Here is a 143382-nt window from a genome sequence, read left to right on the forward strand (position 1 = left end):
GGTCAACCAGGAAGTTAGTATTTCCTCAAAAAATTCCATTTGATTTGGATGATTGCAGAAAATAATCTCTGTGTCAAACAAATGTTTATGATACTCACGTGCTTTGTTCAGCGAGGTTATCTTTACGAAGAACACCATTTTAAACGCTTAAGAAGCGTGAAAGCAATCGGCAGAAGTAGAAAGCTAACGTTAGGCTATAAACGGACTACACCGCGGTCACATGACTTCACATCACCACTGAGCTAAAGGATGATTAGTGTTCTACTGATGCAACCACCTTTTTTAAGACACCTAAAAGCGTCTTAATTCACCAGAGGGGTATTTACTGACCTATTTCATATTGTAGAACTAAAATATTAAAGTTCTTTAGCTTGGGTAAACCACAGGCCTTATTTAATGCAACGGCGGCGCATGTACAGTACATGCTGTGACCGATATGCTTCTGTGAATTTTGTTACATTTGTTGTCTTTTTGTTATTTATTACTGGAGCACTTATAGCATAAGAGAGAAAACATTCATCAACATAAGGGAGGGTGGGGATTGAATATATTTTTGTGGAGACAAACGCCACTGAATGCGGAATCGAAAGGTGGACTCTGTGTTTACATCAATGATGCTTGCTGCTGATGGAAAGTATTGCCCTGATGCCGGATGTTTAATGTTAAGATGTCGGCCATAATATCTGCCCAGAGAATTGTTTTTGTTGCTGCTGCTTAAATTCCTCCTGATGCAAATTAAGAAAATGCACAGAAGCGCACTGCTGTTTTTGTTTTATTGTTTGTCATGCTTTTTTGTAGCAAATGTGCTACAACTCAATTTAATTGCTTAACACTGTGTAATAGATAATGATCCTTCAATCACTGAATCATTGAATCCCTAAACCCCAAAACTCCGAAACCCATTCCGAAAAACCCCCTTGACTTCAAGACGAAGGAACCGGAAACAGCAATACTGACTTGTTTCTGGGTTTTAGGACTCATTCTTGTAGCACTCTATTGCTCCGCCCCTTTTTTAGCCCTGGACTTGTTCTGTACTATTTTTCTATTCTGATCTCATTTTCATTAATAATTACTGTGCATTTCTTCACAAAAATACTTACAATGCCGATTACACCGTCTCCATGATAAGCAAACTCCATCCAATGATGTCAATGTGGTTAACATTTATACACGTGACACTAAGCTTTACTTTAACGTCTTTACATTTCTGCACAAAACTGACACCTCTAAAAACTGCACAGCTCTTTTATTATAATTCAGATTTATTGTATATATTGTTTTTAATATTTTTTTAGTTTTTCTATTGTTATTTTCTACTGTTCTATATTTATGTTTCCTGATATTTCTAGTTACTTTTTAAAAAAAAACTTAATTACCTCCTACTATGTTAATGCAATGCACCAATACACCAAACCGAATTCCTTGTGTGTGAAATCCTACTTATAAACATCAGGCTCAATAAATGATCCTATATATAGGATCATTATAATAATTTGTCATCACATGTATATTTATATATATAGTTGGCTTAACGATTCAAATTTTTATTTGTGTGTTTCTCATTAAGTCATTTTCAAAATAAAGTGTAAATATGTTTTATCTCTGGGTTCACAGATATTTTATGTAAAAAAGGAAAAATTAATTTCTGCTGCTTCTTATTGTATTAAAGGGCTGTCAAACAATGAGTTTTGTCATATACTTCCTTCTCTCTCTCTCTCTCTCTCTATCTCTCTCCGTGTGTGTGTGTGTGTGTGTGTGTGTGTGTGTGTGTGTGTGTGTGTGTGTGTGTGTGTGTGTGTGTGTTTGTGTGTATGTGTGTGTTTGTGTGTTTGTGTGTATGTGTTTTTGTTTGTGTGTTTGTGTGTTTGTGTTATGAAGCCAGTCGACATTCCAACACACTTGTCTGATTTGCTGATGCAGAGCAGTGGAGGGTGTTGTCCTTTTGTCTCCAGTCTTAAACACTCAACTTGTGTGTAATACAAGCTTAGTTTGGATAAACTCTTCAACTCTGAACCTAAACTCTGTCCAGGACCAAAGGGATAGAATTAAACAATTTTAGAAGAGAAATCTCCTTTATTGGAGATATTTGCTCATTTATATGTGTTTTTTTTTTTTTTTAACACAGCTGTGTTTTTGGAATACTAACAGAAACGCCTTCCTTCATAGAACCCTCTAATGGTTCAGATACCGAGATGCCATCTGTTGCATTTTTCAAGGGACTTGCTTTGAGCAGAATGATTTAGTCGATCCCCTCAATAGTATGAATCCTGACCTTGAGTTCTCGGTTGAATATGATTATAAATGTGTGTCTTTTTTGGATATGTGGATTGAACTATGCAATGGCAGCCTCATCACTACCGTGTATAAAAACAGAAACTGATAGGAACACATTCCTCCCACCCAGCAGTGCTCATCCCAGAGCTCTGAAATATGCTTTACCCATGGGTCAGTTCTAAAGGCTCAGACGCCTTTTGGACAGACTCTACACTCTGCTACACTCCACAGTGTATTTTTTCTAAATCCCGCTCTGATCTTTACAGAAAAGTGTCAAAAAAGAAAACAATCTACTCTGTTTTCTGCTTCACCACCTTTACCCCTCAGGCACATACTCTCAAGACCACAATTTTAAAACAATGACCTATTTTTGACCTCTGATCCAACATTAACCCTGCTGTTCCGGGACCCTGCACTCTTTGTGTATAGAAGAGTCATAACTTATGCAATAAGCTGGTGCATGCCAACATTAAGGCAGGTCCTAAACAGACCCTTTTATCTCCCTTGAAATATTTAGTTATCCATGCAGCAAATGCCCAGTACCACAACACATGCAAACCTCCTGCTTCTAAAAGTCCAAGAATGTGCATGAGTTTTCCTGTTAAGTGTTTTATCCAATGCAGTAGGGATATTGTAATCTATTTATTAAAATACCTATGTGATAAGATTTATATCGGTTAAACAACACGCATGCTGACACAAAGAATTAGTGAGCACATGAGCTTGTTCAGGAGAAATGATGTTAACTATCCAGTTGCCGTTCATTTCAATGAATTTTCACACCCTGTCTCCTCTCTTTGATTCCAGGGCATTGTACATATTGAATTGCCACAAGGGGGAGATATGGAAAGAAAGATATGCCAAAGGGAGCTTTTTTGGATTGACACTTTATATACTCTTCAGCTGATGGGCCTCAACAAGGTTTTTGATGAGCGTTATGCTGTAATCTATATAATGTAGAATTTAGGATCTATGATTTATGACGGCCCCTGCCTGAATACATTAATAGCCACTTGTTCTATACTTGTTCAATTCTTCTTTTTAAAGGTTTTAGGTTTTTTCTTATAGATCTGGGGATCTTTGATTAATGATGGCTCAAGCCAGATCCCTCTCAAAGCCTTATTTACTATGTGATGATAAAAAAAAAGATATTACTATAGGGTGCTCTGTGATTGTATCTGTTTTTTTCTCTGTACACTGTGCTTCACCCCCTTTTACTGTGCTGTGTAAGTGTGGCATCCACGTAGTACTACATTCAGCACTTTAAGGCTGTAGTTTAAAGGAGGTGGAACCTCTACCACCAGGGTGTGCACAGGTGATCTGCATACAGTGAGTGGGATGTGATTTGTTTGTTTCTACACCTGTCCTTCCATCTGGACCCTTTGTGATCTGATGAAGGTCCTTTGGACCGAAAGCTAATAATAAAGTGTTCTCTGCATAGATTTAAGTGTGCGGGTATCTATTCTACCGGAAGATAGAGAGAAATTCTGACCCAACCTGTAGCTGCTGCATTATGAGCCCAACGTTCAGGCTTCTGTTTTTTTGGGTTGTTTTTTATCGTTTTGGAAGGGCACTACTGCCAAGCCTCTTAGTAAAGCGTATTAAAGGTGCTGAATTCCAAATTCAGAGCATTAGTATACCATCAAACAACTATCTGCTATGTAAAGATGTAGTGGAGTAAACAGGAGTAGACAGGAATCAGAACAGGCTTTATGATGAATTTTCAAGGATTAAATGTCAAAAGTCATCTCAACTCAGAAATACGAGAGGATTTTCCACCAACATTACCCCAACTATTTCCCTCACCTTTTAAAAACTAATGACAGACTTTCCCATCCTCTCTTAGATCTCCTGTCCTGGTTGCGTTTGTCTTTAAATAGCCCCGTAGGGTAACAATCTTCAAAGACAGTGACCTTTAAGGTTCAGTACAGGATGTGAACTGATGAAACAGCTTTCATGACACAGGACAGCAAGCCGCCCTTAAAACAAGGCGGCGTCCCACTTTTACTGTTCCTATCCTAGCTACCAATTGACCCTGCAGATCAGCCATTATTTTGTTTAGAATTATGGAGCCCACTAAATCTCTCCTGTCTTGGCATCATTCGTTTTAGTAGATGGAGGTGGTTTTGTGTAATTCCCAACTCTCATGGGGACATTTTTGACTTGAAATGCCAACATTTCATTCAGATGTAACGGAGCTGCAGATCAGATATGTCTTACCCTGTAGTACACCTGTAGTAAACTGAACAGAGCAATCATCTGTTGTATTATTTACACCTGTGCTTATCATGCTGTGACAGTTTGAAGGATGGAAAATGCTATCATTTAAAGCTCATATAAATTGTGGAAACAGAGTAACTGCTTTTCTTTTGCTATATAAATAGAATAAATTGGTCCTAAAACCCAGAAGTGAGTCAGCAGTTTTTCACTTTAGGTTCCCTCGTCTCTTAGTCGACAGGTTTTTAGAATGTGTATTTGGTAAACTGCCTAAATTAAGGTCCGTGGTTAACACAAGCTGAAGAGATTTTAATGTTTTGCTTTCAGTAACAAAAGACATCAGTAAATATTCTTCTCAAATATCCCAAAATCCAATGGAAAAATCCCACTGGATTTTTGACGAGGGAACCAGTGCTATGCTAACTTCAGGGGTTGGTTTACAAAAGCCATCCATGGCAGCGCTCTATACCTTGAAGGCATCAAAATATGGAGAGAAAAAAACAACAGAAATACACACAACCTGTATTTAGAAAATAGGCTAAACGAGCAGTCAGGATTTTCGTAAGGTTGTGACATCACAAATATACTGGCAACAGTAGAAGTCCCTCTAAACGGCGTGTAGTTGACACACACAGAGTGAGTTTCCAGCTGCAGTGATGCTGTGAAGGCGGCAACAGGGCAGAGGAGAAACACTGGAAACGTAAATCAGAGCAGACTGGGCTTAAAGAGACAGACGCTACATCGGAGCGTTTCAATCAGAGGGTAAATACAGATATATTCAGAGAGATAGTGTGAGAAAAGTAAAGTGTTATTTGAACATTAAAGCATGTAAACATGTTCTAGTAGAAACCCAGTACAAGTATGAACCTGGAAATAAGCATGACATGTCCCCTTTAAAACATCAACTCTTTACTTCTAAGTCGACAGTCCAAAGACAGATCAGTTCCATCTTCCACTATATTTGGGAGATTGTAACCCAAAACCTGTTGAAACACAATCAAGCGGACACCTTTAAACATATTAATAATCATAATAAAATAAATAGTAACTTCATGCCTGATAAGTAAAAAAAGATATAATTCCACAACAGGCATGATGAAAATGCAACAAGTCCACTCACCTCAACAATTAAACATGTAGCACGCTGGTGCCTTTCAAAAGGACCCATATGACTGTTCATAGGCACTGTGTCTGATCTACAACCTCTGAGGTTCAGGTCTGGCTCAATACAGGCAACTGAAAGCACCTCCCTACTGGCCTGGTCACACTAACATTTAAAATGGACATTTTTGCAGAGCAAAATCTATTCATTTCAATGGAGTTGGTGCAATCAGTGGACCTGGCCACAGGGTATCCAGAATTTATTTGGGCAGCATACGTTTCTGCAACACGTCCTTCCTGCAGAAACGCACATTGCCATACGATTAACATTGCGCAATGATTGCTTAGTTTTAGGCAACAAAACTACTTGGTAAAGATTATACAAAGGATCATGTTTGTGTTAAAATAATAACGTCACAACGTAAGGTTACAAAATAACCGTGACATGGTAACCGCCATAAACAAATCGACGTTAACGGACTTTCTCACAAAACATTCCGTAACCAGCGTTAACATTACGTACATACTTAGTAATGTAAAAATAAATCAACGTGTTGACTTTTGGTTTCACAGGGGAACACGGACAACGGCGTCCTGTGTTTGTTTGACTCATCCACACGCTGTACTTCCACTCAGCGTAACTTTCAATAATGGTCGCTCAACATACCCTGTCACACGTCAGACTAAGACACCTGTACAAAAATTCCTGGTGACTGGGCAGCAAAACCATTGTTTATTGATCCATACAAATCAACTTGGTGAACCTTGCACCGCTGACTGATAGAGAACCGTTTTGACACTGATGACCTTTAAGGGAACTCAGAGACCACAGTCCAAAACAGAGGAAACTGCCATATCTTACTAGCAGCGCTGCACCATCCACTTTATTATAACACTGCTCTGCCGGAGGACAAACTGTAAACAAGAGGACTTTGAGACAGAGGTCCTATGATGACTATGATTCGGGAATCTATTGTAACTCGGAGGCATAAGTGGTAAGCTAGCCAGCTACAGTAGTTTAACAATTAGCCCTGCAAATAGTCATCAATCTGCATTTTTTTCCTAGGATGTATGGATGAAATTCACTGTGCCACTTCCTGGTTCGTGACCAGGCCTTTGTTTCTTAATGAGGAGTGTAAGCAACTGTAGGTCGTTTTAAGAATGAAAACACTGTCATTTTTCTGGAGGTGTCTGAAAATGACATTACATATGTGCTTTAATCATGAAATGTTTAGGATTAAGGAAAAGCTTGATCAGTTTTCCATATCCACATGCAGATGAAATGACATAAAGACCTTTGTAATCACAAAGGTCTTGAGGTTTTCTACAGAAATATTTCCCATCCCCTTCCATGCCTCATCACTGAGGGGATACTAGAGGTCCTACAGATGGTCCCCTGTTGTTGATGTCCTCAAAAATCAGGAAAGAATTCCATGTACCAGTCTACTGTCACAGCTAACTTATGTCTTCCCACATAGTGTAAACAGTTCTGAAATTAAACAGTAAGCTTTTGGCTCCATGGACCAAAATCAGAATAAACATTTCGGAAAAGACATACATACTATAAGGTTTCCAAAAACATGTTACTAAGTGGTAATAGCAGTCTCTAGATCAGCAAATACAGATAAGACGAAAACAATCGTAAAATGGTTAGGCATTCTCCGGGAATGTCACAGGCTGGTATCCGCTGTCTTCATCTTCGGGGTACTGACGGAGTTGGCTAGAGCTGCATTGTCGGGATGGGCGTCCCGGCAGAAGAACACAGCAGGGTTCTTACAGGCCCACATTGCCACCTCTCCTCCCCCTTTGTTGGGACTTGAGCTTGACATCCGGCTGTTATTATTCACCCCGACGCGACTCACGTAGCGGTCCCTTATCCTCTCCGCTTGGTTGAGCCGAATCTCCCGGTTCTGGGTTTGGCCGGAGAGGTACGCGGCAATGTTTCTGGTCCGATATCCTTCCTCTCTGCTCCGCCCCAGTAACATGGAGATATTGGGGTTCCTCAGGGCGTAGATCAGAGGGTTGATGGCTCCGTTGGCCCAGGCTAGCCAGATGGCCACCGTGTCCATTGCAGGGTTGAACGTGTAGTCCCCCATTGCCGTGACCAGTCCCATCAGACAATATGGACCCCAGCAAAAAATAACGAAGACGATCATAATCAGAACCGTTGTGGCGGTTCTCATTTCACTGTAGAACCGCAGCAAGTACGCGTACGTGGTCACTGGCCTGACTCGGATTTCAGTGAGACGAACCGTCTTACAGATGTTGTAGTGACAAAAGCACATGAGGGAGAAGGGCAGTAAGTAACACACGACAATGAGGCAGACGCTGTAAGCCGTCCCCATGCGGGACGTCCCAGAGTGGAACACGTACATACAGTGGTAGAAACCTTGCTTATGGATCTCTGTAGGCGTTGGGACCAACAGATACCATGGCAGAGAGAAGACGACTGCAGTCACCCACACGGCTATCAACAACTGAGTCGCTTTCTGGCGCCCTATCTTGGCCTGTGGTTGCCTGACTATGGCGTAGTACCTGTCAAAGGAGATCAGAGTCATAGTCAGGGTGGAGATGATCCCAAAGCAGGTGTTGAAAAAGCCGTTGGCCACACAGAAGCGGTCTCCGAACATCCAGGACCCGTCCTTGCTGAAGAGCATGACAAAGGAGAATGGCAGACACAGGACGGCCGTCAGGAAGTCAGACAGCGACAGCGACATGATGAAGGCGTTGGTCACCGTCCGGAGCTGCCGGTGCTTGATGATGACGACGACGACCGCCGAGTTGCCGAGGCTGGAGAGGAGGAAGATGGAGAGGAGCACTAGGGCCTGGGTGGCCACCGCGATGCCCTGCAGGACGGAGTTACTCTCGGCAGCGCTCAGCACCGACGGGGTGGACGCTTGGTGGATCAGACTGAGCTCACTCCCTCTGTGGTCCCGGAACGTCGACAGGTTTCCTGTGTTCCCCAATGTGGCCTCTGTGGTGGCGGTCACTAGGCTGGTCACTATGGAAACAACCCTAAAGAAAGAAAATAAGAAAAAAGAAGCAGAAATCACTGTACATAGTCGGGATACAGTATGAAGAAGATCTACTGTTTGTCTAAAAGCAGTACAGCAACCACTGCTTGTGAACGAGGCAGCTCTGATCAAATAGGAATCTAGATTTGGTTTCTGCATTGCTTCTTTTAGGGTTTAGCTGTAAATTGAGGTTTTAGCTGAACTGTTTTCAATATGGCTGCGGGGTCACAAACCTTCTCATTTAACAGCTAAACAGTACACTAAAATATATTTCTGAAAACATTTGAGGTTGGAGTTGTTTTCCTTCAGGCGCTGTGGAATGTTGCAAATGCCTAATTATCTCCACAGATTATCCGTCTCATGTACTACTGTCAGGATATACTGTAGTGACAATTTGGGCAATTAGGACAAAGGTTATGCTTTTTCATAAGTCATAACCAGCTCCTTAACTACAGGACCAAAGTATTTCTAGCCCTGAAAACAAAAACTAATTTATATTGTTTGTGTTAAAGGGGGCAGTGCTGTGATAGCCATTGGCGTCCAGTCGTGAAATAAAATGTGCAGAAACAGTGTGACTGGGAAAGGGCAGGTTCCTTCAAAATAAAATATTGAGAACTGAGGTTATCATTTCTTCCCATAGCGCAAATAAAAATCCAATATCACACCACTCTCACTACTGTGAATAATGCAACGAATTTGGTATTACTTTAGATTTCCACACGACTTCAGGGGCCGTTGTTCTGGAACATGCCACAGATTATAGATGTTTATTGTTTCAAGTCCTGAGGGGAGTTGTTTTCAGGAATTTGTAACCACACCGGTGTCGCTGTGGGGCCGATATCTGATTTTTTAAAAGGCCATCACTCAACTATACATAAGAGATATGAAATTGAATCCCCATGCTATTTGTATCTCTGATGAAATGAGCTACTTTCTCTGTTAATATATATGTTTTCTTCAGCTATAGCTCCAGGAAAGGGGACGGTACAGAAATTACTTCTGAAAGGTTGAGAGGAATTTGATGATAACTTGCACACCTCAAGTCATTCTACCACTCACATGCAAATGTGCACAGTGCAATATGAATTTCAAAGCAGAGAGGAGATGGATGGACAGAGGGAGCTACCTTGGCACGACAGGCGAGGGAGTGCCCAGCTGGTTGGTGAAGGTCGGACCCGAGGGGTCAGCTGTGTAGTTGGTGCCGCCGCCGCCCTGCAGGGCCGTGCCGATGGGCGAATCCATCAACGAAGCACAAACACAGCACGACGAGAGTCATCCATTCAGATTACAGCCGTCCCGGGTCGGTTTCATTGACTCAAACTTAGCTGCTGACGACTCCTCCTCAGCCATTTGTAGGTTTTCTATTTTCATTATCTCCAAGTTCATCAAGGGGAGAAGGGAAAAGACAAGGGGAAGTCAGATCTGTGTTCATGGGCTGATAACACTGATGTATATAGTGTAACACCTAAGCTCGTTTTTTTATACACATATGATGGATAGCAATGTTTCACACCACTGTTTATAAATAGACAGTGGCTCCGTGATGTAAAGCCAATTATGCTTCATTGTTGTAACAGCTAATGCCATAAAGCTCCCCAGCTCCCTTCTTCTATGAAGGACCAGCTTTCAGGATCAGGAGGACATGGACCGATGCCCAGCTGATCCACAGGAGCCCGTCATAAAAAAAGAGTTCAGATGGACCAACTTCAGAGGAGATTAATATCCAGAATTCGTAACTTTTCGTTTGTTCGTTAAAGTTTTAAGATGCTTTTTTTTTTTTTTCTGTCTCTTGTTTTTGACATTTTCATACTAATTCTCTTCGTGGACGTATATTTGTAATTCCATTTATATATACAGTACCAGTCTAAAGTTTGGACACACCTTCTCATTCAACTACTTTGAAGAATCTAAAATATAAAACATATTCTGGTTTGTTGAGCATTTGTTTGTTTACCACATAATTCCATATGTGTTCCTTCATAGTTTGGATGTCTTCAATATTAATCTACAATGTAGAAAAAATAAAAAATAAAGAAAAACCATTGAATGAGAAGGTGTGTCCAAACTTTTGACTGGTACTGTATATATATATATATATATATATATATATATATATATATATATATATATATATATATATGCTTCACTTTATCATTTTAACAATATCAGATTACATTCAATTTAAAATGTTGACATAGTATTTACATTTACCTGCATGATTATTGATAGAGGTATTACTGGTACTGTAATGCTGCAGTGATTTGAACCACAGTAGGCCTATTTATACTAATATAGTCTAAAATATACGCACGTGCAGCTGTTTCCGGTTCAGCATAATGTTGCCAAAACAAAGGCCCCCAAAACACTCACTGTTTCCTATTAGCAGCATTTAATAACTAACCCGGAAGTAAGACATTTGTTTACATTCTGTCAAAAAAGGCCAGAGTCGTATTGACATTTAGTGTGAGGACCTCCACTCACTCACTCACTCTCTCACACTCACACACTCACACACACACTCACTCACTCACTCACTCACACACACACACACACACACACACACACACACACACACACACACACACACACACACACACACACACACACACACACACACACACACACACACACACACACACACACACTCACACACACACACACACACACACACTCACACACACACACACACACACACACACACACACACACACTCACACTCACACACACTCACACTCTCACACACACTCACACACACACACACACACACACACACACACACACACACACACACACTCACACACTCACACACACACTCACACACACTCTCACACACTCACACACACACACCTGCTCCATCAGTCCTCCGGTCCTCCGTGGTGCGTTCAGGGGAGAACCGGGCTCGGTGTGGTTGACGGCAGCTCCCTCCCTGCTGGTTTCTGTTCTCCTCTACACCTCCATCACCACAGCCATGAAACCCACACGAGACCAGCGTCACAAACCCCAGGTGTGTGCACGCGATATTCCGCACGAGCTCACCAGCTCGCACCTCTCTCTCTCTCTCTCTCCTCCCTACAGTCCCCTGCTCTCGCTCCCTCTCTGAAACCACGCCCCCTTTATGGACGCGCTCCCTGCTTCATGTGACGTGCCATGCAGTTGCCATGGTAACTGATGATAGATTTCTTGCATCCCTGTCCCTTCTAAAATGGCACACTGCAAGGTGTTTGGGGAAAAAAGATACTGTTGAAAACTGTCTCATCACCATGTTTAGTGATTCTAACAGACGTCTGCACAGTCTGAGATTTCTGATGCTAGTAGACTACTTAGACAGGCAATAAAGTGGTGGTTGGGGGCCAGAGGGGCCTAAGGACGGGACCTCTTATATCAATTTAATATAAGCTTTTACAGTTTGTAAACAAGGATGACGTATGTAAGATTGGTTGCCCCGTCGCTCAGAGGTCCCTGCGGCCCGGTCACAGCTTTTTTCTGTCCTGACCCCACAGTGGTGGAATGAACTCCCCACTGACGTCAGGACAGCAGAGTCGCTGCCCATCTTTAAACTCACCTCTTCAAGAAGTACTACCCTGAGCCTTCCTCGTAGCACTTATTGCATTCGTATTAGTCTGTTGCACTTATTGTATTCGTATTAGTTTGTTGCACTTATTGTATTCGTATTAGTTTGTTGCAATTATTGTTTTCGTAGTAATTTGCTTCTGCACTATACTTTTGCTCTGGTTTATGCTTTTAGATGCTTGTTTAAGAAAGGAGATGCACTTATGACTTCTGGTGACTAGTAGTTCTCTTGAATACCTATGTTGAATACACTTATTGTAAGTCGCTTTGGATAAAAGCGTCTGCTAAATGACTGTAATGTAATGTAATGTAATGTAATGTAAGTGTGCGCACAGTTAAGCACCAGAAGTACAGCAGAGTGCAATAGTTTGTCAAGCTATGTGTAAGGGCATTGACCGCCAAAGATGGTGAATACATCCTAAACCAAGTGACTTTCCAGGTTTTTGTGCTATAAGTGAGTGGGTAGAATAAATAAGCAAAGTGGCTACAGATTTATACATGTACTTGGTGGAGAAATCTGTAACGTTACACCAGAAATTTGAGCGTGCAAGTCACTAGAATTTTCCAATTTATCTGCGGTCATGTACAGAACGTCAAACACCATGACAGAGACTCATTTTGAGTTTTAAAATGGGCTCCACAAACAGTCCAGTGGAAGTTAACACATTAAACAGCTTACAGCCACAGACTCCACAGGGTTTCGGTTTAACTAGAGACCGTGTTAACTGGTGACTCAGCAGAATACAGTCATGGTTGCTCGTTGTGACCGCAGAAAAGAACACGTGGGTGTCCTCGTAAAAGCCTTCAAGCAATTTATAATACAGAGTAATCTGTGTTTATTATCTACCATTCATTTAAATAAACTAGTATGAGCAACCACCACAGACTGAAACTAGAGATTGAGACCATAAAATCATGTTTACAATGTTTACTGAGGGAATAAATCAAGTGAGAAGTACAGTGATTTTCTCATGGACTTCTATACAACCAGACAAACTCAAACACTTGCTCTGAAACAGCCTTAATCCTGTCGGAATTCTGTAGAATTTCGAATAATATTGAATCAGACACGGAACATGCAACAACCAGACATTTTGCCTCTGGTAACAGTTTTAATGCTATGATTAAAGCTTGCTAACTCATCTGGATGGTTGGGGCAAAACACCACATCCCTTGCCACCATGTGCGCACATATTTTTGATGGTGTCAGCAATCACAGATTTTTATTCATGCCAACAGTGACATTGTGTGATTTTCAAATATCATCTTCAATTCTCCACCATTGTATATAGAGGTGAATCCCTCCCCTCCCAGTGTCCCGCCGGACCTTATTTCAGAAAAAATATGTACAGAAGTCCAAGTACAAAGGATTTCTTTTTTATCCTATTTGAATTGTGCCAATAACACACATGATGTTTATCAATTTACAGAAAATGTTCAACTCAAGAAAGCTGCATTTTGTCATAAATTTGTCGGTCAGCCACAAACCAATGGGTGACATCACGATGACTAAGTGAACTTCCTATATACATTCTGTGGCGTGCACCCAGTAATGTTTGTAGACAAGAAACCCGTCTATATACTTTGCGAACTGGCAGTAAACTGAGCATACATCATAGCATTATAATGAGCAAATTGTGAGCTACCTTTTTAATATATATATATATATATATCTTCTCAGGCACCTCTTGTCACCAATATCACTGATGCTATGTAGATGGGTACCCATGATGTTCTGGGCGTTTTTATCACCAGCTGTAGAGCCCTTCTGTCCTAGCCGTGCACATCCCATGACAGTTTGTAATGTTTCCAGTCAGGATGATTTCTATTGCTCCTCTGTAAAAGTTAACAAGAACTTGCCACAGGAATTTTGCCTTCTTAAGCTTCCTTAAGAAATACAGCCGTTTATGAGCTTTCTTCACCAGGATACAGATGTGTCAGGACCATATTAGACTGTTTATGATGCTGATTCCAAGAAACTTAATGCTGCTAACTTGCTCCACCTCAGCTCCATTGTTGTAGACAGGGGTGTGCGTCTTCGCCTCTTTTTTTCTAAAAACACCATCAGCTCCTTGTTGTTGTTACTGATGTTGAGCAGCAGGTTGTTCTCTGAGAACCACTCTGAAAAGTTGTTGATTTCCTCTCTCTATGAAGTCTCGTAGTTGTTTGAATGAATCTTCTAACCTTGTGTGTGAACACGGTTCATTCCCATCCAAAGCCTGCAGTGATTGTCTATGAAGAAAACTTGTAGGCCACATGTTTAAGAGCTTCATTTTTTGTTGGACACAAGAAAGTAGAGATCAGTCCCCAAAGTGTAGTAATGATAATAGTTAATGTTTTTATACCACGTTTCAAGCTCAAGCACAGTGTGCTTTCCATTTGAAAAGATTTACAGAATAAAATAAAAAAATCTGAAACCCTTATAAGCCCCATGTCACCCCTTGTTCTCCCTCCTGTCCTCACAATTGTGGGAGTCACCAGCCACCAGTAATTAGTACGAGTATTACCCAAACAGGTATATAAGCAATGTCCAAGTGGGCCGATAATCCACGTAACGAACCACCGGAACTTCTGCATTTTATTCTTTGGCGTACCGCCATTTCTTTCTTGCGTACTCTGCACTGCTCAGAGGATGCTGGTACTCTCTTTCTATCCTCTTCATCTAAGGTTATCTGGGTGATTTATGGTGACTCATAACGGCGCAGAGTACCTCATTATGACCATAACATAAGAAAACAATGTGGAGAGAGAGCATTCGGAGGAGCCGAGGATGAGAAGTTATTATTATTAGTATTATTAACTTTATTTAAACGTTATGTGAATCTGCTCTTTTGATTTACAGAAGAGGATTTTACAGAACAAACATGTACAGAATAATTCAATGTTCAGACGACGGCTGTAATATGTGTAAATAAAGAAAATATTTATTTAACTATGGCAAGTTTTGTCTTAAAGCTTTCTGGCGTTATCTATAGTCGGTCGTGTGTTTATATGCCTCCAATACGGTTTATCATTGTACCGATAAACAATAGAACAATAATAATGGTCCAAACGATGTAAATTTCATAGTTTCAAGTTAAAAAAAACGGTTAACATCTCGATGTATATTTTATTCACTGTAGGAGTTTAGAATGTGTCTCTTCTTCCTGCTGTATAATAATAGGAACATCCTGACTGGGACCATCAGCTCTCAGTCTGTCTGTCTGGGGATCAGACCAGGTTGTAGACATCCCATAATATATCATAGAGTGATACTAAAAGCTGCAAATGATACAGAGACGCACTTTAAGTATCAACATAAATATACAAAGTGTCTCCTGTGCTGGTGGGTCTGGGAAGCTCCTCCCACACACAGGAAGCTGTCCCCACCTCTGCTGTCTCCGTCTCTGAGCAGAGACGCAACATTTCTGCTCAGAAAGGAACAACAATGAATTCTAGAAGGTTCAACGTGTTGAGTTTGTCACACTGAATGCAGTATGTTAGTGTGAACTGTATGTACAGCATGTTTACTGTTTATCTGCTGAATAGAACCATGTCATACATGTAAGACTAACTTTATAAATATATATATATATGACATTTTGAATACAAATAAATATTGTGCAGTTTATAATTTATTGTGTTCTGATTTTCTTTATATCATTCATATCATTACTGTTACAGTTTTAAAAGCTTGATCCTTTTGTTCATCAACCCTGATGATACATTGACTGTAAAAAAGAAGAACATTATTGAATAGGACTTTAATAACTTTGCTTTAAAAGAATGTGTCAAACACAAAGATTTACTCCAGACATGGATGTAAACTGCATCACAAACATGAGGCGGTGATTCTAGTTGTATTTGCAATGCCCGTCGCGGCCTTTCTTGCAGCCATATTGTAAAAGTTCAAGGTGGGACTTGCTTGCCTGTGGAAGAATTAATTTGGAGAATAAATTTGCGTCAAATCCTGGGGCTGTTCCTGGTGATAGGTGCACTCCCAAAGGGTCTAATCAGGCATTAGTGAAAACACCTGCGATAGGCCTTGTGTGCAGGGCCTTCCTAACAACACATCACAATAATTAGAAGAATTTGTCCGACTGTTTGTGAGAAAGGTCAATTGAGAAACTGGAATATTTAGGAAGTAGAAAGGCAGTTGTTTATCTATTTAAATGTAAGAACGCAGACAATGCTTAATATTTCCAGTAGCGGGCTGCTGTACAATAAGAAGGATGCAGGTTACTGGAGGCAGCCATGATAGTTACCTGTTCTTTTCTATTTTAACAGTTTTGTTGTATGCAAAAAAGCAATAGAGTTTTTTTGTTTATTTGACATTATTATCCCTTTAATTAGTTCTTACATAATTGTATACCTGACATTTCACTTGCAAGTTAATTCTGCAAAAAAGTAAATTGAGTCTTTCTCACATTTATTTTATTTTTGGTTATTTTTTTTAATAATAATAATAATAATAATAATTCATTTTATTTGAGGGCGCCTTTCAAAGCACCCAAGGTCACCTTACAGGGCAGTTTAAAAACAGAAAACATAATCATCAATCATAAAAAACACAAGAACAAAATACATTGAACAATTTACATAAGTGGGGTGAGATGGGTTAGATGGAATATGTCAGTTTAAAAAGATGTGTTTTGAGACGAGACTTAAAAGTGGAAAGAGTGTCTCAAATAGCCTCAATCTAGAGTTTAATTATCTACTCTGAGTGTGTTTTGAGTCTAACAGCAGTGACTCAATGCGCTTGTTGTCCGTGTTGTAACTTTTCGTCTCAATAAAGTTGTTCAAAGACGTGGTTTCCTGTTTGTGTGACGTCACTTCCGCCTGAACGCGGTTCGTGTCCGGGTCTCGTCCCAGATGAGCGCACTGTAGAGGACCTCGTCGTCGGGATCACGATGGGTGAGTTCTCGTCGCGTGCACACACCCGCGTGTCGTTACATTACATTATGAGAGCTGTGCGTCGTTCAAGGGGCGTGGGACACAGCGCAGCCAGCCCCCCCCCCCCGCTGTTTAATAACCCTGTCTGCTGTCTGTGTGTCCCTGCAGCTGTGTCTATGAGCTCAACATGTCCAGGCACCTACTGTGGCAGGATGATGGTCAACGGATCCGTGGAGGGAGAGTGTGGTGTGAGTACTGGACATCTACGTCACATGAGGGACTGCCTGGCAATGCCTCTAAGATAAGATAAGATAGGATAAGATAAGATAGGATAAGATAGGATAGGATAAGGACAAGATAAGATAAGATAAGATAGGATAAGACAGGATAAGATAAGACAGGATAGGATAGGACAAGACAAGATAAGATAAGATAAGATAGGACAGGACAGGATAGGATAGGACAGGATAAGATAGGATAAGATAAGATAGGACAGGACAAGACAGGATAAGATAGGATAAGACAGGACAAGATAAGATAGGATAAGATAAGATAAGATAGGACAAGACAGGACAGGATAAGACAGGACAAGACAGGACAGGATAAGATAAGATAGGACAGGACAGGATAAGATAGGATAGGATAAGATAGGACAGGACAGGATAAGATCGGATAAGACAGGACAGGACAAGATAATAAGATAAGACAGGACAGGACAGGACAAGATAAGATAAGATAGGATAAGTTAAGATAAGATAGGATAAGACAGGATAGGATAAGATAAGATAGGATAGGATAAGATAGGACAAGACAAGATAGGACAGGACAAGACAAGATAAGTTGGATAAGATAGGACAGGACAAGATAAGATAGGACAGGATAGGATAAGATAAAATAAGATAATCCTTATTAGTCCTGCAGCGGGGACATTTACAGGATTACAGCAGCATAGGGCAGTGGTTCTCAAATGGGGGTACATGTACCCCTGGGGGTACGTGAAGGCACTCCAGGGGGTATGTGAGATTTTTTAAAAATATATTTAAAATTAGCATCCATTCAAAAATCCTTTAAAAATAGTTATTTAATAAATATTCAATAAAATATAAGTGTAAGTTCATAAACTGAATTCAATGCAACGATGCAATCTTCAGTGTTGACAGTTTAATAAATCAGACACTGATGGCACAGCGCTGGTTAGGGGGTACTTGGCTGAAGAAATATTTCACAGGGGGTACATCACTGAAAAAAGGTTGAGAACCACTGGCATAGGGTATAGTGCAAACAAGAGACATAGTAAAAAAAACAAGATCAAAACAAGTATTATAAATAAGCAATAAAAACGGTAAAGAATCCACAATAACTGAAATATTATATATACAGACAGAATAACTATTATTGCATCACCTCTATGCTATTAAAGAGACCAGGGATTGTTGTCATTTTGTAGATGTTATTATGCAAGATGTTACAGTAAAAAAATGACTATTAAAGGCATGGTCAAAAACGCCCAGTTATACGATATTCAGCAAATAAACATTAGATATGAATGTTCCTTCCTTGTCCACTGTGGCCTCTCGTGTTTTGACTTTCATAGTTGATATTAATGTAACATTTCATGTGATATGATGATGATATTCTTAAAATGAGCCTATTACTTTAGTACATCATTACTTGGTATCAGACGTGAATGTGACGTAGACTGTGATTATGTCTACGTCTTTGTTATTTGTCAAGCTCGGACACTATGTGTTGAAACAGTGACGTCACAGGTGTGGAAGAAGCGTTGGAGCTTAGCTATCATTTACCCGAAACATGGCACCGAATGTCTGCTCAGATTCTCAGTAGTATTACTTTATGTTTGATCAGATATATTCTGACCAGAATAGTAACTTTGAAAACTTATATTTAGACATATTTCTTGTACTTCTGCTTATTTTTAGACAGCAGTAAACACGGATGCACTGAGATATTTTGCTAAATGTAAAACGGGTGGTGTAGCTACAGAAAAAGGTATAGTTTTGGTGTCCTGACCGACCTGAACGATACCCTGGCCTGATCCTACTCCTGATCCTAATCAATGTGTTAGTCTGGAAGGAGAACTGTAAGGGACTACGTCTGCAAGCAAGGCAGTCTTTCTTAGCTGTTAATGTGAACATGTTAATCGTTGTTCTTAACAGTGAAATGCAACGTAACCATGTAGATTTGGGCTGTAGCTCTCATTTCATTTTGTAATTGTACGATCTATGGATTATTCCACCGATTAATCAAGTAATTGAATAAAGAAATCACTTGCTTTATTATTACGGAGCAATAGTAAATATACAAAGAAGAAAATAAGACAGGTCTCTTTAAATGAACAACTGATTGGGTTCCTCAGAATAAGAAAATCAACATTTTTGTTTCTTAAATTGAAAAACTAATATTATTTGTCAAAACTAAACCCATTTAGTGCATTTAAGTTCCATATTACATGTAGGTTCTAAATAAAAATAAATCAGAAAATAATCCCACGTGGAGCTTTTGGGCTTTCAATGATTTTTTTTTTTTGTGGGTTGTTTCTAATCCCAGCATCTCTTGTCTGTCATGCCAGGTCTGTCCTCGCGGAGAGCGGGCCAACCTCCAGAATGTGTGTGAACGCTGCACTGAGTCCCCTGAGCTTTACGACTGGCTCTATCTGGGCTTCATGGCCATGCTACCCCTGGTGCTGCACTGGTTCTTCATCGAGTGGTACTCCGGGAAGAAGAGGTGAGGCCACACAGGATTACTCCCACCGCTGACACACACACACACACACACACACACACACACACACACACACACACACACACACACTCACACTCACTCGTTCTCTCTTTTTTGCTTTCCAGTGTCCCTGTTGTTTGATCTTGTGTTGCTCTGTCTGTTGTGTGTTGCAGCTCCAGTGCTCTGCTGCAGCACATCACAGCCATGTTGGAGTGCGGCGTGTCGTCCCTGGTCACCTTGCTGGTCACCGAGCCAGTGGGAAAGCTCAGCATCCAGTCGTGTCGAGTCCAGATGCTGTCGGACTGGTACACCATGCTGTACAACCCGAGTCCAGACTACATCAACACACTGCACTGCACCCAGGAGGCCGTCTACCCGCTGTGAGTACTGACAACAGGGGCCAATTATTCAAACCTGGGCAGAGTTTATTCAACGCTTAAAGACAAACAACAAAACAAAAACAACAAATGTACTCCTTGAAAAAAAAAAAAAGATCTTGCAATAAGGGAAATACAAATGAAACAGGTGAAGAAATAAACAAAAACAAAACTGGAGAAATGTTAGTATCAGGAGGGTGGGGGTGCATAGTGTGCTTGGAGTTTTATTTTTTTTAATTACAGATCTTAACTACAACCGGTTTGTAGCCCTTCGACCAGTTCTACTTCTTTCCATTGCTCGACAAGCGAACATTCAACAGCCTCAGAAAAACAATAGATAATGAAAACCAAACGCCTCATGAGGCAGAGCAGGTTGCCCTCTAATCACAGGGTTGGCCGTGTCCTTAAGCAACTCTGAACCAATAATTACGTGCGCGTGTGTGCGCGCGTGTGTGTGTGTGTGTGTGTGTGTGAGAGACAGGCCAATTGTAAACTTTCGGCTGACTCTCGTCTCTCTCCTCCTCAGCTACACCATAGTGTTGATCTACTACGCATTCTGCCTGGTGCTGATGATGATGCTGCGTCCTCTGTTGGTGAAGAAGATAGCATGTGGTCTGGGCAAGTCTGACCGCTTTAAGAGCATTTACGCCGCTCTGTACTTCTTCCCCATCCTCACCGTGCTGCAGGCCGTGGGAGGAGGGCTGCTCTGTGAGTGCTGCCGAGTTCACGTCCAACTGCTATCAATGTTTCCTTCTTCCATAGAGAGTTTGCTCATTTGCGTAGGGTGGCCTGTGCAGCTGTGTGAGTGACGGTTTGTTTGTTTCAGACTACGCGTTCCCCTACATCATACTGGTCCTGTCTCTGGTCACACTGGCTGTTTACATGTCTGCCTCTGAGATACAGGTAACAACACTCACTGCACGGTTCAAAAAACCACATCACAGTAATTATAGACCTCTTCAGTGTTTAATCACGGCACATTAATATCAATAACATGAATATATATATATATATATATATATTATTTTTTATATTTATTTATTTTTTTACAAATTAGTTTCATTAATTTAAAGGAACAGTGTGATATTTAGTGGCATCTAGTGGTGAGGCTGCAGACAACATGACCCTCGGCTCACCCCTCCCTCTCCAGGTGTGTCGGAGAACTACGGTGGCCCTGAGGTAGAAATAGGTATTAGGAGTTTATTACAAGGAGCTACTCTTATCAATACGCTGTTCTCTTTCATGACTAAATGATTGATTTAAAAAAAAAAATAAATTCAGGACAGGATTAGATTTATAATTTAGATATAACTAAATATTGTTTCTAGAGCAGCAACTGTAATGTTAACAACAGCAAAGTCACGAAATAAAGTCATAGAACAAAGTAAGCATAACAGTAAACTTCAGGCAGGCAGACAGACTTTGGCAGACAGAGCAGTGGACATGCTCGCTTCAGCGTGATATTAAATCACAGCAAAACATTCAAAAGTACTAGTGCAAAGCAGCACTAACGCTGGAGTGTATCAATACTACAATCTTTGATAATCCGGGCACGTTTAATACCGAGTTTTGGTAGCTCTCCCTACTTTTAGGTAATGCAAAAATGTTCTGGGCTGCTGTAGCAACATGGCGATGCAACATGACAAACTCCGTGGAAGAGGACCCGCTCCTACGTAGATATAAATGGCTTTTTCTGAGCTAAAGAAAACATAACGATTCTTAGTTTCAGGTCATTATACACTACTGACAACATAGTTTTACACACTGTTCCTTATAATAGTTGTATGCTCCAATCTAAAATTGATTTCAAAAATGCTTTTAAAGGGGAACTAAGTTCATTTTCAAAATTCATCCATTCTATTCCTTTGATTTAAGACAGTCCAAAATATTAGTAAACATGAACAACTTTCAAAGAGTTGTAAAACTAAATGTTGTGATGTTATCAGGTGTATATAGTGTGGAACTTCTCCATAGACGATGAGCTGGGAAAGATGTTCTAGATGACAATGAGAGCACCCAGGGGAGTGTTATACAGGTCACGACTGACAATAGGGTAAATAAAGCTCATGTGGGTATTATTGATCTACGGAGCAGCTTCACTTTATACTCGATGACATCACCAGTTTGAGACTTCCCTTTCTGGTTTCTGGCTTGATTCCTAAACTCCCCTTCTTGTTTACTACTTTCATAAACACACATTTCATTATGTTCTTGCTCACAAAACCTTCTAATTTTCCATCTCATGATCACTTTAATCTGAAGACGTGGAATCAGTCCCTCCTCATATTGATCTTTTTGGCTACTACAATCTGCAAATGTGGTTTTTATATGAGCAGTCTGGCTAGCTAGTTGCTCAAAGTCTCAGTTGATTGGATGTTTTTTTTGTAAACTGAGAGAAAAAAAAACAGGGATTTGATGTAATAAGTGTTGTGACGTATATTTGGCATTTATCAAGAGCTAAATGAACAGTTAAGACAGAGACACAGGATACAAACTGTGGGAGTGTGTTTCTCAGGACTTAACCAAGGACGCTAAAGAGATTGCTTACTTTGGTGGTATTTGTCTTAATATTATTGAAGAGAAGATGGTCTTTGTATTATAAACAGTCCAATGTTTGACAACCATTTCATCACTGCATATGTAGCATATGTTTATTGGGAACTAATCTACCAGTATGATGACCTCTAACATGCTCTGTGTGTGTGTGCGTGTGCGTGCAGTCTTTTAAGAACCTGATTGCCAAGAAGAAGCGTCTGGTGGTCCTGTTCAGCCACTGGCTGCTCCACGCGTACGGCATCGTCTCCATCTCCCGACTGGACAAGCTGGAGCAGGACCTGCCGCTGCTGGCCCTCGTGCCGGGCCCCGCCCTCTTCTACATAGCCACGGCCAAGTTCACCGAGCCCAGCCGCATCCTGTCCGAGGGAGGCAGCGGACACTGAGGAACCCCAACGGCGTTCCGTTTTTTTTACAGATGGTTACAGTCCAAACGGTCAACTTCTAGCAGGGCGCCATCGGTACACTCACAGAATGGTGTTACTGAACGTTGGGGGGGGGAAACAACTTCATGATCATCGTCCAACGCAGCATGCTGTGCAAGTATATGAACCGTTAAAGTGGATGTTATTCCTTTCATGAGTTCTAAACGGAACAGATGGCCTCTGATCTGTTCCCGGATCTGAATGTCGTTTTTATGTCGGTAGTTTATTATACAAATCGTCCTGAAAACTGTCTCTGCACTCTCTTGTTGGCACAAGACAGCTTCTCTCGTTACTTCCTGTTGTATCCTGACACCTCCATGTGTGTGAAGAGCCGTGTGCAGGCAACCCCTGCTAAATAGGCTGCTGCAGCCGAGGGCCAATCGTATCTAATCAAAGAACGCTTGCAGTGATTTGCTGCGGGCAAAGAACGCACAATTAATCAGTCTTTCTAGATCTGGATACAAAAAAAGCCCAAATGCAGGTATCGTTTGACTGAATAAGTTTGATACCACTTCGTTCTGGGTTGTTTTGGTCCTGTCATACCTAGTTCTGCTCTGTGTTCTGGAATTTCATATCCTTAATTCTCATCTTACCTGCCTGTCTTGTATTTATTTTAAATTATCCTAAAGTTTAGTTTAGTTGCCCATCATGTACATTTCTTGTAAATACAGTAAAAGTGTTGACGGTGCCTCAGGGCGGAGGGGAGGAGGTTCACTGGGCTTCATGTGTGTCCAGGGTTTGTGCCTCTCATCTACATTGAGAGAGAAATCCCCCGAAATCTTAGAATAATTAACTCCTGAAGGTATTTAGACAAAGATGCCTTGAACCATCTGGATGAATATAGATTCAGCTCGCTGGATGATGAAAAAGATTTTTAACCAACTAACAGTGCAAATGTTTTTCAACTTTATTCAATATCCCAGCTGGAAATGACCCATGACCTTGATTGATTTGTCAAGTTTTGGGTTTGTCTTTATTAATCTCTCTCTATTTTAATACACAATGACATGCTCATATTTTTCTTGTGTTGTAAAAAACAAGACGAGATGTATGAGAGGCACAAACTCAAGTGAGGGCACACCTGTGTCACTGCTGTGTTTTACTCCACTTAATTGCGTACTAAAGATAAAATAACTGATATTTTCATGTGTATGTGATGCTGTTAGTTGTAATCCTTCAAATATCCTTTTGTAGGTTGTTGACTTGAAGCAGCTAGTGCACTCTGTCATGTATATTATTGTAAATATGCTCTATAGGATTCTTTACGTGCACACACACACACACACACACACACACACACACGCTCAGTGATCAATGATTCTGTTGGTGTACCTGTGTGTGTGATGTCATGTATGTGTTGAGTGAACCCTGACAGGATGAGCTCTACCCTCAACTATTCATTTATGTCATCTTTATGAGTCTTACACGTGTACCTGCTGGCAGTCAAACAAACGTTTCACAGAGTAGATAGTGTGCCAGATGTGAACACACTCAGTGTAGTGGAGCCACCTCGTTAACATCTGCTTATTTGCCCCTCTCTGATAAAGTTGTAATTTTTTTTTGTACCAAAGACATCATTTCAAAAATAAACGTTGGACAGAAATGTGTTTTTGTTTGATTTCTTGCTTTGTTTGCAGTGTGTTATGAGACCGTTCCAAATAAAACTTCCAAGAAATAAAGAACTTTCTCTCTTGATTATACAAAACTGTTTTTGAACACACGTGTGTGTGTGTGTGTGTGTGTCTGTGTGTGTCCTACAGGAAGCGGAGACAATAGTGTTGCATGGATGATATGTATTAATGTAGGCAAACAGGAAGTTGGCCTCAAACTGGTTCCTTCCACAAAAAGCCAATGGGAATTCTCCATTGTCTTAAAAAAATAAGCCCTGTGGCAAACCACCATTTTATGATACATACATGTTTACTGTATGCATATAGATTACTGTTTATACTGTACGATGATGTAACACTCACTGGGGAATTTTCAATACATAATTGACCTTTAGATTATTTCAGTATGACATTTTGCTGCTAATAATTGTGTTCTAGTACTTGAGTCCGATTTTTGAATGCAGGACGTGTTTTACAGCATAACTACATCAGAACGTCTGTTTACAAAGTCTCACACAACTCATTCAGTGTAATCAAAGTCTGTCTTTATATTTTTCTTCAAGAAATCAAGGTGACATGCTGAGTAACGGATATACAAACAGTCATTTTGTGGGTGAAGTGCTCCTTTAAATCTGCAAAGCACACTTCATACAGACTGTGACATCTTCACCTTTAATCACAGACCTGTCAACACATTCTGATTCAATATCTCTGCTGTAGGTCGGCTTGGAGCTCTCAGTGTAAACAAACTATAAACAATCATTTATGATCAAAAGAATGAAGTAGAGTTCAGTAAAGTCAGTGGAGATGTCTGTCCCCTCGGAAACAAACTCAGTAGTAAACCTTAGAATCAGTGTGATCACTACAGTGCAGTTCTTCTACAACAGTGTGTGGTCGGTTAACCAGGACATCTGCACATTCAAACAATAAACAAGAAATACAAGAGTGAAAGATGTAAAACTACCTGAGACCACCAGAAAAATGAAAAGGTGCAATCAAACCAAAATCATTTGATTCATTTTCCTTCAACCTGCCTGATCGACCATTTCTCCTGAGAATTACTCTTCTTGCCTTCTAATGCAACTGTTTTGCATTGGATCAAACAGTTTGGGGTGAAACAAAATGAGGGGACGTTGACCCTAAGCACACAGCCAAGACAACTCTGTGAATGTCTGAGAGGACCGACCAGGACCAGAACCCGATCGAACATCTCTGGACAGACCTGAAAATGGTCCAGATTCATACGTGACCGAGCCAGAGAGGATCCGTGGAGAGGAAAAGCAGAAATCCAAATCCATGTGAGCGACGCTCGTCACTTCATGACTCGAGGCTGGGATCGCTGCCAAAGATGCTTCGACTGAGTACTGAGTTAATATTCTTAATACTTACTTTTAATAAGTTCACACATATTTCTAAAATCCTGTTTTGGCTTTGTCATTGTGGGGGTATTAAGTGTAAATGGGAAATGTGACCAGTGAATTCAAATAGCTAACACAGAAAAAGTTGCATATGCTGCTGATTCATAGGAGGCAGAGTTGTTCTCGTCTACCTCAGTTTGTGACGTGTTGATGACACGTTGACACAGACTAACAACAGCTGGGCCTGAAGAGGCTTCCTCTAGATATCATATCAACCACAAAGGATTGTGGGTAAGATGACAATCAGATATGATTAATAAAGCAGAGGCATTATGTGTCAACGGCACTCAGCTGAAATGACCTGACGGGACCATAACTAATGCTACGTAGACTGCAAACTGAAGGGAATTCGCTAAATAACCAAAACCCCAAAACAATATCTAGACTGATATGATAATGTTGATATGCTGTCAGTATACTGAGTGGTTCTACACATTAAAACATTTGAATGTCAGTTTAACACTCCAGTGTAAGGTTCAGTGTTTGGGTGCAGCTCTGCTACAGTAGCAGAGATAAACTGGAAGACTATACACGCTTTTAGGTTTTTTTTGCATCCAGTATAAAGCTTTAGTTTTGTCGCTCAACAATAACGCTGCTGTTCAAGTTAATCCTTTTTACACATTTAGTTTCCAATGCGAAACGCACGTTTTCATCTCAGTTTATCAATTTATCTCTCCGTCAGTGTGAGATATCACTCACATGTCTGTCGGCTCCCTTGACATGAAGAGCCCCCCCCCCCCGTACCTATTCACGTGTCATTTCAGGACCGATCAGATACGGACAGAGAGCCGAGGTGGCCTGGCTTGCATTGAGTTGGGATCTCAGGGAGGTGTGGACTGCACGTGGACACAATCGGGACAATTTATCAAACGTTGGTCACCATCCGAGCCGAATTGAAAAGACAAGTGTAGACAGCGATGGCTTACCTATCTAGAACTACACTCCACATCTTTTGCATAATATCTGCATAACTGGAAGTCACCTGCTGGAAATCCAGCATTGGAACAAAACTAATATTTACATAATATCATTCATCAGCCATCAATATATTGTGCATCCCAAGTATCTATTACAAAGTAAACATTTTACAGCAAAAAGGTTTCAAGAGAACATTCGGCTTTACATTCAGACACTGTTTCTTATGATTGATTATTGGAGTCATATTACTGTTTGTATGCACACCACGTTAACAAACTGTGTGTTGGCAAAGATCTCTAAACTTTTGCAGTGAAACACTCACACGCACAGATATGTGAGCGGTTCTGTTTTCTGAGAGCTGGGACTCCCGGCCTTCACGTTGATTCAAGCAGAAGCTGTTCCCGTAGCGTCTTCCTGTTCCTTTGAATCAGCTGACCAACAGCATCCCGTAAAGATAGCAGCAGGACAGTTACGCTCAGATCACTAAGACAATCCTGAAGAAAGGATCCAGCTTTGGATTTACTCAGACTGAACACGCTTCAAACCATTTCTAGAACCCTGCTGAAGCCAGCATCACTACAGAGCAGAGCTCTCAACAGCTGACCCCCCCCTACCACCACAAAAAAAGCACAGACCCACTGCAGATTCCAATCCAAACACCCGTTGGCATGAAATCCTGCGTATGCTAAGCGTCAAACAAAGAAAAACAGCAGGCTCCACTCGCACCGTCCGCTCCCTTTACTTCTGGATGTAGATGATGATGATGCACAGAGTTCCCACCAGTCCCAGCGCCTGGATGCCCAGGAACCAGAGCAGCAGCCAGAAGAACACAATCACTACCGGTTCCACGATCTTGTCCCCAAAGTACATCTGGCTGAAACCCATCCTCCGCATGCACTTGTTGAGCATCCCGAACAGGGTGCCCATCCGCTCACAGTCGTCCAGCCGAGGCTCTCTGGTGGTGGGGTCGTCCAGGTGGGGCCATCCGGCGCTGGGATCATGGGTCCGGCTGCCATCGGCCTGTGGAGACGAGGATCAGGACAGGTTAATAATACACATGGACACTCACACGATTCTGGTAAGGTCATTATTTACCACCACCACCACCACTATCTCATACATTAATAACTTGTGCTGTCGAGCCTTGTTCAAACGTACTATAACCATTCATCGTCTCTTCATACAACTATGTTTATTTATTTGTTTATTTGATTGTCACTTGTTATTTCATTTTGTTTCTTATGCACTGTCTTGCTGGCTGGTCTGTCAAAGCACTTTGTAAACCTTGTTTTTAAAAGGTGCTATATAAATAAAGTTATTATTATTATTATTATCATGACCTCCCATTTCTATTTACAGAACATGTTCATAAAAATAAAAGGTTACACTGTTCCCAGCTGTAACAGTACACGTAACACACCAGTAATTACACTGACTTCCGCATTAGAGCCCCACCTCCCTAGATAATTCCCAGAATGCATTCCAAAAAAAGAAAGAAGCAGCATGGCTGTTTCCTCATGATGTGCACTGACTTGAAGTGACATCACTACATTTCAGATTGAGGTGGGCCAGTTAGCGAGCCCAGACCGCATACTAACCAGTGTTAATGCTTTTATTATCACCTTATCTAACTGGTTTTTTTTTTATTAACTGCATTAAGCATCTGGGAAATGTGAATGGCATTGTATGGATGTAGCAATAAACAGCTTGTAAACTGAATCCTTTTTCTTTTCCCGCCACTACATCCCTTCTTTCTTGACTCGTTGATGACGATGTAATCCTCTGAGCTGTGCCATCACTGCCCCTTCTATGCACAACCTAACTGAATCAGTGACGTAATCCCGTTCACTGAGGAATGATTAGTGTTGTGAGACGCACCCCATCACGTCTGCAATGACACACACCGCAGTCGCTTGAATACAACTCCACCTGCTGACTTTCTGAACTGCTCACACAGCGTCGTTATGAACAGAATGAGCCACAGACGGGGAAAACAAATTGTCTTCTGGAGAGCAGCACAACATGGGCTGTACCAACATTTAAACAGTCATCTAACAGACAAAAGGGGAAAAGAAACTTAGAACCTTCCTCCTGAATCCCCCTTAAGTGGGCAAACATCACAGAGGGTTACATTGGTACATAGATCAAGTTTGTGTGTTAAAAATATGGTTTCAGAAGCAACCTAGTACTAATGCCAGTTTCAACTAAAAGTCGTAATGAACCCTAACAATTGGCATAATTGTTGCACAATGACAAACCTGTAGGAACACAATAAAATGATTTGTTATAAAGTAAAGGCTGAAATGCACCAAGACTTCAATGTAGTTTGTTATGAGCGGTCTGACCTCCCATTGTGTTCATGTATAATAATAGTAGCACCAGATAACCTTACATGAGTAATAAGTTGTGACAATATAGGCTTACAATTATAGTTATCAGACTGACAAATGAGTAAAAGAGATAATGACACCAAACTACATAGAAAGAGCAACTGATTTAAAGTGGACACGTGACATGTGAACACACACACACACACACACACACACAGACACACACACACACTCTCTCTCTCTCTCTCACACACACACAGACACACACACACACACACACACACACTCTCTCTCTCTCTCACACACACACACAAACACACACTCTCTCTCTCTCTCTCTCTCACACACACACACACACACACACACACACACACACACACACACACACACACACACACACACACACACACACACACACACACACACACACACACACACAGAGAGAGAGGCTGGAGAGGAAACACCAGCACTGTTTAATAAGCCCTGACATCACGTGACCTCGCTCATACAGCGTCACATCCCGTGTGTCTGTCTGACTGACTCAAAGAGACCCGGCAACGCGGAAACCCGACCCTCCAGTCTGTCCCTGAACGCCCCGTGCCCGTCGGGGCTCCTGCTTTACCCGGTGCCGCTGCTGGGTCGTGGCCGGCCTCTGGGTCTCCGGTAACGCGCCCTGCTGGTCTGCGGCGGACATCGTCTCCGCTGCTCCGCTGACGGGAATCACAACATGCGGGCGGAGTGATTGACGGCGCGCGCCGTCCAATGTCCACCTCGAGCGACCCGAGGCGCGCTCCCGACGCAGCTCAACTCCGTCCAATCGCGGAGCCGCAACGCCGGCGGTTCTGTGCGTGTCTGCGCGCGCCACCTAAAGAAGAGCTGCGTGGATTACAGGCTGTCCACGTGCACAAGCACTGAATTAGAACACATACAAGAAATGTGCTCACAAGTTATGCACTGCTCCTAACAGGCTTTATGGATAAAATACAAACAATGGACACTTTAAAGTAAATAACTGTATTTTGTCTCTGAAATGGATATCAAACACTACTCAGAGAAACAGGAAAATATACATTACATTACATTACATTACAGTCATTTAGCAGACGCTTTTATCCAAAGCGACTTACAATAAGTGTATTCAACATAGGTATTCAAGAGAACTACTAGTCACCAGAAGGCATAAACAAGCCTCTAAGACAGACCTGGGCATTGTACGGCCCGCGGGATGATTCTGACCGGCCCGCGAAAGATTACATGATAATTAGAAAATAAAACATATTTTCTAATTATCTTATGGGTGGACTAAAACCGCATTGCTTTTATTTTGAAGCCCATTTATTCTCACAGTGCACGCAATCGTGCACGTCAACTGTGCACGTGAAATGCGTGTGATTGACAACCTGTCTTCCTTCCGTGTCACCCTGAAACATGCGAACATGTCGGCTCATGCCAGAAAGAGGAAAGTGGATAACGAAAGCAGAACTTTCAAACAAATATGGACTACTAATGTTTTCTTTACTGAAGTCAAGGGTGAACCTGTGTGTTTGGTTTGTGGGGAGCATGTCGCCTGTTTACAGTTCTGAAAACATTAAATGTTTAATATAGGCATGTAAAGTCAAAAAGGCTACAAAACTGGGACACTTTTCTTTACACAGTTACACAGTTCAGAGACATGTCTTGTTTATTTTGGCTACAAAGATGATGTGATGTCTTTAGAAAGCTAAGAAAATCCTTGTTTCAATAGTATATGAAACTCAAAATGCCCTTTGTTATTAATGTGACTGAAAATGAGTCAAATGTTTCACATTTTGTTTATCATTTTGGAAATTCTATTTGAATAAATGATATTTTTGAAAGCTAACCTCACCTTTTAATTGCCAAATAATAACATACACTCTTACCAGCGGTCAAAACAATGCCATTTACTGCTTTTTATATAGAAATAAAATGTATATTATGCATAATTGAGTTCGGCATTTTGGCCCGAAGCCATCCAAAATATTTTCAGTTGCTCATTTGGCCCCCTGGGAAAAATAATTGCCCACCCCTGCTCTAAGAGCATAAACCAATGTTGTTAACATTATTAGTCATCCGATAATAACTGTTACATATTTACCTACAACCGTATCATATCTTAACACCAGGTCTCCATCTAATGACAGCTCATAATCTACTGTGCACGTATCTATAGCCTTTCAAACACAGAGATGCACACAAAGTCATTCTTTGCAAGCCAAGTCTCAATTGTGTGCGACTTGTTTCCAAGTTCAGAGTTCAAGTCCCCATCTCTGACGTTCACATATGAAACACAGGTCAAATGATTGGAGACTATTGCGATGCAAAATACTGTCATTTTTACATCAGATCCAGAAGAATGAATTGTGCATAAGGTTTGCATAATATGGAAATGTGTCTTTGGCAATAACATAAAAGACAAAGCACATCACACCAATACACAGCATTTATGCATCTTAAAAATACTGTGAGGAACTTTGAACTGCTTCTGAAACAGGATCAATTCAATACTGATCCTCTATCTGACCTCCATCAGTAAACAAGAAAACCAGAGAGAAGATTGTCTATTTCTATATAGTTATTCTTAATGCTCGTCATCGGTGCCACCGGGTCGGATTCTGCTGAAATCAAATGAAATCATGCAAGTTCACCAGAAACTATTTCAGCTCAGACTCCAGCAGAGACCAGTCCACCCTGGGCTGACCCAGATCCGGCTTCACCGCAGCCTTCGACCTGCAGTTGGAGCTCCGGAGGAAGGAGGAGAGCTCAGCTCCCGGCAGCAGCAGCAGCAGCAGCTCCTCCTCCTCCTCCTCCTCATTACATTACATTACATTACAGTCATTTAGCAGACGCTTTTATCCAAAGCACTTACAGGAAGTGTATTCAACATAGGTATTCAAGAGAACTACTAGTCACCAGAAGTCATAAGTGCATCTCCTTTCTTAAACAAGCATCTCAAAGCATAAGCCAGAGCAAAAGTATAGTGCAGAGGCAGATTACTATGAAAACAATAATTGCAACAGACTAATCCGAATATAGTAAGTGCTACAAACTACTACGAATAGGATAAGTGCAGTAAACAAATACAAATTCAATAAGTGCAGCGAACTGATACGAATACAGTAAGTGCAGCAACTAATACGAGTGCAATAAGTGCTACGAGGAAGGCTCCGGGTAGTACTTCTTGAAGAGAGTGTTTTCAGCCTGCGCCTAAAGATGGGCAGCGACTCTGCTGTCCTGACGTCAGTGGGGAGTTCATTCCACCACTGAGGGGCCAGGACAGAAAAAAGCTGTGACCGGGTGGATCGGCCGCAGGGACCTCTGAGCGACGGGGCAACCAATCGCCCCGAGGCAGCAGAGCGAAGTGGTCGGGCGGGGGTGTAGGGCTTGACCAAGGCCTGGAGATAGGAAGGAGCTGTTCCTTTCACTGCCCTGTAGGCTAGCACCAGAGTCTTAAACTGGATGCGAGCTCTTACAGGGAGCCAGTGTAGGGAACGGAGAAGGGAAGTTGTGTGAGAGAACTTGGGGCGATTGAACACCAGACGTGCTGCAGCTTTCTGGACGAGCTCCAGAGGTCTGATGGCCGACGCCGGGGCTCCGGCAAGTAGTGAGTTGCAGTAGTCCAGGCGGGAGATGACCAGAGCCTGGATGAGCACCTGCGCCGTCTCCTCAGTGAGGAAGGGGCGAATCCTCCTGATGTTGTAGAGGAGGAATCTGCAGGAGCGTGTGACCGATGCAATGTTTGCTGAGAACGACAGTTGGTCGTCCAGGTAGCTCGGTTTTGTCCAGGTTCAGCTTCAGGTGGTGTGTCGCCATCCACCTCGAGATGTCAGCCAAGCACGCAGCAATGCGTGCCTCCACTTGGGTGTCACCGGGAGGAAATGACAAGACCAGCTGGGTGTCATCGGCATAACAATGGTAGGAGAAGTCATGGGAGCGAATAACAGAACCCAGAGATGTTGTGTAGAGCGAGAAGAGAAGGGGGCCCAGAACTGAACCTTGTGGAACCCCCGTAGTCAGCGTGCGTGGTTCTGACACGGCCCCCCTCCATGTCACCTGGTAGGATCGGCCTGTCAGATAGGATGCAAGCAGGGAGAGTGCAGAGCCTGAGATGCCCATCCCCTCGAGGGTGGAGAGGAGGATCTGGTGGTTCACTGTGTCAAACGCCGCTACAGGTCCAGGAGAATCAGGACAGAGGAGAGAGAGTTCGCTCTCGCAGCGTGAAGTGACTCTGTCACCGCAAGGAGGGCCGTCTCTGACGAGTGACCCACCTTGAACCCGGACTGGTGGGGGTCCAAGAGGTTGTTCTGGTGGAGGTAGGAAGACAGTTGTTTAGAGACAGCGCGTTCAAGTGTTTTGGATAGAAAGGGTAGAAGAGAAACCGGTCTGAAGTTCTTGACATCAGAGGGGTCAAGTGATGGTTTTTTCAGAAGGGGGGTGACTCTGGCAGTCTTGAAAGCCGAGGGAAAGCATCCCGAGACGAGAGATGTGTTGATGAGGTGGGTGAGGAAAGGAAGGAGTTCAGTGGCAATAGACTGAAGAAGAGGGGAGGGGATCGGGTCAAGGGAGCACGTGGTGGGGCGGTTAGATGTAACAAGGTCAAGGACCTCGTTAGGGGAGAGGGGAGCAAAGTAGGGTAAGATGGGGTGTGGAGAGGGAAGGGGGAGCTGAGGGGGAAGAGCTGGAGAGGGTAGAGAGGGAGAGGGTGGACAGGGAGAGGGGGGCTGAGAGAAGGAGGATCTGATATCGTTTACCTTCTTGTCAAAGAAGTTGGCGAAATCATCCGGGAGAAGGGAGGAAGTAGGAGGAGGGGGTGGGGGTTGGAGGAGTGAAGAGAAAGTTTCAAAGAGTTTTTAGGATTGGAAGCAGAGGTTAGGATTTTTGAGCGGAAAAAAGCCGCTTTAGCAGTAGCTAGAGAGGAGGAAAAAGTGGAAAGGAGAGATTGGAAGTTAAGAAGGTCCTCCGGGAGTTTGCCTGTTCTCCATTTACGCTCAGCCGCTCTTAGGCTCCGTCTATCAGTACGCACTGAGTCCGACAGCCATGGGGCAGGAGGAGTTGGCCGTGCAGGCCTGGAGGTGAAGGGACAGAGGCTGTCCAAAGAGGAGGAAAGGGTGGAGAGGAGAAGATCAGTAGCAGTATCGGGGGATAGAAGAGAGAAGGGAGGGCAGAGGTAACGGAAGAGGAAAGATCAGCGGGGGAGAGGGAGCGGAGGTGACTACGGGTAGAAACCATGTGGGTAGGTGGAGGAAGTAAGGGGGAGAGGAGAGGGAGAGGGAGTAGGACATGAAGTAGAGTAGTGCCTCCTCCTCCTCCAGGAGCAGAGCTTCTCCTCTCTGCTCCTCCGGTCCCCACAAGGAGCCAGCACCGACACCACGCTGCTGGAGACCCAGGCTGTATTGCTGAGGCCTGCTGGAGGGAAGGGAGGCACGGGAGAACCAGAACCAGGACTGAGCGGGTCAGACTGTCAGACCCTGCTGCAGTAAATTAAGAGGTTTTCTAAAGGGACTCTGCTGCTCAGAAACACTACCACTTTAGTCCACAGGGACCGCCAAACAACACAAAATTAAAGTTTCTTAAATTCGCTTTAAATGTCATTAATACTAAAAGTGCAGAGTGGATTGTTCTTCCACTGGCACGTAGTCAATAAAAATGTCACAACGGAGCATATTATGCAGTATTAAAAATAGATAATTAAATAAGCGTTGGTGTTGGTGGCAGGGATGTCCTAAGAAGAAGCCTTGATGCTTGGGAGGGGGTTTATCAGAAAGGGTTAAAGGAACCGAGGGTCAGCTCCCTCAAAATACCAATATGATCACGTTGCATGAATGAGAATGTCACTATTTAGAATGTGGTCAACACTAGGATACATAGGAAGGTTATTTTTTTGCATTAAACAACCCCGTAAAATATTATCTTTAAAGATTAATGCAGCAATAACAAATGATTGATACATAAAATACTGTAACACTCAAAGGGGTCATTTTTATGCATGATATGTACTTTTAGCACATTTTGCTCACAACACTTCAGTACTTTTTCTTATAAATAAAATGATGAATGCAGGACCGCTGTGTGATGTATAATGCTCAATATGAAACACTCTACAGGGTTGGGTTGGTGGGATCACATTTTCCTCAAGGCCCCCAAAAAAGGCTTGGGCTTGTTCTGATGTTGTGATTTGTTCTTCTGACAGCGAGGCGTGGGATTACACGCCGCTTGTAAATAGTGTAATCCCAGCTAATCTGGGATTCAGTTTCACTCTGCACTGTGGTAGCAGACCTCAGACTGGAGAGGACTGGGAATATGGAGTTACAAAGTGCCTGTCTGGGTATTTGGTTTGACTGATGAAGGATGTATCTGCTGGTCCTGGTTCACATCTTGCAGTCCCATCTGTCGGCGGCCCAATCCTGTCCAGCTCTGTGTGCCTGCACGTATGGGGAGAGTGGAGCAGCAGCGCTCAGGTCGAGTGAGGCTGATTTCATTCTCATCTTTGTGTATTTATGTGTGCGCGAGTTATTTGCTTCTGACCAACACAACTCATTATAGTGCATTATATTCTAATAATCTAAGTATTGAAGCTCTAAGGGACCAACATAGTAGTGCTAATGCGGCACATGTTATATTTAGTGATGTCATCACTGACACATTTGGTTATAGGTAAATATTAGTCACTGAATGGTATCCCATATTGCAAAAGAAAGGTGTAATATTAGTTAACATTATAATAGCAATAGGATAATACAGATAACATGCACAGAATCTGGTAACAACACATTGTATCATTCTTTCAATTAAAAATGTTATTAAATAAAATGTCTTAGAAATAGAACAATTTAAAGTAATATATTTATTGATCTATTTACATAAGAATAAAAAAATAATTCTCAGTTTTATTGTAATAATTTAATAATAAATAAATACATTTATATAAATAATTTAATGAATACATTATTCATTTATCAATTTTTGGATACTTTTAAATATTGGACAAATACATGCAAATACCAAAAAGTACTTATTTTAGTTTGTTTTCTAGTTGTTTTAAGTAAAGGAGATGAGTAGGGAATTCAGAGCAAATCCATGATTGAGGGATTGCCTCCACACGGCACTCAACATGGCTATGAGAGCAGTGCACAGCAGTACCCACTACTAAAACGAAGCAAAGAGAAGCTCGGATTACAACACACACAGAGGGAGGGTGACTTTATTCTCTGCTAAGGTAGACTTTACTCCTCTATAACTTTACATAGATAATAGTAATATGCTATATTTATCCTCTTAATGTTGTATACAGAACACATACAACACACACAAAGTTTTTTTTACCAGAGAGAACAACTGACTGTAATTCATTTCGGATTAATTATCTATTTTATAGCATCGTATCATACAAAAGCAGTTCAGAGTGTTTTACATAAAAACCAAATAAAATACCAAAAAGAGACATCCATCCATATATACACATAAACAAACATATACGTACGCCTGTAAGTCGCTTTGGATAAAAGCGTCTGCTAAATGACTGTAATGTAATGTAATGTAATACAAACAAGAATACTGTACAAATATGGTGTGTCCATCTAAGAAAATACCCAAAAGAAGTTTGTTTAGACAGAGCACAATGTTTGAGCAAGTCTACATTCAGCAGGCAGACTGTTCCATTCTTAAGGTGCATAAATACTGAAAGCCATCACTACAGACTTAGAAAGTGCTCTAGACACATGGAGGAGATTTCCACCGTGTGACCGGAGAGATCTGCTGGGGTTAAAAAACTCACAGCATGTCTGAGAGGCCTGCAGTGGAGCCAGACCAGCCACTGCTTTGTAAACCCCAAGGAGGATTTTGAAGTGTAATCTGGGAAACAACAGGAAACCAATGAAGGTTTCAGAGGACTGGAGATATATGGGCTGATCTTTTTTGTCCTGGTCAGAACTGGTGCAGCTGAGATCTAGAGTGTGTGGAAGCCTGCTCACAACAAACACATGCATGAGTTTATCTGAGCAGGTTTGGCAAGGAAGTCCTCTGATTCTGAAAATATGATATAGTGATGTGGAGTAAAAGTATAGAGCCCAGAGAGAGCCAGTGGAACTGTTATACTTTACAACATTATAACCAATTAATACATTGGTCAATAAAAAAAATTAAAAAATAAACATTATAAAACTCCACGTTAAGAAAAATACATAAAAAAGGTCATTTCATTTAATTATACAATAATAATAATTGTTTTTCTTCATTTGGTTTTAAATTCAAATGAATAATTTAGTTTTACATGAAATCACAAGATTAATTGAACAAGGTAAACGTTAACTTTTTGATACGGCTCAATATAAAATATGAATATGATACCAACTAAAAAAAGAAAAGGTGGAAATTAATTTCCAGGCAGGAAATGCATTCATCATGTTTGTAAGGCCTCCCATAGACGCACACACTTTGGTCAGAAAAGTGACAAACAAATATAACAGATATATGTTTGTATACAATAAAACATCCTCATAGTAACTATAATAAATCTATCATAAGTAGCCAATCAAAAGCATCAGACAACCCTAATGGTGTCTGAGCATTCACTCTGATGGTATTTGCACTGTATGTGTCATCTTTACAGAAAATACAAACCTCATAAAATAGTGTAAATGACCTCAGAAAACACACGTCGATGTCTTTATCTGTAAGTTTAGTTTGTGTTTAACCTCACAGGTCGGTGCAGTGCAGTGACCCGGGAATCTCAGCCGTTCCCATTAACGTCCCAGCTGATACGGTAAAACTGCGTCTGGAGAAGACCCCGATCACCAGGGTGCACCGGGCAGCCTTCTACAACCTGTCGGAGCTGCGTTTCCTGTGGCTGACCTACAACTCCATCACAACAGTCCACCCCAGCAGCTTTGTCAACCTGAAGGCCCTGCGTGAGTTGCGCCTGGAAGGAAACCTCCTGACATCCTTCCCCTGGGAGGGCCTCAGGGACATGCCACGCCTCCAGACACTGGGTCTCCACAACAACCGTCTGTCCAGCCTTCCTGCCCACGCCGCTCTCTTTCTACCCAACATCACCTACCTCGACCTGTCCAGCAACAGGTGTGTCCAGAAGCCACGTAGCCTATGATATAAAGAGCTACAGAGCTGTCCGTAGTATTCAACAGGTATGTTCAACTTTTCTATCCCCGTCTGCCCTCCTCTCCTCAGGCTGACTATACTGCCCGTTGAGCTGCTGGACCTTTGGTTTCCTCTCCAAGGACAACAGGGAGCACCAGTACAAAGAAGAATTTTGGGTAAAGTATGTTTGGGAACAATAAAGACACGTTATATTCTACTGCTGTCTAAAGCAGCTACACTGGATTTACAGCAGCAAAGACATGAAGTAGGCAATGTGTAAATATCTCTCAGTGAATTATGTTGCTAATAGAGTTAATAAGTTAACCTATGCAAGTTAGTTATGGTTAGTTAAGGTTAGCTTACCTGCATTCTGGGATGGCAGAGTGGGGTAATAGGGTACCATGAGCTCCTCAAGATATGATAGTGCCAGACCATTTAGGGCATCGTAGGAGAGGAGAGTTCACCTACAGTGGGGCAAAAAAGTATTTAGTCAGCCACCAATTGTGCAAGTTCTCCCACTTAAAAAGATGAGAGACGCCTGTAATTTTCATCATAGGTACACTTCAACTATGAGAGACAGAATGGGGGGAAAGAATCCAGGAAATCACATTGTAGGATTTTTAATGAATTAATTGGTAAATTCCTCTGTAAAATAAGTATTTGGTCACCTACAAACAAGCAAGATTTCTGGCTCTCACAGACCTGTAACTTCTTCTTTAAGAGGCTCCTCTGTCCTCCACTCGTTACCTGTATTAATGGCACCTGTTTGAACTTGTTATCAGTATAAAAGACACCTGTCCACAACCTCAAACAGTCACACTCCAAACTCCACTATGGCCAAGACCAAAGAGCTGTCAAAGGACACCAGAAACAAAATTGTAGACCTGCACCAGGCTGGGAAGACTGAATCTGCAATAGGTAAGCAGCTTGGTGTGAAGAAATCAACTGTGGGAGCAATTATTAGAAAATGGAAGACATACAAGACCACTGATAATCTCCCTCGATCTGGGGCTCCACGCAAGATCTCACCCCGTGGGGCCAAAATGATCACAAGAACGGTGAACAAAAATCCCAGAACCACACGGGGGGACCTAGTGAATGACCTGCAGAGAGCTGGGACCAAAGTAACAAAGGCTACCATCAGTAACACACTACGCCGCCAGGGACTCAAATCCTGCAGTGCCAGACGTGTCCCCCTGCTTAAGCCAGTACATGTCCAGGCCCGTCTGAAGTTTGCTAGAGAGCATTTGGATGATCCAGAAGAGGATTGGGAGAATGTCATATGGTCAGATGAAACCAAAATAGTAAAAACTCAACTCGTCGTGTTTGGAGGAGAAAGAATGCCGAGTTGCATCCAAAGAACACCATACCTACTGTGAAGCATGGGGGTGGAAACATCATGCTTTGGGGTTGTTTTTCTGCAAGGGGACCAGGACGACTGATCCGTGTAAAGGAAAGAATGAATGGGGCCATGTATCGTGAGATTTTGAGTGAAAACCTCCTTCCATCAGCAAGGGCATTGAAGATGAAACGTGGCTGGGTCTTTCAGCATGACAATGATCCCAAACACACCGAAGGAGTGGCTTCGTAAGAAGCATTTCAAGGTCCTGGAGTGGCCTAGCCAGTCTCCAGATCTCAACCCCATAGAAAATCTGTGGAGGGAGTTGAAAGTCCGTGTTGCCCAGCGACAGCCCCAAAACATCACTGCTCTAGAGGAGATCTGCACGGAGGAATGGGCCAAAATACCAGCAACAGTGTGTGAAAAGCTTGTGAAGACTTACAGAAAACGTTTGACCTCTGTCATTGCCAACAAAGGGTATATAACAAAGTATTGAGATGAACTTTTGTTATTGACCAAATACTTATTTTCCACCATAATTTGCAAATATATTCTTTAAAAATCAGACAATGTGATTTTCAGGAATTTCTTTTCTCATTTTGTCTCTCATAGTTTAGGTATACCTATGATGAACATTACAGGCCTCTCTCATCTTTTTAAGTGGGAGAACTTGCACAATTGGTGGCTGACTAAATACTTTTTTGCCCCACTGTATGTACATAGCTTAAGTTTTTTAAGAAGCGTTTTTCTAACCTTAGCTAAGTGGTTTTGTTGCCTTAACCTAATTGAACTGCTTCACAACGTTATCCACGCGCAAACCTTCTGCGTCAAGATACTACGCAAAACCATATGGCAAACACCATTATATATTATAAGGGATGAGATCACATTGACTCATAGCTTGAACCTTCTTCGAGCCAAATCCCTCAAAGTATTAGAAATAAACTCTACATATTGATAATCTATTGATGAAAAACAAAGGTAAACCTCTTTCCCACCGCAAATATCAGTGTATTACATTTATTTTAGCGGATGCAGGCCCCTAAACACCCCTATTTCTGACAACATGCTAAAAAAGTGTCTGTAAAGCAAACTGCCAGACATGGATAGAAAACAGACATCACTGTTACCAGTTTTTATTGTGAAAATATATCTGTCAGGATGTTTCAAAGCACACCAAGACTAAACATTACGGGAAAAATTATAAACCTGCCATTAAAACAATGTTTTCTACCCAATTTATGACACAAACATGACAATAAATAAGCCAATTTGTTCTGAATATCCAGGTCTCCATGACAACCCCTGGTTGTGTGACTGCCAGATCTCCATGGTGATATCCTTGTCCATTTCCTATGGGAGTCCTGTGGTCCTCATGGACCAGCTGCTGGTGTGTCGCATGTCTCCGGGTCAGTTAGGGATGCTTCTGACCCAGACAGAGCTGTCCCGCTGTACGAGGCCTTCAGTGCAGCCTGCGGTCACCAGGGTCATCTCTCCACTGGGCAGCAACGTCATCCTTCGCTGTGATGCCACCGGCTACCCAACACCGACCCTGACCTGGATCAAAACCTCGGCCTACACTGGTGAGCAATCCGGGCTCACTATGAGCTGATGGTGGAGTGACTCAGATCTTAGCATCATGTCATGTCATGTTTTGATTTGGTTCTTTGTGCAGATTGTTGCAAACAAGACAACCTCACGAACTCTGATCAGCTACCCAGGAATTTGGACAGTTGTAAGTGGTGCTATCTTGTCTCTTTTAGGATCCAGGGTTCACGTTTATATTATCTTCAATCCAGTGTGGGCCAATGGGCTCTATGGGTTAGACTATAAATCCAAACCATTACTTTTAAAGCACACAATTGTTGCATACTTCTTAGATGTAATTTCAGTACACAAGCGCTATGGTGAAAACTGGATGCAACTAAACACAATTTAAAGCTTAAGTGAAGTTGTTTGGGGAGAAAGCAGATCAAAAAACTCCTTTCAAGGCACATGCAACACTGCTGAAATTATTTGTAACCCCATTTCAAAAATTCTTCAGCCGAGAAACCCCCAGCCAGAGCAAAACATTTTGGGCGGGGAAAAAAATGGGTTTGTTGATATTTTCAATTCCCCCTCTTTGGAGATGAATGTCGGGTGAAAAAAATACAAAAATATTGGCCACAGTGGGCCAGTAGGGGGTCCAATATCAGCCTTGCCCTATCCTTAGAACGGCCATTGAGTAGAAGCACTATGCCCGCTAAAGCAAAATGTTTCTTCGGGTTTGGTTCAGGTCTCCAATTGGGACTACCACTTGGATTTAGCTAGGTCTGTGTAGAACTCTAAGCTGTACTTGGGGGGAAAAGACTGGTAAAGTGTGCTGAGAGCTAAGATTGTGCAACTTTTCTCATGTTCCAGTTATGCAGCAATCTCCTCGAGTGGGCGTTCGCTGGTCGATAATCAGCCTGAACGGGTTATCATACAAGGATGCTGGCGAATATCGCTGCCTGGCACGGAACATGGCAGGGATATCTGAAGCCCCCATCAAACTGAGGGTGGTGGGAGTCTCGAGACTATCCCGTCTTCCAAAAAAGAAGTCCCAAAAGACTCCACCCAAATCAACATCAAAATACAGGAAGCCCAACCAGACTCCTACCAATGTCCCCTCAGTGAGGGACAATCAGATACTTCAAAACGTTACCCCACCTTCCATTAAAAAGACCCAGGCGGCTCCTAATCTTTCACCAAGAATTGTCCCCATAAACAAGTACATTAAGAGGCTTAAACTGAACCTAACAGATGCAAAGACGTCGACATCCGTCAAGTCTTCACCTGAGCCCCCAGACAACTCTACAACTGCACTATTGTCAAAGACACTTGTATGAGATACACTGAAGTTGGTCTGGGTCCTTGGTTGACTTCCTCAACGTATAGCAAATAAAACGTAATCATTTGTGAACCTCTACTTTTAGTGCTCCTTTTTTGGGTCATTCTGCACTGCACAATAACGCACAGTTTGTTGATGAGGTATCCTGTTAATTCATTGTTTGTAAGAAATAAAATGTGTGACACAGGTGGTTGTCATGTCTTTAGTTTTCTAAAAGGATGTTTTGAAACCTGGAGTTTAGTTATAGAGCAGCGGTCTCACATTACCGGCCTGCAGTCAGATCCAACCCTCAGGATAAGCCCCCAACAACTTATTGTTAAATTTGATACACAATTTCGTTTTTTATTTAAGTCGTTTATCATCAACCCAGTCACCAGAAAAGATGTTGGCATTGTATGTTTTCTGCAAACCTCAGATATGTTGAGTGCTGATGTTAATGAACAAAAAACACGTTACATTTATTGAATCATGTCAGCCTCGTATTATGCTTGCAGAAGCGCACAGTGCCATGTGGTGAACGTTGTGAGAAGAGAGCAACATGGCCCCTGTGTAATTTGACATTGACCCCTGTTACTGCTTCCCATCAATACACCCACTATTCGAGCCAAAACATTTTGCCATTTCCTTCTAAAGTTTATGAGATTACATCTGAATGGAACATGACCAGTAGGTGGCACCAGCAGATACAATATGTCACTGTGCTTTATGGCAGGTATACTCTTTATACTATACATACATAAATACATACATAAGGGCAATTATAAATAAACGTAACCAATAAAGAAATATACAGTCAGGTCCATAAATATTTGGACATTGACACAATTTTCATCATTTTGGCTCTGTACACAACCACAATGGATTTGAAATGACACAATCAAGATGTGCTTTGAGTGACTTTCAGCTTTAATTTGAGGGTATTTACATCCAAATCAGGTGAACACTGTAGCAATTACAACAAATGATATACCTGGTCCCCCCATTTGAAGGGACCAAAAGTAATTGGACAAAGTAACATAATCATAAATCAAATTGTCACTTTTAATATTTGGTTGCAAATCCTTTGCAGTCAATGACAGCCTGAAGTCTGGAACCCATAGACATCACCAGACGCTGGGTTTCATCCCTGGTGATGCTCTGCCAGGCCTCTACTGCAACTGTCTTCAGTTCCTGCTGGTTCCTTGGGCAGTTTCCCTTCAGCTTTGTCTTCAGCAAGTGAAATGCATGCTCAATTGGATTTAGGTCAGGTGATTGACTTGGCCATTGCAGAACATTCCACTTCTTTGCCTTGATAAACTCTTTGGTTGGGTTTGCAGTATGCTTCGGGTCATTGTCCATCTGCACTGTGATGCGCCGCCCAATGAGTTTTGAGAATTTGGCTGAATATGAGAAGATAATATTGCCCGAAACACTTCAGAATTCATCCTGCTGCTTTTGTCAGCAGTCACATCATCAATAAATACGAGGGAACCAGTTCCATTGGCAGCCATACATGCCCACCCCATAACACTACCACCACCATGCTTCACTGATGAGGTGGTATGCTTTGGATCATGAGCAGTTCCTTCCCTTCTCCATACTCTTCTCTTTCCATCATTCTGGTACATGTTGATCTTTGCCTCATCTGTCCATAGGATGTTGTTCCAGAACTGTACAGGCTTTTTTAGATGTTTTTTGGCAAACTCTAATCTGGTCTTCCTGTTTTTGAGGCTCACCAATGGTTTACATCTTGTGGTGAACCCTCTGTATTTACTCTGGTGAAGTCTTCTCTTGATTGTTGACTTTGACACAGATACGCATACCTCCTGGAGAGTGTTCTTGATCTGGCCAACTGTTGTGAAGGGGTTTTTCTTCACCTGGTAAAGAATTCTTCGGTCATCAACCACAGTTGTTTTCCTTGGTCTTCCGGGTCTTTTGGTGTTGCTGAGCTCACCAGTGCTTTCTTTCTTTTTAAGAATGTACCAAACAGCGGATTAGGCCACACCTTATGTTTTTGCTATCTCTCTGATGGGTTTGTTTTGATTCTTCAGCCTAATTATGGCTTGCTTCACTGGTAGCGACAGCTCTTTGGACTTCATATTGAGAATTGACAGCAAACAGATTCCAAATGCCAATCCCACATTTGAAATTAGCTCTAGACCTTTTATCTGCTCCTTGTTAATGAAATAATGAGGGAATAACACACACCTGGCCATGGAACAGCTGATCAGCCAATTGTCCAATTACTTTTGGTCCCTTCAAAACGGAGGGACCACGTATAAAATGTCTTGTAATTCCTACACCGTTCACCTGATTTGGATGTAAATACCCTCAAATTGAAGCTGAAAGTCTGCACTCAAAGCACATCTTGATTGTTTCATTTCAAATCCATTGTGGTTGTGTACAGAGCCAAAATGATGAAAATTGTGTCAATGTCCAAATATTTATGGACCTGACTGTACATACAAAAGAGTGATTCTCATGAAATGCTTTCGACCAACAATACATAATGTATGAAGAGAAAGAGCATCAGCTGTTCAGAACTTGCTCTACATTCAACGATAAATGAACAACAAAAATATCAAGCCTCAAAAAAGACAAATATATGCACATGTAGGAAAGTTATTTTAAGGGACTTCTTATAAACACTCTCTCCATGAGGTCTACTTCTGGTCGTGTTTTCACGGAGAGCACAACTGAGAATGCAGCTGCAAGACTCCAGCTGATGTCAACGACCTTGTTAGACTGAACCAAGTAGTCAAGGAATAGAGAGGGGAGTGGGTTAAGGGTTCCTTGTTAAATTGGCTTTTGTTTGGTAATTCTTCAGTTTATTGTGTATTTTATTTAATCTGTATTAGGAAAACATTAATTTCTATTTTTTTATATGGGGATATTTGTAGTGTTAAGTTGCAAATACATTACTTTCATTTACTGGAGGAGTGTTCATGTGCCCTTCACTGTGCTGGTAGAGGCCATATGTATTTACATGTCTTTACCCCTCAATACCACAGGCTTTCATCCTGTTTGTAAGGATTCACCACCATCCAAACCTTAGAGCTCAAACAGGGGGCCACTGGTATGTCTGAGTCGGCAGATACCATTTATGTTCAGCTGGGTTTAGACAAAGCACCACATGGTTGATAAAATTAAGGGAAAATAACACTGTGTGGCTGTATTTGATAGGTCACATTTCTGTTGACTAAGACTACCAAAACCAACTATGAACCTAACCTCCGGGTATGAGTGGTGAAGCCAATGCAGAAGTGCCTTAAAACTGCATTATTTCTAATGGCCAGCAGAGGGAGACACCAGTTTGCAAAAAGAAGTCGCTATTACCGCTTTCATGCTCTCCTGCTAGACCTCCACAGCGCCGTGTCAGCACTGAGCTCACCACCTGACTCTTAATGGATCATGAATGCATAAAATAATTAATAAATAAAAGTAGTGAGACAAAAAACCGACAAAACCGATGTGTGCAGGACAAACTTCCACCATGAAAAGGTTTCTCTTCAGCCTCCATCAGCAGATGTGCTGGCTAGATCATCACTGTCGGGTGAAACATTAGAGCACATTCACCAGGTTTTATGTCTCTTTTACAAATAGTGCTCTAATAAAGCTCACCGAACGGTGCTCTATTTTGCATTTCATGTATGGTTAACAATGGTTCAGTATTAAGTGATTCATTATCTACACCTGATAAAGTAGCAATAATATACGATCATCCAGCACTATGACAATGCAGATTTTACAGTAGAAGAGTTACTCATTATGTGATCATTAAAAGACCTTGGAGAATACAGTGTTAGCTACAGATAAGCTACTGTGTATTATTAAAATGTTCATCTCACCTGCCTGTAAACATATCCTGAGTGACCAACACGTGGCGTTATAAAATAACAGAATTCATTATTGATACACATTACTGTTTTGTGTGATCCATCTGGTGAATGGATGGAGATCAATATGCAAGTTTGCTCAACATGTTAAAACATTCTAACCAATCCTCTTTGGTGTGACAACACATTATTAACTGGTGTCGATAACTTAGAATTGCCCCTAGCGAAGGGGTTCAAGTGTCTCGGGGTCTCGTTCCTGAGTGAGGGTAAAACCGAGTGTGAGATCAGCAGGCGGGTGGTTGTGGTGCCTAAGTAAAGCTGGCGTACTGGACCGTTGTAATGAAGCAGCCCAGTATCATGGAAGTTCCTGAAATAGGGACAAAATTCAATCTATTGGTTTGTGTCCAGGGACACGAATTGTCTGTTTTTTCTAATGTCGCTCAGCACGAAGTACTGCCAAAGGAGTAAATCAGAAGCGTTATTTGTGGTCGAGACACAAATTAAATGCATCCACGTGACTAAACAACAGTGACGTACTTAATCATTTCCAAAAAACACTGCTAAGGGGCAGTAGGGAGGGGAAGTGGATGGGTCCAACAACCAAGACTGTGATGACACCACCCTCATTGGACTCGTCTCTGGTTGGGTTGAGTCCACTTAAAAGTGGGGGATTGACCATCTGGTGATCTGGTACGGATTAAACAACTTAAAGCTCAACACTCAGTGGAGACAGTGGAGATGGTAGTGGATTTCCGCAAGAACGCAGCCCCACCTCACCCTGTCACCATGTGTGACTCCCTGGTCGCCGCTGTGGATTCCTCACGCTTCCTGGGCGCCATCATAACCCAAGACCTCAAGTGGGAGCTTAACATCAGCTCCATCACCAAGAAGGCTAAGCAGAGGATGTACTTCCTGAGGCAGCTGAGGAAATTCGACCTGCCAAAGACAATGATGTTCCATCCTCACCTCCTCCATCACCGTCTGGTACTCTGCTGCCACTGCCAAGAACAAGGGCAGACTGTAGCGTATCATTCAAACTGCTGGAAGGGAGAATGGCTGCATCTGCCGTCCCTCCACGACTTGTTCGCCTCCAGGACCCTGAGGCGGGCAAGGAAATTTGGAGCAGACCCCTCTCACCCTGGACACAAACAGTTTGAGTCCCTTCCCTCTGGCACAAGGCTGTGGTCCATCAGGACCAAGACCTCACATCACAAAAACAGTTTTTACTCTTCTGCAGTTGGGTTCAAAAATAAAGCCCGGGACCCACACTTACATCCCCAGGACAATTCTTCACAGTTATACGACCTTTGCACAACTCTACAACTCTGCTACACTTGACACTTTATTTACATACTTGTTTTAAACATACTCTAAATTTGTTTGTTTATCATATTCTGTTGTATTCTATTGTACATTTCTATTTAAATGATGTCTTTTACTATTTCAATGTTTATTGTCATGCATGAATCATAAAGCCAAATTAATGACCCGTGTAAGCACACCCCAGCCTTTAACTGCCCAGACAGGGTCCAGATACAAGGTCCAGACATGTTGAATATGAAGAACCTTTTCTTGGGTTTCTTTTGTGTCTACATGTGAGAGTTGATTTTCTGTCATGCATATGTCTGGTGAAGGTCAAGAATGAAGGAGCCGTAACATTTATGATTATCTTATCTCTGTGAAACCATAAAGACACAACATGAGGAAAAAGCTCAGGGTCAGAATGGTTGCATATTAAGCTGCAGGTTCAAACGTTGGACAGAACCAACAATAAATTGACATTTATTTTTATTTTTAAAGCCTTAATCTGATTTAAGTATAAATGGGGCTAAACATGAAAAGTGTGTTCTGAGGGTGGATGGACTTCCTGCTGCAGCTGAAGAAGTTCAACCTGCCAAAGACAATGATGGCACACCTCATACATCAGCATCCGGACAAAGGTGGACTTTTTAGAGTTAGCTTAAAGTTTGCCTTACAACCCATCCCGCCCGGTAGATACTAAAGGTACATTAATTTAAAGTGACAATGCATTACATTCACACATAACTTTTTGATTATTGTCCTCTCTGTACATTGCATACTCATTCTCTTTACGTTATACTGTGAACTTTTACACACAAAAAAAAGTACAGTTTTCTATAGTATTTCTGAAGTATTTTTCACATTTTATTGTACATTTTCTATTCTATATCTTTCTTTTTTACTTTTGCATGACTGACTTTTTATTTTCTCTCACTATGTTTACTATAATGTTACAAAACGCCAAAGCGAATCCCTTGTATGTTAAAACCTACTTGGCAGTGAACCTGAGTCTAATTGTTGAAAGGTCAGCGGGGTCAACAAAGTAATTTGGAATCATCCCCTGGGGATCATGAATTCTCTTTTTGCAAATAGGTGTTGAAGCATTAGAACAGGCAACTGACTGCCCTAACCCTAACCCTAACCCTACTACAGTGTTTGGTGCAACCAACATTGTTTTGTTTCTCTCTTTTGCAATCACTGTTATGTTGACCAAAGAGCAAATGTCATTTCCAAACAATAGACCCCCCCCCATCCTCCCCACTGTCAGCAGGACAGATCTCTTTTCATTCCACTTACTCAGAAATTTAAACCACGCTACAAGGGATTCACAGAAAACACACACAATAAAATGTTGGTTGAAGGCACTGACTTCATGTTCTATTTGCATGTGTACACAAAAACATAACACACACAAAGTTGAACTTTAGCTCTTGATTTACAGGCAGATTGTAGATGTTTAACAGGAGGAGGCGTTTTGGCAGCACTAAGGAGAGAATAAATCTCGAGGTCAGCGCGTTAGATTCTCTGACAGATTTCCTCTCCTCACCTCTCTTCCTCTTTCTTCTCTCCACCCCTCAGCACCACAGAGGCAAGCTTTGGATCAGCTCACGCGGCTAATCTAAATACTGTGAGAGCCCAAAGCATGCAGCTCTGATTTCAGGTCAGCTTAGGAACCTGAAGAAAGTGGTGTTTTTAGTGCAGTGAAGTTTGGAAGTCACCATGGTCGACAGCCTGGACATGGAGAATCAACAGAAGCGTTACTGCATCCGCAGTAAGCATGTGGTCATCATCTGCGTGACAGTGGTGGTGTGCTCTTTGGCGGTGGGCCTCGGGGTGGGCCTCTCTGGGTCAGGCTCCACCACCTCCAGTCCCTCAACACCAGCCCCCACAGCAGTGCCTACCCAGCCCCCCCTGCCTTCCAGAGGGCCCTGTGCGCCTTCCGATGACTCCAGCGGCGACTGGAAGAATTTCCGTCTGCCCACCTACGTGAACCCGGTCCACTACGACCTGCACCTGGAGCCGGACCTGGTGGATGACACCTACTCGGGCACCGTGGACATCCACGTGGAGGTCAGCAAGCCGACGCGCCATCTGTGGCTCCACATCAGGGAGACGTATGTCAGCACCCAGCCCAGGCTGAGAATGCTGAGCAGCCGGGCGGGACAAAGGGAGGTGGCAGTGAGGGGCTGCTTTGAATATGTTCCCCAGCAGTACGTGGTGGTGGAGGCCACAGAGGAGCTGCCTGTCACCGGCCCGGGAGAGGTGTATGTTCTGAGCCTGGACTTCCAGGGCTGGCTCAATGGCTCCGTGGTGGGGTTCTACAGGGTCATCTACACCGAGGGCGGGGTCACTAAGTAAGTCCATAACCAACACATGCAAAATAAAAGAAAGTAAACACACTTTCAGGTCTTTAAGGAAATGCTGTAACTGTGATTTTGACTGTATCCAGTGTTTATATGCAGTATATGAAACAAATAAATAGATAACAGTTCATAACACAATATAATGAAGCAGCAAGCAAATATTATACATTTCAATTATTTATTAAGCAGCATGGTAATAATGTGTTTGGAACACACAATAACAGTTTTAAACCCACATGTGAATGAGTTGTACATATGTTAAAGCAGTTAATATGAGTTTTATACTGTTAATGATTTGTTCCTGTGTGTATTCCAATACCTCTATACATAATTACAACTTTGTCATACAAAGTATTCATTATCTGTTTACAAACAAAGTCATTGATGCTTAAATGGAGGAGTTATAATAGTTGATAACGACATTAATAAACTATTAAAATGTACTTATATATGCTAAGGACTAAATTGAAGTGTGTGAGGTAATTTTAAAATAAGTAAACTACAACAAATTTACTGAAATAACTCAAAATATTAACTAACCAAAAATATATTAAAATTAAATCCACTTGCTATCTTTGTGTGAGGTGCAGAGATGTGGTTGAAAGTTCTGGAGTAGAATAGTTGGTGGAAAAGATATTTACCCTTTCCATGGTCAAGAATGAACTGTCATTTTCGGATAGAAAAATAATTTAACCCAGGGTTTTTTCTCCTTAAACCCTTATTCCCCTTGAGTAGCATTCAAGCAATAACAACAACATGTGTAATGTTCTGGTTGGTCATTAAATGGAATATACTGGATCTGGTTGCACAATTATATACATATTTTCCATGTATGGCATGTGAAATAAAGTTTAGTGTGATCAATCTATGCCTGACTGTGAAACACTGTCACTGTCCCATCAAAAAAACACATAACAACGCAAAACATAACCATAACGCAAAACATAACCATAACCAAGTCCAAGCTTGAAAGTTCATTTTGGACCTTTGAAATAATAGTTTGTCAAATCAACCTCAGCTGAACCGCCACTTAGAGACTTTTTCTGGAGCTTTAACTGTATTCCATGGTGTTCATCAGCAAATGGAATTTGCTCAGTTGTCATGGAGCTGCTAAGCTATTTAAATGATCCATCGCCATGAGTAAACTCCATCAACTGATGAAGGCTGGGCGACATGGTGGAAAGATCCAAGAAAAGCAAGTAAGTGCTGAGTTGGGAGTGTTTTGTCAAACTATGGAACTTAACCAAATAACAACACATTGCTGCTCCTGTTGAGTTAAATCTTGGCTCATTTTTTTGGGAGTTAGAACTAGCTTACATGATGGTTGCATCTTCGATACTTGGAGCCTTCTTTTGAACAATCTTCGACTGTAAAAAGTTTGCATTCTGCAGCTGGGTTGAGCTTGGATTCAGGTCAGTTACAGTGGATTCCAATGGTGACGCATGTTTACACTGCAGAGCAAAAAATGATCTGTCCGTTGAAACCTTTCAAACCCCTCCAGAAACAAAATCCACTAAAGTCTTGCACGCTCAACATGTTCCAGTCATTGCTTCATTGGATAAATACATAACCTCATCCTGGCATGGTGGATGTGGTTCTTGCTATAGAATGACCTTTTGATACCCTTTTGCCACCATGAAAACTAAACAGAAATACATTCAATCATTCAGGGGATAAGTGTAAAAATAAACTCAAAAGACATATTTTGGAGGATCACCTTAAATTTTAGTTTTTTTAAGTAAAGGTCATTACTTTTATAAATAAAACTTCCCTTGTTAAGTCTTTTGGGTCCTCTCTGTTTATTACCTAATAATGTAAGACACATTACATTTTCATAAGTCAATCACAAGTTCCTCAGGGATAAGCCTGTGGTCATGTGAAGTAACTGATGCAAACTATCAGAAGAGTTCTCAATCAGAAAATACATAACTCACATCTTAAAGTATTTCACTTTGGGGGTTAAGTACATAAAAAATACATTGAAGCCCACCAGAGACAAACCCATTTACAATAATCCATCCTTCATTCGATCACCAGGAAGATTGCTGCAACTGATCACGAGCCAACGGATGCTCGCAAGTCGTTTCCCTGCTTCGATGAACCCAACAAGAAGGCCACCTACAAAATCTCCATCACTCATGACGCCACCCATGGAGCTCTGTCTAACATGCCGCTTGAGGTAGGACTCAAGTCAGCTACGCAAACATTAGAAAAACGTAGATGCTGTTTAATTTCAAGATGCTACACATATAAAGAAAAAGTGTGGTAAAACGTTCTGATAAATTCGTTGGAATTACATTAAAGGTTTGACATTTGGGGCATGCCCCAAAACATTCTAAATACAAACTCACTACCTATGTTTTGCATCTGAAAATATCTTTTCAACACGTACCTGGGTTGCACAAGTCAAATGTTTAGACCCCCAGAGCTAATGTTAGCTGTATGACTAGTTTTCACAATTTGCTTCCCACCTTAGTGTCACATGAGAGTATACCTTTGTGGGGGCAAGGGTCTAAAAAACAAAACTAAATGTAACAACATCCACATATGTTTTTGATGAAAATGTGAAACCCTTTTTAGATACATACATTTGTGGATTTCTATTACATTTAATTCAAATAGAAATGTCCGTGTTTGCATGAGAAATATATTGGTTTTATGTGGATTTTGTTGACATTTTATAAAATGATAACTATTTTTGTGTGCATTGAGGAATATTTTTGTGGAGTAATTTATAAATATTTTGTGTATTCTTCTGTGTGCATTCATTTTTATAAATTCACAGCGTCTCTAATAACTTCTACCACTTACAGCTATGGATTTCTTGTATGAAATGAGTTACTTTGCCACTAAAACTATTCACGAACCTGTTGGACTGGCCAAGGGTTGCTGTAGGTTGAAGCAGCATAATTACTCAAACCTTCCCATGGTGGAGGGAAATTAAACAAAAACAAAGGATGAGGAGGCCAGGCTTGGAGTAAACACTGTGAATACTAAAAACAGAGGAATCCATCTTGGGCCTCTGCTTTTGGGAGGCCAGGAGATCCACCCAGCTCCACACTTCTTGTGACACCCACATTAACCCGTCAGCCTTTATTTTTCTGCCTCTCCAGGGCAGCCCTCAGAAACTGCCTGGTGATAAACTGAAGACCTCCTTCCAGAAATCCATTCCAATGAGTACCTATTTGGTATGTTTTGCTGTGCACCAGTTCAGCCATCTGGAAAGAAAATCAGCCAGAGGAATTCCTGTGAGTCTACCATCATTAGTCACCATCCATCTCGTAACGACAAGTAGTGTTGAAGGCAACATATACTATTAGATTTATACTGTCAGGCTAATACATGCACACATGTACTAATTCTTCTCCTTCTCCGCCTCTAAAGTTGAGAATCTACGCCCAGCCAAGTCAGTTAGGAACTGCAACGTATGCAGCCGACACAACCAAAGTCATCTTTGACTACTTTGAGGAATATTTCAACATGACATACTCCATCGAAAAACTGGGTATGTTCAGACTATACAGTAGGTTAAGGATGTCAGATTCACAGTACATACATTGAAATGCTTTTCTCTGTGTTCCACCACAGTGATCACAGTGAGACACACTTTATTTTTGGTGTCACAATCTAAAAGTCCTTGCAGTGGCTCTCTAGTGGCCTGTAGATTGATTACACAGGGGGCAGAAGAATTGCAGGTTTCGAGAAAAAGCACAGAATCTTGACTGAACTGAAAGTAGTTTAGGAGTTAATAGAGCCATTACCCAATCCAATCCAACGGGGTGGGCGTCATGGTAACAACTGATGGTGGGAAATTCAGCAAAGTAGGATAAAGGACATCCTTTACAACAACAATTGATGGCAATGTTGCCGGCAGTTGTAAAGATACAATCTCACTTACAAGCATTAGTGAGGCAGTAATGCAATAAAAAACAGTGATAAGCGGTGCATTCAGTGGACTCTGTGTGCTGTTTTGATCCAGATAAGATAGCCATCCCTGACTTTGGTACTGGTGCCATGGAAAACTGGGGCCTCATCACCTACCGGGAAACCAACCTGCTCTACGATACCAACCAGTCATCGTCCTTCAACAAGCAGCGAGTGGCCAGTGTCATCGCCCACGAGCTGGTTCACCAGGTACAACTGTCTGCTATTATTACTGTGTACTTCATTCATGTGGTGGGTATAGTATAGTTTTATTTCTGTGTCACAATTCAACCACATGTGAATTAAAAAACACTTATATCACGTCAGATACACGTCACTATTCCTTTGGCAATGGTATGACGTTATTTTAATCTTTATTTCACATACGGATGTTAAAATCTGTTCATTGAAAAAGAAAAAAAGGGTTCAGAGTTCAGAGTTCAGAATTGTTAATGTTAATAATCCTTTATGTTGCTATTGTTCAAGCTTTCTTATGACTCACACGTCTTTCCGAGATGTCAGCTGTTTTGCTGTGATGGGAGATAAGAGGCCTTATAAAGTTTTATGATCTTCAAAGTCAAAGTGTGTAACAGGAACAAAGGATCAGCATGTGTTCCATTTGTATAAATATGAGGATGTTGTCCTCTCGGTGGCAAGCTGTTATAAGGCCCTCTCACATGTGCTAAACAATTAACCTTAAACCACATTATAGAGTTAAAGGTATGATATGTAGTCACATTGTCGGTTTCTGTTGGTGAACACAGCATTAAAAATAAGCCCTCCTCTCCTGCTCAAAGAGAGAGGGAGAGAGAGCGGTACCAGTGAAAAAAAAGTTACGTTCTAATGAACAAATAAACACAGCCACACCTCCTCACAAACCTGCGGGAAGGTGCCTGATTTTGAATGAAAATCAGGCACCTTCATGCAGCCCAAGGCAGCTTCATCCTGCTGTGGCCTGGAAACTCATGTCAGTTATCTTTTCCCAGTGGTTTGGGAACATCGTGACCATGGATTGGTGGGATGACCTCTGGCTTAATGAGGGCTTTGCCAGTTTCTTTGAGTACATCGGTGTGGAGAAAGCTGAGCCCAGCTGGGGCATGGTGAGTTCTTCTTCTACCACAAGGCACCACAATTCATCATGCTGTCAGTTGGCCGGTCATTCTGAAGACCTTCCCTTGTGTCCCTCCTGTTGCATACAGCGAGACATCATGATCATCAGCGACGTGCTTCCCGTCATGCTGGACGACGCCCTCCTTTCCTCTCACCCGATCATCGTGGACGTGTCCACCCCAGCAGAGATCACCTCGGTGTTTGATGGAATCTCGTACAGCAAGGTAAGACTACTGGAAAACGTCACACAGTAAACGTTATAACGATGGCATATCAGATATATTACCAACAAGATACATAAGGATTCCATCATGCAACGAAATACTATTTGTAATGAAAACGATCGTACTTTATCTAGGGAGCGTCTATTCTCAGGATGCTGGAGGACTGGATGGGCAGAGACTTGTTCAGAGAGGGCTGTCGAGTAAGTCAGAGGAGATTACAGCTTCACGGCAGATATTTAACAAATGTTGCTCTTTTGATGAATGTTCATTAAAGTTTCCAGCTGCTGACTGATGAAAGCCATTTTTATCTTGTTTCAACAGAAATATTTGAAAGACTACCACTTCAAGAACGCCAAAACGGCCAACTTCTGGGCGTCTCTCGCCAGCGTATGTTTGAACTTTATCGGTTTTAAATATTCCAAGCCCAGATTAATATCCCAGTTATCAAAGGAAGCGTTCAATATGTTTCGAAGCAATGTTTATCTACTTTTTTTAATGAAAGTTAAGTGAGCAGATGGATATGATGTCATGTCTTAATGTGTTAATTACAGAGCCTGTGTAAGGATGTAGTTAGCCTAGCTTAGCATTAAGACTGAAAACAGCCAGCCTGGCTCTGTCCAGAGCTCAAAACTACACCTAGCAACACCCCTAAAGCCCTCGATCAACAAGTTGTATCCCGCTGGCTCATTATTTCACCAACACAGAAACAAACTGTTCTCAAATATAACATTTTCTCAATCTGCTTTATCCTGACATTAGTACAGATAACGTGTAAAAAAAATGGTAAGGGGGTTCCTCTGCCTCCTTTTAGTGAGTTAAACGCGCCCGAAGAAAAAAACAAAACAATCAGAACCGAGGAGTCTATTTTATGTCTGTGACATTTTTTCAAGGGATTCAAAGGATACAAGGATCATTTATTGTCATTATGCAACACATGGATGACACCAAAATTCTGTTGTAGCCAATTTGTAACACTAAAAAAAACATCAAGACTGTGTTTGATCACCAAGCATCATTGATGTAAACACAGAGTCCACCTCCTCTCATCCCTCCGGAGTCCTGCGCTCTGTCCTGGGATTCTTACAGATATAGAATTTGAAACTGTAGTAATGTTGCTTGTATGGTGTCAATAAACTGTCATGGGTCAGATGACTGTCCAACACTGTGGACGGGTCGCAAGCTTTCTGATATTACAGCTAAACACCAAAATATGTATCTGAAAACATTTCAGTCGAGAAAGCAGTAACATTATCTTGTAGGATCAGGATCTGATGACAGCTGCGTTGTCTTTTTTGTGGGGGGGTTTTCTGACGCGGTTGAATGGTGCGGTGGAATGGTGCAAATGCCATGAGAAGCACTAAAAGGAGGCAAGCTTTCTGATATTACAGCTAAACACCAAAATATGTATCTGAAAACATTTCAGTCGAGAAAGCAGTAACATTATCTTGTAGGATCAGGATCTGATGACAGCTGCGTTGTCTTTTTTGTGGGGGGGATTTTCTGACGGACACCGAGACATATGGTTGAATGGTGCGGTGGAATGGTGCAAATGCCATGAGAAGCACTAAAAGGAGGCAGAGGAACCTTCTTTTTTTCACAGATTATCAAACTCATGTACTACTGTCAGGCTACAGTGCCAGTTTGAGCAAATATGACAAAAAGGTTATTTTTATTAAAGATAGCAATTGTAGATTTAAAGCAATCCAAATGTGATAAAATGCATACATTTTTAATATATAATACAAATTTAAAAATGGACAGTGTTAGGCTAGCTTTTCCCCCTTCATCCAGTCTTTATGCTAAGCTAGGCTAACCACATCCTCCTAAATGTCCCCTATTAACTCACAGGCGTGAGATTGATAATGATCTCAGCATCTCACTCTCAGAAAAGAAACATAAGCATGTTCCCCCAAAATTGCTATAGGTTTTGTCTGTGAATCTTTCTGAGCAGTAGCTTCTCCTATCTGTGACCAGGTGAGTGGGTTGCCGGTTGCAGACGTCATGGATACATGGACCAAACAGATGGGTTTTCCTGTGTTGCACCTGTCTGTCTCAGAGACGGTTGCCAATCTGAGGCAAAGGCGATTCCTCCTGGATCCTAAAGCTGATCCCAGCCAGCCTCCTTCGCCTCTTGGGTCAGTGATACGAAAAAGATAACAAAAGCCCCCTTTCACTTCTTAAATCCTCTGACCTGTCTTATTTTAATCAGGATGGCAACTTTGGTATCACCACCCATCAAATAGTACAAAAAGTCCAAAGGCTGCCAGATACTCAGTCAGCTTCGACTGTGTTTCTATATCGACATATCGTCAGGTTGTTTCCAATTAACAACTTTTCACCTGATATTGTATTTCAGGGTTTGGTGCTCACAACTGTCATATTTGTTTTAGAACCAATTCCTTTTTTTCAGTTTTGCAATATTTCATGTTGACAGCCACTTGGATGCACCATGAAATACAAAATAAGTTATTCAGACCTTTAAGTTTAATATGACATTACTTTGTTGTATTGAAATTAGATTTTTCAGGGTAACAGGCTTAAAACTAATATTTTTAAAGCAATAATGGGTCATATGACCGTGTGGAATGTGAAAGGTGTTGCTGTTAGGGATGAGCAACAATTATTGTGACCAACTGTGTTGTTCCCCTCAGCTCTATGGAGCTTTTAAGCATCTTTAACTTAGCAGTTTGGTTTTCACGGCCCTCAACTTTACTGTTCTGTCAGTCATCGGTTTTCAGTGAAAAAGCACAATAAAGCCACCGTACACGACCTGCTCAGCACCCATTCAAATCAACATAGCAGGAAGGTCAGAGCGGCGGCCATTTTTATGTTAACCCTTGCCATTGCAAAGAACGTAGCGAGGCTAACTTCCTTGTAAACTTCTGTACAAACCAACTTGTGGCAAGTCGTGGATGTCGACATGAAGTGTAACACGAAAGCGTTGTTTATTTATATGCATAGGTTTTCTACACCAGTGCATTAATAATAATGACTGTGGGTTTTTCACAGGTACAAGTGGACAATTCCAGTCAAATGGCACTCTGTGACAAGCAACAAAAACATGTCGACGATGTTTGACAAGAGCAGCACAGGTAGTATGCTCAGCTTAAATATGGTGTAATCATCTTTAAAATATTCAAAATGATAAAAACAAAACATTAAATTAGTATCCTTACTTTAAGCCAGCCAATGACTTAAATGTCAAGTCAAATGTAATCTATTTTCTTTCTATGAGGATGAGAAAATGGATTACATTGGGCATATTAAACCGAATAGATGTATAGGAAAGAAATAATAAAATCACAATTATAAACCAAAAATATGGACTGCTTTTCATAATAATGAACTCAGAGAGTTTGTATTTTAAAGCAGAAATGACCAATGCAGCCATTTTTCCTTCACACACTTGCGCTCATAATGACTTTCAGAGCATGTCATCACTAACTACTCGGCCCCAGTGGACGGGCTGCTGAAGGTCAACAACGATCACATTGGATTCTACAGAGTCAACCATGACAACCAGATGTGGAACATTATCAGTCAACAGCTTCAGATAAACCATTTGGTAAGCTGTCCTAACCGTGTTACGTGTAACATCATGGGAACATACATACTTTGACCAAAATGTAATTGTTTGAATTTGAATACACCTGGAACACATCTGGAATTTTACAGAATGACGTAAAAACCCGGCAGTTGTGCAGCTAGCTTAGGTGTTGTGTGATTGGGAGCATTGACACCAAAATCATACATTCACTTTAGCATGTGCTGTGTTGAATGATAGTAGACCAGCGGCATTATACCAGGTGGGGGCTTTTTTACTGAATTGAATACTATTATAGAACGGAGTAGAAGCCATAGGAGGCCTGCTACTCCTACTACTTTTTCTCTTTTTTTAAGATAAAAGTGATAATATTATGAGAATGAAGTCATAATTTTACATAAACACACACGTAATCTACTTCACCCAAACTTATTATAACAAGCTTGTTCTCAAAACAACAAAATATAATACTTTTTTTCTCATAATACTATGACTTCTTATTAGGAGGTTCTTTTTACAGAAATGTTACTGTTTTATTCTTGAAAAACATGATTTTTGTCCCCAAGATATTACAACTTTATTCTTGAAATCTCTATCATGCTTTTATTCTACATTCAGCCAGTATTATATTTAAACTGCCATCTGTTATATAACATCAGTTATATGAAAATTTTGATGTTTTGCTTTTTACGAATGATGCCGACTTTTTAGCATGAAATGGAAGAGTAGGAGAACCGAGAACCAGAGCCTCTAATGACACACCAATGCTCACTGTTAATGTTATGGTCACTTTGTATTTGATTCTTTCTTCAACAGGAGTTGGATGCAGCTGATCGCACAAGCTACATTGATGATGTTTTTGCACTTGCAAGGTAAGATTTCAGCCCAAAACACACTGTGTGAACAATCGTGACATCATACACAGAGATTGCAATGACTGTCTCATTTCTCTATTCAGGGCAGATGTTATAGATTACGGTAATGCCTTCAATCTTACCATGTACCTGACTAAGGAGGCCGACTACATAGTCTGGAGCCGTGTGTCCTCCTCCATTGCATATGTCCGGGACATGCTGGCAGGCAATGCTGAACTCTACCCATTGTTTCAGGTAAGGGAGCTGCTAATCCTTCAAACTTAAAACCTCATTAACCTTGAAGTCACAGGAGGGGGTTTAATATTCAGAGAAAAATTCAGAGTTAAAGTCGGTAAATTGCGTTAAAAAACAAACAGAAATTGTGCAAAACCGTGGTACATGTGCTGTTAAATTTTATTCAAAGATGTAAGTGTGTGAGTAAGGATGACCTCTGGGCAAGGCTAAGGTCCTGATAGATACATACACGCATTTCATTCGTCTTTCTGTGTTCTTTTATGAATATAAATAGATACTAATATAATGAATATATTTTGCTCTCAGCGGCACACGTAACCGTAAAGGGTTTAACAGCTGGGTCTGTGGTGTGATGAGGTCGATCCAGCCTTGCAAAGGGAAGCGATGTGGTTCCTTGACAGAGAAACATTTTTTTCTTCTAAATATGTGACTTTCATTCTTGAAAATGTAACACTTGAATCTCAGATGATATTTTTTTCAGAATATTATTTCCTTTCCCAGGCTTTGTAATTATTATTATTATTATTATCATTATTATTATTATTATTTTACAAACAACGGCCCTAATTGGTGTATGTAAGTGCTACTGAGGTGGAGATTTCTGGCTCAAAAAAGAAAATCTAATTTAGAGAAAACTGATGTTAAAGATATATTTTGTAAAATGACATACATTCTGAAGACACTACAGGTGAATAGAGTAAAAATTGAACTAAAAAATATCACCACGAAACTTCCCCAGTTAATTACTTACATTAAGACAATTATTTCTGTATTATAAGTTTTCTGAAATGTTATGTTTAAATATGCAATGGAGGCATTATCTAATGATAACTTTCTGTGATTTTAGCCGAAATCTGGAAAAAATAAACACTTAAGTGGAAAAAATAAACACTTAAATGTATGTTTTGGATGTTTTGCACTAGTCTGGGAGAAGACATGTTGGGAATCAAAACAGACCAAAATCTCAAAATTGACAAGAGTGTTTTTGTTTGTTTTCTCTAGAAACTATTTCGTAACTACGTTAAACCAATCACAACACAACTTGGATGGACTGATAGCGGAACACAGACGCAGAGGTACAGCAGGAGCAGTCACAATTCCGTTTCTGTTATCAATACATGTCCTCAATCTTTCATGCTAACCCTCTGCTAACCCATGTGCTAGTTTACCCATCAATGTGAAATGGGTGTCATGTGACTGCTGGCTGTGTGTGGCAGGTTACTGAGGGAGACGGTGCTCAGCATGGCCTGTCAGATGGGAGATCAGGAAGCTCTGGATGAAGCCTCTCGCATTTTCAACCAGTGGATCAATGGAAGTATCAGGTATCACCACTACAGTGTCTTTTCAAAATATCATGTGTGTCATAGTATAATGTCATTTTGTCATTTTCACCCACACCTGACATTTACTAATAATGTTTCAAATAGCAAGAACATTTAAGCTTTTACCTCCATTATGTTGCAGTATGATGCCATGGTGTCAGCCTGTAACATTTTCACCAGTTTTCTATTAGAACAAGAAAAGCAACAAGACAAACGACATCTTTTTAACACAGCTATTTGTTTCAGAACCTGACATTAACTTTTCTTGGCCTTTCGACCTGCAGCGACGTGGCAGTGAACCTGAGGCTGCTGGTCTATCGATATGGCATGAAGAACTCGGGCACCGAAGAAAAGTGGAACACAATGTTTCAGAGGTACAAAGACTCTTCTTTGGCTCAAGAGAAGGACAAGCTGCTGTCTGGATTGGCTTCCGTGGAGAACGTGGTCCTCCTCTACAGGTGATTAAAACAGCTCATCATACTGAATAACACGAGAACAGTTTTATTTCTTTACTTTGGCTGTGATGAGATCAGGTGGCAACACCCAAATCTGAAAAGTGAAGTCAATGCTGAAGTGCCTTAAACTTGCATTCTCTCTACTGTCCATCAGGGGGCGACTCCTCTGGTTGTATAGAAGTCTATGAGAAAATGACTCTACTTCTCTCTTGATTTATTCCCTCAGTAAACATTGTAAACATGAGTTTATGGTCTCAATCTCTAGTTTCAAGTCTTCTTCAATACAGCATGATGTTCATTTCGTAAATTATTCTCCATTTAGAGTCAAATAGATCTTAAAACAGGGTATGCTTTAGGGCGGGGCTACCTTGTGATTGACAGGTGCTACCTGAGCCATATACAATGTCTCTACCACGGGGTCACTCCTCCTCAGTCCAAATATGGTCAATTCCGTTCACTAGTTGCAATAAAAAAGACGGCCAAAATGCCAAACTCCAGGCTTCAAAACAGCAGTCCTCAAACCAATGGGGGTGGACTTCTGACAGTAAGCAAACCTGAAATGTTGCCAATAATCCCTAAGTAAGTACAATAGGTCATAGCAAAAAGAGTTCTGTAAATTGTGATTATAGTTTACTTTGTTTGTCCTCAAAAACAGTTCTCTAACCTTGATGTTTGATTCCAGCCTGTTTGGCCTAATCTTAATGATGTTGCCACATTACAAAACAGCAGTTACGTTGGTGAGGACATTGTAGGTGGCCTGACCTATGAAAGTAAAACCTATGTTGTAATAAACCATGGCTTTCCTTTAAACCATACTTTGGACTGGTGGTGTTGTGGTGAGAGGATTCGGCCTCAGGGACTCTAGATTCCTCTGCATGGACCGTTTGAAACTGCTCAGCAGAAACTTTTAGACTTCACGCTCATAGGGAGAGTCTTATATTTTACCAAATCACCCTCATTTAGATGAGAAAATCAATTCACTGTAATAGAGTGACATGAAACTGATATCTCATATATTAAGGTATAGAATTTTGAGCATGGATGTTCCTTCCTGACTTTGGGAACTGTGATATTTCAACTGCATTTGATGTATTCGGTAAACTTTTTCTAACGTTATAATGGGACACTTTTAATCTGATAATATGACTGGATTTACACAAAAGATCATCATTATGAAAAGTATTTATGAGGAGAGAATAACCTTTGTTCTGTCCATCAGGCTCCTGGAGGCTTCCAAAGATGAGAGTGTAGTGAGGAGTCAGGATCTGTTCACTCTGGTGCGATACGTTTCCTACAACCCACTGGGGCAGAACATGGCCTGGGAATGGACCACACTCAACTGGGACTACCTGGTCAACAGGTCAGTGAACAAGAACCAGAAATGATGCTGTTGATGCTTTGAATGTGCGAGCCGTGTGGGGAAGATACTTCTGTTGTACTTTTTGCTTGTGTAATTCCTAGTGGCAATGCCTATTTTGCTGATGCGGAAAAAACTGGGAAAGGAGCGTTTTCAAACAGGCCTAAAGCAAATCCCTCTTTGACCTGTTTAACCAATAGGGTGTAGACTGTGTCTGGCTCAGTGAGCGTAGACTGAAGGTTGTTTCAGGTACAGGAAGTGTCATGACTGGATTAAAACACTGCATGAAACCATGGATGCGAGAGTGAAACAAACTCTTTATTAGGATGGTTTTGTGGATCAGTGGCTAGAACATGTACCTTAATGTGTGTACAGGGGTGCTTTGTTAGTCGGTCCGCAGGTGTGGTTGGGGTGTGGGGGGCAGCTATTCCTGGTGTGGGCACCAGTCTCCCTGGTAAAGAACTCCTTTTAGGATAGGAACATAAATTGAAGGGCGTGTGTTGATGGGCTAAGGGGTGATGGGAGAAGGGGGTGCTGCTGGCGATAACTGTTGAATACAAGGGGGATACTTGAGGAAGAGGGATGCGAGTGTAAATTTTAGTCTGCTACGAATGCTCTCCATGTGTTGGAGACATGGACATAGACTGTGACTCTTTGTATTTTGCTGATCATGGTAATGAATTTTCTTTCTCAACAGGTACACCATCAATGACAGGAGCCTTGGTCGCCTGCTGACCCAGATCAGCACCACCTACAACACAGAGCTCCAGCTCTGGAAGGTTCGGCACTGTCCTTTTGTGCAACTTTCTCCTACTTTGTTTATCATTCCTCAAATTCCGCTGTCTTTGTAGCTTATTGATTTGAACCATTTTGTTATTTTTTACTGAAGAGCCAGTAGTTTTTCTTCATGCACAGTTCTGGTGATTCTTTCTAAAGGAAGTACTCCACTATCCTCTTGCACGAAAGTTTTAAATACTCCCAGTAGGCCGTAAAGGTGAATGCGTCCACTGACTGTGGTCAGCTTGTATCAAAGTCTTCACGGTGGATAACAATGGTGAAAGTTTATGCAGTCAAAATTTATGAAAAGATCCATAGAAACTTCCCGAAGTCCCTCACAGAATCTGACCCGTTTCTTTGCTGTCGGCTACATGCTTAGTCTGTTCCTATCATGGAGGGTTTTGCCAAAAACATTTTGAATACTCTGCCTCAACGTTTCAAAATTCTTCCAATAGGTGTGTTTTTAGTTATTTTTTCGAGAAAATTATAGTTTACAACCCACTGGGTGGATTGATGCGTTTGGACATTTTGATATGATATTTCCCTTATTGTGAAAGCTTGTCACCATTGTAGTTATGAATTAAAGCCCCATAGGGATTGGGTTATTATCTACTGATGGCTTAAAAAGGGGATCAAGTGTTTGATTTTGTGATGTTGTTTGAGTCAAAGTCTGCTGACGGTAAGTTTTCAGGCCTCTTGAAACATATTTCTCCTTGCTTCCTTCGCAGATGGAGCACTTCTTCAAGCTAACGCCGAACGCTGGTGCCGGGGTGACTTCTCGGAAGCAGGCGCTGGAGACGGTGAGGAACAACATTGAATGGATCCGGAGTAATGAGAACGAGATCAAAGGCTGGCTGTTGAACAACGTCCCCTGAAACAGCAGCAGCTTGTGAAACACTGCAGGAGTACCATACCTGTACAAGACCAGAGCCTCCACAGTCCTCTGTACATACGTAAGGCCTTTTCCCAGTCAGCTCATACGGGATGAGGCTCGGTTGAGTTGCAACATTGCAATTAATCAAATAATCGAATCCTTTCTTGTAATCAAATTCACACGTCACACTGATCTCCTTAGTATAAGTCCAATTTTGCAGATTGCTGTAGTCCTCAAAAGTCTGTATTTCAGTTTTGGCCCATTGAGCAGAGTGTGGTCCTGGGCTTTAAAGGGACTTTTCTTAAGTATCCAAAACATCCACTGCCACGCACACAGTAAGTCAGGAGTTATCTACAGTAAACTGACTCTGTGTTACAGTTCAACATCACCACTGTTCTCCCATCATGTGGCTAGTTCTACTGACAATCATTTTCGCTTCATTTCTGATCTTGTGGTCATCACGTGAAATATATTTATGCAGCCTCCTTCTTCTCCTTTCTGTTAACATTTTAATTAAAATGTCTTTGATATTTCTTTGTACATTTTTAACTTGGGGCACAGAGAGTTTTCTATCCTCAGTACAGAGAGTGCAGCCATGATCATCAGACCCTCATATGTGATATATTGATATATGCTGCCTCTGTGTGTTCATTTGTATTTGTTAGCAATAATGGAATCAAGGAGTGTTAACTACATGGAGGTGATGAGTTGAATGAAAAAATAGCAGTGTAACATTTACCTAAGTACTTACTTCACTAATATACTCGATGAAGAAAATTCAAATTTTGCATTCAAAACATGACCAAAAATGAAATGTAAATACTTCTTGATGATTTAAAACGTTTACTCAGTGGTGGAAATAAACTAATTACATTTACTTTAAAATACTCTGGGGTAATTGTACTTTATATGAATACGTTTAGTTCTTTGCTACTGTACTACACTAGATTTCATTGGGAAATGTTGTACCTTAATTATCTGACAGCTACTTTGCAGATAAATATACAAAACTTTTGATTAGTTAGTAAGTGTGTTCGTTGTTATAGAATTGTTATCGTTATTAAACTACCCAACAGTATATAGAACTTCTATATAAAAGTTAAAACTCTATCTCAATCATCTAAATAATTGAAATGCTGCCTACTAATTAATTAATTAACAATAACAAATAAATATTACAAAATAATGAAACACTAACAGAGGCCTTCCTGAAGTGGTGTCCTTGGCCATATTGAAGGACCGCCTACTCAACTGGTGTATTTGTGTGTGAAGGTCACTTTTTTATGCGCGCCGGTGACAGATGTGGCCAGAGGCATTATGTCTTCAGGTTATTCATCTGTCTGTCCATTCTTGTTAACAAGATATTTCAGGAACACATGGAAGGTGTTTCTTCACATTTGTGCACCAACATCTACTAGACTATGTCAAAAAACACATTTTGGCCTTAACTCAAGAATTCACATGCTTATTACAATTTCACATGTCTTACAAGATCAAATTATGTCATGGATGTAAACTGCAACGTGACCGGTTGGTGAAGGGATACAACTGCAGGGTGATAATTCTAGTTCCCGCAAGTGAGTAAATATCCCGTTAAAATGTATCGAAAAACATGCAAGCACTTTAAGATCCAATCATCACTAAAGCATGTGTTATGCAATATAGCCAGTACAAAAACATCATAATGATATTTAAGTTGCCAGTAGCCTGTCCCCTCGTTGAAAAGTGTTTCTCTCCTGATAAAATAATAGCGCCCTGCTCAGAGGTTAGGGTTATAGATATGGGTTTGCTCAGGTTTAGGTAAGGGGAAAGGCACATATGGACCGGGAAACAGTATTTGATACAACACCGGTGGCCTTCAGCTTCACGGTTAATGAAATATTTTTTACTGTTAGCTAACTGCTTCACTTGCTCTTTACAAATAAAATAATCATTCAACCGGTTAAGAACAACAAGGCATTGGCTCTATGCAAACAGAAATGAAGTCTGTGTTTATTTGAATATAGTGCAGGGAATTGAGGTCCAGTCCCTGGAGACGCATGTGGAGAAGCATTCTAATACCAAGTGTGAGTGCATGTTAAAGGCAGGTGTGAACAGAGCCTAAGAAGACATGAAGTGACACAGAATCAAAATGAATTTCTAACTGTCCGATGAACTTTCGTGAGATTCTGATGCAAGCCACGATGTCAATGTCACAAAATTAAATCCTATTGTATCTAGTGAGAGAGATGACACCGCTGTATCTGCATAGATAGAACATGTGTAAACGAAGAGTAATATCTTGCTTTGGGTTTTTCCAAGCAAAGAGGATGATTCTGTCAAGCAGTTGACGAATGCAGTCCGTACACAGAAAGAGTTTCATCGTCAGTTTGTTATTGAAGAAACTAGAACACACACATCTATGTAGTTGAGCTGCTGCAACACCCGAATTTCCCCCATGGGGATCAATAAAGGAATATAATAATAATAATGAATACATTGTCACGGCAAGTGGAATGTACACAGTAAACACCACAGTGCATTAGATTATTAAGGAGCAAAAAAACTGACACAGATTCATGTTAATTCATCATAGCAATCTTCTATAAATGGTTTAATGCCAGGGTACTTGAATACGACGTGATTTCCCCTCACTGGGTCAGGGGTTGTTGGGAGGTTGTCATGGGAACCTGGGTATTGATGGTGATTCGCTGCCTGGTTTGACATCGAACCATCCCTATGATGGCTCTTCTGAACCTACAGGGAAAGATCATCCACACATTATCAATTTAAAATACAGTTCATCATCAAAACGTTACTGAACGACTACTGAACGGGCCCACTGGGGCCCCCTGACCTTCACCTACAAAATGTCACTCAGAGAGACACATACCACCCAGGAAGAGAAAACCACAAAAAGCAACAACAAAGAGACATAAAATGAATACAAATAAACTAAAACAGCCACAAATAGTTTTAATACAGCTGAAAAGAGACACTCACAAAGACAGAAAAAAAGAAAGAAAAGAACCACAAAGAGGTACAAAATCATCATTAATGACCAAAACAATTACAAAATGACACAAAACAACTACAGAGAGACACAACATGACTACAAAGAGACACAAAACAACAACTAAAAGAGGCTAAACAATTATAAAGTATGTGTCGCTTGCTCCTATGTAAGTGGGGCCTTTTGCATGGCTGTGCCCAAAGGCCCGTAGTCTCATTATGGGCCCATGACCCCATCTATATCCTCACGACTTCCCCTCACAAGCAACAAGTACATCCGCACACATATTACCTATTATCAAAGCATAATGAAGAGAAAAACACTCACTTTTTGTTGGCAATGACATAAATGCAGGGGTTGTAAAAGGTGGAGGACTTGGCAAAGAGTGGAGCGATGATAGCCATGGGGGCAGGGATGGTCTTGGGGTCACCAAATGATGCCCAGAGACACACGATGGAGTACGGAGACCAGGCCACCAGGAACATGACAATCATTACTATGGACATCTGCCGGCCACAAACACAGGCATATAATACAGGCAAAATATTGTATATATGTATAATAATGACACAAAACAGATGCCACATTTTTGCAGCGCTCAAAGTCAATAATTCAATACAAAAATGAATTGTCCTTTAAATAACACCAAGTCCGTATTTTTTGTCCAAAGGTTTCCGTACGTGACAATTTTCGTACGTGATGGATTTAAAAAAAAAAAAAACATCACCTTATAAAGTCTGAGTTAATATGTGGCCAATAAATACTATATCGATTCAAATTCAATACAGATGCATGTGAGACAGACAACCAAAACATGTGTCTCTTACACATCCAATGGACATTGATCTGTCAACATTTTGACTTTGTCACGTCACATTATGTTGTTATTACAGTGTTCATAGGAAGCATGTTAGAAAGGCATTACATGCGATGAAAACACTGATTGATCAATTGACTGATAGCGAATCGAGATGTTGGACAACTTTATTTAACCTAATCTAAAATGATGGGCCTCACCACAGCTGTGTGCCATCATAAGCGGAACACTTACACTTCTCAGCAGAGCAGAAGAAAAAAGAGTGAGCTGGATGGCTCAGTGTGGTTCAGGTCTCACCTTGGTTACGTCCATCTGATCCGACCAGTCGATGTTGACGCCGGACAGGCAGTTGCTGGCTTTGTATCGCCTCACAGTGGCCGACACGTTGTAGTAGCAGTAAAACATGGCGGACAGAGGCAACACAAAGTTCACAGCAATCACAGCCATAGTGTAAGAGATGAAGGAGCTGTGGAGGAAAAGTTACTTATAGTGTCTTATGTTTAATCTTTGGCCTGGCAGAGTTTAAACAGAGTTTAAAATCCTAATCCTTACATTCAAAGCCGGTAAAAGACAAAATAATAAACTACATTATCCTTCATATTATAGACACTTATTATAATCCTTAGCATGTATATGTATATGTATATGTATATAAATATAGGTACATAGTAGTAGTAGTATAATAGTAGCATGAAGCACTGACTGCCGCTGTAGTACCTTCTCTTCCTGCTTCAATCACTTGAGCCAACCAATTTAAAATGTACTAGATATTGCCAGTGTATTGTGTTCCAGCACTATCCAGGATTACTGTATCAATTAACCGTCAACTGCATCATTATTTGTTAAATGCTTGTGAAACATAAATTGGTCTCAAACCTACCTACCCATGAAAAGAGATAGCTGTTTGTTCAGTTGAAACTGTTGTGTCTGTGCGTTTAGCTGTAGCTCATGATGCTGCTGTGAGGGCTCCATGACTGAAGGCCCCTAGTAATCAGATGAACCGATGAAGGGCTTAAGTTAAAACAGTCCTTACATTTCACTAGCGTAATCTGATATACTGTAGTAAATTTAGTACAGAAACAAACAAAAAAAACCATGTTTGAAGGACAACCGGGCTTGTCTTTTTAACACAGTGGCAGGTTGGGTCCAACTGTCACATTAACGGGGGGGGGGGTATTTCCTCTCTTTCTCTCTCAGGGATATGACAACACAACCAAAACTCTGTAAGGTTGAAGAAAACTTTGATTCATTTTAATCTCATGCCATATTCCACTGCATGGTATGGCACAGTTCTACCTGAATCCCCTCGTTTTCTTTGGTTCTGTTATCTAGCACAACATGGGGTCATCCTGCATAAACCTGCTTTACCATCAGTAGAGACCACAGATTTTTATTCTTTCGACAGAGTTTTTTTTTGTTTTTTTTAAATGACAGCCTGCAAACCTTCAATGTACAATTGACGAAGTGCAGACGTTATTCTGTTTGGTTACTGAAATGAGTCGACAGTTTTACACTTCTGGTTCCTTTGAAGTCAATGAGTCTATCTGCAGTAGGAAATGAAATATGGAAAAAGACCGGGTAGTCGAGCAATGCTGTACCATGCAGTTGCTTTTATATTGTTGTTTGGATGGATCTTTTTAACAGGCTTATTATGGTATATATTATACTTTTTTTAAATATGATCTCATTGTCTGGGTATTCATTTTCTGAGATTTAGTTATCAGCGTTGGTCTGTTTTTATGGGTGATTCGGTTGAGAGACTTGAGACTCAATAACAGGTCCTCACAGTAGCAGCACTGTTAGTAGTGGCAGAAGTCTTTGTTACTCTCAGGTATAACGTCTACTGATAACTCACGCGTCATTCTGTCTCCAGTTGATGGTGCATGTAGCTCCGGTGGGGTCAGGGGCGTAACCAGCCCAGCCCACCACAGGCATGGCGGACCAGAACACAGCATTCAGCCATGCTGCCAGGATAAGAAGGTTGTATGATCGCATCGTCATTTTCTGCCCTGAAGAGACAAATGACATGTCTATTCACAACGAAGGTCAGGGAAGCCAGTGTGGACCAGTGTGGACATACTGGTTTGATTACAATATCGTCAGTTGTAATTGACATTTCAAATAAAAGGTTTTTTCTCATGAGGAACAAGGAGGTTTTCCGTTATAAACCCCCAATAAAGTTGATTTTGATGTGCACAAGTAATATATTTTTTTGTCTTGATGGTGGCTCTAGAAGAAAGGTCAGGGGTCACCAATAACCCTAGGAATCAGGAATAATTTGATCTTAACATCACAAACTACATCCTTCAAAATGATCATAAAGTTGTCTCAACGACTCTATAAGATTATAACCTTCACGCAGGGAGGATTTATTGCAGGACTGTCGGATTACTTAGATCTGCTTTGGACCTAATAAACTGCCAATTGAGTCTATAGAAATGGGAGGTCAGGTGGACATATCCACCCGTTCTCAGTGGAAATCCCAGGATTTCACAGTCCATGGAGAGACTAAGAGCAGTAAATGGATACCTAGGTCTGGTCTGCAGATGGTGAGGTATCGGTCGATGGCCACCACCGTCAGCAGGCCGATGCTGGCCATGCCGAAGAAGATGTTGAGAGCTGCATAGATCTGGAGGCAAAAACACAGAAATGACAAATATTAGTTACTTATTGATAATGGCCCTGTTGCTATACTTATGAGAAGCCGTGATGTTTCCTTCAGGTTTATTGGTTAAAACTAGTTGCATATTTTTCCTTCTTTTAGGTTGATCCATACATTTCCATAGCAGCCGGGGACTGACAGATTTACGCAGGCTTACCTAGCCAGAATGTTAACTGATCCTTTAGGTGAAGGAAATGCTGTAGAGTTTTCATATTGATGCAAGTTTCAACGACCTTAAAATAAGTAATTGTTTTTAAAAATTTGACATAGGGCAGCAACCAACACTTATTTTCTTTATTAATTGATCTGCTGATTACTTCATGTTAATCGAATACAGGTTTGCTCAAAAAACTGGTGGAATAGTGAAAAATTGCCCATTCAAATTTTAAAAAGTCTATATATATAATATATAGTATATACCTTTTCCTGATAATTTATTACAAGAAAACTAGTAATCAATTATCTAAATATTTGCCATCATTTTATTTGTCAGCTCTTATTTTAACTATGGAATATCAAATGAACTTGTAGCGAATAAAAACTCATTCCAAACTTGCTGATGAGAATCCATCAACGTTACAGTGTTTGATTCTATTTTCTTTACAAAGTTACAGTATTGTTGCATAGAAATCCAAATGCAATTGTTTTAAAGGATGGCACAGCACCGCACAATGCAATCTAAATAAAAAACACATTGATACATAACTTGGCAGTTATGAATTCTGATTAGTTTGTTCACCGTAATGGATAACTCGAATAAGTTGATTTCATAGTGCACTAAAATAAACTGCCTGTAAGATTGGATAAACACAACCACCAACCACTGGTTTTCTGTGTCCATATAGTTAGCAGTATTGTTAATTATACCTGATTTTCAGTCGTGAATTGTCCTTTGTGTTTTAGTACTATCTGACCCACTGGAAGGCAGTGTATTGACTGTCTGAATGGATATGAACATTTTTGATAAATCAGTCAAATGTACACAGTAGGTACTTTATAGGAATTCCCCACTGCCAAGTTAAAACACTCTGGGTTTCCCTGCTCTGCTTCTCACTGTAGACTAGCCTCATATGTCTTAATAAAGCTGTGTATTAACGAAGGCTGAGGGGAAATATAATCTGCCAAAAGAATCTGAACACGCGGCCTGCTACATTGCAGCAGCTGATGTGAACGTGCTTCATCCTCACAGGTTCATTCTTATGGTCAGCTCAGAAAAAGTCACGTTAGTTATAGTGACATTTTAAAGGTTTTAGAAAGCATGAAGATGTGGAGAACTTCATGGTTGGAGAGAACCTTCTGACTGGGACTTATGAATAGTTCTAATATGTTTACATACATTTTGGAGAAAAATATATAAATATAAAAATGGGCCAGCCACCATTCTGTTCTTTTTCACACCAGGAACCGAAAAAACTTTTATAACGTCAAAAAGTTTCATGTTATAAGTGGATAACGTATTGTTATAACTGGATAACTTATTATTATAACTGTTTAACGTATTGTTATAACTGGATAACGTATTGTTATAACTGGATAACGTATTGTTATAACTGGATAACGTATTGTTATAACTGGATAACTTATTGTTATAACTGGATAACTTATTGTTATAACTGGATAACTTATTGTTATAACTGGATAACTTATTGTTATAACGCGGAAATGTTCTCAAATTGTATGTGACAACTTTCTATGTTGCTATAAACTCATCTTACTGCTTATCACACTCTCATCCATCGCGCTCAATTACAGAAGAATCTCGCTATGTCTCAAGCCAAGCATAAAGTGGAACTTAATAAAATTGTGTAAATGATGCCTGTTTGTTATAACATTAAAATGTGAACCCTTAAACAATGTAAGTGTTCATGTAATAAATGTGAAAAACATCTTGTTATAACATTTTCACATTATAACGGGATACTGATCTGTTTCTCTTTTTTTGGCATGGCAGCAATACACTGCTGTAGAAATGGAACAAAAGAATAAAGAGTGTTTTGTATTATGGAATAGTTATTTGTGACGCCGCTGAATTATTTGACATAAGAGGAGTCCATACAACCTGCTAACATGTTTACATTGTTAACCAGTCGGTAAAGGTTAGCTAGCTATCCTTCAGTGTAGACTATCGGTAAAAGAAATTGGCAGAACATTCACCAGCCCTAATCTCAACATTACATTTAGTTTCATTTGGGTTACTTTTCATTGTAGATGTAGGTTGTTCTATAAGTAAAATAATGAAAATGTAAAGACACATTCCACCCACCTGACAACCAGTGTAGCCAAATTTCCAGCTGCCGTGGATGTCTGAGGCAGCTGACATTGGGTAGCCGATACCAGCCACTCCGATGTCAGTTAAAGCCAGGTTGATTATGATAAAGTTGGTGGCAGTGCGCAGCTCCTTAAACTTCACGAACATGAGCAGCACCACAATGTTGCTTGCTAAACTTATGACACCTGAGAAGGGAAGTGAAGACATGGAGTAAAGTGTCACAATGTGAGAGGTAAAAGTCAAACTTCTTCAACTTCATGACTTCTATTCCTATATTTATTTATTCACAGTGGCTGGTGAGTATCATTTCTTCTGATTACTCCAAGACTGTACTCAAGTCAGGTCAATAACTCATCCACAAGAAGTAAGAGTTCCAATAATCAATCAATTTTAGAATCATGAGGTTGGTTATCACATGTTGTATATTTTAAAAAGTTATTATATGATCTGCTGCCAGTAGTTGATCACATATGGCACACAGCGGTTGCATTACTAAGTTATGATTGCTGGGATAGAGCTATCATCAGTGTCCATAGTTCCACCTGTCCTTTTCCTCCTATGACAAGTCAACACAGTCACCAGGAAAAATGTTGCCATTGTATTTTTTTGCAAACCACGGAAAACGTTGAATGAGGAAGTTTCATATCAGCCTTGTATCACGCTTGCAGAAACGCACAACGACACATGGTTAACGTTGTGAAACGATTGAGTAGGTGTTGGCAATAAAACACTTGGTTAAGGTTAGAAAAAAGATCATGATTTGTGTTTGAATAATAAAATAACATAACAAAATGAATAAATTACAACTACTCTTAGCACACTTTCACTCACAACGTTACGTAACAAGCGTAACAATATAACTTAAGAAGTGTAAAGCCAATGTTTACTTTTGGGTTAAAGTGCTGTGTTTATTTGACCTATGCGCCTTTAGTGGACTTTCTCACTTGCTATTCTTGTTATTATACCACGTAACTTTCACACCATGCAACTTTCATATAAACGGTCAATAACGGTTGCTCTATATACTACGTCACTTTCTCTGCTCAACGTTCATTGTACTCTGATCGAATGCAAAAATGTCTTGCAGAAATGCACATTGTCTACATGGTTTCCTAGCGACAGGCTTGGAAAAGTCAAATATCTGCTGTGATAAACTTCTGTTTCACTTTTGACATGTAAACAAACATGACCTCTGTGAGGCGAGCAATGCTATGAAAATCTGATAAGAAAGATTCATTCACACAGCAAAACACCACCATCAGTACAAGATGGACAACATTTTGAAAGAGAAGAGAACAAAAACAACTGGGGATGCTCATTAAGAAAAACATGTCAGTCACATTCAGTCTTAATGAAGTTGACATGAGAGAAATGAAAAGTAGGCATTCATGAACAAACAAAAAAAACTCTGGACATGGAATACAGTGCCAAGACCTGGATCAGTTACATAATGCCATCAGAACACTTTTTCAAAGGATTACAATGGACTACTTTTCTTCTACCATCAATGGCCTTGAAACAATCATGTTTTATTTACCCCTCATGTTTTTAAAACTGAGTTTTGATTAAAAATCTCTTAAAATCATTGCTGTTTTCATTTTTAAGGATGAATGAATTTGTTACACAGCCAATAATACTCCAAATTCCCATTTCCGCCCAGCTTTCTATTGTTTGAAAATCAACTTTGTTGAAAGTATGTTTGAACAATGACTGAATGCAGGCTCCTGAAATGCCACTGACTCCTGAGAGTTAAGCACTTTGACTGTACAAGTCAAACAAAAGAACATCAATCAGACAATTCACAACATTTGCATTATTCATCATCTATTTCTACTGCCATTGGTGGCCTCATCTTTGTTACCTGCAGTGATAAGATATCCAGCCACTATGTTGTGCTCCAGTTGGGTAAAGGCACTTTTTCCCCCGTAAAGTGAAACATCATCTGAAGCATTGACTCCAGAGTCTATCCCCATTTTATGAGGTGTTAAAAAAAGACCTAAACAAAAATGGCCCTTCAGTAAACACTCTTCCCACTTACAGTCTTGGAAGGAAAATTACACGGAGAGGCAATACAAAAATAAATAAGAGAGAAGAGATGTAGAGACTCGTTATTGCAAAATGCTTCGTCAAACTAAAATCTGTTAGGTATTGTTGTGGAGTGGTGGGGGGTGAGGGGGATTATTACATACCACTGGTCCCCTGTCCCCAGCAGGAGGCAACAGGGCTGACCAAGAGAGGATTAACACTCACGTGGAGTTGCTTGGCTCTGACCAATAAGCTTTGACATTACAAAACTGAAGTTGTGTTCAGGCCTGAGCCTCAGACTGAAGACTGTAGATACAACCAAGGCTGCATTACCAACTGGTAAAGAGGGGCACCTGCTCCAGGGACCCGCAAGGCCCCAAGTTCACTATGGGGCAATTCATTTGATTAATTAATATAAACTGCCATGTAAAGGGCTTTAAAATGACTCTGCATTTTTACCTAATCCTGAGGCCCCTGGTTTACAGCTACCGATACTACTGTACTACTAAGCTACTACTTACTGACCCTGGGTTTTGCTTTGCACAAGGACATGAGCTTACGAGGAATCGTGACAAGGAAACGGACAGGTGGACCACCTGACCCCCGCTAAGGGGAGTGTTTGATGGGGGTGAAGTCTTTTTTAGCAACGGGGACACTCATGACCCCCGCACACGTGTCAAGCATAAATCAGGAATTACTTGTCACACATACAAAAATGATTTAGTCAACAGTGGAGCAAAAGTTTTTTAATAATAATAATAATACATTTTATTTATAGAGCGCCTTTCAGAGTACTCAAAGACGCTTTACAGACATTTAAAATCAGCATTAAAAGCTACACACTAAAAACTTAAAACTTCAAACACACAGTATTAACTTTTTAGTTAATTTGAAGTTTTTTCAAATTTCACAAAGAACAGAACCAGAGCACGAGACTTGACCTTCCTTCAACTTCAATCATAACCATTCTGTTCATTGTTTATCACTTTTGCCTGGCAGTTTAACAGTTGCTTTATCTGAACAGTGGTTAAAGACCTTCTTAAAATAATTTAGCCTGACTCGTATTGTATGCATTGTAAAAATGCTTTTTTCAACAATATTTCATACCATATGTATTTTCTTTTTGTATTCGTTATAGCATTGTGATTTTTTTTTATTTATATAGGTGGAGGCTTCAAATAAGCCCAGTGGGCTTTCTGCCTCTTCCTGCACTGTAATATAATTTATCAATGTTGTGTATTTTATATTTTTCAATTGTGCAAATAAACTAAACTATGTATTTTATTGTTATTTTACCTCTAAAATAATAGTTGTTAAGAACACAGACACAAATAAGTAAAAGAAAAAAAACCTCAACATGTTTCTATAAGAACCGTTCTTGAGTGGATCTACTTCCCACCACTGAAGTAGCCTGACCCACCACACCTCCATGTCCGTCCGCCTCCAGGCCAGCAGGTGGCGCTGTGGGCCTCGCTGGTGACCTCCCGTGAGGAGGAGGAGGAGGAGGAGAGACGCGACCTTTGCGTGGATCCACTTCCTCCTCACTCCACCGTCTCTTCTTCAGCGAGGACACATCTCTTCAGCCTTCTAGCGGATCAACATGTCGGGGCTCCTGAGGACTGTCGCTCGGCGTGCTGCCCCCGTGCTGCGGGGCCACGCCGTCACCCAGCGGGCCAGCCTGTTCGCCGGCCCGGCCAAGGAGAAGATCGGCCCTCTGGTGAGCCTGACAGGGAGCTGACTAGCAGCCATTAGCTTAGCCGTCCTTGGCTGGCGAGGTCAACAGTGGTATCTGTATGTCAGCTGTCCCTGTCCGGTGTACGTGTCCTGTGTGTGTGTGTGCGTGTCTCGTTATAAGACACACCTGGACGTGTCTTTGTGTCCGCAGCATGTTTAATTGACGTGAGGCGTTCAGGGGTCATTATGGAGCTCGTTTTTTTAACAACCAAGGTAACAGTGACGCAGTGGGGAGACTGCGGGGATCTGAGCCACTGAAACAGCAAAATGAAGATTTAAACAATGTTGTGCTCTTGTTTTAGCAGTGGTGGAATGTAACTAAATACATTTACTAAATACACTACTTTATTATTTGTGTATAACATTTTTTTTTTTTTAACAATATAAGATACTAGTTGGGCTACTTTGCAGATTGTTGTATCAACTAATACACTATGAGATATATATATATATATATATATATATATATATAATAATAAGTAGTATAAATCTAGTGACATGTGTGACTTCAATCTCTCTGTTTGGGGGGGGGAAACCATCACTATGAAGTGTAGTGTTAGCAAACATCAGAGATGAGTTTTGTTTTTAAATAAAATGTTTTTTTAAAAAGCTGATTTTTCAGAAGGAAACGGAAATCACTTTTCTAGACTAATTATTAAGTATATAAAGTAGGTAAAATGAGCTCAACCATTACTAGCTGCAACATTAAATGACAAACACATTGATGCATCAGTAATAAAATCCAGTGACATAGGCCTACTGTAAATACTGAATCCAGTCTCTTTGTCTGGCGTTGCTAATTGGACAGGGACTTTATTTTCCTCTGTTTGAAAAAAAAAAAAAAAAAAAAAAAAAGGTCAACATTCCAAGGCTCAATAGTAGGTAAAACCCTCTGTTTCCACTACATTTACTGGAAAGCTACAGATTCAATAACGTGTGCATGAGATAATAAGCACAAGTTAAAAGACGGATGGGACTGCATACATGACTGAATGACAGCATCCCATGAGTGACACATTTAAAATACTAAAAATCCTTACACAAAAATACAATGCAACATTTTTTCCGATGGGCTGCCCAGATAAGATGCATGAAGAAAATAGAGAACGTTGCTCCCGAAAATTCTTTATATGAAGATGGATTTAAAATTGGGTCAGTAGGTAAACAAGGTGTGATCGATGGAGTTTGTGTTATGTGGCAGCGGAGATGCTGATTGGCTGTCAGCTGACTGAACCCTGTCTGTCTGTCTGTCCAGGAAACTATCATTGGACTGGGCTTTTTCGCCCTGGCCATTCTGGGACCATCTGGATGGATCCTGGCCCACTTGGAAGACTACAAGAAGAAAGAGTAAAGTGGACATTTTAACAGTCTTGACTACACCCAAGTCTCCTGTCTCCAATGACAACCTGGGACCATCATCCTGTTCCGCTGCAGAGAAGAATATGGAACACGTTTTACATTCACTCTTCTACCTCCTCCAGTTCCACTCCACTTCATAGATAAAAAAGAGCTGTTTCCCAACTCTGACTCTGATGCATTGAAAAGTGTATTGTGGATCTTCCCTCTTTCACAACATGTTACAAGATTAAATTTTAAACAACCATCTTGCTTGATGTGTACTTGATACAGCTTTTTATTAAGAACGTTACAGATTTTTTTGTTTTGGATTTAAAGCTGAATATAACTTGATTTCTTAGATGGATTCCATGTCCTCACGTTTCAAATAGTTGCAGTGTTTCATGCTGCCTGAAGACTCTGTTAAACACAAAAAGATCTTTACTTAAATAAAAGCAACAATGACACAAAGTAAAGAGAAACACAAGTTAAAGTCATGCATTTAAAATCAACTGCACAAAAAGATTCCCAGCATAATATACTCAGTGTTACATATTACACTTCTGGACGTTTTCTAAATTTAAAGCAGTGAGGCATGTTTAAAAATTTTTAAAAAAAAACTAAAGCTTTCAAAAATGTAGTGCGATGAAGAGTGCAATACTTGTCTTTTTTGACTGTTGCATCTATGTGATGTCTATTATTTGTGAGTTGCTATATCATTATTAGATTGACTAAAAATGTATCTTTAGAGTCTATTTTTCCACGTTCAAAATCAAACTTGAAATCAAAAGACCTCTGATGCACCACAGGTGTGCACACAGACAAGAGAAGTCCATTGTCCAAACATTGTCAGTGTGTGCCTGTACGGTTTCTTTGTCCACTGCAAGGAACCAAACAAAAGAACAAAGAAATCATCACTCCCTCTGCCTCTCTTGATCGGATCAATAAACAGAAGAAAAAAAACACATGCTGGTCCTGTACCTGCCTTTAAAAACAATATTGGTTGCCAATTGCCCAATTTTTAAAAAGCAAACAATGAACGAGACAAACAAATAAATAGCCCCTGCATTGGTTGTACAAAATGGGATGCATTTCCAGAAAATTACTACAATACTAACATAACAAAATGAAATTACACACCTTGATTGAGGGGGAGAAGAGCTATAGTAGTGCAGCCCATTTAAGTTCCAGTTCAGCAAGATTCATTCAAGAAAACATGTTCAGTATAGGATGGAGGGGGGCTACACGGAAGAAAATAAAATCCTCCCCTCACACAATACTCATACAACACCCCTCCGCTCACCCCTCTCTTTCCTGAAGTGTTATAAAACTAGCGTAGCCTTCAGGCAACATAAAAAAAAAAAGATGAAAGTTTCTCCAAACCAGTGTTCGGTTTGTCAGTTCTGGGCCCCCGAAACATGGCGGTGACACACTGCAGACTCTGTGAAGAGGAACAGCTCCTGTAGATATAAGCACATACAGCTAATTGTGAACATATTCAAATGTTTCTGTATCAGCAAACAGTAAGGATGTTTAAGAAGTAATTGTGATTGTCTTTATTAATATGCACAGTGGAGTATTTGGATGTTCGGTCATCTAATCAAAATATACAGCTCTATTGTAATGCTCTATACTATTAATGGTCTAAACAAGATGAACAATGTCCTGAACCTGCCTGCTCGACCTGCTTAACTATTGTCTCCACTCTGGAATGAATTCAGTAACCCAGAGTCCAAATCGTTCCAGATCTACCTGGCTGCTGGAGAAAGGAAAGAGTTGCAGAGAAAAGCATGGAGGCCCAAGTTATGCAACCCATCATCACCACATCACACCCCTGTCCCCACAACACAGAACTGCAGAGAACTATCGAGAAAAAAAACACGTTTTCATTTCTTAAACATTAGTGAAATAATGGAAAGCCAGACATTTTGTATTAATATGATGATAGTAATAAAATCAAAAACTTCCAAATTGCTTTAAAGGACTAGTTTGTAGGATCTGGCGGCATCTAGTGCTGAGGTTGTAAATTGCAAACAATTCTCATACACTTGATAATATTATATTCCATGTCTGCCTGTAGATCCTTGAAACACTACACACTGCACCTTTGAGAAAAGTATTAATGTAAATATGAAAATATTATTGCACTTCCAAAGTGAGCCCCTGTGCGTTAATACCAACAGTAAAGTCAAAGTTTATGAGCTTACTTTTTTATTCATTTGTTCACATGTTAAATAATTGAGTCATAGCGTTATGATTGATTATGATCATTAAATGTATTCTCTAGAAACCATAACGCACATTTATTATCCATTTATGTATTTTGGCCCACACGGACTTCCGTAGCTTCGCTTGACCGGGTTGTCATGTGACTTGACGCGACCACCTGATCTCTCGTCTGACCAGCAGCGTGTTGATCAAGCAGGTAAAACCGACTCACTCATTCACTGTAGTCCGTGTTTACACCGCAGCCTGCTCACAGTAGCACGTGCCTTCAGTGGCGCACTATTTGTTTGTGTTTACGGACCGTGCTCACTCACTGTGCAGTAGATAACAGTCCGCCTCCACGAAGGCACAGCGACATCTGACGTGTTTCAGGTAAAGCACGTGGTATTCTCAACACAATGAGGCTGGTCATTCTGGACGAGTATGACCTGGCCAGTGAGTGGGCAGCAAAATACATCCGCAACCGAATCATCCAGTTCAACCCCTCCGCGGAGAGATACTTCACTCTGGGCCTACCTACAGGTGAGCTACACACACACACACACACACACACACACACACACACACACACACACACACACGTCCTCCTGCTGGGGCTGGTGTGCCAAGTGGCTGTGTCTGTCACTTTTAACCAACATTAATGTGTTGTGTGTTCATTTCTTTCAGGGAGCACTCCCTTTGGCTGTTACCAGAAGTTAATAGAATACTACAGAAGTGGAGATATCTCATTCAAATATGTCAAGACCTTCAACATGGATGAATATGTAGGTGAGTTAAAGGCTGACTAATTAAAGGTATGGTTTTTTTTCTCCCGTTCCACCACATCCCAAAGGTGCTCTATTGGATTGAGATCTGGTGACTGTGGAGGCCATTGGAGTACAGTGAACTCATTGTCATGTTCAAGAAACCAGTTTGAGATGATGTGAGCTTTGTGACATGGTGCATTATGCTGCTGGAAGTAGCCATCAGAAGATGGGTACACTCAAGGGGCCCAAAGTGTGCCAAGAAAATATCCCCCACACCATTACACCACCACCAGCAGCCTGAACCGTTGATACAAGGGTGGATGGATCCATGCTTTCATGTTGTTTACGTCAAATTCTGACCCTACCATCTGAATGTCGCAGCTGAAATCGAGACTCATCAGACCAGGCAACGTTTTTACAATCTTCTATTGTCCAATTTTGGTGAGCCTGTGCGAATTGTAGCCTCAGTTTCCTGTTCTTAGCTGACAGGAGTGGCACCCGGTGTGGTCTTCTGCTGCTGTAGCCCGTCTGCTTCAAGGTTGGACGTGTTGTGCGTTCAGAGAGGGTATTCTGCATACATTGGTTGTAACGAGTGGTTGTTTGAGTTACTGTTGCCTTTCTATCATCTCGAACCACTCTGCCCATTCTCCTCTGACATCAACAAGGCATTTTCGTCCACATAACTGCCGCTCACTGGATATTTTCTCTTTTTCGGACCATCTCTAAACCCTAGAGATGGTTGTGCGTGAAAATCCCAGTAGATCAGCAGTTTTTGAAATGCTCAGACAGCCCGTCTGGCACCAACAACCATGCCACGTTCAAAGTCACTTAAATCCCCGTTCTTCCCCATTCTGATGCTCGGTTTGAACTTCAGAAAGTCGTCTTCACCACGTCTAGATGCCTAAATGCATTGAGTTGCTGCCATGTGATTGGCTGATTAGCTATTTGTGTTAACAAGCAATTGAACCGGTGTGCCTAATAAAATGGCCGGTGAGTGTATATTGTCAGTCTTGTGTGTTTCTGTACACGGTTCAACTAATGCCTTTGAGATGGATATGGTTTTTCCATGGCTGATGTTAAGAGAGCAGGGTGGCCGATGGACAATATATAATGCCAACGAATTGTTGTTGTTGTTTTTTTGTTGCTTCTGATAAAATACAGCAATTTAACAATTATAACAAATGAGACACAACATCGCTGACCTTCGATGAACATATTCATCACTGTTATTGTCTGCATTGTCTGTTTGTCCTGCACTTATTTTAAATTACATTTTACATTTAATTTTTTCAATTAAATTAATGACCACAGTTTATCGAAAAAAAACCAACAACTTATGAATAAAAACTAGAGATTAAGTGCCCTTAACAGCATTTATCAGCAGATGGCAGCATTTCCTTGTTACTGAGAGACAACAAAAAATGATAAACGTATATTGTAATAGAAACTGAATAAGCAATATTTGTTGGCTCATATTGGCCTCGTGAGCACAGGCCGTAGTAATCGGTCTACCGCCATTTCGAGGCGTGTAAGATTCATGTTATGTATGTATATAAAAAAACAGATGCATATATACCTGCTTCACTCTGGAGGCTGGATTCATGGCACTGCATTGCTTGTTCCCCAGGTCTACCTCGCGCTCATCCCGAGAGCTACCACTCCTACATGTGGAACAACTTCTTCAAGCACATTGACATTGATCCGGCCAACGCTCACGTCCTGGATGGAAACGCAGAGGACCTGGAGGCAGAGTGTCAGGCCTACGAGGAGAAGATCACAGCGGCTGGAGGAATCGAGCTGTTTGTTGGAGGTCAGACACACGTTTGTTTTTTGGGGTTGTTTTGTCTGCCGTATCTGGTTGGTTGTAGATGCCACATTTCATCTAGGGGTGGGGTAAAATAATCAATACAACATACTAAGGCGATATATTGCGTCATGGGTAAAGTCAGCGGGATTGACAGGAAGTTGGTTGAAACAAAGGTGGAGGGTGGGTCAGCCTGTCTGCGTGAATGACCGACCCTTTTGCTGCAATAAAAACAATTGAAGTGAGATGAGCCGAGTAAAAAATAAAAAATGGACAAACTGCATAATTTGTAGCTGAAAAAAGAAAAGAAACGCTTTATAGATTGCAATACTCAACATATCGCAAATTGTTGAACCACACAATAAGATCGTATCGTGGGGCTTCTAAAGACTCCCATACCTCATTGCTTCCCTTGGGTGACATAAAGTCTTCTTCAGCTCCGTCTTTGTTCCCTCTCATGGATCTTTCCTTAGGTATTGGCCCTGATGGTCACATAGCATTCAATGAGCCCGGTTCCAGCCTTGTTTCCAGGACCCGAGTGAAAACCCTGGCGAAGGATACCATTGTGGCCAACGCTCGTTTCTTTGGCAACGACCTCTCCAGGGTTCCCACCATGGCCCTGACTGTGGGCGTCGGAACTGTCATGAACGCCAAAGAGGTCAGATTAACAGGCGGTTGATCTATTCCTCCGTTGCCCTGCGGTAACATAGTCTTATGTGACCACGTTAAGATATTATGTAACATACGTGCACTATTTGTTAATACAGTACAAGCTCTGCACTTTAAATACGATCATATATTTAAAGAATACATACTGCCTAACTCTTAATGTTCCTTGTTTCCTGGATCCGTGTTTTCTGCTCAGGTGATGATTCTGATCACAGGAGCACACAAAGCCTTCGCTCTGTATAAAGCCATAGAGGAGGGAGTGAACCACATGTGGACCGTGTCGGCCTTTCAGCAGCACCCACGCACCATCTTTGTCTGTGATGAGGACGCCACCCTGGAGCTACGAGTCAAAACGGTCAAATACTTCAAAGGTACCAACACAGCATCATCTGTATTCTGCTGTGGAATGTAAGAGTCTGTAGAAAAGAGTTTGTCCAACTACAAAGAAAGGAATATCTCTGTGAATGTGTATGCGTGTGTTGATAAACCGTTCATCCAATCTACTTCACATTCGGTGGGTGTATTGATGGGGACTCCAGGACCTGCATTGTCGCATTTGGTGCAATTTTGACAGGCGGCACATTGACTATTAATAAGCTTTGAATAAACACGTGATAGTGCTCTGTGCAGCGGTGGGGGACCTTCAGGCCTCTGCAGACTGAGTCGAGCATGTGACCGGCCAGTCAGTCTCAGGTTTCAGATTTTGTCACATTTACACGACTGGGCCGCCGCCCCCGTGTGACAATTTTACGACAATACAGACTTGGAATATGATGCGTTCAAGCTATGAAGCAAATTTGAGTGTTGGGCAAAGGTTAACTATAATGCTATCATGAAGTGTTCAAATGTAACCTTGTGAATTGTAGCTTTTGGAGAGAATCTTAAATGAATCCAGTTGTTTGAATATTGATGTTTTCACAGCAATATAATGTAGATTTTAAAGATTGTGTGTGTGTGTGTGTGTGTGTGTGTGTGTGTGTGTGTGTGTGTGTGTGTGTGTGTGTGTGTGTGTGTGTGTGTGTGTGTGTGTGTGTGTGTGTGTGTGTGTGTGTGTGTGTGTGTGTGTGTGTGTGTGTGTGTGTGTGTGTGAGAGTGAGAAAGTGTGATTACTTGAATTTCTGCAGATCAAATGTGATTCTGGAGGGTCTTAAGTTAAATAAAACACTTTGTCACTGCCGTACACTTCCTTGTTCTTAACTACAGTCAGTATTTTACTAATAGTGTCATAACATAGAGTTGTAATTCTGTCTATTGTGAAATCTGTTGTTGCTCAATGCAGCGCCTCAGGGATGATGTATTTTTGAGTTAGCATCACACTGGTCACACTTTCTGCTCTACAGAAAGCCAATGGGATTTTTTTTCCCACTCCACCTTGCAGAAAAGAATCTCTTGTGTCAAACAAACATTTATAATACTTACACATTTTGTTAATCAAGTTAATCTTCACAAATGAACGCCTCTTTGATTTGGAGTGTGAATGCAATCCACATAAATAAGAAACGTTAGGCTATAAAGGAACTACACCAGGGTCACATGACTTCAGGTCATAACCACTGAGCTAAAGGTTCTAGTGATGACGTTCAGTTGTCTCTTTTAGACACTAGTTAGCAACCGCCTTTTTAGGAAACATAAAAGCTTCTAAATTCACCAGAGGGGTTTTTACTTCATATTTTACATCGTAGAACAAAGATGTTAAAATCTCTTCCCCTTGTGTTGATCACAGACCTTATTTCAGACATCTAACCAAAAACCCCATTGACTTTGTGTATCTGACATGCTTTCATTATATTTTTTGTTGCAGGTTTAATGCATGTTCATAATAGACTGGTGGACCCGGTGCTCAGCATAAAGGACCAGTGAAGGAAGTGAACTGAAGATGATTTCCCTGCATACGACATGAGTGGGCAGCCTTATTGTTCTGGTACTGTACCGGAGGATCTTATGAACCGGCGTTTGAGTGACTGTCCCGACCTGTGCATTCAGTTCATCCATAGACTTGAGCTGCCTTTTGGTTAATGTCAACAGATAATGAACGAGTGGTAAACGATTAAAGGACATATTCCCTCTGAGGTTCTTTGTTTTGCAGTTTCCATTTAAAGGGACCACACCAGGTCACTTGATCTAATCACTGCTGGTGGTCTTGGATGGTCTTGGATGACTAGATTCAAAGCCATCATGACAGTAAACATGATGCCTTCATTCTGTTTGGTATGTGAAGAGAACACAGACAAGTGTCTCTGTGAATGAAACGGCATAGTATATGTATATTTGATAACTCTTCTTTATGTTAGCTTTGGTTTTTCATCTTTGACTCTGGTCCAACTGTTACTTTTGTATAGTCAGAGTAATCTCATCCCAGCACACTGCAGCACACTAAAGGAGTCAAAACTGAACCAACACTAATCTTCCAGTTTCATTTCGCAGAATGATCTCAACTTTAAGATCCACTTATTCGCTTTGCCAGAGCTTTTAACTGCATCTAAGGGACTTCATGGGTGTCCTGCCTGATCTATTACTTGGGTTGTCCACTGACTCCTGGTCCATGAACTTTGACCTCTGTGACTGGTTCTGGTCTGGTGTCTCTGAAGACTCTGAGATTTGGTTGAAAGCTCCAAAGAAAAGCGAGTTTGAGAATCTTGGGTTGAGATTATTTTTGTCACTTACTGATCCCGGTGTCGGGTATGAACGTCTGAGCTCAAATCCCCCCTCGTTTAGTTTGGTTCTTTTCTGTGATTTGCATTGCAAGCATCCCCGCTGAGCTTCACACGTTTTTTAAAATATATATGAACAACCTTTTTTTTTTTAATGTATTCAGTGATGATTGGTTCTTTTTCTGGACGTTTTTTTTTTTTTTTTTTACTGCCAAATTCAACAGCATTTGGATTCATGATGAATCTATTCAAGGTCTGCTTGTCAGTATCCTTTTTGCAGCCTTTCACTTATTTCTGAGTAATGGTGTGAGCCATCCTCTCCTTTATAGTTAAAACATTGTGTTCTTGTTTCTTCTCTATTCTAATGTCACTCCTCGTGTTCATCAGGCTGTTACAGTTATGACATCTAGTCAGTGTTTGTGCACACATACTGTAGTTTTTGTACTCTTTATTTTCTAATGACAATAAAAAAGTTCGCTAATAATTCTTTGCTTCATACTTGTCCTTTTATGAAATGCATATTTAAAGGGGATAATGATCCTTTTTCAGACAGAAACTATTTTCATTCACTCTTTTAGAAATCACTTTCATCCGTGTGTACTCCCATGAGATGCAGAGCCATTCATAGAATTATTTATTTAAATGAAATATTTATTATTAAAATGGTATGTGTAAGTAAGCGACAAAATGAGCTATTTTCAATACATTTCTTTAATAAAAATGCTCTTTAGGGACGGGAATTAGGTGGTGAGTAAAGTGTAGTAAGAAGTCAACTAAGTGCAGAGAGCGAACAGTTAGCATTTCCAAATGAAGTAAATGTTTGTGGTGAAGGATTCCGGCTTATTCCTTATCGGTGTGTATTTACAGATGTTTGCTCTACTGCACTGCAAAGGCAAAAGACCTTAACTCAGTGTAGAATTGAAAATAATGACTTTAAAGTTGTTCTGGTGTCCAGCTAAATTAATTTGAAATGTCAGATTTATTTTATTTTATTTAAGTTATATATCTAAATTGAAGTTATATATCAACATAGAAATCATGAGCTCAAGCCTGACCTTTGACCTTTATCCGAAAGTAAAGGCACTCTGCCTTTGCATTGCTTGCAAAATAATAAGGGGTCATGCCAGGGCAAAATTTAATTTGATCTCCCACTTGTATGTAATTACAGTCAGCAGTATACTGTATGATAATACTTTGACTGGCGGGCATAACTGCTGAGAAAACTACTTTTGTTTCTCACTTCTGATACATGTGAGAGTAGTATTCTAGTTCTGTCTCCAAGCTAATAAAGGATTATCTTATCTTATCTTATCTTATTTTAATGTTTTGATGCTGTTGTTCAATGTGGCCTGACTTCATTTTCAGGACTTTAGTTTAAACTTTTTTTTCCAGAGATTAATTTTGAGATAAGCTAAAATAAACTAAGATAAAATAAAATAATCCTTTATTAGTCCCGCAGCGGGGAAATTTACAGGATTTACAGCAGCAGCATAGGGTATAGTGCAAACAAGAGACATAGTAAAAAAAACAAGATCAAAACAAGTATTGCAAATAAGCAATAAAAACAGTAAAGAATCCACAATAACTGAAATATTATATATACAGGCAGCATAACTATTATAGCACAGTGTATTTGTATTGCACAAGTTTTTGGTGTCATGTGGTCTACTGAGGTCATTAACTGCATTAGACAGGGCAGGAGTGAGGTTGAAAGTAGGTTCTATAATGCAGTTAAGATAAGGACATAGGTGTGGGGGTTCGTTCATCTTCACCAGATGATCTTCACCACACACTCCGACACACCAGATGGCGGTGTGCACGCTGTAAAGTCAGCCTCTGAACTACACAGCCTTTGAACTGGCTCAAGGGGGGAACATAGATATATATAGAACACTAGATACGCCACGCCCCTCTCAGCCGCGGCACACGGAGCCGCCATCTTGTGTGGGTCTTGAGTAAGTATTCTCACACTGTCAGACAGCCAAAGATACATATGGTCACAGCTAATTTCTATATATATATATATATATATATATATATATATATATATATATATATATATACAGTTATATATATATATATATAGTTATATATATATAGTTATATATAGTTATATATAGTTATATAGTTCTGTATATGTGTATAGTTATATATATGTGTATATATATGTGTGTGTGTGCATATATTTGTATATATATATATATATTGTATTAAATGTATAATTGTAAACATACTGTACCAAACTACATTAGGATTATAAATCAATAGAAATTATATATAAAGTGTAAATATAGTACATCAAATTATAAAAATAGACATGTGTATTATATGAAGGATTGTATGTATTTATTTTATTTAAGTTGTATATATGGATTGTAAATATCAAATATAGTGTCATAAAGAAAATTGTATATAGATATATAAAAAGATGAGGAACACAATTATTTATAAATGTTTTTCTTTTTGCATGTTTAATTTGATTTGAATGTACTCCAGCAGAAACATTTCTGATAGTAGATATAATCAGAAAAAGATAACATAGAGGAAAAAAATCTGCCTATAAAATCAAACATGGAATATCAACTATGATGTTTTTAGTGGTTTTTGCTACATGTTTGCATGAATTTTCCATAAGAGTTCAAGATGGCCGCCGCGGTGGCCGTCAGACCGGAGCTCAACATTGCGTGACGTATCTAGTGTTCTAACAGATGATCCAGTAGCGCCGCGGTGTCGTCAGCCGACCGGTGTTCTATATATATCTATGGGGGGAATTGGGTTCTTTGAGGGTAAGAGAACAACTATTTATGAGCCAATAACGGGTTTGGCTGAGTTTAGTCCGCCGTGTTTTTAATAAACATTTATAAATGATAAATTATTTATGAACTTATTGTGGCGTTATTAGAAGCCGTCATATGGCCGGGAGTTACAGGTGATCAGCCATATAATAGTAAAGACAGACAACAGGTGTTTCATGCAAACCGGTTTCCAGACCCGCTGGTTTCCCTGTGCGCGCGTGCGTGCGTCACACATTCATAAACTAAATGCTGCAGATCTTCAAGACGCATCTCATATCAGCTGTGGTGATTTGATTGTATAAGTGAGCTTTACATCACAGCCTCACACGAAGAAATACAAAGTAAGAAAATACATTTATTGAAAGATTGCAATGACCTGGGGCGGCTGTGGCGTAGTGGAGAGCAGTCGATGTGTCCTTGGGCAAGACACTTAACCCAAGTTGCTCCCGAAGGCTTGCCATCGGTGTGGACTGGATGTTGCATGAATGTTAGTTAGAGTCTGATGGTGGCACCTTGCATGGTAGCCTGTCATCAGTGTGTGAATGGGTGAATGATATGTAATATACTACTGATTGTAAGTCGCTTTGGATAAAAGCGTCTGCTAAATGACTGTAATGTAATGTAAGCGTTTCCAGGAAGCGTTTCTTCCTTAGAACACAGCATATATAGCCATGAGTAGAATGATGATAATAATAATAATAATAATTACGAGACGCTTTGTTTACATGTAACACAAGTTTTCAAAAACTGAACACACACAGTGTTATTGCAAATTATTAGGGAAAAATTTGACCTGAAGAGAGCCAGGGGTTCAGGGTGAAGTAACGCAAACCAGCAACATTAATATAAAAGGAAAATAGGGCAGTTAATATGACATTTGGTCACGAGAAAAATGACTACATACATCAAACAAACAATGAAAGGAAGCACCGATGGACCCTCGGTGAGGGAAGGAATTACTTGACTACAAACTAAACAGCATCTTCCCTTCAGACTTCAACAGAGATGAGGGATGCGTTCTCAAACGAAGGCCAACGAGTTACCAATTGATAAGTAAGGCAAACTACATGGTGTCCTTTCGGAACGGAATTTTTAAATTTAATTTCAAATGTTTATGAAATGAAATCCCTTGATGGGGAACTTCTTCTAAGTGTAGACATATACACTTAGAATGGCTCAACCCACTAAATATATTGACTCGCAATCGTAAATTTAGAGGAGCGATAGCCATCCACTACTCCTAGTCCGATTTCATTATGTTCTACTCTTTGATTTTGGCGCTTTTGTTCCGTTGTTATTTATGCTGTGGTTACCGAGAGATGTATCACTTAAAGTGGCCCTATTATGCTTTTCCCCTCTCCTTTAGTGTGTTATATATATTTTTTTATATGTAAAAGGTCTGTAGAGTGTAAAACCTGAAGTCCACACTTTAAGTGATATACCCTCCCCCTCAGAAGCTCCTGAGCTCCTGAAACGGCTCCATTGAATTCTCTCCTTCACTTCCATAACATTATGAGGTCACAATGTTACAGAAGTCACGTAAAAATCCTTCGTTTGGCCCTCAAACAACAAAAGAGAGAGACGTAGCTGAAGCTCCGGAGGAAGAGTTTTTTGAAATGTGAAACGTTGACTAATCACAACAGAGCGGGATAACTCACCAATCAGGGCAGACTTTGCTTTCTGGAGGGAGGCGCAAGGGCTACAACGGAGCGTTTCAGAGAGAGGGTGAGAAGAGGTGCTGCAGGACAGCCAGGATGAGAAAAACAAGGTGGATTATGATCATTAACGCATGTAAACATGTTGTAACTGTAAAAAATATGCAACCGGAAAATAGCCCAATAGGGCCTGTTTAACAAAAAAAACTGAATGGGTGCCACTGTATTTCACGATTATGTTACAAAACACATTAAAATATGAAAATGACTGTAAATCACGACGTTCATTGCTAATTTAGCAATTATTCAGTGTATTTTGACAGTACGACGTCACTGTATAAACGTCACAAAAGTACATATTTTTTGTCAATATACGGCGGTGGTGTATGGCCGTAGAGTCGCGAAAAAACACTGACAAATATGTTTTGAAGAGTTCTAAGAAACGCCCAAGTTGTTTCAGATCCTCCCAAATCAAAACGTTTCCTGGACACTGACGAGATGTGACTTATTCCATAAAGACCAGATGATCTGCGGCTTTACATTCACAGGTGGCGTATCACACAGAGCTCAAGAGAGTTCGAATCCAGGTCACTGCGATCTTTCATACATTTATTTTCTTACATTTATTTCTTCGTACGAGGCTGTCACGTAGTGCTCATTTATACAACATCTCCAGCATTTTGTTTATGAATGTGTGACGAACCTGACAACAGAGGTGGACACCAGCTGCTGCTGTTGAGCGAACACAGCGCACGCACTCATAATTTCACCCGGATTTGCAATAGTGACATATTCATCCGCTACAATGTATCAATAATAACATATCGTTTTGTTAAGGCCTGACTAAGAAACCATATTTAAATGTCAGCATTGGAAATCCCGGTGAAATATGTTCTAAATGTGAACGTTTAGTCAATGTCTTTGATGCTTACTGTAACAGTCCTTCTGGTATAGGATGACAATTAGCCCACCACCAGCACATTAATAAGTTACATAGTTAGTCACACGAACAGTTTCCACTTAAAGGACAAGAAAACCATGTAACACAGGCTAAAATGTATTTGGGTTTTATAACGGAACAATTTGAATATGAACTGAAGAATGTTCATTGAATTAAAAAGCAATATATATATTTATTTATATATATATATAATTGAAAGGAAATTAGAATAAAATAGAAAATAACTATTTTGCAATGGAACCTAAATTCCTCCACCAATGTGAATTTTGAATTGGGAATTAAGTACAATATCAGATTTTGGAAAACAAATCATTTTGTGTTCTGTCTTTGTATGCTGATGTTTAGGTGAAGCATGCTGACTGCTGTCCGAGCCGCAGGACATTCCCTCAGATATTTCAGGAGTATCTCTGACTCTGCTATCAACTCAGGTAAAACACATAGCATTCAATATTCATATACTATTGCCCTTTGTATGTGTTATGTGTGGTGGAAGTTTGACCGAATAAGGGAGACCAACAAAGAGAAATTTATCTTTGTATATTTATAAAGCTTTTGCGCAAAAGGACCGAAACCAACAAAGTGACAGTCAGCTACTGACTGCCGAGGAATCGGTCCCGAGTGCATCTTCACCAGGGTGTTATATGCATAAGAACAAAGAGTTAATAGTTACATTCAATGAAGGGATAGACATACTTAATATAGAACAAAGAGACATCGCTTAATAAAGAACAGGAAATTTCCCAAATGAAGGCACACTCTTGTCTTAGACACACATCAGACGGTTAATGTGCAGGCTAGGCTATATTTCAATCTTCCATCATTTGATACTCAGTGTGGTATACAGATCAAGCATTGTATTAACAAGGACAGTTCATTAAAAGCAAGTACAGTTCAAAAAGGAAAGAAAGCCAGACATCAGGGGTTCAAATATAGTTCAAGCGGATAAGGGAGCCAGGCCATAAAAACAGTATAACACAGAGAGTCATTCTTAATACAAAGGTCATACATTAAATGATAATTTTTCCTCTACGTTATGTTGTGTTATTATCTGAGATAGTGGAGCAAACAGTTTATAAATGAGCTTTTAAGGCTTTGGTAAAGCAAGTGAAATGAGGCTACTGGTTTGAAATCTGCTAAGGAAAAGGTCAAACGTTGCTAAGTTTAACAGATACCATAAGTAAATAACTGATAGTAACTTAACAGCATGAAACGTTATTTAAGATAATGGGGATGTTATAAATTAAGAAGGCTTTGTTGTACAGTGGTATTTGTTAAACTGTTACAGTAGAAAGAGGGATGAACATTGTCTCAGAAAAGTAATATTGGCCAGTTTCTACTACCATATTTAAGATCAAAGGTTTTCAACCTTTTGTAACTTATTGACAACTTCTAAATGTTAAAAAATGTCCAAGAACCAGCTTAATGAGAAGACAAATCATAACATGACAAAAAAATACAAGTTACGTTTGAATAATTCCACACCAACCACAACACATCATCAGATAGAGAAAAAAATGTTTTCCCCTTTTGGCACAAAATGAAAATGAAATGGTAAATGGACTGTATGGCGCTTCTCTATTCTTCCGACCACTCAAAGCGCTTTAACGGTACATGTCATCATTCTCCCATTCACACACATTCATACACTGATGACAGTGGCTACCCTGCACGGTGCCACCTGCTCATCAGGACTAGCCCATTCATACACCACTGACACAGCCAGATTTTTTTTTGTTGTTGATTTTAACAATGATTTTGTTGGGTGTCTTAGATAAGTTATGATGCTGCTCCGTTCCACAGCAGTACATTGCTTTGCTCTCCTGCTGGTACTCCTGTTGTCTAAGGTCTGACTCCTCACAGGACTGGCCTGTGCTCTTCTCACAATACAGCAAAGGTTCAAAGGCCACAGCCATCTGTTAATCAGTGTAAAACAGCAGACCATTAAATCAGCATACACAAAGACAATATCACAACTTAACCTAAAACTAAAACCATATTCTTCCACAGCTTTTTCTTCTATTCCTTTGATGCTTCCTGTCAACCAGCCACCATGCAAAGTCAGACCTAACTGTGGTATAATGGAACAATATGAATATTAAAGTGTCTTAAATCTTGAATTATGTGTTTGAATGTCTTAACAGTTCAAAGTACGTTTTTATGATTACGTTACCTTAGATATATTTGAATGTGTCCCAAGCCTTCAAGACACCATGGAGTTTTATGGTTACTCCTAATTAGTTAATAAGTAAATTCCAAGCTACGGTTTTGATTATTCCCTTCACTTGGCAAATCTTACAAATAAATGCATTGAATTTACTTTTTAATGAAGAAATTCTTGACATTGGAAAAAAAACCTTTTTGTCATGCCAAACCTATGTACCATGTAAAAGCTTACTGTAGGGGAACCGTATTTTTCAGGAGTTACTGTGTCTTTATACCACATTTCCAGTGTAATGTCAATTCAGCAGCATCACAGAGTTTAACCACAGAGCAGCAGAGAGCATTAAGTGTATTCTTTCCTCATCCTCTCCCTTGATGTCTCTTTACCACACCAACGCTCCCTGACATGTTCCTTCAATATCTGCTTCATTTCAGTAAAGGTACAGGAGGCTTTAGATTCCTGCTTCATTTGTATCTATATGTAGGCAGGATGTGATGTACTGTGCAAAGCATATAGTTGACTTGCAAACAACACAGACATGCAAACCTGGTGCACAACACTAAGGCGACAGAAGAATCTTACACGCACAACAGTAGAGGAACAAATACCCCAAAAAGACTTGTATAAAAATATTTTTAAAATTAGTTTGTTTGGTAGATTTGTGGATCCTCCCAAAAAACAAAAAATAGTGTTAATGTAGGCTTCTCCAACATGGACAGCGTCTGCCTTATCACATGTATCTATACAAATAATGCAGCTGAGAAGCACATTTTTTAAGTTGCATGTTATTTCTGGGTACAATGACTGGGAATAGAAACATTGTTTAATAATGTCTACATCTTAACCTCATAATAATTCTATAGCTGTTTGCGGTCCTTATACTGTAGTTGGGGGCCCCAGGCCCAGGTGGCCTACCTTGCCTAACAATTAAGCCTGCCCCTGGTGTATTTTCCAGTGAAACAGAGTGTATTTCACTGGTGTTTCTGACAGTGAGTAGCTGCTTGTTTGGAGCTTTTCTCCTATCTTTATTCAAGAGCATGGTCTTTCAATTTGAGGGCACCACTCATTGATTTAACGGGCAGTTGTTGTAATGCTTTTCCTCAAAACCCTGTCCTGGCACTCAGATAACCCCTGCTTGCTCTTGGATTTGCTCTGCTTCTGCTCAAGCCGAATGTTTGCCGGCAGAAAAATGGTTGCTAGCACAGATTTATGGCGCTCAAGCTTCAACCCTTCTCCTATGCTCTTTGAATGTTTTTGTCCAACAAACCTGTTAAAATACCCTTACCAATAGAACGGCAGGTGTAATGTTGACTAATGAAATGATCCTGACCTTGTTGCGGGCGCGTTCGCTTTACTTTGTAGAGCGCCCCTGATCGGTGGTGACTCTTTAACCTTGCCCCCCAAGGCTTTATTGTGTACTTGCCTTTTATTTAACTCTAGTAAGAAGCTCCTAAGGAGCGCCCACAAAAACACTAGAATGAATAGTTGTGGATGTGGGTAGGGCCTTATAGAGAATGCCTTTGTATAGGATCCATAATTTAGTGCTACACACCTGCTAACAATTGAAACAAAATATGTTTTTTGTCTTTAAATGCTGCACATCGTTAGATGCATAGGATAGTAAGAATGTTTCCTATGGTGAGACTAGATAAAACTTAAAAGTAGGAATTATAAATATAAGGCTAAATGCTCGTGTTTTTTAAAGCATATATAAATAAAATCTATCTCAGTGCATATACTGGATATAATTTATTATTAATTTAAGGCGTCAATTCATGATTAATCTTTGATTATTCCAATTCAGTTTTCAATTAATTCATGTGAAAATATTGTGTCATGCAGCCTGTTGGCTCATAGTACCAATACAGGTAAATAAATGGTTATTATATATATTACAAGTAGTTATATTATCCTATTTTCTATGCTTAGTGTCCTTCGCTTCATTTACACCAATAGGGCCCATTTTATGTGTTGGCTCTGTTTTCTGGCTTTGAGAGAGCTCATGTTCACAAACATTGGTTGAACTTTAATGGAAATAACTTATTGAAATTCTTCATTTGGTTGTTTCTCTTTTAGTCAGATAAGCCTAGGTCTGGCATAATGCGGAGTACGATCTGGCAGTGAGTGTGTGTGAGACTGGTGTTTAAATACTGCAGAGTTGATGAGAAGGGCAGGTGTGTGGCTTGGAGCAGGTGAGTATGCTTGTGCTGATGAGGTGATTAGGTGAGTGAGGGAAGAGTGTGGTGAGAGAGTGGGAGGGGTGACACTCTCCGAGGCTGCAGAGTCAGAGTCCTCGAAGGCTGAGGCAAGGCGGACGGGCAGAACCCCTCTGGGGTGGGACGAACAGGAGGACGACCAAGGCGGATGGGCAGAACCCCTCTGGGGGGCGAACTGGAGGACGACCAAGGCGGATGGGCAGAACCCCTCTGGGGGGGCGAACTGGAGGACAACCAGACCGACGGGGCCTCTCTGGAGGTCTGGCGAGGGTCGGGAGTCGGCCGGAACGCCGACTGGACAGGAGTCGGCCGGAACGCCGACGGGACAGGAGTCGGCCGGAACGCCGACTGGACAGGAGTCGGCCGAGGCGCCGACGGGTCAGGAGTCGGCCGAGGCGCCGACGGGTCAGGAGTCGGCCGAGGCGCCGACGGGTCAGGAGTCGGCCGGGAGGCGCCGACGGGTCAGGAGTCGGCCGGGACGCCGACGGAACAGGAGTCGGCCGGAACGCCGACGGAACAGGAGTCGGCCGGAGCGCCGACGGGTCAGGAATCGGCAGGGCGCCGACGGGTCAGGAATCGGCAGGGGCGCCGGACGGGTCAGGAATCGGCAGGGGCGCCGACGGGTCAGGAGTCGGCAGGGACCCCGACTGGACAGGAGTCGGCCGGAACACCGACGGGTCAGGAGTCGGCAGGGGCGCCGACGGAACAGGAGTCGGCCGGGACGCCGACGGAACAGGAGTCGGCCGGAAGGCCGGCGGGACAGGCGCAGTCTGGAAAGCCAACGAGAGCTTAGGCCGGGACGCCGACGGAACAGGAGTCGGCCGGAAGGCCGGCGGGACAGGCGCAGTCTGGAAAGCCGGCGAGAGCTTAGGGACAGGCTGAGCGAAGGTCTGTGAAATGGCTGTCGTGAGCTGCTGAACCTCGTTAACCAAGGCAGTCCAGTCAAAGTCGCTGCTCGTCAGGGTGTGGCGAACGTCAGCAGTGTTGGTGACAACCTGGGTCTTGCGTCTCTGGAGCGCCTCTTCGATGAACCCGAACCGGGCATGTGAAGAGGTGTCGACCGCTGGGTCCATGTCGTGGCCAGATCGTTCTGTTACGGAATGTGGTGTGGACCCAAAAAGCAGAACGACCAGGAGACGGATACAGTTCTGGCGCTTTATTTAAAGCAGAGAACTCAGCATACAGACAGGCAGGATAAGACTCACAGAGGGAAATAGGCAGGGGATCAGGCAGACAGAAATCAGAGGAAGCGGAGGTTAAACTCGGGGTCGGGGACAGAAGGCTGAGTCGTTGACCGGGGCACAGGCAAGGCAGGTAAGTCCAGACAGGCAGGCAGGGTCAGCAACGGGAAATCAGTCCGGGGGATAACGCTGGAAGGTCTGGCATAATGCGGAGTACGATCTGGCAGTGAGTGTGTGTGAGACTGGTGTTTAAATACTGCAGAGTTGATGAGTAGATAGAAGGCAGGTGTGTGGCTTGGAGCAGGTGAGTATGCTTGTGCTGATGAGGTGATTAGGTGAGTGAGGGAAGAGTGTGGTGAGAGAGTGGGAGGGGTGACACACCCACCTCAGAGACACACACACAGAGATAACCAAACAAGGGAAAACACATGAAACACAAGGAATAAACAGAGACATGGCCATGGTCATGACACCTTCTTTGCAGTTTAAGAAACAACATTGGAGCAACTAGTTAATGGCACATCTAGGAGTATACAGCAACAGTTATTTAGTTACAAATTCATAAATTTGCAATTCCTGAACCGTAACTACTGTTAATATACCCAAAGTTTCGACTGACATTCTCTTCCGTTTTTATGTATTTTTATTCTCTATCTTTAAACAAATTTCAAATTCCTTTCTGTTAATAGCGCCGCCTAACCCCTCCCTACCCAATTTTCATTTTGAACCACTCCATTTAACGATTAACCACCTGCCTCACTTAAACATTAACCATAGTGAAGCAAACAGCAGTAGACCAGTCCTTGATGGGAGTTCTTACCCCACTGCATGGCTACCACTGCCGTTTGCATTGACTGTCTGTGGCTCTTCTTTGGTCCGGAGGAAAAAACCTGAGAGAATTAGCAGATCCCAGTTTGTCCATAGAATAGGAGAAGGTAATAGCGGTAGCAGTCGGGGTATCTAACAAAGGCGTGTGTTCTGTAATGGAGCAGTCAAATCATTTATATACTCTGAGTCCTGCTGAGTTGAGGCTGTTGATCAGGCAGAAAGATCCCAGAATAAGCACCACCACTGGATTAGCTAACGGTAAGAACCAAGGTATCACCTCTGTATTGCTGCATGTAACATTGGAACCATGCACTTGGAATTGTTTGTGACTTATTGGTACAACCTTGAACTATGTTTGAAACAATTTCAGGGAACTATAATATGAATAGCTATGATTGCACCCAGCATAATAGTAGCTTCTAGGTTTATTTTAATCCAGTCAGTTAGAGATAGGTCTGACTTTCTACAGAAAAAATTACTATTCTGTTTTTTATTCATTAAGATATTCCATTAGTGGTAAATTTTACATTTCCGTATAATTGTGACATTCTAAAGTTATTATTTTAATTGATAACAATTTTAAAACTTTAAATTAAAATAAAATGTAATTATTTTAAAGTTAAAGTAAGAATAAATGTAAGTCACATCAGACAATGCTAAAAGCTCTACATGTAGCTGCGCGTTTAGCCTAACAACTCTGAAAAACGGTCGAAACTCTTAACACTGATGCAGAGACGTTTGTACAACATACAACGGAAAGGAATGGAAAAGGAAAACCAGCAATTGGAAATGCTGATTCACATAAGGAACCACTTAATGCCACATATCTCCTCCAGGGAACACCAGAGCTCACAAGGCAGAACACATTCCCAATAACTGCAGCTCGTCCAGTATCTCATCATGGAGCAGTCCATACACCGTCTTTAATGAACAGCAGTAATAATCAGAATCACATGTTGTCTATCATGGAAAAACAAAATGAAATGACTGCAATGCTGGTGCATCAACAATGTCTGTCATCGCTGCCTACACTTCCTGGAACAGTATACCAGGGGGCAACCAAAGGAGCTTGTGAGAAGCTGTCAACACATGAATGATGGCACTAGATATGCAAAGGCAAAGGCTTTACTGCATGAACACTTTGGAAACAAGTACATGATAGCATCTCCCTATTTGGAGAGGGTCTCTTCATGGCCATCAATTAAGTCAGAGGATAGAAAGGCTTAACAGGCATACAGTCTGTTTTTGCGCGGAAGTTGCAACGCCATGGAGGATGTTCACAGTCTGTGCGAATTGTATACACCTGCCAATATGCTCATTGTGTTTGAAAGATCAGTCCTACAAGCTCAGGGACAAATGGCGAACAGTGGCATGTGACATCCAGGAAAAGCATCGCCGAAGAGCCATGTTTGTCGATATTGTGGGTTTAATTGAGCATCTAGTAAAAATTGCAACAGATCCTGTTTTTGGAAACATACAAGATGCTCCAAAGTTAGCAAACCAAGAAGACGGCATAGCAAAAGCTTCACCTCTCTCAAGGGCTAAAGAAAGTAGCTTTGCCACAACGATTGCTACAGTTGAAAGAAACACCCAAAAAGAAAACAAGGTTAAAGATTGACACTCATCGGAAAAGACTTACCTCTATTGCAAAGGTGGACACATCCTGGAGTTTGGCGCTTTATTGGAAGAGAAGGGACACAGTGAGAAGATTGATTTCCTGCTTGTGTACTGGGTACATCAGTAAGGAGTGCAGGAAACGTCTCTCTTGCAAAACATGTGGTTCAAGACACCCAAATATGCTTCACATCCATTCTAAGGAAAGGGGCGCATATGTGGAGCAAGGCAAGAGCAACTTCGCGGATGCGTTGGACAGTTCTTTGGTTGCTGTCCTAACCAGTGGTCTCACTGGCGCCTGTGAACAAGACGGTAAGCTAGCCATCGTACCAGTGAAGGTTAAATCAAAGAAAGGTCAAAGTACAGTGGAAACCTACGCCCTCTTACACCAAGGGAGTTCAGCATCCTTCTGCACAATGGGTCTGATGGATAAACTGAATCTCGGATGGAAGTGGAATGGAAGTGGCTGGATTGGACAGTGGGTTGTACTGTGAAATGCCAGACGTCTTTACTCAACGTAGAATGCTCGTGAACAGGAGTAACATCCTACAACAGCAAGACCTGCAGAAATGGCCTCATTTCAAACACCTCTACCTGCCTGAGATAGATGTGATGCAGATGTGGAGCTCTTGATAGGCATGAATGTGCCCAGAGCTTCAGAACCACTCAAAGTCATCCGAAGTGAGGATAAAGGGCCATATGCCATTAAGACAATGCATGGTTGGACGGTGAATGGACCACTTGGGGGAGAATGCTGTGATGGATCTGTGAGTCACCGCGGTTACCATCAACAGAATTTCTGCAGTAACACTTGATGAACTCTGGAAGCAGCAATTCAAGAGTGACTTCCCTGAATGCAGTCAGGATGAACAGCCAGGACTGTCAAGAGAGGTTTGTAGGTTCTTGGCCAACAAAACTGTGGAACTTGTGGATGGCCACTGCAGCATTGTTTCACCTATAAAGAACAGAGAGCTGAGCATGCCTAACAACTGTAAGACTACTGAGCAACATGCTCTTAATCTGAAGAGGAGGCTTATTAGGGATGCATCATTCAACAAAGACTACACTGCCTTCATGAACGACCTCATATCCAGTGGATACGCGGAAAGAGTGCCATCCACAGATCCAAACTACTTGGAAGCATTGACACCCAACCATCTTCTGCTCCTCAAAACCAAACCATGTCTACCACCTAGTTGTTACAGAACGAGGATGTCTATGCACTTCGAAGATGGAAGCAATCCCAATATATTTCTGATCTTTTGGGGAAAAGGTGGACTAAGGACTACTTACCACAACTACAAGAACGACAGAAATGGACCAAAGTCAAGCGCGATTTCATTCCTGGAGACATCGTACTCATAGTGGATGATTCAGCACCCCGTAATTCCTGGATTCTCGGTAGAATCACAGAGGCAGTTCCAGACAGAAGAGGACTAGTACGACAAGTCCAGATCAAGACCCCAACCAGCTGTGAATGCAGGCCCGTAACCAAGATCTGCCTTCTTCACGAGTCGCAGGAATCCTGATTGCTGTACCCTTAATGAAATGAGTTTGACTGATTTGACTCGAGACTTCAAAAGTGATGATAAAGATCACTCTCAACGCTAGGCTCAGTGCTAGTAACCTCTGGCCTAGAGAAGAAAGAAGTTCGCTTCTACCATACCTATGAACAGTCTACAATTGAAATGTGTATTATCTTTGATGTGTGATGTATTTGTAATTATTACTGCATTAACTGTAATTAGGGGCCGGAATGTAGGAGCCAATGTAGGAGAATGTAGGATCGCTGTCGATAGCCTTTGTGCACAGTTACGGAAATATTGAGAATGTTTTTGAATGTGTGTTATTGAGCAAAAGTGTTTGTTTGTTTCCTGCGAATAAAACTACCAAATGCAGCTACTGGATCTGTGATTCATTGATTGATTCATCGACTCTACCCTCTCCTAGAGTTGGTGAATGTTGGTACTTTATTGTAGTAATATTAAGATATATTTGGGTTCCTTTGTTTCTGATGTGATTACAGTGGATGGAATGTAGCACTTGGATGTCAACTCTTACCCTTTATCCATTATAGAGTCAATTTATAATTCTGTTCAACCAGGACGTGCTGGAGACAATCCAGTTGTCTGATTTGTTTCATTCTGTTATAACATGCATGAACTGTCTCTGTCTGTGTCAGGATACCAGCAAGCTAATGTCGTCATCCTGCCCAATCATCTGGCCAATGACTTTGAAGTGTTCTGTCGCAGAAATCCCGCACCCTTGCCACTCCTTTATCGCAGCCAATCAGGGGAGACTTCCTGTCTGCCTCTTGCGAGACATGCTGACATAAGGTAGAACACACAAATACTACACCACACAGTGAGCAACTATCCAAAATAGCTGATACCAATACAAGTATGGATGGCCTCAGATACAGCCTAATTGTTGCAGTAAACTGCATTATATTTTGGTTGGTAAGTTATGGTTGCAGTGACGAGTTGCAGTTGTGCGAGTAAAAAACACTTCTAATACACTTGTGGTCCAGACGGGGCGTTTTTGTTTGTGGCTTGTGATCGTGAAAATCCAACTTTTCAGCAGTGGTATCAGTAAACTCTGACATTGATCTCAGAATTTTGATTCTAATCTTTTTCTAATTTTGCCTTTAATCTAATAATTCTGATAATACTTCAGAACTCTTATAATTTATACCTCCTTTTTTTAATCAAAATTCCTTCCAAGTTTATAATTCTGATTCAATCTCATAGTTCTGATATTACTCTTAGAACTCTGTCTTTAATATTATAATTTCAACTTTAATCTCAGAACTCAGATTCTAATTCAGACTTTATTGTCACAATTCTTGTTTAATCTTCTGATCAGAATTCTGACTTTCATCTCAGAACCCTGACTTAAACACATAACTCAAATATATGTTTTACAAGTGGCAATAATCCCCTTCCATGAAGGTCACATACCACTGCAAATAATATTTTCTCATTTTTCATCTCATTTTTTTATGAAGGTACTTGTTTTATTTATATACATCCAACTAAATTCAATTGCGACAATTATGATTAAAAAATAATTTAGTGGGTAAAGTTATATATAATTTGTTCAGGCATAAAATAATCCATTTCATTTCCCCTCTACCTGACATCTCTGTGCTTCACTTTAATCTTGGGGACTGTAAACTTCACAAACCTCATTATGATGCATGACGATTGTTTGTGTCTTTCTGTGTCTACAGGACAGATATTTCTCAATACCATGTGTATGAAGAGGGTTGCCTGGTGAAAACAGTCTCGAGTCTGCAGAGTTACAGCACTCAGCCAAGGTATTTCAAAAGAGCCCTGAAGTAAAAGGAGTTTGGTTGAGTTCAAACATGCAGAGAAAACCCCAGGGCCCTCTAACAAGTAAATCTGGCTGTGCCAGTAGGCCTGTATGCCAAAAATGTATGTATGTGAAAATCATTAATATTTTAAAATAGGTTAAGATAGACAATCATGTTCAAATGAAAAAATGTTACTTATTTAAGATTTTAAGCACAATTTATATTTTCTATGTCAGCACTATCATTTGCAAGCAGTAAAGCCTTTTCTCTCTGTTAAATTTAATTCCATAAGAACTGAAGGAATCAAAAGAAAATTACAACATTCATTACTTCACTTGGTGTTCCTATCAGCCTCACTCCTTTTTTTAATTGTGCTCCCAGGATTGCATCAGAGCAGCAGGCTGCACATCATGGCCCGTGGTCAGACATGGTTTGTTTCTATCTGGGCTGCAGTTTCGGCTTTGAGGGCCGACTGAAGAAAGCTGGAGTCCCAGTCAGAAACGTGGAGCAGGGCACAAATGTCAGCATGTATAGGGTATGGAGCAAATTTGCAGGGTTTTGAAAATATTGTGAATATATCCAAACAAGCTGTCATTTTATGTTCAAAATCACGGGGACTTAATTTAGTAAATTTGAAATTAAGTAAATATTTGATTTACTTGAATTGCATTCAATCGTTGTTAGGGATAAAGGAGGACCCACTTACCTTGACGTCATCATGTCATTGACACTTACAATGCAATTTATGTATATGGTTGTCTGAATATCCTATTTGTGGGTTTACGCCTATTTATCTAATCATGATTTCTTTATAGAGCTGAGGTCTACATTAAAGCGTCTACTAAAGTCTCATTTCTTTATGTTAATTTTCATCATTGAATAATGCATTTGGGATTTGTTTCAAACACGCCAGAAAATAGTGAAAATTGAGCACCACCATATTCTAAAGCCCAAGGTGATATTTTTAGATGTCATGTTTTGTCAGTCTAAAAACCAAAGATATTGATTTTTAAATTTCATAAAAAAGCAGATGCTAGCTTTTGAGAAGTTGGACCCAGCACAATTTTTTTTCTTTTTCCTGAAATCCCAATCATCAAAATTGCTAAATATACATATATATATATATATATATATATATATGTGTGTGTGTGTGTGTGTGTGTGTGTGTGTGTGTGTTTGTTTGTTTGTTTGTTTGTTTGTTTGTTTGTGTCCAGACTGCAGTTCCGTGTAATCCTGCAGGTGTGTTCAGCTGCCCTCTAGTGGTCACTATGCGTCCTGTTCCAGCTGCCATGCTGGATGCAGCAGTAGAGGTTACTCACCTCAACCCGCTTGCACATGGAGCTCCTATACACATAGGAGACCCAGGTACACAGACACAGACACACACACACACATGCTTGACAGAGGATAATAACCTTAATTTGCCGGTACATAACTTGGCTTTATTTGTGTGTATGGAGCTCTCCTAGGAATACAGGACCTGTCCAGACCAAACTATGGCGACCAAGTACAGCTGCAGCCTGGAGATGTCCCTGTGTTCTGGGCCTGTGGAGTGACCGCTATAGAAGCAATACTCAGCAGCAGTGAGCAATATGATTGGCTAATGCTGCATTCACTCCATAACCTATCATAGTTTTTTCAAGAAACAATCATGTATTAAGAGATCATTTTCTATCCCTCTCCAGAGCCTTCTTTGGCATTCAGTCACTCCCCAGGCTGTATGTTTCTGACTGACATCCCAGACTCGCCCTCTTCTTCTCCCACACCTCCACCCTCTGAGGGCTCCGTAGGCTCGCCCTCCACTGATCACAATCTTGACTTGATTCCCTTCTGTTTTCTGGTATCCCATAATCCCTTGCTGTACAGTTTGGCATCTCAGGGTGCCGTGGCAAAGATCCGACAGCTGCAGACAATTATTGGAGAGGACCCAGGTAAACACATGCTAAGTGTGATGTCATTTGGGTTCTTAAATTAAATAAGTAAAGCTGCAGGTTTACCTGATTTTAATTTTATTTCATCTGCAGATTATAGGCTGCAATCTACATTTTATTTGTTGCTAGGAAAGTGGCATTGCATAAGAGGTGATTTACATGACATTTTGTACAGATAATTATTTTCTCCTCAGAATAAGTTGTAATGACTTTGGTATTCCCCTGACATTTCAGCTAGCGCTATCATCAGGTTTAAAATGTAGTCTTTAGTTTATGACCAAATGAATAACAAACTGATGCCGCTTCCATCACCCTCAGCTGTACTTTAGTATTATTTTAGCAAATCTTAGCATGTTAATACAAAAAATAAGACGGTGAATATTTCCTGTTAAGCATCAGCATGTTAGCTTGCATTGTGAGCATGTTGGCATGCTATCACACATATCTTTTGGATTATTTTCATCTCTGTACATTGCATACTCATTCTCTTTACATTATACTGTAAATTTAGCTCAAACCTATATGTTCAACCTCACAGAGCCACTGGCAACGCTGTAGTGTTCACACCAAACGCAAAGAAAAACTTTAACCTTGCGTTACTCATGCAAGTTGGATCCTCTGGATCATTACTGTTTATTTGAGTCCGTTTTGCTTGACGCGTCAGAGAGGAGGAGGGGCGAACCTGCATGTAGATACCAACAATTTTAATCAACCAGTCAGAAATAACCACTACTGCTGCTTTGTGGAAGTCCCAGACACGTCGGTAAAACAAGCGCCGTTGTGTCTGGGTTCATGACATCATCCGGAAGCGAACACAGTTCGGTGTCTTCACTGAAACTAGCAAGTCACATGTTTGTTAAATTAATCTTGTTTACTACAGCAGTACGATCCCAAAATAAAAAGATTTTGCTGTGATTTCATTGCAATCAATAGTTCAAAAGGATGCTGTAATAACTACATTTTTATAGAGTCTGGATGATGCTTTGTCCGGTCGGTCCGCAAGACGACATTCAGACAGCGCTCAAATCTGCTTCGGTTATCAAACAGGATCTTTTTGACAGACTGTTCATCAAATCGGATTTGTGTGTCCAGACATCACTAATCTATTTCGAGGGTTGCTGCAGCAATGACGTAGCTATGCTGATGACATATGGAGGTCCATTATTAAGCCCTCAAAATAATCGCGGTGCATAGGAGGCTGGTATACATCAGGATGTTCCGTCCTTCACCCAGTAAAGGCTTCACCTTTTATTTCGGCGTCTATCCATGTACTGTTGTTCTACATAGCGCTCTGCTTGTTGCAGCATGGAGATAAAAGACATCCAATTGGGGTGGCTAGAGCATCCGGAATAAGACGCCTCCACTTGGATTCACATTTCAAATCATCTAAAGATGGAGTTTGGATCCAATCAGCAAAATTCACATTTCATGTGTTTTTTTTTCTGTCCAGACTTTTTTAAATCAATCTTGGTCCAATCTAGATTGGACAAAAATAGAATTGGGCTGGAAGTCTAAAGAAGGCCTCAGCTTTGTAACAATAATAACCCAAAAAGTTTAAGGAGTGATTTGCTACCATTTTTGAAACTTTGCCCAGAAAGCCACTCATGTCTCTCTTGCTATCTGTACTTCTGTTAGTCCCTATGCAAGAGAGTTGCTCATAACATGTGAACACAATGCAGAAGGCTCTATCTAGCTCATTGCGTTTAGTGAGGCACTACAGGAATAAATGTCATCATGAGCAGCTAATCCACTGAAGCCCCTTTGTGTGTTTTCATTACTAAAATACATGAAATAATAAACCAACATTAACTGAAGTACTCTGTTCACATTCGTAGTCAAGCCAAATTTCTGTCGGATGAAAAAGATGGATATGAAAGGGGTGATGGATTATTTGGCAACATTCCTAAAATACACAATTCAATTGCCAAACAAGTATGCTTTTGTAATATCCATACTGCAGTTGGCCTAAACCAATGATGACTCGATATAGAAACATCTATCTCTGGCTCTCTCTGGAGCTGCTGTGTTTGCTAATCAGTCCTCTGTTGCCTTAGCTTGTAGCATAATTAAATTCTGAGCAAAAGGGTTGCTTCTACAATAAGATTTAGAACAAAACAGTCTTTATAGTATCAACCGAATTATTAAATAAAGAATCCTGAGAATCTGAATCTAATGAGAAGTGAAGTGATAATGTGAGATGGTGTCCAGCTATTTCTCCCCTTAAACGTTGGTAGATAACTCTCCATTAGCAGTGGGGATGATGGAGAGCTCTGGGTTGTGGGTCAGTAGCAGGTTTGCTGGATGTGGATGATAGTTTGTCCCTTTCTCTCCCCAGGTCAACGCGGGATCAGAGCTTTATTTGTTCAGGATGAACTTCTGCGCTCATGTCTGGCACTCTCCCACGCATTCTCTGTTGCCATAACTACCGGCTTCCCCACACACTACATGCACAGGTAGGTACCTGCACACATACATATGCACTTGACACACAGGCATATTTACATACAACGTCATGCAGTGGTTCTCACACTCTTTTTTTTTTTAAGTGTTGGTACAACACATTATCCTAGTTAATCCCTTTTATTTGAATAGCTTGCTGCTGGAAAACTGTTGGTACATAGTTAATTATTCAGTATGTAACTTGTTAGGTGCCAAGGTTCTATTTGGTACCACGCCCATGGAGCATGAATGCTGGCTGATGAGTGTGCAACAGGCACTTAGCAGCGACTTTGACATGTCTTGACAGTTGAAGCGGCCAAAACCAGAGGTGGAAACAAAGTGCCATATTTTTCCATATAAATGATCGTGCATTACCTTCAAGCCTTTGCCAAACGGGTTGACACATTGCTACTTAAGCCTATCGCTGCCAAGGAAGGCTCTCTGTATTTCACAGTGTACTGGAGATGTGGAGTCAGTGGCAACTCTCCCTTGCTAGCACACTTGTGCCTGCAGGTGAGCAAGCTGTCAGCCTCAGGAGCCATGACCATTGTCGCCATAGACACCCAGTTCTTCAGCTGCAAAAGCAAGGCTTTATCAGCAGGCCATAGGCTCAATCACCATTGTGTAACCTCATTTGGCGACAGATAGACTGAACAGACAATTTCAATTAAAATCTTTGAGATTATTTCTTTAAGTGTTGTATCAGCTAAAAGAAAGAAGCTTTGAAACATGGCTCCAAAGTAAAAGATTGCTATTGGTGTTTCCTGTTTAGTCCCCCTGATGAGACGGACGGCCCACCTGGAGCCATTGCCATGGCGACCATGCTGCTGTCGCTAGGGAAACGGGTGACAATAGTGACGGACAGCAGAGCCTTGGAGATGAACCGGTCCATCATTGATGAAGCTGTGAGGACAGGTGGGGAAGAGATGGACCTCCACCTGCTGCCAGAATCTGTTAAAGTGGCCCTATTATGCTTTTCCACTTTTCCCCTCTTCTTTAGTGTGTTGTATATATTTTTACATGTAAAAGGTCCGTAGAGTGTAAAACCTGAAGTCCACGCCTGAAAGGAGTTACCATCCCCCTCAGAAGCTCCTGAGCTGACTGAAACGGCTCCATTGAATTATCTCCTTCACTTCCATAACTTTATGACCTCATAATGTTATGGAAGTGACATAAAACTCTCCGGCTAGTTTGGTCTGCCCTCAAACAACAAAAGAGAGAGACGAGGAACAGTTTTTTTAAATGTGAAACGTTGACCAATCACAACAGAGCGGGCTAGCTGACCAATCAGGGCAGACTTTGCTTTCTGGAGGGGGGAGCAATCGCTACAATGGAGCGTTTCAGAGAGAGGGTGAGAAGAGGTGCTGCAGGACAGCCAGGATGAGAAAAACAAGGCGGATTATGAGCATTAACTTTCAATTCAATTCAGTTTATTTTGCATAGCCCAGAATCACAAATTACAAATTTGCCCTTTAACAAGGAGAAAAAAGGAAGAAACCTATGGGAGAGCAACAGAGGAGGGATCCTTCTCCCAGGATGGACAGAATGCAATAGATGTCATGTCAATCAACAGCATAACAGCGATACAACACATTCAATAATAATATTCGAAGTAGCAGTGGGTGTCGGCCGGCTCACAGCAAGAGGCACGACTACGGTCCAGGTCAACGATTCATGGAAACCTGCAAAGCGAGAAAGCAAAAAGGGCTTCAGGGTGGAAGCAAAGCTAATATGCGTAATGACAGTCAACATGTTGTAACATGTTGTAACTGTAACTTGAGATAAAAATATGCACAATAGGGATGAAAATAGCATAATAGTTTAATACCACTGAAAGATTTCGTTGTCCTTCATCACTGCTCTTGAACTTAATGTTTTTGTCTTGGTTTAGTAGTCTGTAATACCTCCCTTAGGTGTGCTGAAAACTGCAATCCCATTGGTCACATATGAAGACAGCGGCCCAGACTCTGCACTTCACTTCCTGTGTCACGATGGAGACCCCAGCAAGCCCAGGTGAGCTGACCTGTCAGATGTTTGCAGTTAGGATGAGGACACATTAAAATACCTTTTAACGCTATCGTGAAGGAAGGAGAAAAAGAAAGAAAGTAAACCTTTATTTGTCAATGGAAATTAACCCTTTCATGCATGAATTATGACAACCTCAGTCAGGATGTTTTTACCAAGTGTTTTTATTGCTCTTTAGGCATGAAAAACAAGATTTGAACTTTAAAAGAGAACTTTTTCAGAGAGATTTTTACATGTCCACTCAGGTAGACAGCATGCGTTTTTGTTTTCAACTGAAGAAATATGTATTTAACAAACAAATTAATAAAATTATATATAAAGATGTGAAAACTATAAAATAATATATGTACATATAAAGAAAATGTGCAGACTATCTTTTATGATTAAAAAAAAAAAAAAAAAAAAGCACCCAGGGCACAAAGCCACAAGACACTGCATGCAGATGTACTTGGTTCTTCACGTGCATGCAGCATCATGGCATCTGTTTGCATTTTTTGCTTCAGTGAGCTGGGAGCCTTGGATGTGCAAATATGCCATCAAAACCCATGCATATACAAGAAAACAACATTTGAATAGCTGTCCACTGTAGTGACCTCTATGCATGAAAGGGTTCAATATTTTCACTCTGTTGTTATTTTTACACATTACACATACAGGCACGAACAAGACCCATACTGTTGGTTATCACACTGGACTTTTAAGTCTTGCCATCTGGTGTAGTCAGCATTATTTCAAACATTGAGTTTCTCAGCTTGAAGAGTGTGAAAGCAATGTTCTTGTAATTTTTTTATACCAGGTACGACCACCTTGTGGCAATAGAGCGCAGTGGACGTGCTGGAGATGGAAATTACTACAACATGCGAGGAGTAAACATCAAACATCTGGTGGATCCCATTGATAACTTGTTTATTGCTGCCAAGGATATACCCGGAATAATCACTACAGGTAGGTGACACCTATTCATTTGAGTCGTCTTCATAGTGCTTTTCTTATAATACCTTTTTGTTGCTTTAATTTAGGGATTCAAATTGTAAGCAATAATGGAACAACGGTGTAAATGATTTCATAGACTTTCAAAGAAAAAGCTGACTCTGTTAAAGCGCAATTTACATATTTTTCTAGCACACAAAAGCCAGAATTATGACCCGACATGTGTAAATTACTCACAAATCGATTCTCACATAGTAGTATTAAATATGAATATTTAAAAATCTAATTTAATAATGTTTAATTAAAAAACATATTATTAGTAGAACCAAAAACCCACTCTGTGTCCCACTGGTTAAATCATGGTATGAAGTCCATCACATTCTTGGAGTGAGCAACAATTTGTCACTTAAATCTCCTCTATGGAAAAACAAACTCATACCAATGATATTTGGAAATACATCTTTTAAACACTGGCATAATAGAGGAAATAGTTAAAGTAATGGCATCTTACTCATGTCCTTTGAAAAAGAGAAATATGATATATCCAATAAACACCTAATTTGCTTTATGTGACTAAAGTTCTTGATGCACCAATACAACTAGATCAGGAGCTCTGTCTCCTAGAGGATGTATGTAATGAAGTCAGAGTTCCAGAGATTCACTGATATGTCTCTTGCCGTTTCCATAAAGTGTATCGCATTTACTTAGGAGTCAGATTCAGAAGCTCTCACACAGTTGGAGATGATTATGAATATGTCTGCTGCTCACCTCGGAATTTCCCTTTATAGCTAACCAGACGTTCCTCTCTCTGACCCTGCAGGAATAGGTGATGGAGGTAATGAGTTGGGGATGGGCAAACTGAAGGAAAAAGTGAAGACTCTGATGCCCAATGGGAGTCTCATAGCCTGTGATATTCCTGCTGACTATGCCATCACTGCTGGTATGGACCTAGGATCATTATACTAGCTGTACAAAGTTAACACAGCAGAGTATACTGCTGCTGTTCTGGGTGCAGTAACACGGCACAGAAAGGCTTTTAATACCTGTAATGACTGTAGCATCATTGGGGATTACACTGCTCCTACAGGTATGGATACATATTATGCACTCTGAAGTTCAGGTACACACCAACAGGTCTACAAGCAGAATGCATATACAGTAAGTCAAACATACACACTAAACACCTGGGCCTTAACCTCTGTGTATGCGGTCTGAGAAAAAGCCCATGTCAAGTACCAAAAGTGGTTAGAAAGTTGAGTAACTATATAATCTCTACCCTAATCTTTTATTAAATGGAGACTTGAAACCACAGAGTGGAAATAACACACAACCTCAGTAAGAATAGGACCATTCAAGTCCTGAACTGACCTGACTGCATCTATGGAGAGCTTCATTTTACTACTTCCAAGCTACAGCAATGTTCCTACATCCAATATCATTTTTGTTTATCTTGGCTAAAAAAGGGAAAGTAAAGTCATGTGCGGATTATGAGACATTGGGCCTTGGGCACAGACATGCATAAGGCCCAACCACCTGCCCTCCTTATGAGCGAAACACACAGACCTGACGGATGTTTAGTCTAGTTTTGTAGTTGTGTTGTGTCTCTTTGTTGTGGGTACGCATCGCTCTGTGCATTTGTGTCTGGATTTTGTCTCTTTTTGTTGTTTGTCTGAGGTTGTTTTACCCCTTTTTTTGTTTTGCTTCTCTATGTAGGTGCTTTGTGTCTCTTTCTAGTTATTTTGAGTCTCCTTTTAGTTGCTTTGTGTGTCTTTGTAGTCATTTTGTGTCTCTTGGTGTCGGTCCCTGTCACTTTGTTTTTATCATTACACATTGAGAACCATCAATTAGACTTAGAGAAAGCAGTAAAACACCTTTTCAACTTTGGAGTTATCCTCGTCAGGATCTGCCATTGTTTGTGGTTTACCTGCCTTCTCTCACCAACGCCCCTCCCTCCTAAAGGGGTGTCTAACTGGGGAGGATATGCTGTGGCCTGTGGGCTCTACCTGCTCCACACCTGCCCCTCCCACCAGCGATACAGAAAGAGAGGACTGGGTTTGGAGCACGCAATCCCCCAAGAACAGCTCCAGGACTGGACTGCTAACCTGCCCTCTGTGGACAAGGTGACACACGCACGCACGCACGCACGCACACACGCACACACGCACGCACACACACACACACACACACACACTCGTCTTTTACTTAATCTCTTGAAAAAAGCTCTCTTTTTGAGACTTCCATCTGCTTTCTTACAAGCTCTTAATAATCAACGGTGTGTTTTAAAGATGTACATCATGAGGAAAGCAGAAAATCTATCTTCTTAATGTACATGATATGTGAAAACTCAGAGTACTAAGTTAATCTACAATAACTGAATTCCACAGGAACGTTTTCAATTTGATTTACTGTAAAGTAGTAAACTACAAATAATTACTATCATTCATGAATGTTCCCCCTGTCTGTTCTCAGTTTGAAAATGAATTATTTAGATGATGAAATAAAAAATAGATGAAATATTACAGTGCATACATTCTCAAATGATACAACAAAAAAATACAAAACAAATACAGGTAATCATATATAATCAGATTTCCAAGCCTAGTCAAAATTCAGGTGTATCATATATAGTTGTTACATACAAATAAAGAGGTAAATACTTAATGCAGTCTTTTTTTGCTTTGAAATTAATTCACTTAAAGTTTGCAATGAACAGTATTTTTGGAAGAGTTTAATATGTTTAATTTGGAAAGTATATTATCACAACTCTGCAATTCCCATCAGCTCTACAGAGCGTTTAAGCCTCTTTATATGTTTTGTTTGTGGGAGGAGGGGGCGTTCCTGGCCTGCAGACCCTCTCTCATTTCCAGCTGCAGGCAGCTGTTTTGAGTAAACCCACTCAAAACAGTTAGTTTTGAGTGGGTTTACTCAAACAGGTACACTACCTACCCAACACCAAACAGTAGACAATCTGAATTAGACTAGCTGGTCTACATAGTTGAGTATAAGTGGCTAAAGAGACCGATATTTTCCTCAGGAGTTGGTGGAGACCTAAACAGAGCTAAAAGGAGAGAAAATACTGGCCATTTGCAAAATGTTAATATAATGCACTGTTTCCACTGGACGTGTAAGCAGGCAATTGTTTGCTAACACATTCACCATAACAACTTCATAAGATGATATGTGGATGTTGTGTTTTCAATTGAAAAAAATATACCTATGGTACATCTGTAGGACTGTCATTTACACACAGAAACACGCTCTCTTTCTCCTCCAGGAGGAATCCATCCTTTCCACTCTGGTGCGTTTTGGGATAAGAAGCGGGAAAACTGGTCACCTGGCCATGGAGGTGGATGGTTTGACCTTTCACCCCACACACTCCGACATCATCACCAGATTGCTGGAAGTCACACAAGGCTCCACCGCTCCAAACCTCTAATTAAGTCATCCTGTTTATTCTCAGCAATATTTTTAAAAAGAGGCATATATCAAAAAGTGAATTATCTATTAACAAGTATTACAGAACTTAGACACAAGTAGCCGTGTACGCTCATTAAGCTCAGGGCCCTGAGAGAGAAACACACATTAGCATGCACTTGCTCTCATACAGATGCACTAACAGGCTATCAGTGTGCCAAGTGGTGGCATTCTGTTTCCTCTCTCTTCAGATTGCCTTAAGGAAGTGAGAGAGAAAGGACAGAATGAAAAGTTAGCTGTGACTGTGTGTGAAGGTATGTGTGTGTGTGTGTGTGTGGTTTTCTATGCCGCCTTGGTTACCTTTCAGCCCTCTTCCTTGACTACCGGTGACAAAACAAACTGAAGGAAAATCAGCTCTCTTTTATCTCTCGCTCTCTCTGACTGGCTCAGTAATGAACAAATGAATCAGAGCTTTAAGTTTATATTTTCATGCTTTAAGTACACCTTGTAGTTTTCTAGTTGATTCATTGACAGTAACTTAAAGTGTGATGTGTGAATAACTGCAATGTTATGGATCATTAGCACAGATTTTCCAACTATTAGATGTTGGGTCACCGAAATGGGCTGTGTTTTTTGCGTTTACCTTGTAAACCGTTGTAAATGCAATCGTCAGCAAACAGACCCATAACTTCCTGAACTTGGCTGCTTTTCAAAGAGTTTCTCCTAAATACAGTCAAGAAACATGTAAAAAATACCAGGACTTAGTTAAGATGCTTAGTTATGATGTGGAGGTCTTTTTTGGATGCAGAGATAGATAACCTGAACACATTCCACAACCTTTGGACGAACAATCCTTGTTGTGCAATGTATCACTTCTTAAAAGCAAACCTTTTACAGGATCTGTCACACTCTGACAAATATTAGTAAAACATATTATATCAACATCATTCCTACTTAGTGTTACAGTGATGCTGGTATACAAATTAAATTACGCTCGTTATGCACCTTACCCAGTGATTTGCTTCTCAACAACACTCCAGTGACAGTGTTTATGTAGTCACGCATTCAATAAGTGTTGGACATTGTTGTTAATTTTTTTTTGTTTTACGTATTATAATGTAATTTAAATAAAAAATGATTTGCCACTAACCTGAAGTCTGTCTAACAAAGGTTTGTTTTGTTTTTTTCTTATTTGAGCTAAAGTGATATGTTGTGGACCATTATAGCAGTAGAGCTGGTGTCTAGTAGCATATCTGGCTTCATAGCAGAAATAAACATGTTTACGGCCTGGTGGAAAAAAAGCACAGTTTTGGTCTCTATAGCTAATTTCCTCACTGCTTCTAATTTAGCTGTGTTTGTGTTGTCGGTGCCTTTTAAAAATGATTTTTCATACATATACTGCTTTGCTATGATGAAATTGTACTACCACTCAGTCCAAATGATCTGTGTGCCAGTGTTTTGGAGTGGAATTCAAGTATTTTATTTATATGTTAGCACTAAAAATAAAAGCATTATATTTTGATGTCTGCGCTCACCATACAGCTTTCTCAACAAAGTGATAATCAATGACGTGCATTTGTCAAATACCACCACAGGATATGTACAGTTCATATTAAAACCATATCTTAAAAGGTGCATACTGTTGTCTGCATGCTCAACAAAATGGGACTCAATATTGAGCCGTGGGGCACTCCATTAGTTTTGTTTAGTAACATTGACATAATGCCACTTCTTACACTACACATAGATATCATAGCTTACATGATAGAGTTTTACCAGTTCTGGCTAAACAAGACATTTCTTTTCTTAATTTCATGGCAGTGCAATATCTAGAGTAGCTGCAAACGCATTCATCATTTTGATTTTAGAAAACAGAATAACATTTATTATCTACAGAATGTGCTATGTGTGTCACAACCAAAGGACACAAAGGTTAATCCAGTTTGAAAAAAACTGCCTTGTCTTTCCCAATCAACTTCTCTCATCATTGTCAGCATTAGATCCTATTCTGTGTTCGCACAAGAACTACATCCGTGTGTCGACAGTAATGTTCTCTTTTTATTTCCACCCTGCCTGGAGGGGAAAATGGATTTCCTGGTCATCTTTGCTGCAGTCGCTGTTTCATTTCTAGGCTGTAATAGTGTTAATAATTTAGTTTGTGGCATGTTCAGATGGATTCAGGTAGAAGGAAAATCGATATGGAGAAAAACACACAGGTTGATAAATGGCATGAACAGAAAGGCATGACATGTCACTATATCATTTTATTACATCAAAATGCTATAGATGTTGCCATTAAGTAGCTTTTTGTTAAGATATGTTTCTGCATGTGCTAGACATATTGTTGTCATTATTTACCAAACTCACACAATGTACCATCCTGCTCTTACGTATATGTGTGTATATATATATATATATATATATTTATTTATTTCTTTTATTAAATAAAACAGTTTTCAACAATCTGTTTAAAGCTGCTGATTACTTCTATAAAATGCTTCCTTTCTTATCCAGTTTTCATAATCTACAGGTAAGTTAATGTTGTACATATTCGTGATAATGCTGCTCCTTCACTCTTCTTTCTCTCCATTGCCAGTCATCAGAGTTGTGATGTGATCCTGTTCACTTCAGCCAGCTTTCCAAATGCCTTTAATCAACTCTCCTGTCATTAGTTGTATTGTAGAGAAAGCTTCTTACACTATCCCACTGTCCACTCATTAAGTTCATTGTATTGAAAGCAGAAGCTGATAACACGGATTAGAAAGGCAGTGCAGCCTCAGCAAAGCAGGGTCACCGTGCTGTGCGTCTGCTTCTCAGTAAAACAGTAGACGGTGAACAAAGCCTTTTGTTGACAGGAGCAGTTTTAAGCTGTAACCTTGTTAACACTGAAGCCAGTTGTAAAATATGTTCTTGTGTTCAGTCTGTTTTGCGGAATTTTTTTTGTCATTCTACAGGGAATGTTTGTTTTTTTTTTGCCAGGATTTTCTAAATTACTTGTGATTTCAGCTGTGGAAACAGGTGAATAAACAGTTTTTCCAGGTAAGAAAGGTGAGCTTTAATTCATCCACTAAAGGTAAATACAAGCTACATACATTATATTGTATGTTAGCAAGTTAAAATAAATTAAAACTCACCTGGAAGAAAACGGGAATGCTTTTAGTCTTAATTAGAAAAGCCCCCTGTGGCTGAAATGAGTATTACAACAACACACTTTTTCACCCATCTATATAACCGTTGAAAAAAAGTAATTTAGAGAAAAGGTAACTCAAAAAGATTATCCTGGCCAAATCTTTTTCCACCTCTTAAGTCATAAACACAACGATTCAGATCACACTGAGAAAATGGATCACCACAGTTTCCTCTGTGGACTTCTGTTGGTGTGACTCTATGGATGGCAACTAATATATCTTATGACTTGCTGACCATAACACATCATTCTGTAAACTATTTAGATGAAGATGTCTTGTGTTTGCTCGCAAATCCAAATCCAAGACCAACAGATTTCTCAGGTTCAATGTGGCCGTTTGCTTTTGTGTTGTCATCTTTCAGAGGAGATGGAGGGAGACTCTGAGGAGCCTGAGTCCCGTCTCAGCTGGCTCCCTGCTCAGCTCCGCAAACCTCTGGTCCCAGGTTGGCAGATCATCCACCTACCAGCCAACCCAGCTGCCTCTGTCTCCTAATGTGTCTTTATCCCTCTCTCTCTTTGTTTCTCTGTCCGGTTCTCTGTCCTCCGATGCCAGATCTCTCATCTTCCCTCTACTGCCGAACAATGCAGCACCTCTCCCGCTCCCAAATATTGAAGATCTTTCAATCCAATTCAGTATATTTATTAATACTCGTCATAGCATATTTGAATGTGCTGTGGGGGGTATTTATGAATATCAAAACATGGAAGAACTCTCCTTTCTCCTCCTCTCTTTCTTTCTGTGGCAGTTTGTTTCTTTTTCCAGGAATGGCCCAAACTCTGCACCTCTTTGCCCTTTGTCATGTCTGTCTGATTGATTCAGGACGGAGATGGACGAAGCTGAAAGTCCTCTGTGTCTCTGATGCCATGGCTGAAACACCAGCCTGTCAGATAGCTGTCTGTATGAAAACTGTAACCACCTTGAGTTCAAATGAGATAAAACAAGCTATGTTGGGCTGTTTGGACAGGGCATGCTTATTGAGTCTAAAGCGATGGTCACCTTTGAGTGCAGACATGCTAAACTGTTGAATTCCCACACTAACACTGGCTGCTCTCTCTTTCCTGACTTCCGGGACCGTCTTGATGCACTAACCGTTTTATTTAGCTAATCTGTGTGTGTGTGGAGTGAGTGTAGAAATAACTTCTTTTTTTTTTTATTACTCTACTCCGCCTCCAGAGTCAGACTCCAGGGCAGATGCATATGTGGAAGGGAAGGACCAGATCGGAGGCTGGTTTCAGTCCTCTCTGCTCACCAGCGTAGCCGTCAGGAACAAGGCTCCCTACAAGTGAGTGCCCCGTCCTCCTGTGCTGGTGGGAGCTATGTCCAAACCACTGTACATGACTGTAAATGACTTTGGATGTTTGTACCACACCGAATTACAACTTTCATAGCAGAACAAATGACTGCAAACTAGTGGGTACACTTTAGTTTAGCACAAATGAATGGTGTTTGAATTGGGAAAAAAAACCATGAGGTAGACATTGCTTCCACAAGCCTAAAAGAAGCTTGTGATTGGTCATTGGTGTAACTGATAGTGACACGTATCATCCACACGTTTATCAGTTTAAAGTTGCTGAAATAGTTTTTGCGTTTAACAGGAGTTAACGTTACAAAAAGGCAAAGAAGCCTCTACTTTAATGTCAAGGAAAATAAAGTCAAACACTTTTCAACAGCTACACCAGCCCTTTTTTATTTCACTAAAAATTGGGAGACCAACAAGAAAAAGAATTGGTGGAAATGAAGCAGCAGAGGCTGAGATATTCTGACTTTAGGTTTCTAGTAAAACATTTCATTCTTCATTCCCATTTGATAGTTTCCTTCAGAATAGTGTCCCCTCGCCTCCTAAATGCCCACCTCCTCAAACCCCCCACCTTCACCGTGTCACACTCATATATTCCCAATGACATCATCAAACTTTAGAAATCTCCGTAAGAACCACTGAAGCTATTATACAACCCCTTTTACAGGTCAATGAACCCAAACTTCATGTGTAAAATTGGCGGTGTTCCCCTTTTAAGCAACAACTTGAAAATAATACACACAAATATTTAATTGTTATTTTATATTTTCAGTCTCACTAATGTAAGTGAAATAAATATATAAATATCCTAATTTTGCTTACATGACACTCTGATGTTGTGTGTCTGTGTGTGCAGGTCTCTGGTGGTCCATGGTTTTGCTGTCAGTGAGAAAATGTCCAAGTCTCTGGGCAACGTTGTGGATCCTGATGTCGTCATTAATGGAGGGAAGAGGCTGTCCTGTCATTTTGGATAGGTTTGGATTAGTTCATATAAAGCAAAGAATAGCTCTTTGCAATCATGATGACAGGCTACCATGCAAGGTGCCACCATCAGACTTCTCCATTCATCCCAGTATCCTTTTAAGTGGAGTGTAACCACGATTGGAGAACAGATAGTTCTGGTTTTAATTGCCAAGGTTTTGATATATCTGCTGCGGAGACCTTACCACACCCTAATACACTGAGTTGAGTTTTTCCTCCATTGGGAATGTTTAGTAATTTAGATGGTATTCCAAACCTTGAAGGATTAAACTAAAATGTTATCTGCAATGCTAGAAACCTCAAGGAGTAGGTGGTGTGTTCTAGTGACTGGGCTGATCAGGTCCTTGCCCTTTTATGAGTAATTATTAAAGATAAAATGATGTTTGTATCGATGGTGCATCTGTGCACTATTTGCTCATGAAGCATTACTTTTTATTACAGTTAATTAATTCATATACATAAGTCATATTACTGACAACGTTTTTTCCTCTTCAGGACCCCAGTGTACCAGCCTACGGGGCGGATGTGCTGCGTTGGTGGGTGGCAGAGTCAAACATCTTCTCTGAGGTTCAGATTGGACCCGCTGCACTCAACTCAGCCAGAGACAGCATCGGCAAGGTAGCAGAGCAGTGAGGACATGGTGCAAGTGAACGTTTGTATCCCCGGCTTTAACCCTCTTACCCTCTTTCTCTTTTCAGCTGAGGAACACTCTGAAGTTCCTGCTCGGAAACCTGCAGGGCTTCGACCCACGTGTTCAGGCTGTGGACCCCAAAGAGATGCACTACATCGATCAGTACATGCTGCACCTGCTGCGCGACTACAGCATCAAGGTGTGTAGAGGTGCATGACATGTTCATCTCAGTCCAAACAGTACGATCTGCTGACTGAAGTGAGGGTACCTGTGAAAACCTCTGTCTGTCTGTCTGTCTGTCTGTCTGTCTGTCGGTGCCGTCGCTACACTGCAGATTCAGCGGACTGCCTGTGCCCGCGCTGCCAGCCCATCGTTTCACAGGCTCACTGACAGCCGCGCGTCACGTCACCATGACGACCAGTAAACGTCCCCTTGGGTGAAGCTCCTCTTGTGGGCTGAAGAGAGACCATGTTTTACAATCCCTGTCGCTCTCAGCTGAGTGATGCAAAGCTGACTCCCAAGTTTTTCCAGTTTTCTTTTATTTTGGTGACTGTCAGCCTAGAGAACCCACAGCTTGGCACGGGGCTGGCATTGGGCAAAGTGGCCTTGTACGCAGATAACAAAGCATGCAACGGTTTTATGCTCTTACACAACTTCCTAGAACAGCAGGAGTGAACTCTAAAACCACAAGCCTGAGTGTCGATGTATTGTTGATTTTTGAGAACCAGCTGAGCGCTTTTAGATGAAAATCTCTGAACTTTCAGAAAAGCTCTGGTATCGTCACTGTGGATGAGCGCCTCCCAGCGCCCTGCCAGCGCTTTCCTGACAGAAAACACTGCACCAAAAAACCTGATATAGCTTGAGCAAGATTGCTTCCTGTATGTTTAGTTGGGAATTAAAGATACGGACTTGTATTTTCTTAGAGAGGGAGCCATTCACGTGGCTCATCAGTTTGTTTGTTTTAAATGTATAAATACATGAGAAAAGAATTGATCACTATGTGACAACAGTAGAGAATTGATAAATGGTTTGGGAAAGCTCTTGAAACGCTTACCTTTATATAATATATCCTGTTCCTCTGTAAACGTTCCCATAAAGTTGAAGGTGTATGGGGGGAAAAAATGTCTCAATTATGAATAAATGGGATACTATGACATTTCTGACTTTTTTATGACATACTGCTCTGTCTTTTTTATACTATGACACTATTTAAACATACTACACCTTGACTTTTTTTCAACATACTACATAACTTTTTCATGGCATGCTAAGAATTTTTTATGGCACCCTTTAATATGACTTTTTTTACATTTTTTGTGCCACGCTACATTTTGACACGATATTTTTTTATGCTCTACTATAATATATATTTTCAATTATATTTTTTCAACATAAAATACGTTGACTTTTTTCACATACTATACAGTTTGACTTTTTTGACTTTCTTTATGACATTCTATATATAATTATATGACTTGTGACATTCAAGATTTTTTATATTATCATATCATACTATACCATGAGTTTTTTATAATGCTTTTTTTTAACATACTATACCATCTTTTTTTTTTCTTCATCATGCTAAACTGACTTTTTATTTTAAAGAATGTCATGTACTATACTATGACTTTTATTTACATGAATACATAATATTCTTTTAGGTTTTATGCCATAGTATACTATTAATTTATTAAATATTTTTTACCTACTATTTTATAACTATTATAGAATACAATGATATGAGTTCAACCCACTATACCTTGACTTTTTAATAACATTTTTTCTGCTATACTTAACGATTACATTTTCAAAAAGCCTCTTTTTGGACATACTCTCCAGTTACTTTTTTTACACACGTTATACTATGACTTTTTAATGACAAACTATATTGTGACTTTTTTATGAACATACTAAACTATTACTTTTTTCGACAAACTTAAACATGATTTTTTCATGACATACTTTACTATGCCTTTTTCATAACTTTTTTTAATGCATTTTTTTACAAACTTTACAATGATTTTTTTTATGGTTTTTTCAACATACTATACTATGACTTTTTTATGACTTTTTTCGACATACTATACTATGACTTTTTTATGATTTTATTCAAAAGGGTGGCTGTGGCACACCAGGTAGAGCGCTCATCTTGTAACCACAAGGTTCGTGGTTCGAACCCCTCTAGAGTCAAAATCGGAGGTGTCCTTGAGCGAGACACCTTGCTCCTCTGTGATGGGTTGAATGCAGATAATTGTAATTTCTCATTGTTGGACTAATGAAGGCTTCGTTAATATTAACATACTATGACTTTTTATGACTTTTTTCGACATACTATACTATGACCTTCTTTTGACTTTTTTCGACATACTATAGTATGACTTTTCATGACACACAATACTATGACTTTTGTCGACATACAATACTATGACTTTTTTATGACTTTTTTCGACGTACTATACTATGACTTTTTATGACATACTATACTATGACTATTTTTATGACTTTTCATGACATACAATAATATGACTTTTTACGATGACATACTATACTATGACTTTTTTCGACATACTATACGATGACCTTTTTGACTTTTTTTCAACATACTATACTTGGGCTTTTTTCAACATACTATACTATGACTTTCTTATGACTTTTTTCGACATACTATACGATGACCTTTTTATGACTTTTTTTCAACATACTATACCTAGTCTTTTTTAACATACTATACAATGACTTTATTCAACATAATATACTATGACTTTATTCAACATACTATACTATGACTTTTTTATGACTTAATTCAACATACTATACAATGATTTTTTTGACTTTTTTCGACATACTATACTATGACCTTCTTTTGACTTTTTTTCGACATACTATAGTATGACTTTTGTTATGACTTTTTACGACATACTATATTATGACTTTTCATGACATACAATACTATGACTTTTTTCAACATACTATACTATGACTTTTTTATGACTTTTTTCGAAGTACTGTACTATGACTTTTTTTGACTTTTTATGACATACTATACTATGACTATTTTTATGACATTTCATGACATACAATACTATGACCTTTTTTCGACATACTATAGTATGACTTTTGTTATGACTTTTTTCGACATACTATACGATGACCTTTTTGACTTTTTTTCAACATACTATACTTGGGCTTTTTTCAACATACTATACTATGACTTTATTCAACATACTATACTATGACTATTTTTATGACATTTCATGACATACAATACTATGACCTTTTTCGACATACTATAGTATGACTTTTTTCGACATACTATACGATGACCTTTTTGAATTTTTTTCAACATACTATACTATGACCTTTTTATGGGTTTTTTCGACATACTATACTATGACTTTTTTCGACATACTATACTATGACCTTTTTATGACTTTTTTTCAACATACTATACTATGACTTTTTTCGACATACTATACTATGACCTTTTTATGACTTTTTTTCAACATACTATACTTAGGCTTTTTTAACATACTATACTATGACTTTATTCAACATAATATACTATGACTTCATTCAACATACTATACTATGACTTTTTTATGACTTCATTCAACATACTATACTATGACTTTTTCGACATACTATACTATGATCTGATTATGACTTTTTTCGACATACTATACTATGACCTTTTTGACTTTTTTCAACATACTATAGTATGACTTTTGTTATGACTTTTTTCGACGTACTATACTATGACTTTTTTTGACTTTTTATGACATACTATACTATGACTATTTTTATGACTTTTCATGACATACAATAATATGACTTTTTTCGACATACTATAGTATGACTTTTGTTATGACTTTTTACGACATACTATACTATGACTTTTTTCGACATACTATACTATGACCTTCTTTTGACTTTTTTCGACATACTATAGTATGACTTTTGTTATGACTTTTTTCGACGTACTATACTATGACTTTTTATGACATACTATACTATGACTTTTTTTGACTTTTTATGACATACTATACTATGACTATTTTTATGACTTTTCATGACAAAACAAGTCATAGTATAGTATGTTGAATAAAGTCATAGTATATTATGTTGAATAAAGTCATCAAAAGGTCATAGTATAGTATGTCGAAAAAGCCTTAAAAACGTCATAGTATAGTATGTTAATATTAATGAAGCCTTCATTAGTCCAACAAAGAGAAATTACAATTATCTGCATTCAACCCATCACAGAAGAGCAGTGGGATGCCTGGGGAGCAAGGTGTCTCGCTAAAGGACACCTCCGCATTATGACTCTAGAGGGGTTCGAACCACCAACCTCGTGGTTACAGGATGAGCGCTCTACCTGTTGTGCCACAGCCACCCTTTTCAATAAAATCATAAAAAAGTCATACTATAGTATGTTGAATAAAGTCATAGTATAGTATGTCGAAAAAAGTCATAAAAAAGTCATAGTATAGTATGTTGAATAAAGTAATAAAAAAGTTAATAGTATAGTATGTCGAAAAAAGTCATAAGAAAGTCATAGTATAGTATGTCGAAAGAAACCATAAAAAAGTCATAGTATAGTATGTTGAAAAAAGCCCAAGTATAGTATGGTGAAAAAAAGTCATAATAAGATCATAGTATAGTTTGTCGAAAAAAGTCATAAAAAAGTCATAGTATAGTATGTTGAATAAAGTCATAGTATATTATGTTGAATAAAGTCATAGTATAGTATGTTAAAAAAGCCTAAGTATAGTATGTCGAAAAAAACCCATAAAAAGTCACAGTATAGTATGTTAATATTAATAATAATGAAGCCTTCATAGTCCAACAATGAGAAATTACAATTATCTGCATTAGAATGAAAGTTATGATATTACTAAATTCAGCCAACGTAGATACAGTGGGGCAAAAAGTATTTAGTCAGCCACCAATTGTGCAAGTTCTCCCACTTAAAAAGACGAGAGAGGCCTGTAATTTTCATCATAGGTACACTTCAACTATGAGAGACAAAATGAGGGAAAAAATTCCTGAAAATCACATTGTCTGATTTTTAAAGAATATATTTGCAAATTATGGTGGAAAATAAGTATTTGGTCAATAACAAAAGTTCATCTCAATACTTTGTTATATACCCTTTGTTGGCAATGACAGAGGTCAAACGTTTTCTGTAAGTCTTCACAAGCTTTTCACACACTGTTGCTGGTATTTTGGCCCATTCCTCCATGCAGATCTCCTCTAGAGCAGTGATGTTTTGGGGCTGTCGCTGGGCAACACGGACTTTCAACTGCCTCCACAGATTTTCTATGGGGTTGAGATCTGGAGACTGGCTAGGCCACTCCAGGACCTTGAAATGCTTCTTACGAAGCCACTCCTTCGGTGTGTTTGGGATCATTGTCATGCTGAAAGACCCAGCCACGTTTCATCTTCAATGCCCTTGCTGATGGAAGGAGGTTTTCACTCAAAATCTCACGATACATGGCCCCATTCATTCTTTCCTTTACACGGATCAGTCGTCCTGGTCCCCTTGCAGAAAAACAGCCCCAAAGCATGATGTTTCCACCCCCATGCTTCACAGTAGGTATGGTGTTCTTTGGATGCAACTCGGCTGCTTCACCCCCGGTGTGTGAAGGAGAGGTACCGCAGGTCCTTCCTTCCTGCTGCTGTCAGGTTACACAACCAGCTCTGCTCCCAGCAGTCTGTCTGTAAATATTATATTTCAGTTATTGTGTTTTTCTACTGTTTTTATTGCTTATTTATAATACTTGTTTTTTTATTTTTATTTTTATTTTTTATTTTCATTTTTATTTTTATCTTGTCTTTCTTTACTATGTCTCTTGTGTGCACTTTAACTCTATGCTGCTGTAAGCCTGCAAATTTCCCCGCTGCGGGACTAATAAAGGATTATCTTATCTTATCTTATCTTATCTTTCTCCTCCAAACACGACGAGTTGAGTTTTTACCAAAAAGTTCTATTTTGGTTTCATCTGACCATATGACATTCTCCCAATCCTCTTCTGGATCATCCAAATGCTCTCTAGCAAACTTCAGACGGGCCTGGACATGTACTGGCTTAAGCAGGGGGACACGTCTGGCACTGCAGGATTTGAGTCCCTGGCGGCGTAGTGTGTTACTGATGGTAGCCTTTGTTACTTTGGTCCCAGCTCTCTGCAGGTCATTCACTAGGTCCCCCCGTGTGGTTCTGGGATTTTTGTTCACCGTTCTTGTGATCATTTTGGCCCCACGGGGTGAGATCTTGCGTGAGCCCCAGATCGAGGGAGATTATCAGTGGTCTTGTATGTCTTCCATTTTCTAATAATTGCTCCCACAGTTGATTTCTTCACACCAAGCTGCTTACCTATTGCAGATTCAGTCTTCCCAGCCTGGTGCAGGTCTACAATTTTGTTTCTGGTGTCCTTTGACAGCTCTTTGGTCTTGGCCATAGTGGAGTTTGGAGTGTGACTGTTTGAGGTTGTGGACAGGTGTCTTTTATACTGATAACAAGTTCAAACAGGTGCCATTAATACAGATAACGAGTGGAGGACAGAGGAGCCTCTTAAAGAAGAAGTTACAGGTCTGTGAGAGCCAGAAATCTTGCTTGTTTGTAGGTGACCAAATACTTATTTTACCGAGGAATTTACCAATTAATTCATTAAAAATCCTACAATGTGATTTCCTGGATTCTTTCCCCCATTCTGTCTCTCATAGTTGAAGTGTACCTATGATGAAAATTACAGGCCTCTCTCGTCTTTTTAAGTGGGAGAACTTGCACAATTGGTGGCTGACTAAATTTTTTGCCCCACTGTATCTACGTTGGCTGAATTTAGTAATATCATAACTTTCATTCTAAACTTGTTTATTTTATGGTTTATCAAAAATTGTTATTTAAAGCTTTTCTATTTTAAAAACATTCATAATGAAGTTTAGAGTCATGTCAAGACTATTTCTGTGATTTCTATCTCTTTTCATGTTTGACTTAATCATTTTTTGTCAGCTGAAAATCCAGACACTACCATGATGTTGCTCCACTAGCTACCAAATAAATGTCAAATTGCTAATTAATTAATTAATTTATTCATGTGCAATATCATTGTGTACCACTGTGCATTATCAATAGTCAGTATGTGCAGTATGAACATTGCATATTTCCCATTTCATATGTGCATTAACCATTCAGAGAGGTTATATCTTATTTTATTTTTTTGTTAGTTTTAAGGTTTACTTATTTATTATACCTTTACTGTTTGATTACTTATTTATTATAGATATAAATGGTAAATAGACTTTTACTTGTACAGCGCTTCTTTAGTCTTCGGACCACTCAAATCACTTTAACACTACATATCATTCTCCCATTCATACACTGATGGCAGGGGCTACCATGCAATTTGCCACCTGTCCATCAGGACTATTATACATTCATACCCAATTATAATGTTTAATACAAACTGTATTAAACATTGAGTACAAACTGTATTTAACTAGTTTGGTAAAGTAGCAAGAAAACAAGCCTTAAATGAATACACTACAAGCCCTCCACGTTTCTCTGCTTTATAGGTTTCTGACATTTGTAATTTACCCATAGCAAAGAAAGAGCCACAGAGAGGGAGAAGCAGGAAAGAAGCAGATGTAAACAGCTGAGGTTGGTTTCCCAGATGGAGATGGAAGAGGCACTTTCTCAAAAACATCCAATTTGTCTAGTGACGTTATTTCTTGACTGGGGGTGTACAACTGCAGTGACGGTAACTAATCAGTTTCTGGTTGGAAGGCTAAATGGCCTTGTGTGTGTACTTAGTGTGGTGTCAGAGGGGGGAAAAGCAGCCAATTTTCCGACATTTCAATCAACCACTCTCTACATGCATATTCTTACACAGGCTCACAGTGGGCTGATTGTACCTGGAAACACTGGGTGATAGACAGTCACCTTGTAAGGATTATCTGTCCATCACAGCACCACGACACAGGTAGTGTGTGTGCTTCCAGTCCTGCCTTCCACAGTGCTAGTTATGCCCAATGGCTGTGGTTTCCACTCCATTTAAATTTGGGGCTCAGAACAGCATGTTCCTCTTCTGTCAAATTGAATCAACAGCTTACACAAGAAGTAAAATATTGTACCATGTGGAATAATAGCACAGCAAAGGATGATTGACACACATCTTTTTCAAAAGGTTGGATCCTTAAGTTATTTTCAAGTTTTACAGACAGAAACTTGGATTCAATGCTTGATTTAGCCCTTTTTGTGGAGGGCTGGGGTCTGTATTTAAGTCAACCTTTCACTGCCAGGAGACTGAGTATCTGAGTATAACTGAGTATCTTTGGTACAGTGATGGCTTTTTAAGGCAATTCATAAGTGTAGATGTTATTCAATCTACATTTTACGTGAACCATCATCTTCCACAATGTTTAATGGCACGCTGCAAGCTAGATGTTTCAGGCCATCTGGCTGGGCTTTGTAGCTGAACTTGCCTTTCAAAATACATTTGTCTTTATCCATTGCTTGCTGGTTGCCATCTGACTTTGGGCAAAGGGATAACATGAGACAACCTGCTCTAACGAGTCACAACAATTAGTAGCATTAAAATGATGTGCTAATAATTATTGAATAATTTGAATTTGCATAAATAGTGTAGAGGATGCAAATATCTCAATGTGAACTCTGCACACAGGTGTTAGATTTCCTCTGGGTGATTCCGTTTGTAAAGTAATTTCCAGATTTCCATCTCCAAAAGAATGGTGCTTTGGTTAGCCCTTATTTATCCAATATGATTAGGTACAATTTGTTATTTTAGATTGTGTATTATTACCTAGTTCTGCTTCTGTTCCTTCCAAACCCAGTGGAGATATGAAATGCATTACTCCTCCCAGCTTTCTTGAATGGATAAGGAAGTAGTAAAGAAGTGAATCCAGGAAATGTTTTACAATGAAAGCCAAAGAATGGAGACCACTTTCTACACACTTCTTCTCTCTGCTTCTGTTTTGTCTTCCTGTTCTTCTCATCTCCGTCATATTTTTTTCAACTTTGACCTACGACCATAGCTTGGCTCAAGTTTTATGTGACTTCCTGTTGGACAGCAGCAGCAGCCAGCAGGGGCTGATACTGCCAAGATTAATACACACAAACACATGCATACTCTGCTACGCTCACACACAAACACAAGCACGCACACGCACGCACACACACACACACACACACACACACACACACGCACGCACACACACACACACACACACAGACAGACACTAGTCCTTTTTCTGCTTTTCTGTCTGGAGTATTTACACTTCTACTTTGAGTAGACACATATACACAACATCATAAGTGCCTCCAGAGGAAGGATTCTGTTACAAAAACAAATACAATCACACACAAAGAACATTTTTGTTTTCACACACAGTCATTTTGATATTCAGCTTCTGTTTCACCTGACAAGTTTGTTTATTGATCTTCTAAAACCAATAAACATTAATAAGTCACATCCAACAAACCGTTTCTTTACTTTCCCAAAGTAAAGAGACAGAATACTGTAATTGTTGAAAATCCCTCAAAAAGGCATTGCTACAAAAAGTCCTAAAAATTTAATTATATAGTATTTTTAAAAAGTCATGTAAAAGTCACAGTAAAGTGTGACGAGAAAGAAGTCTTAGCATTATGTGTAATATAATAAAAAAATGTCATCAAAATGTCATAGTATAGTATGACCAATAAGTTATAGTATGTTAAAAAAAAACATCACAGTATTTTATGGCGAAAAAGATCAGAAAAAAGTCATCATATAGTAAGTCCAAAACGTTTTTGAAAAGGTCACGTAATTTTTAGTTACAGAATAGTAATAGGAATGTATGTTTAAAAACGGCAGTCTAAAAGGCAGTCATACTATGCTATATCAAATAAAAGCATAAAAAAGTAATAGTATAGTTCGCCCCAAAAAATCATAAAAAAGTCATTGTATACTATGTTAAAAAGGAAGACATAGTATTTTCTTTCAAAAGGTATAAAAGAAGGCATAGTAGTATGTCAAGAAAAGTCATGGAAACGTCATCTATTTTATGTTGAAAAACGTCCTACTATGCTACATAAAAAAGCCTTAAAAATCCATTGTATAGTTACCTCATTTCAGTATCTCCTAGTTTCAGGGTCTTAACTTTAGGCCTTTGTGTGTTTACCACCTTTGTGTATGTTTGCCCAGCACCAGATAGGATCCACACTAATCACCCACACCAAAAGTCAAAGTATATTACGACGATAAAAGTCATAGAAAAAAGTAAAAAAATATTATTATAATATGTTGAAGAATGACAAAAGTCATAGTTTAGTATATTGAAAAAGTAAAAGTATAGCTTGTTGACAAATTCATAAAAAATCATATTATAGTATGTCTAAAAAAAGTCATAAAAAAGTCATAGTATAGCATGTCGAAAAATGTCGTGAAAAGGTCAAAATATGTTGTTTCACAACAAAATGTTGTGAAACAACATGTTGTTTCGCAAAATATGTCGTGAAAAGGTCAAAATATCGTTGAAGTAAAGTTAGTGATAACTCGGAGTATAGTATATAACTCATGTCCACCTGATGAATGAAACTCTAATGTTCACTCTCTTTATTTTAGCTCTCGTTTGGTCTCCACCAGCTCCTGAGAATAGATATTTTGCTCTTTAGCTGCTAAATGCTCCACTGTGTTCCCCAGCTAGTTTCTAACTGTCTGTCTGCTGTTTGGTGCTACACACACACACACACACACCCACACACACACCCACACCCACACACACACACACACACACACACTGCTGCATGTGTCTGCACAGGGACTGCACACACTATTTAAAAAAAAAAGATGTCTTTTTGGTTTACAGTTTTAAAGATTTATGAAACACTTTCTTCATTTCGAAATATAGCGTTTGTACATTTATAATTATGAAAAGATGGTTTGACCATAAAGTTATAGTTCCATAACAACATAATGTTTCATCTCTGTAAAAACTAAATCATGCACCATAAAGTCATGGATAATTTGTATTTTGGAAATTTTGACAATCATTTCAGAATTTTATAACATTTAAAGTAATGCTTTACTTTGATAGAACCTAAAGTTTTAAAAAAGCGACATGTATAGCTATTTCAATGTGTGGATGTGTGAACAGCACACATAAGAGGTTGCTTCCTTTGACATCTATTATCTCTAAACATCATGCTAATGTTAAAAACCACAGACTGACCACTTCAGAGCCTGCCGCATGCTGACACCAACGTGATAGTTCCATCTCTTAAAATGACTGGTTCTTCAAAAATATTCAGCAATAAAAAGCAGCATTTAAAAACAAAACAAATGCAGGGTATTAAAAAGCTTACGAAGTTAAAGGTTGAAGTTGAAGTTAAAGAAACAAGCAAAAATGGAAGGGCAGTCCGGTCAAATGATATGGAGATTACTGTTCAAAGCAAGTGTAACTTTTGATTAAATAAATAAGAGACATCTTGTTGTTGGTTGATACAGTCTTTTTGGTCTGGTATGAACACTACCATATGGTGGCTAATGTTAGCTATCCCGTAACGTTAGTACACTTTAGGTAGCATTTGCTGTGTGATAGACATTACTGGGTCAGTCAGCTGACTAGACGACTCTTCTAGACTTGTGCTGCTGTTACACTATGTTTCAGCATTCACCATTATTCCTTACTTGTTAATTATTGGCCATATTGGTGGTTTGGCATATGTTACACAGTGTTGCTTTAAAGTTAATGATTTCAATGGTACTATGCTAAAGTCCATGGATGTCACATTATTAAACACAATACTACAGAAGGTTGGTAGTTTGTAGACTTCTGACATATTAAGGGACAATTTAAATATATTCAAACCCTTCCCAGTGTTCCTTTAGAAACAAAGACGGTTTTTTTCTCATCAGACAAGACAGTAAACAGGAAATCCATTTAATTTATTATGAAAGTATTCCTTACACCTTCAGATTTAGGAGCATTATGAATCAAATGTTATAAGTTGTAACTAACAGTTTTATTAATGGTTTTTGTGTTGAGTGTCACTCTGTTCTGAATGCTAAGACCTCATCCATGATCCACGTCTGTTAGTGATGGGGTCTATCAGGCTAGCTGCTAAATGTAAGCCATACATTTAAATAACAGCAAAACAAAGCATAATGTTTAAGTTTATCACATAACAATGCTGCGAGGAAAAAAGTGTAACGTGACACACGCTATTATCCCTGTCGCCAAATCAACCTGGTCTTGATGAAGCAGCCCACACCCGAGTGGTATAATCCAGGGATTGAGCGAAACTAAGCGAGTAAACTAAAGGGGGATGAGGGGACGCCTATTACAAAGCTTTGTCTGAGGGGAGACCCCTAGTCTCAGAATTTGAAAACCCCTGGTTACTGATCTTTGTTTTTCAATTTGTTCAGTCTGGTCTGACTCACCAGATATAGACTGTGGGTTTAAGCCCCCCCGTGTCTCATGCAGCAGTCTCCTCCACTTTCACTATTGCTGCTATCTATTTTGCAAGGGCACTGTCGCTGCATCTTGGGTTTAGCGCTGCCCAAAATGATTGTGGTTGGTTTATAGAAATACAAAAACGCTTGGGCTATTTTTCCACCCATACCAGATTGATAATGTGTTGAAACAGACTTCTCTATAGCGCTGATACAGCGCTATGAAGAAAAGTCTAACTAAATTAAACTTAATTAAACAATTATGGTAATAGTTATCTATTTTTATTTTGGAGGTAGGCCCCCCTAGTTCTCTATAACCACCCACAACATGATTTCTGTCTAGGTCACTGCTGGCAACCCAAACATTGTTGTTAATGGTTGCTTATAACTGATCTCTAAATTAGGATTTCTTAACCATTAATAAAGCCATTAGTTACAACTACACTTTACAAAGGGTACCTTATTAGAAAGTGGAAGAATACCTAAATGGCCAATTAATTAAAGGTCAATTACTGTGACCTCCTTGTGCATTAGGACTTCCTGTCAATCTCAAACTGCACCTCCGTGTAAACTGGGCACTTACAGAGGCAACCTAGAGGTCGTTGTAGAAGAATCCTGCTGTATCAGTTAAATCACTCCAGATAGAGATTTCAAATGTCAAATAGAGATGTCAAATGCCATCCAATGGCCATTGGATGATGATGATGATGATGATGATGATGATGATGATGATGATGATGATGATGATGATGATGATGTAAACACAGCCGAGTTGGCAGCAGGGCCACTGCTATATTGAGTCTTTACAGGCTTTCTTGTTGTCTTAATCCCACTGCTCTGAGGCCTAGCATGGTCCGTGACTGCTCACTGGATGGTTTAAGCTGGGGTTCACGTCAGTCTCTTCAGTCCTCCCTGTATCTTGGCTCTGCTCTTCCATGCCTATAACACAGCTGGCTTTTCCATCGATGTCCACACATTTGTCAGAGTGTCCATTATTCTGTACAATTAAGGGTATGATAGTTTTTTCATCAGTCTGTGTGATTAAAATAGTTTTTTTGCCAGGAGTGTCTGTTGTTAAGTTGTTGTGGGTGCTGGTGTGCGTGAGCAGCATCACGGTGGGATGGCCGTTGTTCTCGTCGGTGGCGACCTCATGGGAATCGGTGCCCGGGTTGGCGGGATTGGCGTTGCCACGGCGACAGCAGCAGCATAGTATCCTAGCGACAGGCCTGAATAAGGCTCTGTACAGGCCGCGGCGGGCACTTTCGCTTACGAAGCAGTAGAGAGCGGGGTCGGCCACGCAATTCAGGGTGGTCAGCAACAATGACAGGTGGTAGTAGTTAAATATTCCTGGAAAAAAAAGAAAAGACAAAAAAGTTTTCATCCTAACTCTAAATCTGAGCTTAATTGTTGTATTGAAATTGAAAATGAGGTGAACTTTCTGTTTTACTGTCCTGTTTACGAGGACATAAGGGATGTCCTCTTCAGTAAAATGACTTCCATTTATGTTGATTTATTTTGGCTGGATGATTATGAAAAACTTGAGTTGTGTTTTAGGAAAGGAACCTTCTTTGTAGCAGTTTTTATTTGCCAGGCCTGGGAGAGAAGGCAGAATGTTTTGTTTAAGATGGAGCGGTGAAGCAACATGTTATTTTGTAATCAAATGTGACCTGATGAGATGTGGATCCACTGCAGCTGTACTGTTGGTGTCTTGTAAACCCATGAGGGTTGGGCACGTTTTTGTGCATGACACGGAAATAAAAAAAATATCTATCTATCTATCTATACCCTAAAGCTACTTTAAGCTTCAGGCCATTGGGAAGTTCTCGAAGACTCCATTCCAGACTGAACAGGCCAAAGGTCATAGAGTTTTCATTTTTTAATTTCTGTGGTCAGAAGTTACAGTGATCCTTGACCGTGACGTGGGACAGCGAATACTCTAGATTTTGAATGAATTTCAGTCACAGTAGGTCTCTGCTGTAAGCTATTTTATTGAATTTCCTTTAAGCAAAATCTGAGTGACTTTGCCTCCGTTAAACAATTGCACAGTGTATATGCTTACTCCTTTTATCTTGAAAGGTAAGAATGGAAGGAGTGGATCTGTACTGTGCTGCCTTTGTCAATAAAGGGAGTAATAGAGTTTCACGTCTTGGTTCGGACTGCAGACCCTCTGTGTTGTTGTACACTATAATGTAAATTCAAATATGTCCGTTCCGCACATTGTGATTGGTTGATGCCTTTATTAACGGTGCTAAAGCTCAGAAAAAGCAACCTTCTCTTAAAAGAAACTAAATTTCACCGTATATCGGCTTAAAAATGAATCGCACAAATATAAGACACACCCGGTGTGCAAAGGCCTTTACTGGATGACTAAATATAAACTGTACCTGCGATAAAGTTGCAGTCCCGCTCCAGCAGGGTGCGTACTAACAGGAAGACGTGGTAGGGGGAGAAGCAGACAAGGAAGATGAGGACGGTGCTGCTGACCAACTGCCTGATCCTCGTCTTCTGGTCCGGCTGTGTCCCAGCACTCCGACCCACGGCACGCAGAACACACAGGTAGCTGATCTGGACAGAAAGGAGACAAGTCACCATCATTACAGGATAAATAACTCCACTTCATATTTCCATTAAATACATTTTTCTTCATCCTCTCTGATCACATCTTTTCAAAGACAAAATGAAATATGAATAAACAGTTTCACATTTCTGAAGATATCAATTGATGTTTGTATGCTCAAGGTAGTACACACAAAGGATGCAGTTTTGGCAGTTTTGGCAGTTTGGGATTTAAATATGCTCTGTTAAAAAATTGTTAAAACATAGAGACTTCTAGCTTCAGTTCTATCATTTTTTCAAGATTACTGCTTGTTTCACACCATTAAGACAATCTTGCGCTTGTTACATTTTACTTTTACAATGAAAGCATTGAGATATTTATCTGTGACTTGCTAAAATGTAGGGTAACAGAAGCAAAAGTAGAGAAGAGTCGAACTCTAACAGAGCAATGAGCCCTTTCAGAATTTAATCTGATTAACACAAACATACTGGAAGCACGGCTAATTAAAATACCCCAGTTCTCTCTGGAGACACGGCCCTGTATCCGTTATTATTGTCAGCTTCCATCCATTACCAAAACCAACCTTTTAAAAGGGAGTTTTATTTTACAGCTCAGATATCAGAGGTTGGAACATGAAGTGTGGTGTTTTGAAATGTCCAACACTGAGGCTGATGGGTAGCTAGAATGTCCTAGTTTGAATTGAGGGACACTGACTAAGCTTTGATTTGACAAGTTGGGATTGAGAACGTGAGATCTACACAGTCCTGAAAAGAGGTCTAATCAGGCAAGATAAGTGAAAACACTTGCCATTGGGGGCATAAAATATATGTGTTCAAAATATCTGTAAATAAATACAAATGTAATCAAACGCAGTAAAGTGCTACATAGTCCAATTTTCCCCCCAAAATGTGATAAAAAATATGTTTGTAAAACAGCTATCATACCGATAGAATAGCCAGCGGGAACATGAAGCCAATGGTGAAGCGGTAATAGTTGATCGGATACTCCCACGGCTGCATGGGGTAGTGCTCAAAGCACACCGTTTGGTTCTGGCGGTTTCTGCTCAGTTCTTTATGGCGGAAGAAAACCACACCGACGGCAATCTCTTTCAGCCAGATGATGGCACTAACAATCCACGCTGCACTCATAGAGCGGAGAGAGGTGAACCTGGAGACGGAGCAGGGTCCGAAAGCAGTAAACAGGTGATTAGAGTTAAATAAGCTCGAATATCATAACTCTTTTATTCTGAAAAGGTGAAGAAGATTAAGATAACGTTGGCTGTGACCGGTTGCTTGCATTTTTATTCAACAAATTTTCAATAGTTACCTTAATGGGTGGACCACAGCCAGGTAGCGATCCAGGCTGATACAGCACAGGAAACCAATGCTGATGTAAATGTTTTCATAGAGCAGGAAGCCACAGAGCTGACACAACCACTCTCTGTGACTCCAGTCATCATCCTGAAACAACAACGCACCCACATGAAAGTAGACTCGAGGTAGATGAACAAAACAACAGGTAGGTGACACTTGAATAAATGCAGATGAAGCTGGACTGTTACATGCATAAACTGGACTGACAGCACATTCTATAATGAACAAATATCCAAATAGGCCGACAGTGTGTCTAAACACAAAAAAAATTAAGATATTAGGAGCTGCATAAAAGCGCTGCTTGTTGAAACTAATGACATAATACCCATATACAGCAATTTGATAACCTGCTTATAATGTAATGTGAAAAGGCACAAAACATATTTACTTCTTGCTTTTCATGTAATAACGTGTCACAATGTTGTGGATAAGTGGTTGTACTTCACCTGAAAGAAGTACTGTAGCCACAGTGGTAACGATGCCAGGTACAACAGATCAGACACGGTGAGGTTCATTAAATAAACTCCCAGCTCATTCTTCTGCTTCAGCTGCAGAGCAGCGTGGTACAAAGAGTACAGGTTGGAGGGAACGCCAACCTAGAATCAAGAAGATCATTTATTGTGATTATTACACGTTTAGAACCTCCATATTGAATGATTCAATCAAACCCTGGATTATGTTCAACAATCTATATGATCCACATTCAACTGTTTTTAAAATGCACAATACATTTTTAAATCTTACTGACACATCTCAACATAGTTACTTTGGTATGGTTATGGTTAGGGAAATAAGACACAGTAAAGGAGTAGTAAAGTTTAAGTTACTGTCGGGAAAGAGTCCGGTTAGGGCCAATAAACTATGGCAGGTTGGAGTTATGCAACAAAACACTGGAGGGAAAGATTGTGGTTTTGGTTTCTAAAAAGGAAAACGTTAATTACAGGTCTGTGACAGAACACAAACTTTAGTCTTCTGCATGAGAGCAGAACTCACGACAGGTCCATCTGCCACCCGACCTCCACACCTCGCTACATAAAGGGTACACTACAACTGTGGCTCAGTGGAGAGCAGGGTCGTCCTCCAATCAGAGGATCGGCGGTTCGGCTCCGGCAGTCCATGTCGATGTGTCCTTGGCCACTTAACCACAAATTGCTCCCGAAAGGCTGTGCCATCGGTGTGTGGATGTTGTATGAATGTTAGTTAGACTTAGAGTCCTGACGGGCAGGTGGCACCTTGCATGGTAGCCCCTGTCATCAGTGTATGAATGGGTGTGAATGGGTGAATGACATGTAATGTAAAAAGCGCTTTGAGTGGTCGGAAGACTAGAAAAGCGCTCTACAAGTACAGTCCATTTACTACTTCCTGAATCGACACTGAAGGTTGACGTTATTGCAGTAGGTACAGAATCCTCCACTATGGATGTAATGCCTAAATATGCAGGACTGGCAGAAGCCAGTTTATGGCTTTTGGTGACATTACACACCCATTGGTGGCAAGGATGGAGGCCCAGAGCATAGAGTGACAGCGGTTATGAACAGCTGAATGCATATGATAAAACTTGCCTATTTCAAAATGGCAAATTTTCTAAACAAGTTTTGGCTCAGATTTGCTGTCACCACCCCATCTAATTCATCCATCCACTTTCTCTAATGCGTTTTCTTTGCAGAATTGCAGCAGAGGTGTGGGACCTTTACCCAGCACACATTGGGACAGAGGTACTGTTAACCCTAGAGACCCATGCGTTACCTAGGCACTCAGTTATTCAGTCACACAGCCTATCCCAATGCAAAGCCAATGTTCATTTTTTATACCTATTATCAAGCAGCGGGTTGTATCTTCAAAGTGAGGCCACAGATATCCTCCCATGATGATCACATAAATACGAATATTTATTATTTGAAGATGCAGCCAGCTGCTGGATAACACTTACAAAAACAATGCTTTGAATTTCCCCTAAGGTTCAATAAGCATCGCTCTGTGACCAAATCACAGAGTAATCTACATGACACAGTAGGGTGCAACTCTGACATGTCTCTATTACAGCACTGACACAATAAAATATTAAATAGCTGATATTTGCACACATTAACTGAGAGTGTGGGTAAACGCTGCAAAGTTGTGATTTCAAGGAGGAACTAGGCTTTCTAGAACTTGAGACATGAGAGTTGTGTCACACTGACCTCGATTTGGAAACAAACCTTTTCTAATTACTTTTACAGTTTTATAAAGAATTCAGACACCAAAACAGTTTTGTGCAAGTGTTGAAGATGTACACAAACTTACCAATAGTACAAGTATATACACACAGGAGAAGAGGTACTGGTGGATCTCATGCCTGATGGTGCAGTTCATCAAGTCCTCAGACATGGTGTTCACCATCACACCCTGCTCACACTCACACTACTTCACTTTTAACACACATGCATGCATGTAACTAAAAGTAACAACACACACAAACACACAAATCTTCATGTTGGTGTGAGCACTCAGCAATGGCTTAAACGTGTATCATCTGGCTGAGTATTTTTCTTCTCTGATCAGGTTGTCCAGTTTCCTTTGGCCCCTGTGGAACACAGAATAATACATCTTTATTACAGATTATAAAAAAATATCTAGATGTACTCATAGAGCAGGAAGCAGCAGAAATGACCACCACCCTTTATGACTCCAGTCATCATCCTGAAACAACTAAATAATATGGTTACAATAATTACTAGTCTTTGGGTAATGTTAGATAAAACAGTAAAATGATTTACTTATGTGAACAGATGTATGACAAAAAAAGTTAGTTGAATAGTAAGAAATGTTTAAATGTAGTTTGTCATGAACTGAAATTACATTTGGTTTTATTGGTCATAGGTTTTGTTTTGTTGTTCATAGGTTTGGTTATGTTGGTCATCATTTTAGTTTAGTTGGTCATTAGTTTGGTTTTGTTGGTCATAAGTTATCAGTCATTGCATGTCTAGCAGTGCCCATTGAGTGCCGTATTGGTCTCAATCATTATATTGAACAGAGGAAGCTTTTTAACCATCTAAACGTAGTCAAATCGATCATTAACCCACCCAATCTGGAGCCACTGTTGAGATCTTAAAAGGACTACAGCTGCTAAAACTACAGTAATTATTTTCTAGCATTAGGCAGGGCCTAAGGCTTCATTCACACCAAATAGACAAAGACCCACGTCCTTCATGGTTGATACAGAAATAATCTGAAGTGAAGAAACATGTTAGTTTCCTGTGTGAACAACTACTGCATCCTGTTCCTACGAGTATTTTACATCAATCATAGTGATCGTGTCAATGATTTAAATGTAACACTGCATGTCACAACAGTGATAGTTTGGTTCATTTACATTTATTTACGCAATTTACTGCAATTATCATGATCAATAGCAGTGATGTACAATTGATGCTGCCACGATTGGAAACACAGATGACTCATCCTTTTGCAGAAAGTTGTCCAGACTACATTTTTGTTTTAATAGTCATTAATCACAGATACAACACAAAATGGCCTTTGCTTTTCAAGAAGAGATTTGCAAGCTTAATTTTGTTTCCCCTTCATATGTCATATGTTTGTCATATTTTTCTCACAAGCCAATCAGAGCAGACTGGGCTTTTTTCTGAGGGGTTTTACAGAGACAGGCAGTAAAACGGATTGTTTCAGACAGAGGGTGAACACAGGTATATTAAGACAGACAGTATGAGAAAGAGAAGATGTATTTTTTTACATTAAAGAATGTAAACATGTTCCAGTAGAAACCCCAAATTCAAGGATGAACCTGAAAATGAGCATGATATGTCATTTTGAATATCCAAACCAGCACAATCAAGTCTAACGTCAAGGCTATGCATTGTACTGTTTTTGTTTTTATTTCAGCTGACAGTTTTTCATGTGTCTCTGGTCATTCACTCCTCTGTTTGCCTGTCTGTCTGTCTCTTATACCAAACATTAAAAAAACTAACATTTGCAAAACATTTCCTAGTAAAAAAACAATTTGTGGAATGTGTTCTTCTTACTTTGTATTCCTGACCTTGACATTTGAATGTGAGGCAAAACTAGAGTCTTGTCAGCTGTTCTGTACATGAATAGCATCTAAATTCAGCACTGCTTCCTTTCTGTGAAATCCAGCTACAGTGTTACACAGAGACAACGGACAGTGACATTTCTGAGTATAACCTCCACTATATTTCTTTGCTTTGGCATCCCGGCCTCTTTAGAATGGCTCCATAATAACATGGTACAAAACCATTTAGAGCCACTTGAAAACAACACACTTCAACCACAAGCATCATCTCTCTCTTTCTCTCACTCAGCCTGTCCTTCTGGATGCCTCTCTCTGGTCTTCCTAAATAAACCACAGACAGATTAAGGCACAGCTGGATATGCTGTGCATTCCTGAAGTATCAAGCTAACCCATACGTTTAACCCTTATTCTGTAAGGTAGATGGAATACATTTATATTATAAACATACTGTAAAGCCATATGTAAAACTTCCTGTCTTGTAGATAAAGGTATTCGCTCTGCAGACCTGCACTAGTTTACCTGTTGAACACACCACTTAGGGAGTGAACTAGGTTTAGGTTTTCCTGCAGCTGTGAGTCAGTAGATGCACAAATGCATCAGCCAACCTGTATCACCGGATCTCAATAGGCTCACACTCTGTAAAGACTGTGACATCCGTCATAATGAGTCTACAGTGGAGCCACACAGCAGGTGCATCAGTCCAGGGAACAGAAAGGCATACAGCACACGGGTTTCTCTAAAAAAGGCCGAAATGTGCATCAAACTAAGTCAGTTGTACAACATGTCGTCCAAACACCTCCAAAGGTAGGGATGAACGGATACAACTTCTTTCACTCCCAATACTGATTCAGATACCTAAACTAATCAGGTCAGTCTCAAAGTTATTGAATGCACACAGATGGATTGTATAATGTATTTTGTGATTTATATACAAATGACAAATGCAAAGACCCCAAAATATAAAAAATAAGGTTCACAAATGTATTTCTGATAAATATTTTTGATAAAGTGTATTAGAAATGCACAAGTACATGTATTTAAAAGTATTTGCAATTTTCATCAAAAACCTGTTTGGATGTTATTACGTTTATGTACAGACGCTTGAAACTGAATTTGTAGAGTCTTGTGTAAACTTCACTGCATTTGTGTGAATAGGTTTTCTGAGACTACCCTGACAGATATTTCTTTCAGCAGTGCAAATACACTGGACTTGGCTTAACTCAATTGTCATCCAAACATAAGACTTTAACACAGGGCACCGCTGTCCGCTTCCCAATTCCAGCCGACAGTCAACGATGTTTTTGTTGAAGCATGAACACAATCGCTCCATAACCTGAACCACTTGGGTATTATTTACCATGATGAAGAAGCTCCCTTAACCTTTACAAAGTAGTCATTTGAACCCAAATAATGATCTTTCCCCAAATCTAAAGAAGGTCGTTTTAGTGTCTTTACCTAACCAAACCATATCCATTGTGGTGTCAAATTATAAAACAGATTTATTGTTCAACAGGGATTTATAATGGTTTTGGAAGTCACACACAGATGATGTAGTCCGGCTGATGGGCTGGGTTTCTGATCAGGACACAATGGAGGAGGATGTTACCACTTATTTATGGTGGTCACAGCATCAAATGTTGCCATGTGGTATGCATCCTAATCTGACAGTTATCTGGTAGCCCAATGCAAAATTATATTTTTATCTTATATGCAGAAGACACTAACCTTTATGTTTTGGTAGTTGATGACCAAGACATCAGTTATGTGGATATTAAGAGAGTGGTGCTCTCTTAATATCCACAGTAATACATCATTTCTACTGTCCATGCTGCTTCCAGCAAACTCATTCCTCATGTGGATTGGAGAGTAAATGGCCTTTTGTTCTGACCCCCAGCAACATCCATCCAGAGTGTAAGAGAGACTCTGTGGGATCTGGATTTAATAAAGTCATTCAAACACATGAGTTTATATTGGAAAATTGGAAGGAGGTTAAACCGTGTGTGTATGTAAGACCCCTGAACTGTTTCTGTTGTCAAATGTGTGTCCTGTCCACTGATAGCATGATCATGTATGAAGCCATCAAATGCATATTTATAATGGTGCTGTGCTAGTGGCAGTTAGTTACTGCAGCTCTGTTCTTCTTCTGGATTTTTGGTGTATTTTATGTTATTTTGTGCCTCTTTCTCACACTAATCTCCTTTGTTTGTATGGAACTGTGGATGTGGTACTGGTGAGTTTACTGGTACGCCTTTTGCTAAGAAGAGGGAAGAGACAATGCAAAGATGTGGCAAAGTTGATGAAAGACGCCACAAACCATGCCTACCATCTGTTATTATGTGGAAAGCAAGATCTCTAACGGCGCTAACCAGGCTGCAGAGGGAGTACCGCGAGTGTAGCATCATATGCTTCACAGAAACATGGCTGAACGAACTCTCTCCCGACTCTCAGATGAGCCGTGATTACAACAAATTAGCGACAGCTGCAGGGCAGCCCCAATGCGTAAAAAATGTGGGTCCAATTTTTGCTAGCATATCTAGCTCAAATCAATAAGCGTTAAGATGAAACAT

The 143382-nt window shown here is 40.3% G+C and overlaps 11 protein-coding genes and 1 long non-coding RNA gene across 15 annotated transcripts; 8 read left to right on the plus strand and 4 right to left on the minus strand.

Moving 5' to 3' along the window:
- Positions 1-5685: 5685 nt before the first annotated feature.
- On the minus strand, positions 5686-11702 carry LOC129103651 (G-protein coupled receptor 135). Of its 2 annotated transcripts, none has more exons than XM_054614227.1 (3): positions 11454-11702; positions 9733-9967; positions 5686-8607 (listed from the first exon to the last, which is right to left on the minus strand). In XM_054614227.1, the coding sequence occupies exons 2-3, from the start codon at positions 9846-9848 to the stop codon at positions 7263-7265; spliced, it is 1461 nt and encodes a 486-aa protein (XP_054470202.1). In that variant the 5' UTR covers positions 9849-9967; positions 11454-11702; the 3' UTR covers positions 5686-7262. The 2 variants fall into 2 exon arrangements, with proteins under 2 accessions (XP_054470202.1, XP_054470201.1); XM_054614226.1 differs by having other exon boundaries at positions 9733-9980.
- Positions 11703-16194: 4492 nt separating this feature from the next.
- jkamp (jnk1/mapk8 associated membrane protein) lies at positions 16195-24811 on the plus strand. 2 transcript variants are annotated; one of them, XM_054613971.1, is made up of 8 exons: positions 16195-16329; positions 16951-17069; positions 17217-17296; positions 19639-19793; positions 19964-20170; positions 20694-20875; positions 20994-21070; positions 22888-24811. In XM_054613971.1, exons 2-8 carry the CDS (start codon positions 17066-17068, stop codon positions 23104-23106), a joined length of 924 nt encoding a protein of 307 aa, XP_054469946.1. In that variant the 5' UTR covers positions 16195-16329; positions 16951-17065; the 3' UTR covers positions 23107-24811. The 2 variants fall into 2 exon arrangements, with proteins under 2 accessions (XP_054469946.1, XP_054469947.1); XM_054613972.1 differs by having other exon boundaries at positions 16211-16270.
- A 2909-nt stretch (positions 24812-27720) lies between these two features.
- fam241a (family with sequence similarity 241 member A) lies at positions 27721-30184 on the minus strand. Its single transcript, XM_054614199.1, has 2 exons — positions 30044-30184; positions 27721-28111 (listed from the first exon to the last, which is right to left on the minus strand). Exons 1-2 carry the CDS (start codon positions 30113-30115, stop codon positions 27830-27832), a joined length of 354 nt encoding a protein of 117 aa, XP_054470174.1. The 5' UTR covers positions 30116-30184; the 3' UTR covers positions 27721-27829.
- A 5603-nt stretch (positions 30185-35787) lies between these two features.
- Positions 35788-42738, plus strand: lrit3b (leucine-rich repeat, immunoglobulin-like and transmembrane domains 3b). Its single transcript, XM_054614334.1, has 6 exons — positions 35788-35897; positions 38140-38514; positions 38623-38708; positions 41161-41454; positions 41547-41606; positions 42272-42738. Exons 1-6 carry the CDS (start codon positions 35788-35790, stop codon positions 42736-42738), a joined length of 1392 nt encoding a protein of 463 aa, XP_054470309.1.
- Positions 42739-49411: 6673 nt separating this feature from the next.
- enpep (glutamyl aminopeptidase) lies at positions 49412-65791 on the plus strand. The gene is made up of 20 exons (XM_054613966.1): positions 49412-50211; positions 52258-52399; positions 53334-53468; positions 53605-53725; positions 54200-54354; positions 55131-55244; positions 55344-55478; positions 55613-55678; positions 55800-55865; positions 57453-57613; positions 58488-58570; positions 58907-59043; positions 59839-59894; positions 59981-60131; positions 61134-61207; positions 61349-61453; positions 61738-61911; positions 63128-63268; positions 63963-64044; positions 64771-65791. The coding sequence occupies exons 1-20, from the start codon at positions 49577-49579 to the stop codon at positions 64915-64917; spliced, it is 2880 nt and encodes a 959-aa protein (XP_054469941.1). The 5' UTR covers positions 49412-49576; the 3' UTR covers positions 64918-65791.
- Positions 65792-67546: 1755 nt separating this feature from the next.
- rrh (retinal pigment epithelium-derived rhodopsin homolog) lies at positions 67547-75629 on the minus strand. Its single transcript, XM_054614606.1, has 7 exons — positions 75518-75629; positions 73651-73841; positions 71255-71354; positions 70581-70734; positions 69023-69191; positions 68236-68414; positions 67547-67652 (listed from the first exon to the last, which is right to left on the minus strand). Exons 1-7 carry the CDS (start codon positions 75627-75629, stop codon positions 67547-67549), a joined length of 1011 nt encoding a protein of 336 aa, XP_054470581.1.
- A 1549-nt stretch (positions 75630-77178) lies between these two features.
- LOC129103855 (cytochrome c oxidase subunit 8B, mitochondrial-like) lies at positions 77179-79018 on the plus strand. The gene is made up of 2 exons (XM_054614474.1): positions 77179-77398; positions 78671-79018. Exons 1-2 carry the CDS (start codon positions 77282-77284, stop codon positions 78764-78766), a joined length of 213 nt encoding a protein of 70 aa, XP_054470449.1. The 5' UTR covers positions 77179-77281; the 3' UTR covers positions 78767-79018.
- Positions 79019-81107: 2089 nt separating this feature from the next.
- LOC129103470 (glucosamine-6-phosphate isomerase 2) lies at positions 81108-87317 on the plus strand. The gene is made up of 7 exons (XM_054613958.1): positions 81108-81175; positions 81298-81498; positions 81643-81744; positions 83350-83532; positions 84000-84184; positions 84392-84566; positions 85997-87317. The coding sequence occupies exons 2-7, from the start codon at positions 81375-81377 to the stop codon at positions 86053-86055; spliced, it is 828 nt and encodes a 275-aa protein (XP_054469933.1). The 5' UTR covers positions 81108-81175; positions 81298-81374; the 3' UTR covers positions 86056-87317.
- Positions 87318-89895: 2578 nt separating this feature from the next.
- On the plus strand, positions 89896-115891 carry dglucy (D-glutamate cyclase). 2 transcript variants are annotated; one of them, XM_054613766.1, is made up of 15 exons: positions 89896-89982; positions 92603-92685; positions 102440-102593; positions 103490-103576; positions 103955-104108; positions 104788-104938; positions 105034-105156; positions 105259-105504; positions 107840-107957; positions 108716-108858; positions 109857-109956; positions 110765-110913; positions 111719-111838; positions 112858-113018; positions 114173-115891. In XM_054613766.1, the coding sequence occupies exons 2-15, from the start codon at positions 92610-92612 to the stop codon at positions 114332-114334; spliced, it is 1944 nt and encodes a 647-aa protein (XP_054469741.1). In that variant the 5' UTR covers positions 89896-89982; positions 92603-92609; the 3' UTR covers positions 114335-115891. The 2 variants fall into 2 exon arrangements, with proteins under 2 accessions (XP_054469741.1, XP_054469740.1); XM_054613765.1 differs by lacking the exons at positions 89896-89982; positions 92603-92685 and adding an exon at positions 98678-98901.
- Positions 115892-117819: 1928 nt separating this feature from the next.
- LOC129103973 (uncharacterized) lies at positions 117820-119688 on the plus strand. Its single transcript, XR_008531755.1, has 3 exons — positions 117820-117942; positions 118674-118782; positions 119654-119688. It is a non-coding gene; the product is annotated as an uncharacterized LOC129103973 (long non-coding RNA).
- A 143-nt stretch (positions 119689-119831) lies between these two features.
- On the plus strand, positions 119832-120665 carry LOC129103747 (isoleucine--tRNA ligase, mitochondrial-like). Its single transcript, XM_054614335.1, has 3 exons — positions 119832-119888; positions 120274-120396; positions 120477-120665. Exons 1-3 carry the CDS (start codon positions 119832-119834, stop codon positions 120624-120626), a joined length of 330 nt encoding a protein of 109 aa, XP_054470310.1. The 3' UTR covers positions 120627-120665.
- A 13011-nt stretch (positions 120666-133676) lies between these two features.
- Positions 133677-139167, minus strand: LOC129103852 (ovarian cancer G-protein coupled receptor 1). Its single transcript, XM_054614471.1, has 6 exons — positions 139072-139167; positions 137235-137384; positions 136742-136875; positions 136360-136582; positions 135243-135423; positions 133677-134205 (listed from the first exon to the last, which is right to left on the minus strand). Exons 1-6 carry the CDS (start codon positions 139165-139167, stop codon positions 133703-133705), a joined length of 1287 nt encoding a protein of 428 aa, XP_054470446.1. The 3' UTR covers positions 133677-133702.
- Between the last annotated feature and the right edge of the window lie 4215 nt (positions 139168-143382).

This window comes from Anoplopoma fimbria, chromosome 15 (assembly GCF_027596085.1).
Source record: "Anoplopoma fimbria isolate UVic2021 breed Golden Eagle Sablefish chromosome 15, Afim_UVic_2022, whole genome shotgun sequence".
Classification (NCBI taxonomy): Eukaryota; Metazoa; Chordata; class Actinopteri; order Perciformes; family Anoplopomatidae; genus Anoplopoma; species Anoplopoma fimbria.

Excerpts from the sequence above, each read along its gene's own strand:
- LOC129103651 (XM_054614227.1), bottom strand. The coding sequence starts at position 9,848 with ATGGATTCGCCCATCGGCACGGCCCTGCAGGGCGGCGGCGGCACCAAC. Across the intron at positions 8,608-9,732 it reads CCCTCGCCTGTCGTGCCAAG|GGTTGTTTCCATAGTGACCA; the intron begins GTAGCTCCCTCT and ends TTCTTTCTTTAG.
- lrit3b (XM_054614334.1), top strand. The coding sequence starts at position 35,788 with ATGTATCTGCTGGTCCTGGTTCACATCTTGCAGTCCCATCTGTCGGCG. Across the intron at positions 38,709-41,160 it reads AGTACAAAGAAGAATTTTGG|GTCTCCATGACAACCCCTGG; the intron begins GTAAAGTATGTT and ends CTGAATATCCAG. Across the intron at positions 41,607-42,271 it reads ACCCAGGAATTTGGACAGTT|TTATGCAGCAATCTCCTCGA; the intron begins GTAAGTGGTGCT and ends CTCATGTTCCAG.
- jkamp (XM_054613971.1), top strand. Across the intron at positions 17,297-19,638 it reads CCGTGGAGGGAGAGTGTGGT|GTCTGTCCTCGCGGAGAGCG; the intron begins GTGAGTACTGGA and ends CTGTCATGCCAG. Across the intron at positions 21,071-22,887 it reads TGTCTGCCTCTGAGATACAG|TCTTTTAAGAACCTGATTGC; the intron begins GTAACAACACTC and ends GTGTGCGTGCAG.
- LOC129103747 (XM_054614335.1), top strand. The coding sequence starts at position 119,832 with ATGCAAGGTGCCACCATCAGACTTCTCCATTCATCCCAGTATCCTTTT. Across the intron at positions 119,889-120,273 it reads AGTATCCTTTTAAGTGGAGT|GACCCCAGTGTACCAGCCTA; the intron begins GTAACCACGATT and ends TTTCCTCTTCAG. Across the intron at positions 120,397-120,476 it reads CCAGAGACAGCATCGGCAAG|CTGAGGAACACTCTGAAGTT; the intron begins GTAGCAGAGCAG and ends TTCTCTTTTCAG.
- rrh (XM_054614606.1), bottom strand. The coding sequence starts at position 75,629 with ATGGGGATAGACTCTGGAGTCAATGCTTCAGATGATGTTTCACTTTAC. Across the intron at positions 69,192-70,580 it reads AACTGGAGACAGAATGACGC|CTCCTTCATCTCTTACACTA; the intron begins GTGAGTTATCAG and ends TTTCCTCCACAG. Across the intron at positions 68,415-69,022 it reads ATCAGATGGACGTAACCAAG|ATGTCCATAGTAATGATTGT; the intron begins GTGAGACCTGAA and ends TGTGGCCGGCAG.
- fam241a (XM_054614199.1), bottom strand. The coding sequence starts at position 30,115 with ATGTCCGCCGCAGACCAGCAGGGCGCGTTACCGGAGACCCAGAGGCCG. Across the intron at positions 28,112-30,043 it reads CGACCCAGCAGCGGCACCGG|GCCGATGGCAGCCGGACCCA; the intron begins GTAAAGCAGGAG and ends TCGTCTCCACAG.
- LOC129103855 (XM_054614474.1), top strand. The coding sequence starts at position 77,282 with ATGTCGGGGCTCCTGAGGACTGTCGCTCGGCGTGCTGCCCCCGTGCTG. Across the intron at positions 77,399-78,670 it reads AGGAGAAGATCGGCCCTCTG|GAAACTATCATTGGACTGGG; the intron begins GTGAGCCTGACA and ends CTGTCTGTCCAG.
- dglucy (XM_054613765.1), top strand. The coding sequence starts at position 98,799 with ATGGAGCAGTCAAATCATTTATATACTCTGAGTCCTGCTGAGTTGAGG. Across the intron at positions 102,594-103,489 it reads GCGAGACATGCTGACATAAG|GACAGATATTTCTCAATACC; the intron begins GTAGAACACACA and ends CTGTGTCTACAG. Across the intron at positions 111,839-112,857 it reads TGACTATGCCATCACTGCTG|GGGTGTCTAACTGGGGAGGA; the intron begins GTATGGACCTAG and ends TCCCTCCTAAAG.
- LOC129103852 (XM_054614471.1), bottom strand. The coding sequence starts at position 139,167 with ATGGTGAACACCATGTCTGAGGACTTGATGAACTGCACCATCAGGCAT. Across the intron at positions 137,385-139,071 it reads TGTATATACTTGTACTATTG|GTTGGCGTTCCCTCCAACCT; the intron begins GTAAGTTTGTGT and ends TCTTGATTCTAG. Across the intron at positions 136,876-137,234 it reads GGCTACAGTACTTCTTTCAG|GATGATGACTGGAGTCACAG; the intron begins GTGAAGTACAAC and ends TTGTTGTTTCAG.
- enpep (XM_054613966.1), top strand. The coding sequence starts at position 49,577 with ATGGTCGACAGCCTGGACATGGAGAATCAACAGAAGCGTTACTGCATC. Across the intron at positions 52,400-53,333 it reads TGTCTAACATGCCGCTTGAG|GGCAGCCCTCAGAAACTGCC; the intron begins GTAGGACTCAAG and ends CTGCCTCTCCAG. Across the intron at positions 59,895-59,980 it reads GATGTTTTTGCACTTGCAAG|GGCAGATGTTATAGATTACG; the intron begins GTAAGATTTCAG and ends TTCTCTATTCAG.
- LOC129103470 (XM_054613958.1), top strand. The coding sequence starts at position 81,375 with ATGAGGCTGGTCATTCTGGACGAGTATGACCTGGCCAGTGAGTGGGCA. Across the intron at positions 81,745-83,349 it reads CAACATGGATGAATATGTAG|GTCTACCTCGCGCTCATCCC; the intron begins GTGAGTTAAAGG and ends CTTGTTCCCCAG. Across the intron at positions 84,185-84,391 it reads CTGTCATGAACGCCAAAGAG|GTGATGATTCTGATCACAGG; the intron begins GTCAGATTAACA and ends TTTTCTGCTCAG.